A 123,202-nucleotide genomic window follows, 5' to 3' on the forward strand; every position below is an offset into this window, starting at 1 on the left:
GAAGTGGATAGGTGGACAAATCCCAACAGCAAAGTTTGCTGTGCTTCTTTCCAAAATGACCAGCCTCACTCATCCTAAAAGAACTATGAAAGCAAGAATTATTTTTAATTTCTAGGTCTAACAAGTTGCAGAGATGTCATCTTACAGTATGTTCAAAGAAATTTTACTACATTTGATGGTGTTATTTAACATTATATGCAATGGGTTTGCCTTAGCTAAATGAAGAATATGACAGAACATAATAATCTAACATTCCTCTGTCCCATAAGGTCTCTATTACAGTTTCTTACCTATTTAAAAGCATTAACTTTTGACCATTTTGTATCTGAACTTCCCCAAATTTATGCTGGATTATTATTAAAAAGGGGTTGCTGATTAGATAAGACAGCAGCTGCCTCTTCATGAGACATATCTTGGTAACTTTGCCATAAAATGGAATCCTGCTCTAATGTAAGAACAAATAAGCAAAGGAAATGTCAACAGCATGATGCTTTCTAAATGGGAATGCCCACATCTTTTTGGGTTCATTGTCAAACTTCACAGAAATGTAGACGGGTAGCTATCAATTAAGCATGATTTGTAGGTGTTCAATATTGCAGAAGAATTACAGGTGGCCAAAATGTGCCAAGATGTCTCTTTAAAGGACATTTACTTGTGTTAGATCCATGTAAATCCCTGGAGTGAAGTGTATCAAATGTAGACATTTTAGGTCAACACAAAGATTTAAAGGCACCAATATTATTTCTGGTATGCCTTGCAAAATAAAAGGTAACTATAAAGAAGAAAACTAAAACTATCAAAATAATGGAGATTCATCAAAATTACAAGAAGAATATTCCATTGCTTCCAAGAGGATGCTTCATATTTGGACTAACACACACATTCCCACTGTGGATGAGCCTTTCCTAATAGTTTTTAACATCTTACTTGACCTACATTTAAAACCAACATTGCAATACTCATATTCCCGTGTTTGCAAATTAATAAAATTCTCCTGCAAGTTTCTAGTCCAATGTCCTTGAAAGCACTTTGGTGATGAAGAAAGCAGTAACCAGCTGCTGCTTCACAGATGCTGAAAAAGCATGGAACAAATGATACTGATTGTAATGATATGTTGCAAAAGCAATAGCAGTGGAGCACTTCTGTTGAAGACAGCCTTCCTGTTAAACAGAAGACCAAGCACAGACTCTTCCTCTTGTTCAGTATAATATGACTGCTACAGATTGCAAATCTCTTAAAAAGCCAACAGGGTTTCTGACTAAAATTGAAAAGAAATTAGAAATCCAGCTAAGGGCCAAACAATATGAGCTGAGACTCCAGTGTTAATGGAAATTATATAAAGCTTTCAGTTAGCTAGTAGGACACGGGAATCGCAATCAGACAACATCCAAGTACAGATTTCTTAAATTTAAGTTAATTTACTAAAGTTATTTTCTTTTCCTTAACTTTTGCATGAGATTCATTTCTACTGACAGCTACAAATCTTACTTATTTTTCTGTGTTCTAAAAGATATATTAATTTCTCTTAAAACATTAAAACATACAAGGACATTTGATTGAAAACTGGAGGCTTTCTGCTGCCCAGAAAATGCCAACATCAAAAAAACAAATTAAAAAAAAAAAAAAAACAAAAAAACAAAAACCAAACTCCATTTCCAAAAAACCCAGGCAAATAAAAATCCAGGTATAAATACCAATCAAAACTTAATATAAATACCAATCAAGACTTAATTACACAATATTTCAGTTTTTCGGTAAAGAAAAAACGTGTTCTTACAGACTGTTTGTCATCCCAGACTAAAAACATAATTTGACATGGTGAAGAATGAGGTCATACTAAAACCTTGGAGGAAATAAAAGATGTTAGCCACCTTAGGAGAACCAAGTAATTTAATCTCTTTGTCAAATTTTATGCACTTGGAAATACTAACAGTGACAATAACACTTAATATCTTTTAAAAAACCTTATTTACACTGATTCCTTTGTGAAGCCTTTCAAAATTTATTACTTTTGTACAACAAAGGCTTACTACCTAACTGACAGTTCTCTGAAGAAATACATAACAAACTGGGAATGGTGAGTTGTTAACAGACACAGATCTTATATTCTGTAAAAAGGAAAATGTAGTTTTAGGATTGATTGAGTGAGTAGGTAAATCATTCTATAGAAGAGAAATTCCCTTTCCTTGGTGAGAGGTGATTACAAAGTTTGTACCATCTCTGAATAGTCAAGGACCATTGGCTAAACTACAAAGAAACACATTTAATAACAAAATGGGAGGGCAAAAACTGAATAAGTGAACACTTATTTCAGACAAACTCAAATACCAAGTACAAAATCATGTCACCAAAGGGCATGTAAAGAATTTATCTGCCTCTCTCTTGGGCTCCTAGAACCCTCATACAAACAATAGGAATTTTTAATTTCTGAATGTAAATTTAATGCAGTTGATATTGCACAAACATGATGGAATCAGCTGCATGAATGAGCAACATCCTCACTGGGTCTAACTTATTTAAGAGGAATCAACCTGATAAGAAGGGAAGAGCAACATTCTCTGTTAAAAAACCCCATTTTTGAGATTAGTGACAAACCTGACAGGTTGTCTTTTTAGAGTTTATTGGGGTCCAGGTTGCAGTTATGGTAGTAGTTGAATGTCAAATCAAGAAAATAACTCCTCAACCTTGTTGTGACTGAGTTATGTCACAGCTGGGGCAGTTTCAATCTCTTAACACTTAATTCACTGACTGATAACAGGTGAAGATCAGGGTGAACCTTTGGGGTGAAACTCTACTCTTTATCCTCAGAGAAGTATCACCTCTCTGTGCTGTCTGTGCCTGGTTTTGGATAGATCAGTATTATATGAACCTCCCAAAATTAGATCAGTTTGGTGGTTCTGCAGGTATATTTCCATTATCACCAAGGCCAAAGGTGCTGCCAGAGTTTATAAAGATCTTGACAGAGGCAGGCAGAAACTGAGGCTTGATTTATAGTCTTTTAACTTTCTTCTGCCTCTTAGTAGCAAGGACTGTGTTAGGTCATCACACTGTACTAGATACTCTTTGCGGGGGTCACTTGACCTTATATTCCTCATTTCCTGACAAACTTTTTTTTTTTCCATTTGCTGATTGTATATGAGATGCAATAAAACTTCAGTGACCTCAAATAATTTTGCTTCTCTTGGGAAAACTCCACCTTGGTAGCTACATACACCCACCAGCTGAAGGGTTCCAAAGCACGAGCTCCTTCTTGCTGACTTAGCTGTTCCCAGGGGGAAATTGTTTCCTAAATTCTAAAAGGAAAAAGGGCTGATTAAAAAAAATGAATTCTGTTTTTCAAACCCATTACCTGCTTTCCATTATTTAACTGTCATTTAATTTTCACATGCATTAAAACTACAGATCCTGCCTGGGGACCCAAACCCCCATGCTACCATCCAAAACCAGACCAGGCAGTAGAAGCAGGTGGCTCTCAGCAGAAACAAAGAACTGCTCTGACAAAGTCATACACAGCAACTCTGAAAGAAACTTTCAAAGGTAGGGGTTTTTTCCTTCATGATGGTCAGTTTTAAAATACTTTAAAATACTTCCCCTGCAAGTTCCTTAGTATGTTTTCATAAAAGTCAAGATTTCAATAACAAAGTTTCACTCTTTATATATATATATATCTACACACATGATTCTTACTGTATCTGGAATTCTTTGTTGCTTCAATCAATTCTTTAAATTTTAAGACATTTACTTAGAAAAGGTTATTATGGGCAGACAAGACAGACCTCTAATGCCTGCATCAAAAATTCAAAAAAGGAGGATGTAATGAGTCAGAATTATGAAATAATGCAAGAAACTAAATCTAGTAGTTGGGTCTACATTCTAACTAGAGTTATTTGAATTATTTTTGGCACAAAATATCGTTAAATATATTATTTATTATTTGTCATAACTATGCATTCATCTGGAAAAGAGATATTAATGTCTCTGGCAGGAAAAATTAAAAATCTCAGACAATTCTTCCCCTACATTCTTTTTCAGTGTTTTTCCATCACACTGAAATCCACATTACTTCAAGAAAACAAATATATTATTCTACTAAGTACAAAATAGCCATACTCAGTGCAAATGTCTGCTCTTCTGACTAGCCCTTTGTTGTTAAATAGGAAAAAAGTTGAGATCTCAACAAAAAAAGGGGGAAAGAAAATAAACCTCTTACTTTCAATTACCAAATTCAATAAATTTTTCATCATCATCAAATAAATAAATAAATTGCTCATCTTTTTTTGCTATCAAAATGCTACCATGACAAATCACAAGCTTAAGTGATAAGAAGCAAAAAACCAGTCCATGAAGAAAATTACTTTCGTCACTGAGATCAAGTGGTCTGACAGTCATAAGTCACACTTAGAACCTATAAAAAAACTAGTGTGGATTTTTTGTTTCTGCAGCTATTCATCTGAAAAACTCAGTATTTTAAGAATGCTTTTTTCCTTCCTAGACTTCTAGTAACTTTCTAGATTTTTGAGAGTCATCCAAACTCACCAGTACATAGCAGCAGCAAGTAGCTACAGAGACGTTCATATCCTTTCTTGTAAAAATAATATATTTAAAAGTCATAGTAACTTCAGTAGGAGTAATTATTTATGCTTCCAAGTACTGTGAGTTTACTCAAGTTCCAAAGACATATTTTTGGACTATATTTGAGCACTTTTAAACAAGATTTGGAGCCCAGTTTTGATCCAGTCTAAATTTAGATTTAAGCAGCTCTGGCCTACCCAAGCTACACTGATTCAGGGTGATGTAGTAAAGGTTGTGTTTTTGGGGGTTGGGTCACAATTTTTGTTTTCCTGTTTAACAACTTAAAATAGTTTTGAAAATAAATCAGCACATAAGCATGTTATAAGAGACATCACAATAGTACAACTTGTGATTTAAGTGTCTAGGCTAAGGTAAAAAGGCTGACATATTCCTTATTTCATGCTCTGTATGGTCTCAAGCACAAGAAATCTTCAGGAAAAAAAGAACTAACCATGATAGTGTTATGAACACTGAGCAGAATAAAAGTTTGTGAAGTTTAGAGTAGAAAGAACTGAGAGGTTAAAGCCAGTGCAGGGGATATCCTTTCAATTTTTCACAAGACATGAATCTGAAATATATTCATATGTAACAGCTTTCAGTAAACAAAGCTCTAGATGCAACTTTATCTAGATTCAAGATTCTGAACTATCAGCTGCTAAATCAGGTTCACATCTATTTACACTGAATAATATATTATATATATATTTTATAAATAAGTACATATAAGTATTATATATATATAAGTAATATATTTATACTGAATATTCTCCATCTAGAAAAAATCATAATATATGGGGCTGTTGCATCAATTTCAGTGTAGGATAATCAAAACTTATAACTTTGCCAAAAGAATTTTTACCTGTATTTGGCCTAAGTATTGTAACTTACTCAATTTACAAAAACTGTATTTCCATGGGATGGACCCTAATTTTTTGGGGGGGGGGTTTTGCTCCCTATAAAAGAAATCACAGTCTTTCACTTCCAAATTAATGCTTGCTTTCTTTTAAATACTCTCATGTGAAAAACTATATACATAGTGAATTCTAGGGAAAGACCTGTGCACATCAGAAAACTGACGTTACACTTCTCATATTCCCAGTTAAGGCTGCCTAAAAAAGCAAACAGTAAGTCAGAAATGGAGGAATGCCCAGTATCCTTAAAATGGTACCTTGCCACATAAAGGAGCTCAGGGTTAACTGAGGACTGACTTTATTTAATCACCTGCCAATATTGCCACCATGATCATACCAGTCCATTTAGCCCATTAAAGCAACAGAAAATGGAAAAGTGGACTCTGACACAGCAGCAGCAGAGGCATCACTTGATCCTATTTACTATGGGAACACACGACAACTTTGACTTGCAACCCAGCCCAGAAGCAGATGCGCATTTATCACCAACCTAAAGCCAGATTCAAGGTATAGAGCTGAACTGTGGGGGGAAGGTCACTGTCCTGCTGCCGGTGCTGTGTCTGTTCAAGGACAGAGGAAAAGTTTCAGAACTGACTCAGTACCTTTTACCAGCACTAAATTCATATTTGGAAAAAACAAGACATAAAAAGGCAATGACTATAATACACTAAATGAGAGGCAGTACTCTAGGCCAACTATTATTATTTTTGCCTTCAGGCTGCAATTCTTTATGCCACTAAGCTTCTGGTGACTCACACCACCATATTGTACCAACAATGCTCTCAAAATGCAAATTGCTAATGATTCTTTTAGCCCAATACAAACCTAGGAAACAAGTGCAATTCAATGCAGTATTTCCAGCAGTGCCATAAACATCTTTGCACAATAGTTTAAGCTAATGGCACTTAAAGTTTTATCTCATGCCTAAAGCTATTGTCGTACTGAATAGCTATTATATAATCTTTGGAAAAGAGCATTAGCATTCTTTCATGAGGCACACGGCTTCACAGAGTTAACATACCTTTTATATACCTGAATGGGTATCAGTAGAACACAACAAATGCTTTCCCTTTCTAAATCAATGTCTATTATTTTAAAGACTCAACCATTTTAAAGTATTTGCCTTATTGTGAGCAACAATTTCTGGGAAATCAGTCTGTACACTGATACCTGTTGAATTGGGAATAAACACGAGGAATTAGAGATCTGTGTGCAGTTGCAGGATATTGCTATGCTCATGGAGACATGGTATGATGGCTCATACCCCCACAGTGTTGAAACAGACTCTTTACAAAGGACAAACCGTGAAGATGAGCCAGTGAGATGTCCTTTATGTGACAGAACATTTGGAATGCATGGCAGCAACTGAGAGCATTAAAGGGCAGCCCAGTGTGGATGACATTACAGTGGATATCTGCTCCAGGCTACCTGGCAAGGAAAAACAAGCACATGAGACCTTCTGCTGACAGCTAGAACAAGAACTCTAATCAGGGGTACTATTTTCACTCAGGGAAAAGATATTCCAACTAAACAGCATGCAGATCACCTAACCCGTAGGCCCCAGGTAAAAGACTAGCATCCCATCAATTTTCTGCCTTTTCCCCACTATTTTCAGATCAGACAAGGTTAGGTAATATATTCAGTTTCTATTTAGATACAATGTTAAACCACACGTACATTTCTCAGTGAATAATCTACAGGTGTATAAATTACTTAGGTCTAGTGAGGCACATGTAAAATATGCAGTGCAAATGTGCTCACTTCTCATCAGTTTTTGGAGCCAGACAGATATAAACCTAAGAACTGAACAAGATGGTGGGTGCCAGAGAGAAGTACTTGTTCCCCAGCCTTCTGCTAAATAATAGTGTTTTTTTCAAATCAGTGTTAGATAGAATTAATGTTTTTTTGTTTTGTTTTTTTTGGGGGGGGGGTAAAATTAAATGCCAGTGACAAGAACTACTATTCACCATCACTGTACTAAATTTCACTGATTACATATGAAATTATTAAACTGGAATAGGAAAAAACCTGTTAAAATCCTGCTGGCAATACCACTGTAGTATACTACCTGCCCCAGCTACAAAACAGCAGCTGATGAGCAGATAGACACTGACATTAAAAAACATTCTTTGGGACCTTGATGGCAATGGAACAGTGTGATCCTTGTAACATGGAGTGTTAATTCAGTATCACTGCTGCCAAAGGCAGGAGTTACCAGAGTTAATCACTGGTTCTGCTGTTGACAGGAGTAAGTTAGAAATGGGGTTAAGTGCTTTGTTGTTATAAATCCGCTTTACTTTTTATTTGCTAAACAGGATAAAGCAAATGTGATTATTTGCCATCTCATTTGCAGCAGATCTTTGTCACCCCTTTCATAAATAGTATTTCTGCTATTGTAGTTTCTTACTTTCAGAAGCACTTAGCACAAATACAGAAAAAATTTTTAACAAAAAGTATTTTTATGGCTGTGTTTATATGTATTTTACATGAAGGATCACACTATAGCAAGTGTTCTAGTTCAAGAAGCGTTAATTGTATATCTGTCAATGCTTCAGACAGACCTGATTTTGATTCTTTTATTTAGTGCTTAACTAACACATTTCACTTCTCAAAGTGACAAATGAACCCCATGAGTAAATTATGCAAAATCCATTTACCTTATTTATCTCACCTAAGCCACTGTACACATCAGGGAAGTAAAGAATAAAAGAATTAAATTACATTATTTACCTCAAAGCTTCTCTTACTAGCTAAGTGCAGGCACAGCTTCTATTTTAAACTTTGCCACTCATAGTTTAAAATTCTACTACTGAATTTCTCATTGCCTTATTAGTTTGGAAGGCATAATTCTCCAAACTCAGAATATTTTCAAGGACTACAGATACATTATGTGGTAGACAAATCAATTTCAAAAGAATAAAATGCAGCTCATAATTTTCTAGTGTTTCTTCATTTCAAAATTATTCCCCCATATCCTTTTTTAACCTATTTTAATTTATCGTTTTAAAACTATCTTAGTATTTGTAACCTGTTTTCCTTTAACTTAAAAATAGATATTGTATATATGGGCGACTATAAAACCCAGTGTTTCTTCAGTAGACTAAAACAATGTAACCCCTATTGAAAGTGAATATGAAATATGGTAGAATAATGGCAAATTACTAGAACAGATACAGAAATTACGCAGAGAATTTTACAAGCTTTATTACACATACAGAGAAAAAAAGTCCAAACAAAACTGCCAGAAATTAATCAGGAAACCTTAAGACTACAATGCTCCTTATAAAAACTGCAAGAATGCTGTATTGAAGAGAACATCCCAATTCTAGGAATAAACAATACAAAAGCAGTGGAACATGTTACACTAATGAAAAAATTACAATAGACATTAAGAAAGACTAGGCTGTAGAAGTGAAAGAATGGTTCCTAGCATCTGGAAATATCATTTTGCATGTTGTATGCCAGAAACAAAATCAAATGTAATACCTCTTGCATACCTACCTATGGCAAATGAAAAAACAGCAGGGTTCTAGTTATTACTGTTGAAATTTTAAAATATAGCCTCTATTCACTCCAAGGAGTTTTGCTTATATACAAAAAATCAAATACTGGGCTGCAATCACACTCAGATATGTTGTGCAAGCACCTAATTGCCTTTGCAGGTATTTCTTCTGTTTACAGGATACATTTTCCAGTGGGTGAATATGCAGCCAGTCATGCTAAAAGAGAATTGTCAGGCAGTTACTGTGCAGTTCAGATACTTGCTTTAGTACAGCCATTGGGATACTTCACTAGCCAAATACAGGGACTGCACAGACTGCAGAGGGTTGATTTCTCATTAGTTTTATGAATATCAAGCACCAGATGAAAAACTATGTGACACACTTCATGCTGGCCCAAGCTTTATATGGCAAAATAGAGAAAAAAAAAATTCTGCATTTAATTTTATCTTAGGTGCTAAAATTGATGTGCAAATGAAATCTCCTAACTGGAAAATCTACAGGAAGAGAAAGCATGCAATTTACCATAGGTGTTTATATGGACTTCTGATTAAACTTTGACTTATCTATCGAAGAAAGCATTGATATCTCATTCATTTCCAAAAGCACAGGGCCATGAATTTTCTGAGTTCACTTCCACGAACTTCCAGACTTATCTTGCATTTTCAACTGAATGTCAATTTGAAAAGTGCATTTCTTTCCTAGGTTCTGCAAACAAAATATCATTAAAGAAGATACAGTTCCCGCATTCTTGATTTTAATTTACAGACTAACCCAAAATATTAGGGAACAGCACACCATTTAAAAGCAAGCTGTGTTCATAAGAAAAGATCAAAAAAATAGATGAGGACGAGGAGGACAATTTTTGGTGAAGGTGAAGAAAGAAGCCATGGTCCTATTTGCACCTGCAAAAAATGTCATATATGCAGGCACAAATTACTATCAATAAGTACACAGAGGTTCTGTTTGCTCAGCATGCAAGGGTCCCATCAAGAAAGGACTTAGAGATGAACAGAAAAAAATTAGCAGTAATGAAAAGAATCACTCTTACTCAAGGAAAAAAAAAGTAAGCACTCTTCTGCAAATAGGACATAGTGCACAATCAGCTTGAAAGGGAAAAAGCTACTTTTACTTCAGAGTATAGCCTTTCCTCATCAGCAAGATCTACAAGCCTCTCTGAACGTTCTGCAAATAGGACATAGTGCACGATCAGCTTGAAAGGGAAAAAGCTACTTCAGAGTATAGCCTTTCCTCATCAGCAAGATCTACAAGCCTCTCTGAACCACAAACTAACCTTACAAGCTCCTGATTTGATGTTTTCACTCAGCAGCAGCTGGCAGAAGTGGTCTTCAAGGCCTTCCCTTTGGAAGCCCCAAAGGACATGTGGTGTTGTGCCCAGAGCAGTGAACACAACCCTTTCCTGCAAACTAGAGTGCTCACAATTACAATCAACACTTACACACTTATCTGGTATCTTACTTGTCTTTTAGAAAAGTAGTCAGCTGTCTCCAAGACCCAGTATTGCCAGACACTCACAGTAAATACAGTATAACAAAATTTATTACTGACCTTTGACTGCATTATCTACCTTTGGACACCCTCTGTCTACACTAACGTGCTGAGCATTTAGGGATTCCAATAATTGCTGTTATTAATTTCATAATCGAAATGACACTCCTCCATGTGAATTTCCCCCCAAATACTCTGACTCCAGCCTGAGTTCTATTCAATCATATGCCAACAACATTTGTTTATTAAGCCTGTGACATTTTAACATGCACAATGAGCTATTTCATTGTCTGGCTAAGCTAGAAATGTCAGGGCAAAAAATCTCAATGAGACTCATTTTTCAGTCCCAGAATACTCAAAGAAAACTAATGTTACTATGTTTTTTAATACATGTACTTGTACAGATGGTTTTACTTTAATGAAAAGCTATTGCTGGTCAGTACAAGAAGTATTTTGGATTTATATTCATTTTCTACCCACGACGACTTTTGGACTACTACTAATTAAATATTCTGTCAGCTTTTTTGACCAAGGAATGGAAGAAAGATGCATTCAGACCTTTTAATTCTTAAAACAATTGTTCTGTAGCAGATGGTATATAGGGAATGCATTCTATGACCCCACTTATGTATGTCATGGATTTGACATTTGTGAGACCCTAAGACCTCAGCCTTCAACACATGAAATTTCTGTATGACAGAAACCCCCTACGTTTGCAAATTATTGTAAATCTTGGCACAGACACACAGGTTACAAAACACTTCATTTTAATTTGCAGAATTAATTCAACATTTATCATACTTTTCAAAGTAAACCATTAAATACATCATCCACATAAATTTCTTATATTTGTATTTTAAACTATAATTCAGAATTGCTTTTAACATTAAGAGTCCCTACTATTTCTCTACCTTTTCACTATTGTAGTTCAATACCTGATGGTCAAATTCCACTGTTTCCTAGAACAGGTATATGTCTAGGTCTAATTGTAAGTTTAACTTCAGTCATCTCTTCTGGTTGCTAAAATGCAAACTGATTTGACAAGCTTCAACTCTAAATTATTATAAGAGGAAAGTAGTTAGTGTTTAAAATTGGAAGGAAATGTTAGTCAGCTTCTCTTGATAATTAAAACCGATTTTTCATTAAACACTATAACTCCCACAAAAATATGTGAAGTTAATGACAATACCTAGCAAAATGTAGAGCTTGATTATTTCTAATGAAAAATTATGTAAAGAACTGCAATTAAGTCATCGGAAGCATGATTTTACATAATCATCATGTGGAAAATACTGCAGGGATTATCTTATTCAATATAATCAATGTCATATGTAACTGTTTAGCTTTTGTACCCATTTTAGGATGCTGATGATAAACAATTTCCTTACCATTCTAGAAATGTTTGCCTGTTTATGAAAGAAAATTCGACAACAGGAAAAAATCTGGATGATTGCAACTGACACATTTTCCTAACATAAAAACACTGTTGGTTTTTTGGATTATCTGTGACTTCATCTACAAAAATACTCAAGAGATTACATAATCAGAAATAATAGTGCAAGGAGAGTGCCAGAAAAGGACTAATACGTAATTGTGCTTAAGCAGCAGCTTACTATCAAAGTGTCACAATAATGCTTAGAAACCTTTTTTCCTCTTTCAACTTAATATGCAAGGAGGAGGTAAATAGAACAGCTTGGCATCTAACCTGAACATTTTCATATCTTAACACAAAGTTTTTAACATATTACCCCATGACTTTGAGGACAAGAATATTCAGTTTAGAGACAATATTACATATTATACATAAATCAGAAATAAAGTCAGATTCAGAAGTCAATTATAGCATATTCTTCATACAAAATTGCTCAGAAGCATAGAACTATACCACATGAATTAAATTATCTTTTTCTTCAACTTCTGTTTCTATTCATGGTCAACAACTCCACATAATGTTATGAATATGAACTTGTTGCACATTCATTAAATATGAAATAAATTTTTAAAATTCTCTTCACCACTTTCCACCAATGAATATATGACTAAATATATGGCATTTCATTTCCCACTTACAAATATAATGTTTCCACAGTCAAAAGTCTTACGTTACATTTTCTGGAATTTTCTATGGCTTTATCAAATATAGTAACAAAGTATGTTAATGCAATTACATTTTAAAATAAACATGATAAATGTGTATTAATTAGAACCCACATATAGAAACACTGAGAAATGTTGTTAACGGTTAAAACTATTTGTGCAGAAAGTGATATTGCAAGACAGATTTTTTTACTTGCAGGACAAAGAAAAAGTTTATCACTTCAGGTTAAAAATACCTATGCTAAATGTTAAACTCGGACATTTATTCATTAAATGAAGTAAAATAATTTTTACTACAAAAGACCAGAAAGAAAACCAATTCTGATCACTTACATATAATGTTACTTGTTTCTACTCAGTTTTTTACCCTGAAGTGTTTTTGTTGAATATTATAGATCATTTGCTAGATAAAGTAATAAGTCAGGTAGACAATGCAGGTTAAATATATATCTGCTGAAACAGGAGATATAAATGGAAGTTAAATTAATGTCATACTAATGTTCAGGAAAATCTAAATTTAGCAAACATGATCCCCTGTGGTGTAAAAGTGAATTCAGCAAATCTGGATCCCTCTTCTTGCCCAGACTATCACATGGGTTTGTCCCAAGCAGAACTCCAATCAGAGCAAAGTTTATTCCTCTGAAAGTCAAAGTTGTGATCTTATTTTCCATCTTCTTTTCTCCCAGAGTCCTGAACACCATAATTTTATGATCACTGCAGACAAAGCTAAGACCATCTTCATACCCAATTCCTAATTTTTGGCACCATGTCCATTAGAGTGCTTTGCCTCTTCAGGCCTTAAGTCAGCCTGTGTCAAGTCATCATCCTGCACCCAGATATCTCCTGGAATGTGTGTGACTTGCTCTGTTGTCCTTACAGTAAGATGGAAATTAATAGATTTTATCATAAAATCCAATCTTAAAACCTGATTTTTTCTTGCCTAACGTGTTTATTTAAATTAATATTTGCAATTATAGACTGCAACTCTGAACCAACAGGTAGTGGTCACCAAACTTGATTGTGATTGCATATTAATAATAGCTTAGAAATTGTAAACTAGCTCAACTGAATTGAATCTTAGCAGTTCAGAAAAATAGTTAATAGCTGAAGATTCAATAAATACTAATATTTATGCACAAAATTTATGAAATTATTAGTAGCTCAAGTTAACATGTTTTTTACTTTGGTATGGGTAAGCAATGGGTAAATATAATCTTTGCCTCATGTTTTGGTCAAGAAAAACATTTGTCAAAAACATACATGAGATTTCAAGACTGTAACTACATAATATATCCCTACATAACTAAGACAGTGGTGGGATGGGTTTTTTCCCCTCAATAGTCCCATTATTTTGAAGGGCTAGATGGTTTGCAGTGTGATACTGTAAACAAGTCTTCAATACATGGTACGGACATTCAGATCCTAAGTACAATGACACTGACAAATCACAATAGATCCAAAAGGTTCTAATATCCAAGCAAAGTAGCAAGAAGTCTTCTGGCTGAAGCTGTAATCCTCATTAGTTCTATTCTTTGCATACATGTAGCACTTCCACATATAAAAATCATCATCTTACATAGAACTATCATAAGTACTCAGCTGCCTCATACTGGTAAATAGAGAATAAAGGTCAGGAACACTTGCTCACTTAAAATATCACTCACAACTCAGTGTCCACAGCAGGCAGTGCCAGCAGAAATGAGAACAGAGTATGATATGGGAAGTGTGCTGATAATATTTCAGAGGATCAGACATGCTGTCAGCAAATGATTATTCTTTGAACGTGGGTCAATGTGGATGCAACGATGAATGGCAGAGAGCGTCCTCCAAAATGGTGAGACAGAATAATTTCAGCTGCAAATAATACTTCTAACCAAAACCTGGCTACTAAATGAATGACTAAGCTGAAGTCATAATGTTCGGAAAAGGTCATTGCATCCACTACATTTGTCAAAGAAGGTAGTTCTTGTTGATTACCTCTGGGAAAATGACACTTAATAGTCAAAATATGGGGCATGTAAAACAAGTGCTAAACATAGGGATATCCTAGTCTAACCATTTTTTGCTTGAAAATAACTGAGTCTTGTAAAATATAAAACTCTGGCTAAGGTAAAACTTTCACAATCCTATATCAATGCAAATGATGATTGATATTTCACTGACAGCAGTGCTATCTTCCATAAAATACATCTCTGATTAAAACAGCATCAGATCATAGCTAGAATATGATAATTCAAAGCAGGCTGGTTTTGCTTTTAATTAAATAGCATCTGGTGTAATTCTTTACCTTGTGGCATTGTTCTTTGCAGACCTTGATGCTCGTCTGTCCAGTGGACTGCTGCCACGGCTAACAGTCCTGGCGTCAGTGCACACAGACTTGTTCAAAGCCTGCAGAAAGCACTGGATAACAACAATCCACCCATCTGGATTGTCAACACTAAAGAAGCAGACATCTGCCAGAGTAATTTGGCTGACTCCAACAGGTCCTCATTTATGGGAATTACCAGGCATGCTGGCATAGAGGGACGTGGTATGTCCAGAAACTTAGTTGATTTCTCCTGGACAGCTTCCATCAGAATCTCCAGTGTGACTGCCATTCTGTGCAGGAACTCATGAGAGATTTTATAAGTATCTGGCTGTACTTTTGAGTATCAATGGTAGCACAGTCTCTTCTGCAGACAAAGGTAATACACAGTAGAAACTGTATGATTAACAGCCTGCAATTCCTCTTCCTCAGAGTCTGTGAGACAGATGTTTCAATCATACACAAAGTTCACATACTTGGGATGAAAAAGACATGACTGGAATTGATATACCAGAAGCAGGTACAATTTGGTTAGATTATTTAGATAGATAATAAAGAAAATACATTCAAGGATACGAGAGTCACTAAATCATAACATCACTCCTAGTCTTTGGATAACAAACACAAGCATTGCAACAATTAAGAGCACACACATATTGTACTCCACTGTGCTAATAACATGATGAATGGCAGGAGTAGCATCACAGAATGGTTTGGAAAGGACCTCATATTACCTGGTTCCAACCCCTTGTTGCTAGAGTAAACAGTAGAACAGCCAAAATCATAGACTGGTATGGCAAACCAGAGAGAGAGTACCTGGTGGGTCCTTGTAGGTTTTAAATTTTACTTCACAATAACAGAATTAAAAGATAACTGATATTTTTTCCAGCATTCACAACGAGAAACCCAGACCTGCACCTTAGGTATGTGGCTCAGCTTACCATGTGAAAACTATACTAGACCATTTCTGTGTGTAAACACCTCTGACTTCTGTGTTTATTTAAGGAATATCTTACAAAATAACATATCTCAAAGATGTACCTGACATTCAAAACAGTGTAAAAATATTTCATGGGCTCATAATACAGCGTTATTGTTCCATAACTACTAAGTTTCCAAACAACTGAGGCTCATACTCTGTCATAAGAAAAAAGTATTAGTAGAAACAATTCAGAGGAAAATGCAATTGTGTTTAAGAGAGACTGAAATGTAAAAATAAAAATTAAAACCAAAAAACCAAAACAAAACAAGTAAACAAAAATTTGACCTTTTTGGTAAAAAATCCCAGGTGAAAAAGAGTAAATTATTTTGATTTTGATGAAATGCCAAATTACTGAACAATTTCTCTGCGAAAAATAAATTAAGCAGAGTTGGATTCATTCTTCTATCTACACGAGAGCTGCATCCTATCACACAAACTGATTCAGAGGTTCCAGCTGAGTAAGAGAACCTGGACTGACCTGTAGGACAACTATACCATCAATAGGATTCATGGATAATAGGAACAATATTGATAATAACATTCATTTACCTTACCCAGACCCCTTTCAGATAATAGCAAAGAGAACTGCTGCTCTGCTCCCCTCAAACCCCAGCTGTGGTCAGTCTTACCATCACTGTGTACCAGCAAGAGCACTCACTGCCCTTTAGGGGGCTTAACCCACCAATAGTTCCTGCACCATTGGTAAAGAGCTGTCAAGAATCAATATTCCTAAAAAAGTTTTCCTGCCTTCATGTTAGTTATGCAAAATAAATTATTCCCCTCAGCACTATCGAAACCATATGAACAGTAATGGTGAAGAGCAGAAATCACAGGAATTTTAGCAGGCTTGCACTGGATAGCCAGCTTCAAAGCCTCTCACAGACATCCTGTGCTCAAATGAAGCTCAAAATTGCAGTTGCACCTCGTGCTTTTTCCTGTATTTTTTTTCTTGGCTGAAATCCTCTCATCTGCCTGCAAAGCAAAGGGGCCCAGTCTTTTTTATCCTCTTTATTGTTCTCATAAGGAAGTTCCTGCTGTTGGTTGGTTACAGAATAATTGAGTATGCCTTGTCCACAGGCATTTCTCACAGAAATGTAAATTTTTACACGAAAACAGAATATTTCACTATCATCACTGTTTTTTTCTTAATTAAGAAGCTACTATGGCTTGAGCAATCTCCCTCTTTTCACTTCACTAATTAATTGGGCGTCCTTAATAGATTTACATATGGACTGCTTGGCAAAAGGTCCTTCAGAAGAAGCAACTTCACTGTGGGGAGGCAGGGATATATTTCAAGGGGGTTAATTTGTTTTTAAACAGTGAATCAGTTAATTCTAGACATAGTGTGTTGGTAAATCTTTCCTACAAGAACAGATCATTTTATATAACGAAAATAATTCTAGAGAAGAACAGACACAGTGACCAATATGTTTATCACTAACCTTGCTAGAAGAAACTATGCATAAATTGTTCTCTGCTTCTGCTGCACAATTCCTTAAGAAATAGTCACATTTTTATGTACTTGCTTCAAATGAAATACTGAAATGCCTTTCAAAACTAACAGCAGAAAATATTTTTAAAATCTTCTCTACTGTGAAATTAATTTGTAACACAAACAAAAGTAACATTTTATTCTATAAATACACAGACAATAATTCAACAGAAGACTGAAATGGATACCCTGGATCTTGGGCAGAAATTTGGTAAAAATAATTTAGTTTGTGGGGTTTCACCCCCACCCTTTTCTTGTACCTTCTCCTGACTCATTTATAGAAGATGACTTTTAGGTTCTCCAAATATTTAGAGCTGTGCTCCTGCACAAGTCCAGAGCTGATCTCTTACATGCAACATTGTGCCTATTTCATGCCAAATCAATTTACTGATTCCAGGTGACTACCAATTCAGCAGGAGGAACAACAAAACAGTGCCAGGCAAAAGTCTTAATTTCCCACAGTCAATACAGTCAATAATGAAGTGTGCTAATTACCTCTTATCTTCCCTGTGAACTGCTGATATGCTCTGTCCATTTTTAGCACAGAGAATCTCCACTTTCACACCTGCTTGTGCAGTTTGGTGGGAAGGGTTTGGAACTAAAACATTGAGGTATTTAGATAGAACAACACACAAGAAGGCATTAGTATTTCCATAAATAAGACTAAAATACAGCTCTTTATATAAAATGTACAAGATGCAAACTAAAAATAAAACAAAGAAATCCCAACCACCTTTTAAAATCAGAAGTAGTAAGCCACTGGGCAAATTAACATTGACCAATTGGTTTTGTGATATTTTAAGACTAAAATGACTTATTAAGGTTGCTTAAATAGTTTCTCTTTCATTGTGAAGTTTTTCAATTCTGATAACAGAAAGTAATTGTCTTTATGCAATACATACCTGCTTCATTTATTCTTCAGTCAATACTAGGAATTAGGTTTGAGCACTTGTACACAGCAATTACAGTAGTTACAAGACCAAATGAAACTATTGCAATTGTTTTGTAGCCCATTCCTAGAAGAATTCAAAATGAGTACAGACAAAGTCCAGGCATGTTATCACCTAGATTTTATTTACTTACATATACCACATGAGATTTCTGATGTTAAGAGTTCATATTTTGTTGTGACTAGATGCAAAGTAGAAGCAAGAAGAATTTCTCAAAGTAATTGTTATTGTTCTGAAAGCATTACTGGGTTAATAATACTGCTTCTATTTTTTTTTTTTTAAGTCCAAATAATGGTAAAATATAGAAGCTGATATATTAAACCATTTTACATTATTACTAAAATTGAAAGGTGCAGGAGGAAGAAATAAAAGTGTAGATATCAGAGTGCTAGAATTCCCAAAGGCATTATGAAGAGCTGTACACAACACACACATTGCATATCTGCAAGTGTACAAATGTTTTCTGCCTGTTCAGAGCAGTTGATAAGTCATTGAATTTACAGACATGTGCTCTGGATTTCGTGGCAGCCTAGTTAAAAGTTTCTACTCATTATCACTCACAATCACCTTAGCTCTTCAACAAACCTTAAAAATTAACAACTACTTCAAGATGCAGTAGAAGATCCCGGGGCAAGTACCATAATTTTGCCCTGACAAACATATTCCTTCACATACATCAGTTCATGTCTCATAGTAGAAAACCAGGCAGATACTGTAGACAGACAAAACTGAATGATCCTGGTCACTTGTACTCCTCGGAGCTGTGCTTTGTGTTAAATGACGGAAGCAAGAGAAAGTCAGCCCTGTGTGAGATGCTGCACACCTATGGGTGCCAGAGCTTCAGAGGAGCAGAAAGTCCTGCCACCAACCCAATTACTGGGTTGATAGCTTGTTTTCCAACTCTTAATTGACAGACCAACATATGAAAAACAACAGCTTGCTGCCAACACAGCTCCAAAGCCCTCCTGTTCTTTTGAAGCTGAGCTAAATGAAAAGTACCTGCAAGAGAGCATACATGGCTTTTGCTTTATTAATTGAACAAAACTGTACAAATACACTAATGCAAGGGAAAAATAAAAATTATTGGATGATAAGTATTAAACCACGTATAACAAGCTCTCAAATTTGTCTCCTCTGTAGCCAGGCAGTTAAAGTCAAAGGAAAGAAAACACTTCAATTACCCAAAGGCAAGTACAGGCTCAACAGCAAGGAAATGTAAACAATGAGAAGCAACAATTATGTTTGTGAGAGATGCTTTGCCCAGAAAAGATTAAATGCACTTTTCCCACTTGGAGAAAAGAGGGTACACCAAAAACGTTTCTTAATCAAAATGTACTTATGTCCATGACATATTTTCCCATGAAATGTCTTACCAAGAAGGTACTTTGGCAAGGCAGGTGCTTTTCCAGGAAGTTTAGCAGGGAACAGTGGACAATTTCCTAGTGCTTTGCCTTGAATAGCAGCATGGTTCCCTGCACTAAGCTAAGGGATAAAACATGAAGTACTAGCTAAGAGGCACACAGCCAATGAATGTGTGGTTTCTATCACTAAGAGATTAGCTACATTTCAGCTGGCCCTATTTGCTTTCCAGATAAGGCAGAAAACCCCAAACCAAACAAAAACAGCCAACAACAACAACCAGCCCCACAAAACAATGCAACAGTAGTATGCAGAAACTTTTACATTTTCTTCCACAGAGCAATAGATACATTTCAAAAACATTTTAAATGAAAAACTCACGTTTACTTTTCTTTCTATATTGTTAGCAAGCATATTTGACTATGTTATATTTGTAGAAAGGTCCACTTTCAGTAAGAAAACACATAGTTAATTAGGTACTAATAAATATTTCTAGCCATTAGCTCTGTATAATGCAACCTGACATAATAGACATCAAAATACAATTAATTATTTCAGCTTTAACATGGTAGCACTCTAAGCCATCAAATTTCCAGAATTTCAGCTCTTTCATGAATCCAGTTTCAAAACAATGATCCATCATACAACAATCCTGCTTGCTTATGGAGATTAGATCCTCTTCCTAAATTGCTTTAGCCACAGGTAAGGCTTTATAAACAACACAAATAGACATCACTTTCTGTGGACTTTGCTATATTGATCCACCAAAAGGAACTAATCCATTCTGAAAACATACAAAGAAACAAATTAGGCATGACAAAGAAATGTTTGAGTTCTAAACAGGTGGGATTAGAAGGATTATACAAAATGACAGTGAGTCATGAACTCAAAGGCATGAACTCATCAGCCATTGAAGTAGTTTCCATTCAACCTGTAAAATATATAAAGTGTACCATTCCAGAAATGGAAAACATCATTATTTACCACTGGAAAAGCTTTCTTAGAATTTGAGAAGTGCCAAACCTCTATGCAAGCGTTAAATAACTAAAAGAATGTGCATCTCCTCGTATATCTTAATTCTCTCCCTTCTCTCTCTTTTTTCTCAAGGTTTTCTACTCTCAGTTTCAAAGTCTCTGCAAGAGGTAGAAGATGAAGATATGTTGCTAGCTGCATTAAATCTAGGAAAAACTCTACAAAACAGAGATAAAATTATGAACAGGGGAGCTGTACCTTTGCTGAAGCACTACAAGACTGAAGACAGCAGTGTTTTCCATGATAAGAATGCTGGAAACATGAAGTTTTTGGTGAGTTCAGTTTTCAATTTTGGCTTAATTGTAAAATTGAAATTCATTTATACCCCTTTAGAAAAACAGGACAACAATTTAAAGTAATAACTAGGTAAATATATAAAAATACCAGTTTAACATAATATAGTCAAGAAAAAAAATTCAACTCTATATATCTAATGCCAAGATTCTAAATGTGTAACTTGGGGAGTTGAATTAAATCTGATTTTCACAGACAGTAGTCAAAACTTGGAGGGTGGGGGGTGGGAGGATAAGAAGAAACCTATATTTATATTTCATTCTGCCCCTAAATGCAGCAACAGGTTTTTAACTCTGCCAGACACAGGACTCATTATTTATGTCCATTAAACCATTTTGGCCAAAGATGCAATTCAGGTCATTACTATTAAGGTATGATTTTGAAACATAAAATAACTGCACTGTTGGAATATAAAGAACAAAATGTGATAGAATTGGCTTTATTGTCTTCCCTCAAAACAGGACAGAGGTTCCAGACAGGATTTCTTCAATCGTGTTATGCCAATCAACTTGGGTAGAAAGCAACTACCTTATCCTGAACTGAAGGGAGCCATGGCTTTTCCAGCTGACACTGAAATTCAAAATATTGAGTCAATACAGGAAAGAGAGACCACAGATGAAGAAAATTCAGCTAAATTCCCTATAGGAAGAAGAGATTTTGACAGTAAATATATTTTATTTTTACACAGAAAATTATTTCATTCTGGTAAAGTACACTGCAATGGCAATGTAGCAATTGGGTAAAGGTTCATTTAGAGACTCCATGACTCGGTGCATGGGGGAGGGACCATTTGTTAAATTAATATTTCCAGAAGCCATAAGAATTCTGATTCTTTGATGACTTAAACGTTCAAGCTCTTTTTTTTCTCCTGTAGTCCTCAGGTGTATGCTGGGAAGAGTCTATCGACCCTGTTGGCAAGTGTGAAAACCACTTATCTCCACCACCTTCTCTGAAGATTAAACATTTTATTCTGAATTTAATGTAATTTGAAGTTACTGAGTGTTAGTGTAACTGTACATACACATCCAAAAATAATTTCCCAATGCATTGTAGAGGGATACATAATTCATTACCAAAAATAACAGTGTAATTATTAACAATGTACTGTTATTAAAAAATAAAATACTTCAGCATAATCAAGACTTGTAAGTAGTTGTCTACTATAATGCACAAGCTACTTTCAATTATTTACATATGAAAGCAAGTAATTCATAAATTTCCTGTTTTCTTGCAAAATTTTACAACTGTCAACATACCATGTATGTGAAAACAAAAACTTAGAGTTTAAAAAAGCGAGTTAATTTTGCCTGACCAGCAATCAACTTATTCTTACTTGCAGTTTTGGTCTGTTTTCTTTTTCCACCAATTTTGCTGTCCAATTCCTTCTTAGAGCTGTCTGAAGTCTTAAGTCTTTTAGTATTTTTTTGCAAAGATGGTTCACTTTCCTTGTCACAGATTATTTTGTCATTATTCAAATCCATCTGTTCATTCTCAGAGTTCTTGTTCCTTGGCTGACAACTCAGCTTTCCCATTTCTGTATAACTTCTAGTCTGGTGAACACTTTCAGAAATAGTTCCAAGCCCTGGTACATCAAGACATGAATTTGGACCTTCTGTCATGTAAGAATATCAAAAACATATGTGAGGAAATAAAAAGTTACCTGAGAACATACATCCTTTTTCTATAAGGACTGCCATGTTATTTTTTTTAATCAAAAATAATGTATTACCAATAAAACAAAGCTATGCTTGTCATTGCTATTAAATTTGCTATGTGTTCATAAGTGCATTGCCAATTTAAAATTACATTGCTCAAAAACATGTAAGAACTAACTCAGGGAAGTGGATTTATAACTTTAAGATATTGGAAGAGAGGGTTAAAGGGCATAGAAATTTTCTATATTATATAGTTTGTAGCGCAGTAAAACAAATTTTCCCCGGTTTTAATGGCAAAAAATATAAATTGCACTTGGCTTACTTTTGTAGAATAAAAACAAATATGTCATATATGCAACATATATCATTTTTTACTGCAAGATAGCATCAACACACTTTTCAAATATTTATATTTTCAGAGCATTGGCATTGCAATTTTTTTGCAAAAAGATTTAACTGGCATATGAGACATTGAGAACAATGAGACATTTTTGTTCCTTTTCGTGAAAACATTTGTGTTATACTAAAAGCTTTTTGGATAGCATTTAAAGTATTACCCATCACATTTATTTATTCAATCCTACCACAGCTTACCTGTGGGCTTTCCAGCTTTTAAATGTTGCTTTGGTACGGGACGTTTGCAGGTTGGAATTGCATGGGAATGCTGACCACTCATTTCACTCACATCATTTTTATACGTACAGGCAAACTGGGATTTAATTGAAGATTGCTTCATCTGAAAATACCAATCTGCTATTAGCTTCTATAATTTAAAAAATGAAAGACAACACCAGCAAGACTTGTATAATAAAGACCTTTCCCATTCTTTTCACATAAAATACCAGAAAAATGGATATACTCACATTAAAGAGTAAAATTATATATTAATTTACAAAGCATAAGGGCTTTCAAGAATAATAATTTATTATTCTATTAAAAGTACTAAAATAATTCAAAACTATTATTTTCAGCTCTTACAGAAAGGTACACATTAACTCTTAGAGCTTCAAATTAAAGTTTTCTGTCTTAAGTTAGCCCTGTCTTCTGATGGACTCCATTGCTTTGAGTAGGTGTCGCAGCTACTACAGTCAATTTCCATACTTCTGCAGCTCATCATCTACACTTCTATATGAAAATATCAAGTACTATTTCAGGTTTCCCGTTTATTCACAAAACAAAAGCGCCATTTCACCACTGAATGCCAATGTCTAACTCCTTATTTCCCAAAACATACCCATTTAGCTCAAGTCACAGGTAAAATTTCCTCAGCTTATTCTTAAGTTACAGCTTCACATCAGCTGAGAATTTCAGGTCAAACCTTGTACTTTCTGTACAATTGACCATAAATGGTAAAAGTTCTGCAAGACAAATTCTGCCCTCACTTCCATTTGAAAGTGCACTGGATTATACAAATTATATTAAAAGACGTAGCACAGAGCAGATAACTATAATAGAACTAGTTTTTTAGCTAATAATTCTATCACAACAGCACAGGCAATTTTAAATGAATTAGAGCTGAACAGGCGCTTCAGTAAAATCATCAGAGAAAAGAACAAGTAATAAACTTTGTTACAAAATAACTATTACTAGATAAATAGATAGCAGGAGCGATTTGTTGAATAAGAGGTTTACAGACAGGTTTCTTCTTAGCACAAGCAAGATTAAGCCTTGCGGTGCAGATTTGACTCTTAGAGATATACTTTTCTTCTAACTCAAATTCTCAGATTTAGACAGAAGGAAAGAGAATAATATTCCTAGAAACCTCCTTTCACAGAGAACATCATCCACAAAATTCAGTCACAATTGATGCCACTTTGATCAGATCCTGCTTTCCTACATATAGGGTAACAGACTCGAGCTTATCACTGAGATGCAACCTAGATATCTTTTCATGGTACTGCTGTTGGCCAAGGGAATGCACCGAGTATTTGGCAAAAAATACCTCATTCATTTACAGAAACAGTTCTTTCTGGTTCAATATGCCTGGACATAATTTTACTTTAATCCTCAGTATTCCCTTCAAGAGTCAAAAAGACCAAATTTTCCCTGCTGTCTATCACTCCCAAACTGCAATTTATTTGGGCCAGATAACAGACTAGGAAAGAAAAGGAGATTTAACAGGGCAAACTAGCAAGCCTGACTCTCAAAAACTCAAATCTCTTTCAAGTGTTAATCTACTTTGTACTTTAAAACATTTACCACAAAGTAAGACTACATACATAGACATTTACAACATTTGTATGCTTCAAGATTATGCCTCAGCTCACTGACTGTAAAGTAGAATTATAGAATATGCTGAGTTGGGAAGGGACCCACAAGGACCATCGAGTCCAACTCCTGTCCCTGCACAGGACACCCCAAGAATCACACCATGTGCCAGAGAGCATTGTCCAAACTGCTTGAATTCTGTCAGGCTTGGTAGTGTGACCATTACCCTGAGGAGCCTGTTCCAGTGCCCAATCAACATTCAGGTGAACATCTTTTTCCTAATACCCAACCTAAACCCCTCAAAAAGCTTCATGCCATTCCCTTGTGTGCTTATTGCTGGCCACTTGAGAGTAGAGATCAGAGTCTGCACCTCCTCTTCCTCTTGTGAGAAAGCTGTAGACTGTATATGTCATTATATTCTTTTCAGAAAGTGTTTTGAAGGCTAGAGCAGCTGTCTAATTGAAATTTAGTGACCATCATATTATACAATTACAATATTAAGGAGATAGAAGGCTTCCTTTCAGCTTCAGGTTACTGTAATATTAATAAAAAATATTTTCCAGTACTTGATATATTTTTGAAAAACTTCATCTTAATCCTTTACAAATTCCTCCATTCTCAATTATTGCTCAGTAAATAACACACATCAAAAATTATGCAACTTGAACGCTTTCTATCACATTCATATTGCAAGAGGCAAATAAGCTACAATTTTGCAAAGCTGATGAATCTATAATAAATACAGCATGAAGAACATAAAATTTGAGCAAGAAAGCCTGATAGTTACCATTCTATAACCAACAATAAATGCAGGGGCTTTTTATAAACAACAGTGTTTCTTTTTACCACTCCCATCTTTCACTTCACTAATTCAGTTTGTAGGGATAGAATATATGGAGTCAACAGACAGAAGTCAAGCTCAAACACTGAAAAACTCACAACATAAACCCATCTGTGTTTCAACTTCACTGAAGCTTGAAATATGTCTATTGCATCACATATCAGTCAGGCATTTGCAAACAGTACACAAAGCTCTACCAAATCAGACTGTGGATGCTAGAACTAATCTAGAGGGTATGTATATGGTCTAAGACAACTTGTTGAAGCAGTCAAACTTTTCAGCTAGTCCAGGAACATATATTCACTAGTATAAAGAACTGTAGTGCCCTTCTACACAGAACTGCATTACATTGTTTGAAGTAGCAATAAGCAAACTTTAACAGCCTGAAAGCAGCACAAAGGAGCACAAGCCCAGCATTGAATTAGAAAGTAGAGCATCACTGGAATGTTTTTAAGAAGATCAACCTAAAACTCACTTGACATATACAATGAAACCTGTCAACAGCTTGGAAAAGCTTATAGGAAAAAAAGCCCTTAGAGTTCTATATTAAATTCCCTAAAATTCACTGCTTTAAGAGTGCCACTCCAATGACCCAGAGCTCTGGGAGAGAAAAACTGTTGGGAGATAGTTTGCTAACTGAGTAGCTGCACACAAATGGCACACAATTAACTCAGCCTTACTATTCCTTCTCCTCTTCACAACCAAGTCAGATGTTGCTCTTATTCCCACAAAAAGAAAAGTTCTGCTGCATTTCAGAGAAAAAAGTTTACTGTTACGACTCTTCAGCTGGGAGAAAGGATAGAATTTACAACTGTTTCAGGACAGGTAGGTCAGTTAGAAGTCCTAATAGGCAAATAAAGCAGTACATTCTCCCACCTTGACATCTGTATCTAGAGAAATGTTTCAGTTGTTCAAGATGCTCATATAAAACATTTGCTTTTATGTGAAATATTAATGGTGCATGCTCTATTTATTTCTAAAAGTTAGATTATAATCTGTTCCAGATCTCCTTCCAGCATCTGCATACAGACAGTACTGCCAATATTTAGTCACTAAGAATGTTGAGATTTGGTTTTTATGCACTGGAATGGCATAATAGAATTTGAAAACCTACATCAGTAACAACAAACACATGTTTTTATTTTCTAGCCAAACAACTAAAGTACTATTTGGAAGGGAAAAAGAGATAAAAAGAAAATTTATTTTCTCCATTCTTACCCTTGTCCTTTGAGAAAAAAAATATTCAAGGTAAGGTTGAAAGAGGAAGTTGAAAAAGGGAAAGGAGTAAAAAGGGACAAAATAATAAATTATATCTTTGCCAAACAAAAGCATGTTATTAAAAAATATCCTGGATATCTCAGGTAGTAGCAAGTTTTTATTGTACTGAAACAATCAATTTTTTTTAGCACGATATTGCACCAGCCTTTTGCTATCCCAAAATAACTTGCTACTGTTTTGAGAACATAAACCCCAAATCACTTCATTATTGGCTTTCAAACAAAACTCACAGCTATGGATACTAAACAAAGTAGTTTAGGGGTCTTGCAGAAATAAAAATGGTATTTTCTACACAAATGTGGTTTATCAACTGACACCAAGTCTTTCCTCAGATTTTGGGCTGAACACATAACCTTTTCATTCTCTTCTCTCCTCTACTAAACTACCAATCAACTGTGGTGTCCTCCATAATTATATTGCACTTAGGAAATAAATATTTCTTGAAACAATAGATGAGACTACTACCTGAAGAAGATTGTTTTCTCTATTACTATGACTCTTCTGTTCATAATTACAGTGGGCATACAAGAAAACTCTTGATAACTTCCTGTTAATAGTTTTCCAAGTCACAGTTTATTTGTACTGGAATCACAAATAGGCAAAACAGTTCTCTCAAGTAACAGCATTTAGGGAACTAAGCTATGAAAAATAACAGCAGTGCATGAAGCTAGATATTAAGTCATTTTATAGAGACATGAAAAAGTCACATGAGAAAGGCAGACCAGGATTTTTGTTTTTTTCTTGGAAGGATTTCTATACACAGTAAAATTACAATGAACTTCAAGCATGCCAAGATTTGTTAGAGTTCTTAAGCCACAAATTCTTCTTAAAACTAGATCTGCAGCTACGTTCCCAACTGGAGGGAAATAGTGCCTCATATAGGAAAGGTTGTCTCCTGTTACATTAAGAAAAAAACCACACCAAACTACTGAACATCCTTGCAGCTGTTTCAGGGTAAGTCTGCTACAATGCAGCAGGATTTCTAAAACAATATATCAAAAGGCCAAAACAATCTTAACTTTACAAAAAAAGATCTGTTACACTCTCATATATTCCATGCTTACAGCCTAATAACTTTGATTCTTCAGTTCTCAGTTCCGAAGATCTTAGTTCCACTCAATCCCATTAGTTCAGGAACAAGATTTCACCTACAACTTGAAAGTCTCAATATTTTGCAGTGCAGAACAAAGATGAAAATCTTATTATGCAACATTTTTTTTGTCCTAAGTTGCTCCTCAGCCTAAACAAAGCAGGTTATTGTAACAGCCTGTTCATTCCCCTCTCACACCACTAAGCAGAGATTTAATAACCCATTGAAATCTACAAAATAACTAGTAAACAACAGGGTTTCTACTACGTTTACATAAATAGAAATATGATTCAAAAAAGTAGACATAAGGCTGGATGAATCCTTTTCAGATAAAACAACTCTCTCCTGTCCAATTAAGCTTCCTATGTACTTCAATAAAGCAGACAAGTGACATAACAAGGACAGCTGATAAAGGACATAACTCAATACACGTTCCACAGACCTTTCTGAACTAAAGACTCCTTCTACAAAACACCATTCACCAGAAGACACTTCACTTAAACAACAGATAAACTAGAAACTAAATTGGTTCCCGAAGGAAAAAACAAGTTTCATATTCTCATTCTTACCTACTTCTGCTAGAGGAAATGAAACAACGCAAGATGCTTGTTCCCCAGACTTCTTTCTCATCAAGCAATAAGAGCAACAGCTTTGCTTCCGAACAAATGCCAATATACTTAGGTGATATTTCTGTGTTTCTTCCAGTATTTAATGAGGATTGAAAGACAAATATTTCTTTGTCATTCACTGTTGCCAGGAATTTGTTTTGGCACAATGGAAACATCCACAAGATTTATTTCTGAATACCAATTCCAGTTCATAGCTACCTGTTTATTTTATCCATTGTCCTTTGATGTGTTTAGATACTAAAATACTGATGTGCCCTAGGTCTAAATATTATCAATCTTCATTCCTCCACATAATTCCACAGAAGCTGAGAACTCAGATCCTCTTAAAGAAAGAGGGCAAAACAACTTTTTATCTCTTGCTTTTCTAAAACTTTATTTTTAATTAAGGTGTTCATCTTTTTTCTTTCTAAATTTCTTGATTTAGATAGAGGGACTTAGCATACAACCAAACTAACCACCACTACCATGTTTTTCTTCCCTTTTCAAATATCATGGAAAAGGTAACTTTTATGGGGTAAGTCCTAATGAGACATCTTTAACTTACACTGTAGAATAGCCACCCAACACCTATCAGAGGCAGCATGGTAAAAAGGCACTTAGGGCAGTCTTTTGGAACTAAAGTTGCCATCACACATGTGGCAAAAGAAACTTCTCTGAAGGATCACAGATATTGAGAAGAAACATCATATCGCTACTCCCTTATTCAAAAAAATAAATATCTGGTATCTCCTGAATCAATTGCTAACATGAGTACACTATGCATAACAAAATTTGCAACTGTGAAATTTACAAGCATCCTGTACACATTTCAACATGTTTGCATGGAATAATAATGCAGACTGACAGTGTATGAAGGTGGTAAATATTACTACAGCACTTGAGATCTATAGCTATGGAGAAGGAATTCTTTGTGCTATGTGCTGTACAGTCAGGAAAGAGCAAAATTTATTTCTACCAAGAGACATTACAATCCTAGACAAGAAATATATGGAATCACAGCAAAAGGAACTGAAATTAGACACAGTAATGGGCATTTATCTCAACAAAAAGCACTACTAAGATTTGGGGAGAGGTTGATTTAAAGATACTGAAAAAGGTTTGAAAGGAGTATAATGAGTTCTGCAGATATCTATAGGAAATCCCTTCAGCCATAAGAAACAGTGTAAAAGCTAAAAGGGTTCAGCTGAAAATTAACGAATGAACAACAAAGAGTGGTACTGCAGGCTGAATACAAGCAAGGACAGAGCAAAGCAGCAAATCAAATAATCAAGGGGTTCAGACAGGCTAAAACAAGTAGTTTATATGTACCACAATTTATAGTACCACAATTTAAAGGAACAGACAGATGCAAACAGTAGGATGGCATCTAGTGTCTAATAACTTTGATAACACTCTTTTGAACAGTAATTTCAGTGAAGGAACAGAGGCTATAGTTGCAACTATCTAGTCCAAGTAAAACATACAGCAGAACATCAAAAAGGTAAAATGAACACTTAGTAAATTACACTTGAGTAGACAAAAATAGAGAAAAATATTCCAGAAATGCCATGGAGTAAAAATAAAACATGTACAACACCTTCTTCAGTGTTACAGAAAAACACCAGGAAAGACAGACCTACCACCTCAATATCAAGAGCTGGGTATTTACAGGATAGTGTAGAATTAACAGAAGATAGCAGTTTTGACAGAAGGGACACTTAGGTCACTCAGTCTGAATCGTTGATAGCTGAAGTTTTGTTTGTAGATTTATGCAGCCATAAAGAAGGTACAGAAAGAGAAAAGAAGAGAAAGATATGGACTTAGACTATGGAGGAGTAGAAACATGCAAAAGAAACTGTAGAAATTGTTAGGGTGATCGAGAGGGAAAAAAAACCCAAATAAAATGAAAGGTCAACATTTTAAGAAAGAAGTAGGATTTTATGTGAGAGGGTGGAAATCAAAAATGAATGGCAGAGAAGTGAGTCTCAATTATAAAAGTCATTAGTTGTTCAGCAACAACCATTTTAGTTGATTCATTTGGCTTGTTTCTGTCAAAAACATGTCAAACCAGCAAATGTGACAGGTAATTACTTTTAGATCATTTTTGCACCTTGATATTGAACACAACTGTGTGTATCCAATTACAAAGGTTTCATTAAGATAATGATGTATTTCAACATTTTATGCAAACATCATGACATTTTTGCTATTTGATGAGTAAAGCTGCAATTTAAATATGTTGTTTACATAAAATAAAGAAGATCCTTTACAATTTTTCATAATTTGCCTATAAGTTTTAAACTAAACTTCACCCTGATTAGTGCATGTAAAAATGCTCATCATTGACCCAATCCATAAAAAAAGACTCAGAATTAAGTTGGAGCTTCTTTAAAATGCATGCTGAAAATACTGGCAGTGCTTTTCATTTTGATGTCTTTCTACTTCTTAGACGTGCACTATATGTTCAAGCTTATCTAATGTCCAGTGAAAGATCTTTTCCATTGTGCTGTTCTAGAACCAGTTCTGATGGCTTAGAACACCTCTTCCTAATATGCTAACTACATTTGTGTTTTTTTACATATTGTCATGACTACGTCTGTAAAAAATATTATGCCACTACTTTTATTCAGCTTTCTGTTGAAATACTGCACAAGACAAGCTCTGCCTCCATCCATAGTCCCAACATTCAAGTCTGCCAACTTTAGGGAAAAATAGTATGTAAGACGCAGTGCACTGAAAGACAGCAATTGTAAGCAACATTGTTCTTTTGAATAGAGCCCCTCACAATACCAATGTGCTCTTGTAAAGTTCCATTTCATCCACAAAAAGCAAACATTAGCATCTTTATTTTATTGTTCACAAAGCAATGCTATAGAAATGTCCTCAGACTGATACAAATAAAAAGCATCAAAATTAAAAAAGCAAAGAAACCATCACTATTACACTTTTTCAATGTTGATTTTATCAGAACTAAAATCAGGTGTCTGTACTCAGTTTTATCTCTGCTTTCAGATAGGTTGGTTTATTTCTATGGTCCTGAAATACACAGATAGGTAAATGGAGAGATTAATTCAACACATCTTCACTAAGAAATCTTCATTAGGAAGTACTTTTAAATTTAAAGACTCTCTCTTCTGAAGTTTTAGATGTTTCTATTCATACTACAATACTGCTCTAGTTGGAACAATTTCCACAGGTAAATCACATTTCTTTAGCTATGGGATGAAAATTCACCTGGCTGAATTGTAACACTGCTACTATTATTTTATCAATACTATTACAATGCCTCTACAGTTGCACAGCAATTCCTACAGAGTACCTTAATTACTTTTTCATCCATAGGTTTCAGAATACGTTGTCTAAGAGGTTTTGGAGAAGAGCCATTGGATCGTGCTGGAGATCTATATTAAAAAGAGATAAGTATTTAGTACACGTAAAAGCAATTCAGTAATAAAAACGGTTGCCATACCAAGTTCCTCAGAAACAGAAAGGCAAATACCTTTACTCTCTAAGCTTTATCTTATTTTCTGCCTTTCTAAGGAACCACATGTACTGTGACAACTGAAGAGAGCACAAAGAAAGCAAACCTACAATTTCAATTTCTGGTACTCATTTTACAGTGTGTTTCCTCTATTGTAGCTCTGCAGACACAGTATTATTATTATTTGTAAAGTTAATGATGATCTTCTAAGCCACCACTCTACTTATACCCTCCTGAATAGCATCTGGTTGACATTCAATATAGTTTTCCACATATTTCACACAAAATGTTTCCACTCTTACATGTCATTATGTAAGTAGTTAGGAAAAAATTTGATGCTTATAACGAAAAAAATTAATGATGCATATAAAGGGGAATTTTTTGGTCTTGAAATAAGAACTAATCTATGCATTTGTAAGTAATTACTTCTCTGTTTAAGGCCACAGCAGATCAATGTGCATATGAGGACATGTTCTTCAACAATAATTCATTATTTATCATTTTATCCAATTTTTCATAAATACAATTTTGTTTGTTTAGCTTGTTCTTTATTTTGTTTATTTCTAGCTGTCCGTGGTGCAAAATGTCTGCTAGCCTTGCAATGCTTCTCCTATTTTAATTGTCAAAAGACGTAGCTTCAAAATAGCTTCATCACGTTACTGTTTACACTGTTGTTCTAGTTCATGAATCCTCTTTGCAACCAATAACTCTTTGGTTACAAACAGGATTGGTTACAAATTTTCAGCATCCTGTTTTTTCAGCAACTGATAATTCCTCAGGACCAGTAACCAAATAAATCATCACTGCTTCTTCAGTGCACAGATGTGAGTTTCCTTGTCAGAGCCCACAGAAACGGGTTTTTGAGTGTCCTTCATAGAGCTTGCAGCCTAGAAATACCTTTTTGGTATAGCCTACTTTTACTATATCAAAAAGTATCTTGAAAATACAGAAAATACAAATGAAGACTTAGAAAATTTCTGAAAACTTGAAACTGTTCTAAAATTGCTTTCCTTTTACACCTAATCTCACCGCAGATGGCACGTTTGTTATTTGCTTTGTGTAAGTAACATTAATGATTTGTTAGACTCAGATCCTTAAAAAAACCACAAACAAATTAACACAACAAAAGCAACCTCCTAATACTCACCTGAAAAGTGTCAAAACAGAGGTGATGCCACACAAATTTAAGCTTTCATTGTCACACAGCAGATCTGCTTTGTTCTGGGTAGGAGGACTGACAGCTTCTTCATCCAGAAGAACTAGCAAGACCTTTACAGTATCTCTGCCACAATACGCAGTACCATGATTTATGGAATGCAATTTTGGCTGAAAGTAAATGAAAAAGGAACATAAAACAGCAAAGTTCAGCAAGCCAGACCAATAGCTCACCTCCAAAATCAATCTACATCAGCACAAGGTGTGAGAATGCCCCCCTTCCCTTTTGCAGTAAGGGGAATTTATGCGGAATTTCTCCATGGGAAAATTTTTCACATCCTAAGTAGTTAGTGGAGTTTAGACCACTGACAGCTATCTGTACACACTGATGAGCAAGTCACACAGAAAAATATATACATCTGTGCTGAAACCATACAGTTGAAATGAACCTTCTATTTTCTGCTACACCAACACATTCTGGTGAAGTCCAATCACTCTGACAACAATGAGCCAAAGCAGTTGGTTAAAAGTGAGATTTCCATCAATATTTGACAATGGAGGTACATGGCACAATTTCCTGTTGTTTGGGTGAATTCCCCACTATTTTCCACAAGAATAAAGAATTCCTTAAAGAAAAAAACAATCTGCATCTGGAAGTGCTCAATGCAACAGTCCGCAGTACAGATGGAGAAATCCATAGCCACTGTGGGACTTAAAATAACTTGAAAGTTGCTATATTTTTCTTTAAAGGCACTAGGAATTCCACTGAGAAATTTAGGGCTTAATACACAATGGTAGTTATTTAAAAACTACAGGCTCTCTTATTCACTAATATACAGAAACACTGAATACTCTGACTTTATTCCGAAGGGCAAGACAAGCAATGAACTGCATTTATCTAATCAGTTAACTGCTTTTAAACACAGCCTTGAAAAGATCAAATTCTATTTTTCTCTCTATTTGATTACATCAATTAGTGTATGTAGCTTTCAAGAAACCATAGCAACAAATGTCAGTCAGCTACTATAAGTTATAATCAATAGCTAGAAATAGCAATTACAGAAATGGTTGTTACTTGGCTTTATAGAATTGGCCTATTTAAGTACCATTTAATTTCCTCAAAATTTATTCTGAACCTCTTCAGTCATTACATCACCATAACACAGATTTTTTATTAAATGTCACGTGTGCCATTGTGAATTTATTTTAATGAAAGAAGTACAAACTTGGCATCATCTTGACTGATGATACACAAAAATCTATAGAAATAACTTTCAGAAATCTCAAGTATTACAACACCAGAGGATCACTCCCTGTACTAACCATGGACAAAAATCCAAGGCAAAATAAGAATTGTAGGTAAGACAACAAAAAAGATCTCAGTAAGACAAAAAAAAAATCATGCTTTATTTATAAGCCTAATCATTAATCATTTTTTTTAATAAAATAGTTACAGCCAGATACTATTTACAGTAGTAATTTTCTTAGGAAAAAATAAATCCTAATTTCTGTTAATCACTCATGCAGGCTTCAACACAGAATAGTGCTTCCTGCTGCATAAAGTAATAACTTCTCCTGGAGCTCTATCTTCTTATAAACCAGGTATTTGCAGGAAAACTGAGCAATGATGGAAGAAAACTGCCACTGCCAGGAGAAATGCAAATATTTTTCTAACAAAGTTACACTTTTCAGGTATATTTTGAGGAAGCAGTCTTACCTTATGCTAGTATAGGCATAATTTTCACCTTTATACTTAAGATCATATTTTAAATTTGCACTCAAAGAAATTATTTAATCTCTTGCATAGGAAAAAAAGCCTAACATCCTATCAAACCAAAATTTAAACTGAATTTAGATCATTTTTTCTGAAAAATTATAGCATATGGGGGCTTTCTTATTAAGTGACAAACAAAACCCCCAAGCTCTATGTAAGAATCAGAACAAAGCATTAATCTTTGCTGTCCTGAGATCTTAATAGAAAAATACAGATGCACTAATTTCTAATAGAGCTTGAATTCATTTGGAAAACTTATTGGACTTTTTAAATTTGTCTTTTTTTTTTTTCATTACAAAAGGCAACCTACCCCTCCATATGTTTAGTAACATCCACACCAAATGGTTCCTCCACACCGAGTTTCACTAAAATATGCCATTTAGTATCACTATCTTAGCATTTGTCTAAGCTCCCTTTTCCACTCCTCAGCTCTCTGAATCATATGCTTAAGGATCATTGTTAAAATAGAAATTTGTCACGATCTTCAAAGACTTCACTTGCATCAACAAAAAGAATTCCCCACACCAAAATAACAAACACAACGCTGACAAAGGCAAACAATTTACACACATGCTACCCTTCATCCCTCCACAATTACAAAAAAAAAGGTTCCTCACACTTGGTCTGTTCTCTATCAATGTTCAGTCCACATTTGCCCATTACCTCTCTCAAATACTGTCCTTATCCTTATTCCTCAGCCCCACAAAGGACTGTGCTGGCTGAGCCTGTTTAGCTGCCAGGTGCTCACCAAGCTGCTCTATCCTTCCTCCCCTTAAACAGAATGCGAAGTGAAAAAATCTTGTAAAAAGCTGATGGGAATAAGATGAAGACAAATTGTTCACTTAGAAATCATAGGCAAAAGAGATTTGACTTTATGAAATTAATCTTATTTATTGACATGTAATCATAATGGGATCCCCTTCTTCCTGGACTCAACTTCACTCTCAACTTTTCTACCTCCTTCCCTCAAATGGCACAGGGGGATGGGGAATGAGGATTGCAGCCAGTTCCTAACACTTTGTCCCTTCTGCTGCTTATTCCTTACACTCTTCCTCTTTTGCTCTATGTGGATACAGCCCACCATGAACTTCTCCACTGCAGGTCCTCCCATCATCAGGACACAACCATCTTTGCCATCTTCTGCCTCAACAAGGGTACTGCTAAACACTTCTACAGAGTCATCAGACTATGAACTTCTGGAGGACAGTAAGAAACAAATATTTTGGAAAAGCAATGGTGAATTTCTCTCTCTGAAGAATGAGGTTTTAATAAAATGCTTTTACCTCGCTTAAAATTATCTACATGATTTTTTAAATTTTGTTGGTAACACAGGTAGCTAAATAAACAGAACTGATGATAGCTATAATTGTCTCAGATGGGAAAGAGAAACAAATAGAAAGACATGAAAGGGAAACAAGACAATATACTGAACAAATACTCATAGCAAACAGGAAAATGAGGATGAAATCTTTATATCCCACATACTCAGTAGAAACACACTTTTAAACCAGCTTAACTAGCCAATAGGGTCTGGCTGGTTTTACCTATCTTAAAAAAGAAAAAGGATACTGAAGGTTTGATTAAAATTTGTTAAAAAATCTTTTGCTGCCATGGCATAAATCAAATGACTTCACAAAACAAAGCATCCTAACAATTCTAAACACAATGAAGGTGTCTATTTTTTTAATTTGATAGAAAAACAAATTACATTAGATACACATCAACTATGTAAAATAAAATAATAAAAGTTGGTTGATTTTTTTGTCACAAAAAGATTATAAACGGGAGTAGATTCACAGTACATGAACCACAAATACAAATCTTGTATTGTGCCCTCAACACCTGACTTACAGAACTTTAAATATCCTGATTCCTTCCATGAAAACAAAGTCATTAGTGTCTTGAAACACTAAAAGAGAAAAGCTTACACATGATTGTTTGGGGCTTTAATTCCCTTCCCACTACACATTTTTCCATGCTTTAGATTTCTTACATATTTAATATTACTTTGAAGGCCTTACCCTTTGAAATACTTGATGCTGTACTGATTAAAACCTGTGTATTTTAATAAAAAATAACTGATACGTGTTCTCAAATCTTAATTCTACTTTCATGAGGTTCTTTTGTTTGGAAATTTATTATACGTTTACTGCTTTGAAATTAATGGCAATCTGGCACTTCTAAGTATCTATATTTATAATAATTGCACAACCAAATTAAGCTTTGAAGAGTATTTTATTTGCAATTTTAAGGTAAGACATTTAGTTTATGTAAATCAGTTCTTTGATATCCACAGTGTAATCCTCAAGTATAAGTCTTTTCGAAAAGTTTAAAATCAGAGCGTAGAGGAAATGACTACTTTACACAGCTAGGAAAAAGATTATACTATATAGATAGTCTTTTCAAAATGTAAAAGAAACAAATCAGGCAAAAGATTTTTGCTTTCTTATAAAGCTAAACAGTAAAAAGAACAAAAGAAGTCCCATTACCCGTGCTGGACTGACTCCAGTAGTGCTAGCAGTCAAGGCTTCCTGTTGTGAATCGATAATATTTTTAATCTTCAAATCCAAGTCTTGTACAGCTTCCTCTACTGCCTGACAGAAAGGATCCCCATTGCTTCGGCCTTTTATCAAATGCATCTTCACTGTTGACAGAATTCGCCCCCCTGCAATTCTGAAAATAGGCACAGGGTCATCTCCACATTAATCTTGGCAACACTTGAGTACACCTATTAATGCGGAACATAGCCAGCCTTCCCTGCTCATCAGAGAGAACAGCTTTGATCTTTTAAATCAAACAGCAGCATAGACCTATTGTCCAACACAATAGTTTTCTAAAAAAAAATATAAGGTAATTAATTCAGTATTTAGTAATATTCTGAGCTGCAATACAAAACTAATGTCTCCTTAGAGGTCCAAAAAAAAGTACTTTCTTTAAACCTGTATGTACAGTTTTGCTCAAACTGTTAAGTGTAAACAAAATTTTTCACTCAAACATGCATTCCTGTTTAATACCACATTATATTTGGGTCTTTTGTGCTTTTTGAAGGTGCTTCAAAATCCCAATCTTCTTTCAGTTTTATTTAAATAGACAGTACTTAGACCACATGAACTTCCCTATTAGTTATAAAGGCACACTCCATTAATCTCTTTCTTCAGCACATATGTCTGACTACATTAACTAAGATTTTGTGAAAAAGAGAATAAGCTCCTTGAGTTAAAAGCTTAAAACTTTTTTTCCAGTACCTAAACAAAGTATGTATGTATGTTTTACCATTGCTTTGTCTCGGGCAAAGAAAATAAAGCATTTAAAGAACCACTCAGCTCTCCTATATAAAAATGCATCCCTTCCCAAAAGCTGTGTTTTTCCTAAATGAGGTTTGCAATTCACATCAGAGCAGAAATGCAGCATCCTGAGCTGTTATTGGCACCTACAGTAGACTTTTTAGTACATTTATGTACATTAGTACATTTATGATGCTGCAAATGACAGTTCTGTCAACACCCCAAAGCAGTGGCTTCATCACTCCAGGTCATATAGCCAAGAGTGACATGACTCAGCTTTCAACTTCCTCCATCCTTACTGGTTTCCTTCATGCCCTTGCCAGCTTGCCCTAAAAGGATACCTTGCTACTGCAAATAAAGATGGATTTTGTACACATTGAATTCTGAAGATAAATTTCAGAATTCCAGTTGGGAGAACCTTAATCAAATGAAACTCTGCATGTCTACATTCATATAAAATACAAAATAATTGGGCAGAACCAGATAAGAATAGGAATTGAGTCAGAGGAAAAATAGTTGTTTATATTGTTTCCACTTAAAATACATGGAGGGAACTGGGCCAGAGACCTTACTGTTTTGGTTTATTCTGGCTGAAGAAGACTCCTCTAAATAGCTTGAAAAACCTGACATTAACATTAAACTTTGCAGGGGGGGATTGTTGTTGGGTTTTTTTAAACAGGAAAAAAAACAAGTATTTCCACACAATTCTCAACTTCAACTTTTACAGACTAAAGATTATACAATTCACATTAGATTTGCAGGTTTCATTAAACAGAAAAATTTATGCTTTGAAGAAATTTAAGCACAGTGTATGCACTTGGCCAAAAGAAAAATCACCATGTCCAGTCTCTCTGTAGACAGGTCAAGACCCATCGGAAATGACAGTTTAAAAAAAAATAAATCTATTGTATCACTTCTCTGAACCCCACAACTCAATCTAACCACACAAGAATGAAAAGTTCAAAGGGAGGGAAAAAAAAAATCCAAGTTGTCAAGAGGTACAGGGAGAGAAATGTTGAAGAAGAGCTCTGTTTCAGACATGCATATAGGAACTGCAGCCAAGTCTCCTGATGATTCTTGCCAGACTGATCTGCTTTTCTCAATCCTAAATTTATATTTTCCAAAACCAAACCCTCAAATGATAAAAGTATTGTACTAAATGAGAACTAAACCCAGAACTCCAAGACAAATGAGCAAGTGAAGGGATTGACTAAAATTTCCTGTGAAAACAAGGTTCAGTTATTTCTGTCTACAGATATGTTGAACTTGTGAATAAGCAATAAATTTATAATTTCCACACATTCAACATATATACCCATATGTATGCTGGAAGAAAAGATATTATTATACAACTAGTACTGGGCACTAGCACAGTTAATTAACATAACCATGCCATTAATTTAAATGCCTTGCTCTGCATGTATCTCTATAATAGATTCATAGATTTTCAATGGGAAAAAATAACAAACCTTTCACAAAAATATTTTCTATGTTTATTGTTTTGCCTCTATTGTCCAATGCCAACTAAAGATATTTGCTAGTAGAAATAAAGTTCATTTAATCTCCTCTTCTCCCCATATTCCTTTGTTTCCAGGAAAGAGCTCCAATCTCCTATCAGATATACAGAGTACTAACTGGAGCAAGGAAAAGCTTATTTATACTTCAACTAGAATTTAGATCGACAGGCCAAGACATAAAATGTTGAGTCAATGTCTGTGGACTAGCACTGAAATGCCCTGCCACAGCTTATGTCATTTTACACTAGAACATAAGCTGTGTTATGTCATTAGGCATATATATATATTTATGTGTATATATATAAATATAAAATGCTGAATCTAGTTCTTAGATCAATTTCTAGTGAGGCTCAAAAAGATTAACTACAAGCATGATGATAAAAGGAAAATGTAGTAAAGCACCTGGGGTGTTTGGGGTTTTGTTTATTTTACAAAGATGACACCCTATTACAGATTGCTCTGATATTACTCTTTCATAGATTTATATTACTCAGAAGATCAGTTGAACTTGAATGAACTTTAAAATATCTGATATTGCACCAAAAAATATTTATAGGAATAAAATAGAGTTGGAAACTTATCCACTTTGCAGCTCCTAACAGCCAGAAGTACCACAAAGTTTTGTTTTAAATATGGAATTACATAGGCATCTCTTAAGAAAATTTTTACAGCAGAAAAAGAACTTTTGTTCTTTTTAATTCTGAAGGAGAAGCAAAAAAAAAAAAACCAAAAAAACCCAAAAAACTAGTTGATAGAAATAACCAAAGGAAATTCATCAATGTAATTATAAATGGAAGAAAAAACCCAACACTTTAGAAACAACCACCTTCCACTGTCCAACAGAATGTTCAAGCACAGATGCCTAAAGTCAGTAGTACAGTGGCAATTGTCAAATGAATGGATCCAGTCAAGTCCAAATGTGACCATCAGCATGAAAATTCACAACTATTTGAGACCAACTGACAGAAGGAGTGGCTTACCTTCTGCAGCTTTTTTAGCACTAAAACAGTAGACAGCTCAAGCAGGATTCAGCTCACCTGTCTCAGCTAGAGAAAAACAAATGTCTACATATAGATAAAATAAATCATATGTCAAAAATGCATTATTTGCACCAAGACTTCTAAAGAGTTTAAAAAAATAAAGTGCAATGTAAAAACTCCACTTGTTATTCAGGCACTGGACAAATCTGATCTTCTGTCACAGGTTTCTTCTACTAAAAATATTGACAGATTTTGTGCCCCCTTGAACCCTTTTTGCCTTAAAACATCTGAGTCCCAACCTTACCTTCTTCTACCTCATTTTCCTTATCAAACCATCTTTTCTTATGTAGAAGTAACTAATTTATAAGTAATAGCACACCTTGTCTATTTTGTTCCTACTGAGATAGTCATATAAACAAGCTCCTCTGCTTACCAAAAATCTAAATTACATTGGCAAGAGCTCTTCCTCCAAAATTCAGGCCTTAGTGTGAAAAGTTATGATGCAGGAGCACTTTTATTTATTTTCTGAAAATGCACCTTTTTTGGAAAAGACTAAAATAGCAAAAAACAAGGATAAAAAATGTTGAGGATATGGACAATATTCAAAACCTGATGAAAAGCAGAACAGAGTCCTGAAATCTATTCCAAGAACAGAAAAGAATGTGTCAAAATTTTATTATACTAAGGTCAACATTTTCATTCATTCATTTCAACTTCAACAGAGGTAAAAAATATATGACAAATATATAATTAGCCGACTTAAGTAGTGGGAACAAGTATCTTAAAAGAAATCACAAACACCCAGTAATCACAGGGTGGGAGGAGATCACAGCCTTTTTTCCTTGTTATAGATTTAAAAGATGCTTTAGGACTTGACAACTGCTCTGTTATTCAATTTTTTAATTTAGAGCTATAGAAAGAGAGCAGCAATAATTCCATTCTCAAACACAAAGCAGCAAGATGTCAACTAGAGGTCCATCTACCTGGATAGAAGAATGGGACAAAACGTATAAAGGAAGAAATACTACAGAAGTAGTAAATGTAGCAACAGAGCAGTAACTGTGCTTTTAAAGCAGATCTAAAAGCTTATTTCTTATAAGCATAAATTTTAAAAAAATATAGTTATATATATAAAATATATAAAATCATATCAGTGAACTTAGCTAGATTATAAATATATCTGTAAAGGAAAAAACTATCAAAGCACTCACAGTACTCAAAAATTCCACCTCCAGCAATGCATGTATGACTATTAATCTAATTTTCTGACAGATAACAAAATTAAGTGAAAACTCTTCCTTAGACCCTTCAGAGTTTCACAGATTATTATATCCATAACAAAAACACAGCAAAAAAAAGAAACCTGTTTTAGAGTATTTTTCCATCTTGCTGCTGCTACTTTGGCTGTATTGGCTAAAATTTCTCTTTCAGCTTATTGGAAGAAATTAGAGTGGCTCTTCACATTCTCCATCCCAAGCTTTGCTACCCAAGTCTGGTGACAAAGTTGCTATAAAAGTCTTGTAGAATAAGTCTTGATGAACAGCCATTGAATTCCCTTTGAGAAAGTTCTAAAAGGCAAAGGCACTCAGGCAAGCTGTTATTAATTATAATAACATAAATTATATTATACTATAATAATATTACGAGCACAGGACCATTCCATCACAACACTTAGGAAAATATGCAGAAATATCAGCAGACCAGCTTGGCTAAACAGTGAACTGATGACAGAGCCTGAATGCAAAAGGGCTTCACAAAGAATGGTGAAGAAGGAACAGATAACAAATTATCTGGAAACATCACCTGGGCATTTAGGGATGTTATCAGGAAAACCAAAGCTCAGCTGGAGCTGACAAGTGCAAGAAATGTTAAAGGAGCTTCACCTGCTGAACAAAGAAAATGAGGGACCTTTGCTGAAAGGCAGATTTTGCAACAGCGTGGGCACAGATAAAACAGAAGTACTCTGTGCCTTGTTTGCCTCAGTCTTTACCAACACTCTGATCAGAGAAATCTTTCAGAAAAGAGCTGCCAGCAGTGGATAAAGATCAAATCAGGCTTCACATGACAGTACTGAGTATGTTCAAGACCATTGAACCAAATGGATTGTATCAAAGAGCCTTAAAAGAACTGGCAAATGCCCTCATAATAAAACTTCATATATTTGAAAAGTCAGGATGACCAGGTGAGATGCCTGACAAATGGATAAAAGCAAATAACAGAAAAAAAAAAGAAAAAAAAAAAACACCACCCACCTAAAAAAAGTCCATAAGGACAGTTTGGGGGACCACAAGTTCATCACTCACTTTGCTCCTCAAGAAAATAATGCAAAGTCTTCTAAGAAGACATCTGGGCATTGAAGGCATGAAGGATTAGGTGGCAGCTGGTAACTATAAGCATGCAGTTATCAAATGTAAATTTTGCCTGACCAATCTGCTTTTCCCTTTAACAAAATGACTGAATTTGCAGAGCAGGAGAGAACAGTGGGTGCCATTTCCCTTGACTGTAGCAAGATTTATCAATACTGTCAGAGAATACCCTCAACATGGGAGTATTGATGTTACAGTCTGGATGGATGGACAATTAGAGGAGTTAACAGGTTGGATCATCATGCTCAGAAGGTAGCAAATATGTTGTAACAATGGAGTAACATAGGGGCCTATCCTGAAACCTGTTTTTTTCCTATTATTTTTGGCAGTAACTCCCTAAAATTACATGCTCATCAAGTTTGCAGATGACACCAAATTTGAGGGAACAGTCAATATTCTCGAGGGCAGAGCTGCCACGCAAAGATACCTAAACAGACAAGAGGAATGGGCTGACAGGAACCATATGAAATTCAACAAGACATGCAAAGCCTCCGGAAGGAATAACCCCTTGCAGTGGTACAGGCTGGGGAGCAGTTCTGTGTAAAAAACCTTGGTGCATGTTCAGCAAGCAAGCTGCAAGCCAGGAGCATGCCTTGGCAGCAAAGAAGCCCTACAGTATCCTTGGCTGCATCAACAGTAGCGTAGCCAGTAGTCTGAGGAATGTGATTATCCCTCTCTAATCAGCACTTGTTGGACCAAATTTAGAATACTGTGTCCAGTTTTGGGCCCCCAGTCCAGGAAAGACACTGATAAACTGGAGCAAGTTCAGCAGAGGGCTGCCAAGCTGGTCAGGCAGACATGCCCTGTGAGGAGCAGCTTCGGGAACAGCTTGTTCAGGCTGCAGAGGAGAAGGCTTCAGGGGGATTTACTAACAGCTTTCCAATACCTACAGGGTGGCAAGCAAGAAGGTGGAGCCAGACTCATGTTGACAGACAGTGAAAAAAACAATAGGCATAAATTGAAACAAGAGAGGTCCCAACTCAATATAAGAAAAAAAGCCCACAACTTTTCACCGTGAGGACAAAAGCAGTTGAAATAGGCTGCCAAGAGGGAGATTAAAAACCTCCAAGGATGGAGACTGCACAAAACTTGTCTGGATAAAGCCCTGATTAACCTGAGCTGACTCCATAATTGACCCTGCTTTGAGCGGGATGTTGGACCAAAAACTTTCTGATGTTCCTTCCAACCTGAATTATTCTATAATCCTAAATTTAAGCAATCCTATATACAATGTTTTGCATATGCTTGCACAACTTTCCAGCAACTTTAAACCACAAACCTCCAGGGCTGTGTGAACACTGTCCAATTAACTCAAACATTCAGCACAAGCCTAGATAGAGTCCAACGTGCTTTCTCCCCCCGAACACTCCCGCGCCTCGAGATGCAATCACGGCTTCCCAAAGGAAACATAGAAGAAACAGCATTTTCCCTGTCGAGGGGAAGCAGAGAGCACAAACCCACATGGTGGAGGCCAGCTGTGTGATGCTCCAGCGGGCTGCGGAGGTGCAGGGGCCCGCGATGCGGAGCCGCTCGGGTGGGGCGGGCGGGACCCGCTCCGGTGTGAGCTGGGCGATGGTGACACCCAGTGGCCGCTGCCTGCGCCCAGGGCAGCGCCCAGCTGAGGGGAAAACGTGCTGCCAACCTCCCAACTTTGCTAATCTACAAAATTAGTGGGGGTTTTTAACGTGTACATATATACATATACACACATATCCCCCCATACTAACCATCATGCACAGTAACCAACATGACAAATGAGCTTCTGTCCTCCTATTTTAAGTCACTTTTTTTTTAAACAAACCTGGGAAAAGTCATTTCAGGAGTTCTTCTGGCCTGAAAGAAAAGGGTTTCCAGAATGATGGATTAGAATTACAGCTTTTCATTTATACCAGCAGGAAAGAGTTTTCAGATCTTAAGGTGTATAATAATCATCCATTTTGCTGACAAATACAACACTATATGCTCCCTGTCAAGAAAGAGGTGTAAAAAAAAACATCCAAGTTCTCCATTTACTGTATTAACATTGTCCAAGCCTACAAATCTATAATAGTTTTAGCATTAAAAGTTTTGCAGCATCCTCAAAATTTAACGAATTTCCAGGCTACTGATTCTTGAAAGATTAGTAATGTCTTGTTATAGACATCTAGAGAATGAGGAGAGACAAACAATTTCAACATGTCAGAGATTTGTAGGAATGTTGTCTTCAGTGAATACACCTCGAAACAACCAAATTTCATTTTCTTCATTTTGTCTTTCCTTTTCTCCTATCAGAAGTGCCATATTTGAACCAAAACATCATAGTTCCATTAAATTTCCACTGTTTGCCAGATTTCCCTTTGTTCATCTAATCTATCATTCACTTTCTTAGATGAATGATGGGGAGATAAACATTTTTGTTACTCTCCATAGGTTAGCAGACACTTGGTTGCACAATATCTCCTAAATTCAAAATATTCTTAAGCACTTTCCACCACTGTCCAAGATCTTCAATTTGGTTTCCAGGTTCCCAAAGCAAAGGAATCAGGCAGATGAAGAAAGCCTCTTTTCAACATGTGTTCCAGTGACCCACCATTTATTTGGCTACTTTATATTTTGTGCAATTACAACTTTCATAAGATGTCCACTGTAACAAAATGAAACTGAAATAACAGATTTCTAATCATTAGGTAAAAAACACAGCATTTTTCTTGTGGCACAGTCAACACAGAGACCTGGTTAATGCAGGTTGGCTAATCTCTGCATCAGAGAAAGAGCAATGCTGCAGACAGGTTGTCTAGTTTGCTCTTGGATTTCTCAGCAGGCTTCTATAGATTAAGTAACTTAGGATTCTGCTGCATTGCTGCCTTTCCCCCCTCTGGTCTTTACTTTGCAGCAGTAACAGAACTAGAGAAAATTTTTTTCCACAGAACTGGATCCTCTGGGACTCCCAACAACTGGCACACGACAGGCAGGACACACAGACAGGCCTCATCCATGTGACATAGCAAACACTTGCTAACATCTATAGATACACAGATGAAAAACATTTTACACTGTGAGGGTATAAAGGCCAGTGGAGTACGAGAGGTGCTACAAACAACACAGTACAGCCACTTCTGGTCAGCAAGACAAACAGCAATACTCACATGTGTAGAGCCAATTTAATGCACAGAATCTGACATTTATAGCCCACAATAAATGGCACATCAGGTGCAGCAGGGAAAGTTACATGATAAATATCTGAATGCTAAAAAGCATGTTCAGCCCATAGAATTCACCCAGTGAGAACCTGATAACTCCCAGCAACTATCCCACCCCGATTTTTCTCACATTTAAACATTCTTTTAAACAGAGGAGTAGTTAACAAGATACAGCATTTTCTGAATTGTATTCACCTGATAAAGTCTTTCATCCTAAAAAGTTCATGCATATACATATTTTTCCATTTCTCATTTTTTATCACTATACGGTGCCAGATATGACTTAAACAAAGGAAAAATAGCATATAGTATATGTTGAGCAAATAGTTTTCTTTAATCAACAGCACAGACAGTATGTCTCCGGCATCCAGGATGTTGAAATGAAAGAATAAGAAGCAGAATAAAAAAGTAAGACAAAACTGCAAAACAACTTCAGAAATAATTCCCACTTCCAGCTTCAATGGAAACTGAACATTAACTTAAATAATGCTTACTTATAACATTTTGTTTTCCACTGTGAGGATGAGACTCAATTCAAACTTGGAAAAAGAAATATATTCTTTAGTATCAAGGACAGAACTATTATAGCTGATTTGCCAAATTTTGTATGGAAAAATTACTTATTATAAATGACAAAATTATTAATTTCTACGAAGCTTAAGAAAATAGCTCTTTCCTCTCTAATAATGCCAGCACTTACCAATTGAAACCTGTGTTACATTTACACTTCTCTAATTAATCACAAATTTATAAGCCTGCCCAAAAGACTAACTTCAGTTCTTCAAACACAAACAAATCAGCAACTCCATCAGAGGCCCCCTAAGAAATAATTCTTATGCTTCATTTATACAGCTAAAATGAAAGAAAGAAAAGGCTAAATATTGCTGCTAACAAATGACAGTATTGGTTAAAGACTCCTTTACATAAGGGTAAAGAGAATGAAATGACCAAAAGGAAGGAATCAAGCAGCAAGAAGTAAAGCACATACCAGTTTATGTACTTACCAGACTCACAAGTTGGTAATCTTTGTAACTTCATTTACAACTACGGAAGTAACCAAACCACCATACATACATAGATTTGATAGAAATTCAATACAAAAAAAAACTCCCTCAAAAATTCATAAGCTTACCCCAATTATTTTTCAATTATATTTTCAAATAAGGTTTAATTTTTAAAAAGTTTACTCTGAATTCTTTAGTAAGTACATTATTTGATTTTCTTTTTTTCTTTTTGTTCAAGCACAAGAAAAGCAGGGGCTCACCAAGACAAAAATATATTACCTTGTATTTAAGACTTCACCAACAATTTCTTGCAGCTTGTCAATAAAATTAACAAAGCTGGAAAGCCCTTTTACATGGGCTCTTAAAGGGTCATACAAAGAAGATGCAGAGTCTCTTCCTCCAAGTTCTATGGTCCGGATAAAAGATGTTGCCATCTATTAGGAGAAAATTAGCCAGAAATATCAAACTATAAACAGACATGAACTGCGCATACATTGAAATGAGCCTTTGCTACAGGTCTGCAAATTGTGTAAAAGCTGGCTGATAGCAGAAATAGCTTCCCTGAAATCAAACAACAGCTCCTAATTGCGAGCTCTGTACATCTCAATATTTGCAAGATCAATACTTAAATAGAACAATTATATTTAAAAAAAACCACAAGCCAAAGGAAAAAAAAAACGAATTTGATGTTTACATCAGCCTTTTGAAAGCTTAGGACAAAAAACTTATTACATCACCATACAAAACTCTTTTGTTTTTGTGGCTGTTCAAATGCTCCTGCTGGCCTCACAAAAACTAGTCTTATATTCAAGGGGCCTCTCTGTGACCCAACGACAATTTTAACATAAGCATGTAAAAGTTGACTTCAGCTCATAACAATTTTCAGAGAGGCAAGTAATGTATATTCAAGTCTTATCAGAAATAATGACAGCTAAGGCTTCTGTCATTCTGAAAGTGTCCACATATTTCTATATGCTCTAAGATAATGAAGATGTGCCAAAAGCATACCTTAGAGTACAACCCCCAAAATTTTAAGGCGTAAGAACAAAAACCGTAGCAGTTGTCCAGGAAGGTGAAAGTAAGGATAACAATCCAATGCATTTGACACAGATGCAGTAATGTTAATTCTACACCTAAATTTTAATTTCAGAGTACAGAGCTAAATCATAAAGCTCTTAGGGCTGGAAAGAGGAAAAACTAGAATTACTCTAGCACAGAAAGTAAACCTGCCAGTATTCCTGTCTTTGTGCTAAAGGTTTCCTATGCATCAAGTACACAATTCATAGGACTTTGCCTTCCCAATGGAAAATACTCTCATTTTCAGGATTTCTACAAGACACAGATGCCAGAAAAGATTACTTCTTTACACAGTAGAGAAGTTTCCCCTCTGGCAACTGTGAAGAAGACATGGTAAATCCAGTCCAAACACATACAGTTTTTTATACAACATTAACAGAGCATTAGGACTTAAAATAATTAAACCTGGAACTGAGACTTCACAACTTTTCCATATTTATTCAAACATAAAAGTTTGAGAAACCAGCTGCTTCAGTGACTACATACCTTTAACTCAGACTGCTGTTGTCTGCACTGAGGTTACACTGCATGCAAAATTTAATGACTATTTTGAGTATGAGGGACTACAGTGATTCTTTGGAGAAAGAATTCTTATTTACCTTATTTTAACTATTTTTGAGATGGTTCTGTGCTGATAACTACTGCAAGATCCCATTTTCAAACTTTTGAGATACACACAAACTATTTTTTCTGTCCACCTTGAGATCCCATTACCAAACAAGAAACCATTTTTCCCCACAAAATCTAGTGTCTTTTTAGCTTTAAAATCCTGCTCATGGTAGAGCTTGACTCCGCTTGCAAACATCAGTGTTGCACATTAGATTAAAGCCATATTCTCTGTTTAGAGATCTAATTTATTGGCCCTGACTTCCAGGAAGATTCATTTGACACACATACCAGAAAAATGGACATTTTTCTCTCCTGTGAGGCATGTTTCAGGTTAGTGAAGGCTTCTCTACCAAGTCCTCTGTCAGGAACATTTAGAATATGAGCTAATGCCAGATCATCCTTAGAATTCACCAAAAGGCTTAAATATGAACAGACAGACTTCTTTGCCAGGATTGTCACCTGCATGAGAAAACATCACATAAATTGGTCCTCCTGCCGCTGAAAATAATGTTGCATTTTATTTTAAAGTTAATTAGACATGTACTGATGTGGTTTTTGGAAGCGTAAGAATTCATCTTGCATCATTTCAAAATGCTACTTTATGCATGAGGGTCTGGAAGTCTTGATGAAAACAAACATGACAAATAAATTAGAATTGCATTTATGGAACTTGAATATTCATAAAATGTTTGAGGGTTATTAAAATTTGTTATAAATTTCTCTTTAAAAACCTCCCCACAGAGGAGGCTTTTCTATCTCAAAGCAAATACTAGCACCATTAAACCATGTAAGAGTTTGTCAACTTCAAAAAGACTAAGATTTTAAACTACTTGCCAGCTCTGCCACAGATTCAGTAATTTTTCTTTTGGCTTCCAGGGGATTTCAATCAAAGAAACTCCACTGACTGGGTTTGGACATAAATTGTGATCCAGCCCTTCCCACATAACCAATATGTAACATTGTAATTGCTAATATTGTAGCACTGTTCAAGACCCTGTGAGAACAACAGCCCACCCACATAACCAATACGTAACATTGTAATTGTAGCACTGTTCAAGACCCTGTGAGAACAACAGCCCCAGAACAGAAGAATTTGCAGTTTTGTTGCAAGCCAAGAAAAAAAAAAAGGCCATTAAGAGAAGAACATATAACAGGAAAATGTATACCTGCTATGGAATATATTCTCATACCACAGTAGGTAAACAACAAAATATAGTTACAAAACCAAACATGTACATGTGACTTTCTGCAAAGACAGTCCTCAGAGGAGGAAAAAAGAGCAAGGAATATTTTTCAGTAAAAAGTAGTAAGTAATTTTCACAAGTCAAAGCAGTAAGAAAGCCACTGTGTTAGTGGCAGAAGTGCTGTTTAGGGGAGAACCTCAGTTCAGAAAATATTTTCTTGTCCAGAAATATTTTGAGTTATATCCAAAGATTGCTTTGAAATTGCCATTTATTATGATAAAATCAAGTATGGAAATTACTAAAGCTCCAGCATTTCAAACACTGCTAGAAAGCACCCAGAGATTCTTATTTTGGTGGTTGAAAGGGTAAAGGGAGAGAGTCCTCAAGTCCTCTATTGGGACAGCCAAACCTTGTTTGCTTTGCTACAGCTACCACGACAGTGGCTACTCCGATTTCTTGCATACATAAGGGACTACAAGCTAATAAAATGAAATCAAAGGAGATTACTTCAGTTATTTAATGTGCAGTCAAAACGTTTGAGTGATGGTGTACTTGTAGAAAAATTTGTTCTACATCAAGTGCCTGTCATACTGGACTGCTCTCCAGAATCTAAATTTCAGCACATAGCCTCAAACACACCTACAATATACTTCAAGTGATACAGAGTTTGGATGTGCAGGTTGTTTTTTTTCAACGCAGCCATATTTGAATAACAATTATTGAAAAATAAAACTATGTTATATTTCATCTTTTCAATAGATACAGAACATTACAAGAGAAAAATAATTTTTACCTTCACATGCTCCTGGCCCTGTCTGTTGATTTGTGTAGGAGTAGAAAGAACAGAACCATTATTTTCTTGTGCATTCATTACACCAGAAATAAATTCCAACAGTTGAACCTTTAATAAAGAGATCAAAATAAACTTAAATATGAAGATTACTAGAAATCAAAAGTGGGTTTAAAATCTGGTGTAAACTTTTCTGTCACTTTGCTAGTGTTTGAGGTTAGCACAGCCCTTACAGTCTACTTTTACTTTTAGTCTTTCAAAATATAACTGTTCTAGTAGAGAAATGAAGTGTAAGATTAAAATTAACTTAGAAATTATCTCAAACATTTATGTTATACACTTGCATTAAAATCCACTGCTTACATTTTGGAGAACATTAATATGCCAAGTTCAGGAGGGAAGAGCTCATTAACCTAAGTCCTCTATCTTCCCCATGAAAAGCAGGAGGAAAAGAAAAACACATTAAAGCCCCCAAAACCACAAAAGACCTGGAGTAAACTACAACAGAGCTGTAACTGAGTGGCTGAACTGGAACTTCTGAAAAAAACCCCTAATATGCAAATACATATATTACATAGAAGTTTTGTTTAAAGAGCATGGTGTTTTCAAAAGGGTAATCATTAAAAATATTTTGGCTGCACATCAACCAAAACTCCATGACATGTTAATTACAAAGCTTTGTTCCAGTTTTATCTAATCTTTACAGTTTATTATTATTCTCATTACAATTTATGGCAAGGAGTCATTTATTCATAGAAGAGTTGTGGGACCTCACTATCCAGCAGGATGATAGAGAAATAATTTTTGAGTGAATTTAAAATCCCTTTACAAAGTTTAGTAATTTAAACTCAAGGACTTCCCCAAAGTTGTTAATAATCCAGACCTCCTGGGTGCAATTAGAAATGTCTTAAATCTATTACTGGAACCAAAAATATGCAAAAATATATGAGATCAAACAAACATAATACTTACAGGGTACATACTTTCATCTTCAGCTAGAAGTCCAAGACTACAGCACTTCTGATATATGTCTATTAAATCTAACATATTGCTTCTTGCTAAGAAGGCATGATAGGCTTTTTTCACATCAGCATAATTTTCAGGTTCCTTCATATTTTCATACAATCCCAGTTTGTCATGTAACAAATAGTTCCATGTTTCCAACACATCACTAAGTAATACTGTGAAGTCTCCACGGTGCTAGCAGAACAAAAAAAAAGCACAAAAATATGTTTCCTATTCAGCACAGTTTTGAAAACAAATTTAAAACAAGATGCAAATACATAAACAACAAACATATATTTGAAAATCATTCTAATTTAAATTGGTTGGAAACAGTCTTACTTACAGCTTTGCATTGACAGTGAATTTTGTTATATTCTGTCAGTATTTGCTCCTGATGTTTCAAATATCAGGCATGTATATTAAACTTCACTCATGAGAAAAGACAGTGAATGTTGCAAGACTGCTTCTTGCATAAAGAAATAGTTTTCAGCATAGCAGGCATTTACTTCCCAAAGGGAGGAAATATGGCTCCCTTTGTTTGTAGCAGTAAACTGGGAAAACATATGTCAATTTTAAAGAAAAGCTCCTTTCTTGTGCTAATACAGTTATACTTTATGATAACATTGACAGTGCTGCTACACGGTTCTAATAAATACATTAAAGCCATGCACATCCCTCTGTAACTACTACTATAATTAAAATTAACTACACAGTATAGACTACACTCTTTTGGTGAAAATTATCAAATTTTGTTCCAAGTGCCCCTCAGCCATCTCCTCCAACCACTTGCTCTTACCACCTTCTCTTTCTCAACTTGTCCTCCTCATTTTTGTCCATATCCTGCTCTTTAAACTGAGAATCAGTTCCCAGCCCCTGCTGGTCAACTTTTGTCCACACTTCTGGTATCTAAAGCACTCCCCAGTATGTGGCAGCAAAAAAAAGGTGATTTTCACCAGGTAGTGTGAGCTAAATGCCCTGTGACCAAGTAACAAGCCTTGCTTTGCACTGTCCATAGAGGCAGATGGCTCCTGTCTACAGCAAAGGTTTAATTCTATTTAATGACATTTCCATATTAAGCAAATTAATTACTTATAAGCACCATCAGCAACAGAACACCTGAAATAAGAAAACATGAGAAATTCTAATAATTTACATTGTTACAGCCCAAAAGATCTCTCCTTTGGGTTTTAACACATTTAGCGCAATTTTCTCAATCGACCTACACAATTCTATAATCCTGTAAGTCAACTATTTTGATATTGCCTAGGTGAAGAACAAGGAGAGAAAATTAAAGAACACACACATATTAGCTTCAGAGCACTTTTCTGCCTTCTTATTTGTGCACGGGTTATGACAAATCAGCACTATGAACTTGCATATTATTCCACATATCACCAGAGTGTTGAAACTGCACATGTGTTTTCTGAAAAGCACCTGATTTTCATTTCAGCCCCTCAAAAAATTAAACATATAATCATATTATAACTCAATTTAAACAGATCAAAGCGGCAGTAGATGGGGGAAAAAATGTTGTTTTCTCACTTTATTTTGAATCAAAATCCTTCAGGAGTACCAAGTTAAAGTACAACTTCATAAGGTATCTAATAAATCAAAACCTTTCCTCACCAGATCAAGGGCCTGTAGAGATCAGCAAAGTTTATGTTAGTGCTGCAAAAATATTTTAAATCCAAATATTGCATTCCAGATATTAACCTTTGTGATCAAGCATTTACTGTGATGGCATATTCCATTACTTACGCAGTCATTTTGTCAAGTCTCTGGTTTTAAAATTAATTTTAAAAATATTGTGGTGTTTTGCAGTAAGCATTTGTCAATTGCCTAATAGCTTAAGGAAGTTCAAAAAGTCCCATGTTTTCATTCTATTATAGGCAGAGCAAGTATTTCATTTCACAGGAATAGAACCAATATAGTATTATAAAGTATCTTCACTTCCTGGTAATGCATCATATTAAGTCACCTGGGGACTCTGGTTTTAGAATGTCTGAAATCCAGTAGCAACATTTCATGCTTAAAGACACCATTTTTTACTATTTTGAAGGTATTGTAAGTTTTCTTCTAGTGCTAATTACATAGCAAATTGTTTCAAAGACCAGAAAGTTGTGCATTTCAGCATCAAAATTTTGGCTTCCACCTTCCCCAAAGAAAGGCTCACCAACCCTTTTAGGAAAATCTGTGTAAAAGATTGCTGTGCTGAAGCATCACCTCTGTTTTGGGTCTGTTCTTTCCAGGCATACTCCTAGACTGCAGCATTGTTTTCTGGCTTTGTCCTCGAGCTGGGCAATTCTGCACTCTTGTCACCTCTAGTCCTGCTCAGCCTTCCCTGCTTCCCTACACTCACACAGCAGAGGAGTTCCCAAACTGTGGTACATAAAGCACATTAGGGTGGGAAAAAAGCAGCATTTTTAGTAAGTTTCCCATCATGCTGATAGTGCTGCGCCCCGACTGAGAAACTGATTCATGTGAACACAAGCACGTGGACATCGGAGAGTTGTGCAGAAGCAGTGAAGTTACAGGTCAATAACCCAAGCTTAGAAAAATTACAATATTATAAAATAATAAATAAAATTACAATGGTGTGGACATTGGAGAGTTGTGTAGAAGCAGTGAAGTTACAGGTCAATAACCAAGCTTAGAAAAATTACAATATTATAAAATAATAAATAAAATTACAATGGCATGGACACTGAACACTTTTGGGTTTTTTGGGGTGAGGGGGAGTGTTGAGGGACAAAGTACCAGGGCCCAAGAGAGTAGATGCTCTGCCTAAAGATTACTAGAGAGCTATTATACATATGGGACAGTGGAACAGTAGTTGCAACAGGAGAATCACAAAACATGCAAAGCAAAAACTGTACTCATCCAAACAACAATCCAGTACTTTTTAAAGCCAACCCTATCAATTACAGTGGTAATAAAAAAAAAAAAGACTGAAAATTTAGAACCCCGCTGGTTAGAAACAAACAAAACAAACCTCCACACATCCTTGTTTCCTCTTCTACCCCTCAAAACAGACACCTGTAATACTAAAGAGGGATGGGTGGGAGGGAGAAGAAAAAAGTCCTATTGATAATCTAGGAAAGATGCATCAAGACTTAAGTAGCAAGAATTTCAACACAGTTCAAACAACTCAATTGTTAAGCAAAACAAAACTACACAAAACTAACTTACAGGTAGGATTTGATTACACAGGGTATAGGAACAGCCTTAATATATAATTTCCTCTTTAAAAAAATCCAGGAAAATATTTATTACTCCAACTTCTTTTCTAAAGAAGAGCCTGTTCCTTATTGAAAAGACTACTCAGCACTGGTGAGACCAGGTCCCTCTGAACATCAGGAAACACCTTTGTACTCTGAGGATGCCTGAATACTGGCACACAGGTTGTCCAGGGAGGTTATGGAATCTCCATCCTCAGAGACAATTTGAAAGACACCTGGACAGGTGCTCTACTTGAGGTAGGCTGGATAAGATGACCTCCAGAGTCCCCTTCCAACTCCAACCCTTCTGTGATTCTGTGAAAAATTACCCATGCTGAAGAACAGCCAAGACAACCTCTCTTAGTAGCATCATCACAACATATTACAAGCAACATATCACGTAAAATTGCTACAAAGTTAGTTAGGAGTATCTCATTACCAAAAGGGAGACATTCAGAACAGTTTAAGGGAGTAACACTGTAAAACTTGACATATTTGTCCATATTTTGCCAACACAGAACCAGAATAATTAGGGAAATCATCTGAAGAAATACAAGACACTAAACAGAACAGAATATTCTTCAGTCAACATGCAAAATGCACTCATGGAAGCACAGAACAGAACTAAACCACATACCAAAACTGCTTTTATACAAAATCAGAAATATACAAACACAAATTTCAAAAGGGAAGATATATTTCTAAAATCAACAATGAAGCAGTTTTTCCTCCAGTATCAAAATTCTCATTTTAGAAAAGATTTACAACACATTTAAGTCTGACAACTTAAATTCACAGATTCTGGAAAATAATTGTTTTATACACTTCAGTTTCCCATCCCAGTAGCTAAAACAGCCATAGGCTGAAAATGACAGGTGATTATTTGACCTAGTAACTCATCTACCCCAGGTGAGTCACAGGTACAGTCAACTTAAAGCAATTACTCCCAGCAGAACTTCATCTTGAAAACTGTTATTACTATTCCAAACCTTGAGAAAGGTTCTTCTTGAAAATGTTCCTAGATTTTAGACTTATACTAATCAACCTAGGTGAAAGGTATTTGCTTCCATCACAGACCTTATGCCACTTGTCTACCTTATGCCACATGGCTACAACTATGCCACAAACTAAAGTATTTTCAGAAAGATTCAGAGCATAGATTTTTTTTTTTTATCCCTGCTGTTTGATTAGGGTTTATCACACTTTTTGTTACCCTTATTCTGGTGAAATTTAAGATTAATAGATTATAAAGCTTTTAAAATTTCCTAAAGTTGTCCTAAAAGCTTTGTTATTTTTCACTTCCACTGTGGATATGGGTACCAGTTAAAACACCAAATCCATTAAAATGGTCCAGTCTTCTAAAGGAAGAGAAGTCTATTTTGGTTGTTTTCGATGGTTGGATGTGTTGGGTTTTTCTCAATACAGCCACTCAATAGCCTGCTAATAAAATTTTTATTGCAGTAATTGACTTCACCAAAACAGATTTCCATTCTACAGGTGCTAACAATTTAACATTGTGGTATTTAAATCAGAAACCTAACAAGGGACATGCCTACAACTGTAATAGTCTGCATCTTAGTTTGAAGTTTCACTGCTGGACAAAATAAACCACACAGATTCTGCTTTAAGACTGTGAACTTCAAAATGGATACCATCTAAAGAAATTGTGCTTCAGAGGCAGAACATGTAAATGCTAAAATAATTTTAATCCATATATCCAAGGAAGGGCTTGTCTTATTAGACCAAGTAGTATAATCAGAAAACAAATCAGGGTTTTGCAAACTTGTTCTTTCTTCAGATCCAAAGGAGAAGCTAAACATTTCAAAATTAAATTAGTTGAAAATAACTGCTATAATTTTTGTTGGACCATGTCTGAAAGAAGAGATATTTCTGGAAGAGAGGAATACTATCTGGAAGAGGAAAAAAAGGATAAAGTAGAATAAACTAATTACCACTAGTGGAAGAAAAAAACTCATAGTAAGGAAAACAGGGAGCAGTGAACCATAATCTTTTCACATCTGTAAGTTTTGGCATACAGTAGAACAACACATTTTAGTTCCCAGAGGTGGCTTTGGAAAACTGTTTACAGTTTTCCCTTGAGAATCACAACAAACATGACAAACAGCAATCACCTCCATATGTAGTTTTGCATTAATATCTTCTACCAGTTTTCCAAGAGCTAATTTTGAGGCACACTGATTTTCTCATTTTAACCTACACAGGTATTGTGATGACACCAGGCTCCTGGCTGAAATATATTACATTCCAACAAGTACAAATGTAGTATCTTGACATTCTAGTATCCTTACTGTAATGCTTCTAGCAATGGGTGATGACTTAACCAGTTTTATACTTAATGTTTAGACAAGAGATACCCACAGTCTGCACATTTTACACTACAAATTTTCTTCTGATGTACAAACTGAAGCAAGTTTTCTGTTTGTTTGGGTTTTTTATTGGCTTAGGGATTTCACTTTGAAATGGTTCTCTTGTTTCTGGTATGTTTGTTGATTTGGTACATTGTTGTGATTTTCTTACACTAAAGCTTTGTACTACACATTTGACTTACTATGCAACACTTGAGCAAGTCTTCCAAAAACAGTCCATATTGTTTTCATCAATAATTAGGTTAATTAACCTAAATAGCTATCTTTAGGTTATTAAAACAAGTATTGCAGTAGCTCTCCTTAGATGAGCTACAGGCAAAGGCCCGATGTATATTGCAACTGTTTCTGGTATGTTTCAGAAATCCTCCAGCTCTGACAAGCCAGAGAGCTTAGGCTTATACCTCCTCTTCACCATTTCACACTTCATGTACACACAGAGAAAGCCATAAAATTCCTACTGGTACTGGCTACACACTCACAACATATAGGTCTTCATTTGACAAGTGTCAGGAAAAGCAGCAGCTAAGATCAGACTGTGGCAAGTGCACACAACTATACAACTCACACAAACTATACCAAATCGGTTTTGTAACCATCTTCTTCACATGTCATTCAAAAATATTTTTGGAGCATTCAGAAAAAAAAAACACACCCCAAATGCCATAGTTGTCCCACACTGATCTATAGCACAAAAGAAACATAGGATGGAAATAAACAGAAGTGACAAGCTCAGCAGAAATAAACTAGTGTTTAAAGTTTGCAGCTCAAATATACACATAAAGCACTTCCATCCTCCTATCTGTCTTTCTGCTCCTTTTTCTAAGCCCTGCTTCAATACTGCACTTAATAATATTAATTTTCTTGCCTTGATGCATCTGGCCCTTAAACACACCTTGTTTTAACAAACAGCAAGGAAACAACCAAAAAAGTCATTTCAACTTGGTGCCTATGGTTGGAACATACTGAAAAGAATGCTAACCTGTTTATTGACTTCAGCCATGGACAGTTGTAGCGCCATCAGCATGCAGTCTGCTCCACACACAGTAGTCCTTTCAGAGTTGGAAAATAAAGGCCATTGTCTTCTGAAACACTTGACCAAGAGTAAAATTTTTTGCTGGAAAGTAACCATTGTCTAGACTAGAAGATCGATATAATCAAGAGAAAAACAAATATAACTATGCCAGAGGAATATGCAGGTCTTCACCTCCCAACAAGCTGTGCAAACCCTGTTGTATCTTCTTAAAGACCAAGTTCCCAGAATAAACTCTTCCAACTAAACCAGACTTGCCTCACTGTGACAGAGCAACTACGAAGATAAGGGGTTAAAAGTGCTTATGTATGTCACGCCTTCATAAAGCCCCTACTTTCCTTGTATGTTCTGCCAACATAAAGGAATGTTATCACAAATATGAGTCTTTGTCTCCAAAAGCAGCCTCAGAGTGTCTTCAGTACTTTCCGCATTCGCTATACATACAGATGAGTGTCTACGAGGATGTTTTAAACCTGGAAAAAAAGAGATTTAATATTTCTAAGAGTTACTAACACAGATGACTAAAGACTTTTGTTACCAATATAGTCTTTTCCCCTTAATTTGGGGGTGTTTAATTTGAAAAGCCATTATCTTTGCTAGCAATAACTGGACTACTTTGTGCTTTGGTCACTCTCACCTTCTTGCATTTGTCAAGATAAGGTACATGACAATGTAGCAGAGGTTTGCCTTTAAACTTGTTCTTTTCTGAAACAAAGTTCCCCAACTTTGTGACGGTACAGGAGCAATACCCATCCCATGCACTTCCAGAAAACAAAACTCAACCTTTGACCTTTTTCCGTACAGCTGAGGCAGAGCCCGCAGCGCTTTTGTTTTTTGGTTATTGGCACGGCTGTAAGGAAGTTCGGCCAAGGGGCAGGCAGGACAGGCGACATGGGGAAACAAGCACGACTGCAACAGCAACTTCTCACTCTCCAAAACACTTAAAGGGGACAACCCACTCGATAACGTGAACGTCACATGGGGGGCACAGAGGATGAAACAGGTGCGCTGCAAGTCAGCGTGGGGCAGAGCGAAACCTCTCCAAAGGCTTTTCTTTCTCCCCACGCTACGAGCTTTCCGTAGCACCATACCTGTCGCTCCCAGCGAAACAGCCCGAACCAGCCAAAACCCCTGCGGAGCCGCCCGGCACACCCAGAAGGGGCATTACCCCCGCGGCGCTGCCCTCAGCGCGGGGCCGGAGCGCGGCCGCGGCGGCGGGGCCGGGCCGGGGCCGGAGCCGGGGACGCCGAGGTGCGTGTGAAGCGGGGCTGGGGCACCGCCGGCCCCGGGGGAAGCCGGGCAGCCTGGCTGGGGAGCAGCAGCTGGGCCCTGAAGGGAAAAGGAGGGAGTAAGAGGGTAAAGGATGGGGGGAGGTAAGGCGCGTCCACGCGTGTTTGCCCTGATCGTGCTTCCTAAAGGAATGAAGGTAAAAATATTCCTGGTGTTTTCAAGCTGGCCGGTAATTCAGGCTGAGAAAGTTGGAGTTGTTCAGCCTGGAGGAGTTTGAGTGGAGATCTCGCAGCACCTTCCAGCATCTCAAGAGGCACTGCAGGAGAGCTGAAGAGGGACTTTGTCAGGAGCTGTAGTGATAGGACGAGGAGCAGTGGGTGCAAACTGAAAGAGGGGAAACTGTAGTTACATGTGAGGAAGAAATTCTTTGCAGTGAGAATGGTTAGCCCCTGGAACAGGCTGCTGGGGAGGATGTGAATGTCCCAGTGCTGGCAGTGTTCAAGGCCAGGTTGGATGAGGCACTGACAGCCTTGTCTAGTGGCAGATATCCCTGCCCATGGCAGCAGGGTTTGGGACTACATGCTCTTAAAATCCATTCCAACCCCTTAACATTCTGAGATTCTATAATGGCTTGTGTTCATGGGAAGCCTTGGGGGAATAAAACTTTTGATAGAATTAAAACTTGCAGTTGGCTTTAGGAGCAAGGCTATGCAAGTCAAATGGCTAAAGTATTTACGGTAATATGATGGACTGTTGTATGAATTAATACACAAACACAAACTGGGGAGAGCCTCTCTGTGTTTGAGTGATGCCTCTGTCAGACCTGGCTGCCTCCCAAGCAAAACATTCAGTCTTGGATGCTGAGACCTTCTAATCGTTTGCACACCAAAATCTGTCAAAGGTCTGAGATTTCAAGCTGGTCTTCCACGTGGTGTGTAGTTAAAGGTCTGCTTTCCCAAAAATACATAAACTAATGTCAAATCTGTACCGGGACTAAAAAGAATCAATTCTGAAATCAGTTGTGTATCTTGGCCTCTTGTGTTCTAGCACAGAAACCTGGTTTTCATGAAAACTGGTTGAATGCTCAACAGGGTTTTCATTTACAGTTTTTAGTTTGACTCACAGTCTGTAAAGAGGTAGACAAGTAAAGAGAATTTGAAGGTAGTGACATATTGTTTCTTCTCATTTGGTTGAAAATGTTAAAATGCTGTGTGTGACTCTTCTGGAGTGTGTGCAATTAGTTGTTTTTTTTGTATTGGTGTTGGGTTGCCAAGGCCTGACTCAGTAGTTCTTGCTGAAGTCTGTAAGAGACAGTTTTGAATGTATGTTAGTGTAGTAAATATTCTGATTGACGAAACAAACAGGCTACATCTAATAAGCTGAAGTGCAGCTTTTCTGTTCTTGAACATGTTATAGGAAATTTTTATTTGCTTTGCCATAAATACTTTTTGTTTTTTATTCATGCAATGACTCATCTATGCTTTTTAAAATTTTTGTGTAGGAATGAGGATTGTCATCCTGGAGAAGACATTGCTTCTGTGATACCTTGACTTTGTTCACTGAAAATGAAGCAAGATTCTACTAGAAACACTTCTTACACTGTGGATTGCGAGGATTATGTGCATGTGGTAAAATTCAATCCATTTGACAGCGGAGATTCATGTTCCCTCATTGCTTATGGTGGCAACAATTACGTGGTTGTTGGGACTTGCAGATTTCAGGTTAGTTGTTTGTGTTAGATGCCCCTGAAACTGACTTTGCCAGCACTTCTACTGCAGGAAGACTCTGTCACTTTCCTGTTTCCTCCTCTCCCTGTGATAAACAAGGGAGAATTTTACTTGTTTATTACACTAACAAGTCTAGGATACTTGTTTTTCACGGAAATGTAAATACATATATTTATATTTTTATATATTTATATTATTTTTAGGGATGAACCGTAGAAATACTTACCTCATTTTTCTAATTGTGTTTATTGGATCTCCCTCACAGACTGTTGGAAACAGTAAAATTTCTTGACTTCAAGTTATTTACAGTTATATTGTGAAAAATTTTAAAATTAAAAATACTGAGTATTGTATATTTTTATACTGGATAAAATGTTTTTCACGAGGGGTTTTTTGCCTAGATGCTTGACAATCAATTGAAGACAATTGCTCAGAATTTCTAAGCTTTTTTCCTTCATCTTGCTTCTTTATTATACAATATTATTTTTGTAATTTGTCTACTATGATTAACAGTGTAGCTAATTTTTTTTTATTGTTATTCCCTATGGTCTTACTGTTGGAAATTTTCTGAAGAGCACCTAGTGCTCACCACAAAATCATACTGACATTTGTGTTGCTCACTGCCTTGTTTCTGGTGTAGGCCTTGAAAAGGAAGTAATTAAAATCTTGACAACCACTGACACAAGGTGTTTTTTCTATAATTTTCATATCCTCCCTTCCCTTCCACATGTGGAGTCAATGAGTATTTCAGAGTAGGAGAGGAAAATGTTATTCTTTCTTCCTGTTGAGAAGCATTGAAAAACTGGGTAATTTCAGGCATCCTCAGCTGGGCTCTATATTATGTAGAGGACGTACAGAGAGGTTCTTTATCTTAAAGCAGAATTGTGACAAAGAGAAAATTGTGTAGGAATATCCTTTGAGGTGCTCCATTGGATGTTCTGAAAACTTTTGAAAGCTTTTTAGAGGTCTTAGCTTATTGACGGAGTCCATAATCCCAACTCTTGTTTCATTTTTTCCTGTTACCTGGTGTTCTTACCAGTGGTAAGAATAAGCAAGCCTGTATTTAGGACCAGATGACAGAGGGCACCTTTTTATCTCGTGCTGTTTGAAGAGCAGCACTCTGGAAGTGACAGCATTTCTCCATGGTGTAAAAACAACTGAGAGAGAAGACAGATTAAATTACATGTTTGCATTTATTCCTATTGCTTCTTCTCACTGCAGTGTGTGCTAAATTGCCATGCTGTTTTAAGTGGCCTTAGTTGTATCATTGAAGATACTACTTGTACAGAGAATGAGCTCAGCATCTTCATAGCTCAGTTCTGATTTTTCTGCTCTTCATTGGCCTCTGGTTTGAGACTGCAATCAGTCATAATTTACTCATACTTTAGTGTATTTCTAAGTACTTAAATATTTCAAGTTAATGCTTTCAATATATTCCAGGTTTTTGCTTTGAAGATGTTATGATCTGAAAAGATCCCAATATGTGTAATTTTGAAAGCCCTTTCATTTTGTAGCAATCTGATTTGTTAGAAGTCACTAAGACCTTGTTCTGAATCAGCTAACTGCAATATTTCTATAGGAGGAGGATGCAGAAGTGGAAGGCATGCAATATAAGACACTAAGAACATTTCACCATGGAATCAGAGTTGATGCCATAGCATGGAGTCCTGAAACTAGACTTGATGCTATACCTCCCCAGATAAGGTACTTAACAATAAACTACAGTGAATCCTTGTCTCTTACTTGTTTTCTCTAAGTCCTTAATATTGGACTGTTCAAGGCTTATGAGTGAAATCTAACTCCTCAGAAAGCACTGATGAAGTCTCTGAATTCTTCAGTAGAGTATTTATTCTTCAGTCTTTTTTTTTTTGTTAATTTGCTTGTTTTTTGTCCTTCTTCTTGTGCCCCTTGACCCTCTCCCCACTTAACAAGCTGTAAATAATATTTTTTTCATTATTTTTATGGACCTCAGACATAGTTTCTTTCTTTGTACATCTCTGAGGAGCCATTTCTTTTAAGAGCTTTAGTAAATGTGAGATCATTTGAATGGCCTCCTTTATAAAGCTATTTGCATAATATGTGCTGTGTTTCAATGTAGGTTAGATACTATTTGTGAGAGCCTTTGAGGTAAAAAAATCTAGAAAATCTAGAAAGATAGTTAGCTATTAAGTGTGAACTTCTGAATTAAAATGTACTCAGTAGTTTGTTTGATTCTTCAAAATTACCGTAGTTGCTTACTGCTCCATTTTCATACAGTCTTTTGGGTTAAAAAATGTTAAATAGAAATTGGTTTCTGAATTTTCTATTTCAGAAATATTTCAGTATTTTAAAACACTGATAATGAGGTTTGTTTTTGTGCCTCACCACTTAACTTCTTCCAAGGAAAGTTTCAGCAACATTTATGTGAGAGGTATTTCAGATAATTGGTAATTGATCCAGATTTAGCTTTGTAAAAATATCTGAATAAGAATTCTTGGCCCTTGATGCACACTGTTTTACAGATAAGCACCAGTTATAACTCTGCTTGTGGCCAAAGCAGAAAACTTAAGACAGATGCTTTTGAGTTTTTTTTCAAAATCTGTTTTTTTCATTGCATTTTTAAGATGAAGGAAAACTGATTAAAAGGCAACTATTGCAATGTTGATTGACTGATGAGCCTTTTTTTGTCTGTTGAGTGTAGGTTTTGTACTGCAGCTTCTGATAGGAAGTTAAGGCTGTTTACTTCAGACCTGCAGGACAAGAATGAATTTAAGGTAAGGGCAGCTAATAAGGTTTCTAAAAGATTGTTTAGTTTCTAGTGCAGTCTAATCTTTAATTATCCTTCTGCTCCACTTGTGACAGATCCTAGGTCCATCATCTCTAGGGATAATAACTGTATTGTAAATACCTTTCTGTCTTTAAAGTGGGAATAACTGTAATTATCACCTATATTGTCTTCTGATTTTCTTCAAAATTCTTCCTTTGAAACAATGTCCCAATCCAGGTACTACTGTTAATTAAATGTTTGTGCTATCCAGTATAAAGATTTTTGGTGAGGTCTTAGCTAACAATAAGCAAAGCTAATTAATAAATTTAAAAAATTGGGAGAGAGTATTCCTTGGCTTTTACTTCTTTAGAACATGATGCCTCTTTTGATGAGAGTGGCTTATTGGGTATAAAGGAATAAAAAATAGACTTTTATTTTTGGTGTGTTAATTTATATTACTAAGACAATGAGATTTGTCATACAGAAATTAAGTGGATTGTGGATGTCAGTTATGTGGCCATACTGGTAATTGAATACAGGCAGAGAATAAGAAGTAAAGATGGAGGCTACTAAATGTCTTGAAAGAAAATGCTTTTTGTATTGCTTCATACATGCACATACTTTTAATTTCCTTCTTTTAGTGTTGGTCTTGCATGATTTTGCCACTGAGCAGTGGAATAACTGACATAGTTAGTCAGCTTGGTGAGATTTCTAACTAAATCATTCTAAAAGTTCTTTATGCTCTTTGCTTGTGAGTTGATGTCTGTCATTCCATATTGAAGTTATCTATTTGTGTAATATCTACAGTTTTGTGAATTTCGGACAAGAAGTTTTAATGTTAAGCTGTGAATTAAATATTTTAACTTAGCAGAATGTAAAGTTTCTTTATATTAGCTAATGGATTGTTGAAATAATGAAACAATGGGATAAATTTGGTACTACAGACTCTAGTGAGCTAAATTCAACATCTAAGTTCTAATTTTTCAATTTACTTTGGATTAATAAGGCCACAAGAAATAGTGTGGTCAGCAGGAGGAAGGAAGTGTTTATCCCTGTGTACTTGGCACCTTGAATCCTCTCTTCAGTTTTGTGCCACTCAGGACAAAGAAGACATTGAGGTGCTGGAGCATGTCCAGAGAAGGCAGTGGAGCTGGTGAGGGGTCTGGAGCAAAAGTCCTATGAAGGAAAGTCTCTGCTGAGAAAACTGGGGTTGTTCAGCCTGGAGAAAAGATGGCTTGGGAGGGACATTACATCCTCTACAACCACCTGAAAGAAGGCTGTAGCCAGCTGGGGGTCAGCCAGAAAGTCTCCCGGCCAACAAATTATAGGACAAAAGGAAATGGCCCCAAGTCGTGCCCAGAGGAGGAGGTTCAGATTGAATATTAGGAAAAAATTCTTCTGTAAAAGGGTAGTCTAGCATTGGAACAGGCTGCCCAGGGAAGCAATGTGATTGCTTGTTTTCACCTTATAGATGTGGTGCTTAGGGACAGACCTGGCAGTGTCAAATTCATGTTTGGACTCAGTGATCTCAGAGGTCTTTTCCAACCTTAATGATTCTATGATTGTTTGGTGCATATGCAATACAAATGAGAAATATTGGCTTGAATTTAACAGTAAAGCTATTAGCTTTGTTTGTGCCAGCTCCACGACTGAAATTAGCTGTCCAAGAACTTTATTAAGGACGTACTCTGGCTGAGGGAAAAATAAAAATATATACTGTATTTTATATGGGCTTGGTCTAATGTTAAAAATAATGAGAAAACAGATAAGAATACATATTTTTACCTATTAGTGAGGAACTCATTAACAAAACAAAGAATATGGACTAGTGTGTGTTTATGTCAATAAAAGTAGTCTTTGAGACTGTCTTCTGGGGTTTTTTTATATAAAGTGTGGAAAACCCTTTCTGGAAATCAATTAATTTCTTATATCTGGACAATTATTATATTCTAGTTTTCTTGTCAAGAAAAGTAACACCTAGCTTTGATTTAAAGCACATGAGAAAACACAGATGTTGACAAATTCTGAGTGAGCTATGCTGATCTGGCTTTCAATAAAGTTTGATACAGCGGCTTCTTATTAAGAGTTAACTGATACCTCAGAAAACCTATTTCACAAACCTGAGGTTGGACTCATGATGAACATGTGGAAAATTTTGATCTATTATACGGTGCACACTTGACACGTGGGATCTTCAGGAGAGGTCCAGAACATGGAAACAAAGCTGAAGGAAGTATGTGACTACGTTCAGAATGTAATCTCTGAACATTTTGTCTTTTATAGTAAACAATTAGTACGTGTTGCTTCTGGAGGGATAGACAGAGTAATCTTACTCTGTTTTCCCAGTGGAAAAACTGTCTTGATGTAATTATCAACAAGGAACTTGAAGCACATTTGAGTTTTCCATTACTCTGTCGACACGACTAATCCAAAATTTATGGGTTGGATCAAGCCCAGAACAAAAAACAAAAGGTAAAATATGACTGATGGATCTTCATGAAACCTTTTTCTTCTTTTGAGGTTTTCATTTGGAAATGAATTACGGCTTCCTTGTCCTGTTTCAAATTTTGCTTAATAAAAAGCATATTTCATCAGAACTGTAGAAGTAAAATGAGGCAGGATATTTGAATTCAGAATGCTGAAAATTGTCAAAAGACTTGGCATTCTGTCTAAATAGTTTAGCATCATCTTAGGGCCTATTAGTTCTAGTATAATCCATTAGGCTTTAATAAAATAATGGAAAAAATATTAGAAAAAAAAAGTTGGCTGCTGAAAATATTTCTGTATTGAATTGATGAGGCATTCTTAAAACTTTTAGAGAGGGGGATTTAGTTATTGTGCGTACTTGAGATTTTCTTTTTTTTTTAATCTGTTCTGCATTTGTTCCTCAGAATAGCTACACTTAAAGGTGGTGTGTTTTTCTTTGAGAAAATTGTGAAACTCGTTTTCATTCAACCTTCTTTTCCTCTGCAATGTCTCAGTCTCATGCTGTTATCGAGAGGATATTTTTGTCTCATTTTTATGATACCTTGCTGGGCAAAACAAAAGCAGCTGTGCCTTGAGACTTAATCAGTGAGACTGAATAGAAGAGGGTGGAGCAGTAACAGATACATCTACACATGGAAATTTGCCTGGCTTAAAATTTTGTGAGATTTCTTTTAAAAACACAAATAGGTGTATTTAATGAGAGATTCAGAGATCAGAGTTACTTACCAGTAATCAGAGTTCTTTAATGTAGGTAGATCATGCATTCATTGCCTGGTAATTCTCCTCTTCCTTTCTGGGATTTATTGTCTTCTACCTTCTAAATTCTGTGGTTGAAAAAATGATAAAAAGCTCTAGTGTGATTCACAGATCTCTGTCAAGCAAAAGCATCAAACTGACCTCTGTGCTAACTACAAGGAGTAGTGGGGAGGATCTTTTCACCTGCAGTATGAATCTGCACATGAATTAGATACTTTAAAGAAATCCAGTTACTGATAAAAACTTTTTCTTTGCCTTCTATTAAAATTACAGTTTTATCTTAACACACATCTTTCCATTAGCAGGTCTGTTAAATACCTTGGTGGAACAGTCAGCTCTAAGGTAAAAGTATTTCTCTTTTCTGGTTGGCAGACATTTGATGGCCACACAGATTACATCAATGATCTGGTCTTTGCTCCCAACGAAGGTCAAGAAATTGCAAGTGTAAGCGATGATCACACCTGCAGGTATGCATTTTGTTCAAAACACCATTGAAAAACTAATATTGGACCTTTTCTATCTGTGAATGTTTTATATGTCCACTTAAATAAATAAGCATTTATATTTTTATTTTTAATGTGCCTTCATGGCCCTCTAACAAGACTAGTCCACTAATAAGATAAGAGATGGACTATTGTTGTTAACTTAGGTTGTGGACTGGCTTTTTGTTGTGACTTGTGGGTTATCTTTCTTCAAAGCAATATTTTGAATCGGCTAGATTCAAAATGAAGAAAACTTTTGTCTTGGATTTGCATACATTATTTTCCCCCTTCTGGGATAGGAATAAAATTAGAATAGGAGAGAGCAGACACGTACAGCTCAGTGCTGAATTACACAGACCTTCTCTATGTATTCTGTCATCAGGTGGGTCAAGTTTAAACTCAGTATGTGAGCTTGTTCATCTACCCAGATGTATAAGCCTTACCAGGGGATGGGGATGACATAGCCTGAAGGCAGCACCATCCTAATACATTGGTACTGGCAGCTCAAAATACCATGATTACAGCTGCTTCAAACCCAGGTGTTTGGATACTTATAACTGGAAGTAGAAGGGAAGCATGGTTGAATGCTTTGAAGCCTGCTGGGTAAAGGTTTTTGGCGCAGGAGTTTGTCAAAAGGTTACACATCTTCTAGTAGTGTGCATGAATCTGTTAAGCTGCTCCTCTTACCCCTCCAGTGCAGTTGGAGAGATCAAGAGGGCTGTGCAGGCTTTTCAGGTCATTGCAGTAGGGCAGCAAGAGAGTTGGGAAAGCATCATCTTTGACTTTCTGTACTCTGATGAGTAAGCAGTTTTTCCGCAGATGTCTAGTCAGTATTTCCAACCAAATCATTAGGAATGAATAGTAGAAATGTATGACTTAGCTGTAAAATCTTCTTCTGATTTATTTCCTATCCTTGATTTCTTTGTTAAATCTGAACTCATATTTGGCTTATTCAGTTAACAACTGTTTGACTCTGTGGCCTTTTCCTGTTTCTTTTATGAAATGCTCAACTTGCCTAGGATTGAAGAAAACTGTTTTAAAACCAGTTGTCTAATTGATACTAATCTAAAGGGAAATAAAATGTATGTAATTAATATATATTAACAAGATTGCAGCTTAGTACCTATGAAAGACATTTTATGCCATAAACCATAAAGTCTTTGGTTAAAAGCCATGGGAAATAAGTAGGATTTTTTTTGGCTACTTGAGTTCTTATTTTTTCCATTCATGCATGTGGGGCATGAAGAGTTTTTCTATTGAATTTAAAGGTTACACTTTCAAAACTAATGGAAAAGGCATTCCTTGGGACTTACCGAAATCATTCTTTACTTACTCTGTAATTTGCTTCAGTAGTAATGTAAGAAGAGGAATAATTCTTCTGTCTGTACTGAATTTCTATCCTGAAATTGTTTTTAAGATACAAAATCTGCTAATGCCTGTGGAATAAAGTTCTAGAACAATTAGTACAAGTCTTGATTTCCACTTTTAAGTCTTAATAAAGTTTTAAAACAACTTCTCAGTATGTACTGAATATATACAAGCATGGTTAGGTCTTCCCTGGTTTTCACTCAAGAGAAAGTTTAGGTTTAAGTTCATCAGAAGCCTCTAGGGAAGTGAGATTTTCAGTTTTCACCCACTAAATATTATTGCCACATGCTGCTGCAACTGTGACATCTCAGACTGGAGTTCAGTCATTTTGGCTGGAGGACAGACACTGTAAGTTGGATACTGGTTAGATCCAAAGTTCTTACCTTTAAGTTGCTGCTGTGTCACTCAGGAATTCTTGTTTCTTGCACATGGTCTTTATTGGCCTTGATCTCACAACTCAAAACTTTTTTTGCAGCTGTGAAGTAGAACTGCACTAAAAATAATTGCAGTGGTCATCTGTGTTATGATGGCTTTAAGGATTTAATTCCTTGAAATGGTAAGGCAGTGTACACTTTGAACATTTGCATCAAGTGTAGGAATGTGTGCATCCCACTTTGTTAATGAGATTGTGTGTGTGCAACTCCCTGTGCACCACTCTTCAGAAAAGAAATTACTACTGGCTTTTTCATTATGATGCAGGAACACAGTCTAGGAGTCTGCACAAATTCAGATGTACAAATGATTTTGTTTTGATATTTAGCAAAGCCAAAAAATTGTGGGAAATGTTTGGAAAACACCACAAGTTCAACTGATACCCTCCACTATTGGTGGTTAAAGACTGGGTGTTTCTGGAATTACTTAATGCAAAATACCATCCTATCAAAACCCACTAATCTCATATCCATGCTAAAAATTAACCTCTTGACTATCAAAAGGTTAATTCAGTCTGATTGCTAATCACCTCATACTCCCTCCTAAGATGGAATTGAAAGCTCTGACAGTGTCAGACCCTTAAAAATCCTAGCATGGCAATTTCTTCTGGTCATTGAGTGCTGGAATAGCTTGTATTTTGAAAAGCTACAAAAGGCTCGTCCATCCCTTTCTCTCCTTCACTCTCTTTTTCTTTTAACTATTTCTTAAACTACATCCTTTTCCTCTCTTTTTGAGTACAAAAGATTGTATAGTTGAATTATCTTCCACGTTATCTGTGACTATACTTGCTTTTTGATTCCTTTCTGAGTTCTGTTCATTTCCTGAGGCCATGACTCACGTCATAAGAGGACTTTGTGAATTTATCAGTCACTCTCAAGTTCAGGCCTTCTCTGTTGCATGTAGAATAAATGCCAGATCATGAGAAGATTAGTTTTGTTCCCTAACCAGGGATTAGGGGGCAAGCTTTGATGTCACTGAAAGCTAAATTAACTATATTTTAGAATGCTTTGTAGTGTTTCATCTGGTTTTAAGGGGGTTTATCTATATCATATTTTTACATGGTACTCTCATGGCCTAGGTATTTTGTGTAGATTTTTCTCTAGACAATATGAAGGAAAGCTAATGGCCACTCCTGGGTTTTTGGTTTTGGTGGTTTTTTTGTTTGGTTTTTGTTTTTTGTTGTTGTTGTTGTTGTTTGTTTGTTTTTTGGGTTGTTGTGTGTTTTTTTGGTTTTTTTGTGTTTTTTTTTTTCTTGTTATCTTTAATGTATTGCCAGCACACATTGCACTTGAATCTTACCTTGATTATTGAATAAATATTTCAGGTTTTGGCTATGTTGAAAAGTGCTCATTATTATTTATTTCTACCTCCAAAACCATGTTCTGTTTGCATCTTCCCATTCCTAGTGCAGTCAAGTATGGCTTTCTGTCAAAATTTTTATAAAAGTTGGCATACCAAATTATTTCTTTCTGAGGTATGCTGGTTACATTTTATCAAGCTAGTTCTGCATGATCATTTTTGAAAATAAAGAAGTCTTAATTAGTTTCAGAGTCCAGTCTTTGAATTTGCACACTTGTATGCATCCCTGTATGTCCCCCAAATGTATTCTTACACAATTATTTTACATTGTACAGCCATGATGCATTAACCAACTGGTTTTGGACAGTGCAAGAATTAACAGGTCTCCTGTCAGCTTAAAAAAAAAAAAACCAACCAAAAGCTTTCTGGATCAAATGTTTGGAACATTATTTCAGTGTGATCTTAATAAATTTTTCATTAGGAAGTCTTCAAAATACGAGGATGGTGGAGCAATTTCCTTTGTGACACATTATAGCTTATGTTAAGAGTAACACAGCTCTAGAATGTAGTCTAGCCTATAAATTGTTCTTAAATAGAAATCATTGCATTAGATTTGTTTAGAAGTTTTATATTTTAGAAAGCCATCAACAGAATGGGTAGTTGAGTTTCTCAGTAGCAGTCATACCACAGAAGCATTTAGTGTTAGATCCACACTGGGAACAATAAGCTGATAGCTCTTAACAATTTTTTGCTCTGGTTGAAAGGACAGAACTGAAGTATCACTTTTTTTTTTTTTTTTTTTCCAAAAAATGCTGCATGGTCTGTGGTTTTGCATTAGATAACTTTAAAGGTATTTCAGTCGTAGTAGTAGAAATGTGTATTTCTTGGACTTAGTTCTAAGTGTGCATGGCCTGTGAAATGTGTATTAGTGAAGTGGAGATACTGCACTGTGTCTCCTGCCTCTACCAACACTGCAGGGTATAATTGCAGCCCACAGGCAGCAGTGAGAAACAGATCAGTCTATTGATTGTATATCCAAGTAGACATTACAAGAAGCTAGAGATACCATCTTTTTAAATGCCAAGATCTGAAATACTCTAATCACTAATTCCTTAGAAACAGTGACATTTCCTTTGATCACCAAAAGAAAATGGTAAACTTGGGTCAGGTTTCTGAAGGAATATTTGTACATTTCTTCTGTGAAAACACTTCATAAAAACTTAAATATTACACCTTTTTCTTGTTCTGACCAGATAGAGGAATCTCTGCAGTTCCACTTCAGCCTTTCATGTCCTGCCTAGTACCCTCCAGCTCTGCAATAGCCAAATCCATATGGAGTTGGCAGAAGACCTTAGAGAAAGCCAGTATTGGTTGTATTCTCTGCAGTATTTCCTAATCTTTGCACTTTCATGTTCCTTTTCTGAGATCTTCTCACTCCTTGTGCTCAGTGGGGAACAACTTCACCTTTGTGTGATCTCAGGAGCAGAAATCCTTCCCTTCTCCATAGTCCTCTAAGTTTTTCAAGAGTGACAGGATTTTACTCACACATGGAATATGTCTGATGGAGATATAAAGAAATGTATTAAAGTTAGATATTAAAAAAAACCAAACCCAACAAAACCATGTTGGACAGGAGTAATCTTTGAGTAATGGATCAAGTATAGTTGATTATGCTATGTGGCTGGGAATCACATGTCAAGGTTTCTTCTAGCCCCACCCACTCACTAAAATTGTTAGAAATCTTTTGTTGGAAGAATTCCCATTTTTACTTCCATCTTCTGGGGATTTGAGAAATGCCTGAAGATTGCAATCTGGTTTAGTTCTTTCACTATTGCAAATTATTATTTTTGTCCAATTAGCAGTTGGTTCTACTTAGAATTATTCATAATACAGAAAATTAGAAGATAAAATAAAGATCATCTCCATTGCCACAAGTCTTCAGAATTCTAATGAGGTACTTTTCCAGCTGTAATAAAAGTCCACTGTATGATGATATTGCTGCACATATGCATCCATATTCATGCATACAAGATATAATATAGTTGGGTCAATGGAATTTGAATATATTCAAGCTAGGAGATAGCTGCAGTTTTTATTTGCTTGTTAGTTACAGGATTTGAGAGACAAGAAAAAGGTACTAGTATCTCAAGAATTTTCTTTAACAGCATTTACAAATATCTGTATTTGAGTTGGTTTAAGTTTTTTGAGTACTGCAGTAAATAATTTCTCAGTCCTTAATTACTTAAAAAAAATTATTTTACTGAGAAGATTGGATGTTATTTTTGAGATTAAATGTTAATCAAATTGAGCACTTATTTCAACTGTATTTATTCAAACTTTTCTCCAATAAAATTTTTGTGGAATTTTTTTTAAATATCAGAAAAAAATACCACAAGCTCAGTGACAAGTTTATGCCACAACAGTTGGTTGGAAGAGAAGTAAGAGAGTGACACATTGCAGGGTTAAAAAAGATAAGGATGCTCGGAGAAAAACAGACAGTTATTTTAGTTTGGTATAAAATCATGGTAGTATTAGTAAAGTTTCAAGAGCTTTGAATGGGAGGCAAATTCCTCAGTCTTTTTGGATTGATTTACGTGATAGGAATGTGGACAAAATGGGGAGGCAGCATCTGTAGCTGATTTGGTTATGATTACTGAGTAATTTAGGAATTGAAAATCAGTTTGGCTAAATTATTGGGGTTTGCACGTTTTTTACTTGGGTTTTTCACAAAGAAATATTGAAAAGAGTTAAGAGTTAATTGAACACATATGTAATTGTATAGACATGATGCATTCAGACAAGGATCTATCTTGATATGTGTTGCCTGGTTTGTGTTTTGGGAGTTTGGGGATTTTTCCCCCAAAACTAAATAATACTATCTTTGGTTTCAATAAAGAAAATATAAAAGAGGCTTTTAGCCATTCTCCTCCCCATTCTGTTTGTTACTAACAGTCCTGCCATTCTTACAAAGTAAAAAATACAAATTTGGTAACTTTATAAATAACAAAGTTATGGAGGTAAAAAACATAAATTTCTGTCTCAACACCTAATAACATCACTCACTTCAGGGAAGGAAACATAATGGCATATTCCTTTTGCCAAAATGATTCACCATCTTCTCTTGTATCATAATTTTCTCCCTGCACAGTAAATACACATGGGAAGTGTTGATTTGACTTGGACAGATCTACAAGGCAAAATTTTTGGCAGCAGAAGAAAGTATTGTATGTTTCTAAATTACCTAATCAAGTAGATATTTCATTTTTTAAACACTTGTCAGGTTTTTGTTTTGACTTTTTTTAGTAAGCACACTGATTCTTCAAGATTAGAGACCCTGTGTTTTCTACGGGGAGAACAAATATTTGATCTATTGTGGTTTGGCATAAGAAAACAACATTGTTCATTAAACATATTTACTTTATTCCCATATATTTTGTCTAGACTTATGATGTATTGGTTAAGAGTTTTTTTAAATCTCTTAAATATAAGGCTCTAAGCACCCTGGTGAGATATAAACTGAAAAAGTCTGGAGGAAGTCAGCAAAAATTCTCTAGAATAAACAATAATAGTACGTAGCCACTCATCCAGCTCAAAAGACTGGGCAGAACACTACTTTAAAAACTGGCTGTTTCTCAAGTTCTGCATGTCAGAGAGGAAGGATATATGTGTATGTTTCAGTGTCCAAATGTATATAAATAACGTGTAGCCTTGTGGTTCAGACTGATGTTCACAACTGTGATGTCTTTGTCCTACAACTGAGCTATCGATTCTGTAGGAAAAGAGGGAGTTGAGCGGTGGCTGTGAGGTAAAATAGTCTCAGTTTTGGTGTTGTTGCATTTTAGGAACAAAGTAGCTCCATGAGTCATTACCACTCTTATTGAACATATCCAAAGCAAACTCACCCATCACCTAAACTAGTTTGGGTGTTTCAGCATACACTTTCCTGTCCATCCATATTGGCCAAATATTGTTGATTATTTAATTTTTTTATAGCTGCCAGATATGTACTATAGATGTTTCTAAAGGAAAAGGTAAAATTGGCACATGCAATTTACCTGTTGAAAGCTCTCCAAGACCCTTTCTTGGTTAGTGTTACCTCTGCCATAGATCCTTCTGTTTGCCTTAGCTTCATTTCTGGTTTCTTATATTTCCATTACTCAATCTTGTCTTACCAGGAAATGCTGGAAACTCTTATATTAGGCAGCCAAAATACTTTCATAAAGGGTCTTGCCCTTTATGGCAACATGGATGATTTAAGTTGTTTGGTAACTCATTTTAGGTTCCTTGTATCAACTGGACCAACGCTGACTTTCCTGCTTTGTACTGCCTCACTGTTATTTACGGTATAGTACAAAGGCTGTAATGTTGACTTATGAAAAAATGGGAGCATCTCACTGAGGTTTCATGTCTAGATAAGTTAAAATGTCAAATCATTTGAATAGTTAAATAGAGGTTCTGCCTTGCTCATCAATGTTAAAATACATTATCTGCAGCACTGGCTACTTTCAATGACTTCTTCAAATGATACAGCATGAACACTATTTCATTTGTTCACTTCCTCTGTGAACACTGAAAATTAATGTATTTACAGTCAAATGGCAATAGTTCAGTACTTTACTTCTTTTTCTTTCTTTCTTTTCTCCCCAGGGTCTGGGATTTGGAAGGAAATGAGAAGGCCCATTTTGTTTTGCGTTCTTCTGGAATGAGTGTTTGCTGGCATCCTGAGGAGGCTTTTAAGGTTGTGGTTTTCTCCCTCACCACCTTTAAAATAACAGGAGAGGGGACATACCTAAAGTGTGAATCTTTGATGCTGTAATAACATTAAAGTTTGAGGACCTAGTTTACACTGTAACTGGATATTGATTGGATCTGCTAATGTGAAGGGACTGGGAATGAATTCTCATTGCCATTCTTGTCATTTTACTCTCGGTTCCTTACTCCTCCCATCAGAAATATTCCTTCTTGATTTGGTACATCAGTTGTTGATAACTATTCTGCTGATTGCTTATTAACTGACAGTTACAAGAGAAGAGCTTGAGTTTTCTCAGTCATGGTAATACAGTACACCAATAATACAGACTCTTTATAGAACATGCCAAGCTTTGAAAAGTATCTGTTTGAAGCTGACAGGGGACATTTTTGTTGTTGTTCTTGCTTGAAGTGTATGAAATATGTTCTGAAAAATCAAATCAATAGACTGTGATTTTATCTTATTATTGTACTGAGGAGGATTAATCAGCTGGTAAGTACCCAAATATCCACTTTCATTAATGGTCTAGTCCCTGCAGTCTTGGATTTATTATTCCTATTGTGCCTATCAGTAACGGCCTTAAGCAGCTACAAATGGTTGTTTGGGTTACCACAAAAACACATACTTAAAACAGAGAAAAGCAGTCAAATAAGATATCATAATATTTACACAGCAGTAGGGAAGGAGGATCTCTAATCTCATCACGCTTTCCACCAATATCAATATCCGTCCTTACTAAGAAAGGAAACTGTTAACTAAGAAAACTGTTGATTCAGGTGGCATCAGAATTTAATGGGTTAGCTGCTGTTTGCTACTGGGCAACTTTGTTAGCACAACAAAATTAATAGATTTTCCCAAAAATACTGCAATAGTGTGCCAGTCTTAGATGTTATTAGCATGTCTTTTCTTTGACCATTATCAGAGACATGTACAAGGTTTTTTTGATTTTTGGGGTTTTAAAAAAAAAAAAAAGGCCATTCCAAACACTCATAAAACTTGATAGATTTAGTTCTTGCTGAAAAGCTTATTGCAGGTCAAAATGCTTACTGCACCATGACCTTTAGTTTGCAGGAAAGCATGTTTTGGTGACGGTTCTGTTTTTCCAAACTAACTGGTATTACTGGAGTATTTTTTTAATGTTTCTTTGCCATTCTTAATTATTGTTCATGACTATCTGAAAACCATTTCTCCTCATGATGAAAAATCTCATGTCATCATCTGGGCATTGGAACAGGTTGCCCAAAGAAGTTGTGAAGGCTTACTCCTTGAAGTGTTCAAGACCAGATTGGATGGAGCCCTGAGCAATCTGGCCTAGTAGAGAGTGTCCCTGCCAATGGCAGAGGATTGGAACTACAGGATTTTTTATTTCCCTTCCAACTCAATCCTTCTATGATTCTGTAATTTAATTAGGAAGCTCTTTCTACAATACTTTAAAAACAACTGCCTGAGTGTACTGCTGTAATGGAAAAAGTTTAGATAAAATATGTTGCAAACTGTTATAGGATGAAGTAAGAGATGTTACATAAAATCAGTAAGAGTGGTTCTACAGATTCTACAGCCACACTAATTAATACTTTGCTTAGAATGACAGAATCATTTAGGTTGGAAAGGACCTCTAAGATCCTTGAGTCCAACCTTTGACTGAACACCATCATATCAAATAAACCATAGCACTAAGTGCCATATGCAGTCATTTTTTGAACACCTCCAGGGATGGTAACTCCACCACTTCCCTGGGAAGTCCTGTTCCAGTGTTTGACAACCCTTTCTTTTTTACAGCACTATATGCCAGTCGGTTCTTTGTGCTCAGAACAGAAGCTGCTGAATGTTAAAATAATAACTTTTTGCTGTATGAAAGCACAGTGCCTTGGTGGTTGTGAACTGGTGTTTCTAACCACCAAAATGATACACTTAGATATCTATAGCAATATAGAAATAAAACAATGTAATCATTATGTATAACAGTGTAACAACAGTATAGATTAAAGTAGTTTTTATGTAAATTGATTACAGTGTCCAAGAGAGAGTTTTCTGGTATAAAGTGAAGAACTGTACTTGATTCAGTATTATTAATATTTGCTTGAATGTATTCTAGGTTTTCTATGGAGTAGAAAAAATTTAATTTCCATTACATCCTAAGTTTACCACATTCTATGAATTTCTTTTTAACAGCTGATGGTGGCAGAGAAGAATGGGACTATACGATTCTACGACCTGATTACACAGCAGGCCATTCTCTCCCTGGAGTGTGAACAAACACCACTGATGTCAGCAGACTGGTGTTTAAAAAATACTTTTAAAATTGGAGCAGTGGCTGGAAATGATTGGCTGATCTGGGATATCACTCGCTCCAGGTATTTTTATGCCCATGGCATCAGTGTCTTTATTCTCTTCATGAAGAAATGCAGGTACTTGGCTAATAAAGCATGGCAGTCACAGAATCACAAATGGGTCAGGTTGGAAGGGACCACAGTGTGTCAGCTGGCCTGACCTCCCTGCTCCAGCAGGGTCATCCAAGAGCACAAGGCACAGGATTGTGAATATCTTCAGTGAAGGAGACTCCACACCCTCTCTGGGCAACCTGTTCCAGTGCCTGGTCACTTGCAGAGAAAAGAAGTTCTTCCTCGTGTTCAGGAACTTCCTGTGCATCAGTTTGTGCCCACTGGCTCTCATCCTGTTGCTTGCAGCACGGAGCAGAGCCTGGCTCCATCCCCTCCAGATACTGATAGACATGGATGAGGCCCCCTCTCAGTCATCTCTTCTCAAGGCTGAACAGCCACAGCTCCTCCAGCCTTTCCTTGTAAGAGATGCTCCACCTTTGTAGGCCCAATGCATAAGCTAAATAAATGAACAATTATCAGGAATTATTATATTGATACAAAACGTTCCCTGGTATTCTTTGTTTCATCTTTATCACTATTTTATGTTAAAAATGTAAAATTTTCTGTCTTTTTGTCCATTTGAGATAGCATCTCACTACTGTTTGCCTCTCACTGTATGTGTTTGTTAAAATTTCATTCCAAGCCATAAGTAGATAGCTATTGATCCATAATAAACTGGACAACTACTTCAATTTTCCTACTCCAAATTGAGATTCAAGCTGCAGGAATGCTCTGGTTTTCCCACAGCTGCTTCACAGAGAGTAGACAATGTGTCCCCTTCACTGTACTTTTAGTACTTACAGTATAAGCTGTAGTTGTTTGCAGAACAGTTTTTTACTCTGAATGTCTGTTTTAGTTATCCACAGGATAAGAGACCTGTCCATGTTGACCGAGCCAGATTATTCAGGTATAAATGTTGTCTTGATTTTATTGCGTTTATCTGTTTAAGTCTGTATCTATGCAAACAGTTGTGAGTTTAATAACCTGCTTGTGTCTCACTTAAGTCATTTTTAGGGGGACTGGGTCTATAAACTTTGTGAAATTAGTGAATGACCTGCATTTAGTATATATGTGTAGCATTCATATGATACTTTTTTTTGTTTTGTTTTACAACACTGTGCATATGGGGCTGTGGGTAGGGAATCATTTACAAGCTAATTCACTAAATGTTTCTCTGCTGTTAATAGAATATGTGACATCTTCACAGTTAGTCCCAAGGGAGAGAACTCCACTTTGTGTGCACCTCTGCTGGTATGAGAGGGGTGTTTGGAAAGAACATTCATTTTATTCATAGGTGGGTTTATTTTATTTATAGGTGGTCCCGAGTGAATGAAAATCTGTTTGCAACCACTGGATATCCAGGAAAGACAACTACTCAATTGCTGGTTCATCATTTAGGACACCCCCAGGTAAATTTTTGATTGGAGTTGTATCTGTTCTCCTGAGATCAGACTCATGTTACTTAAAAACTACAATTAAAAACTAGCCCAAACCATTCAGAACTGCTGCTTGGTATACCCACTTTATTTTATTTTGGTTTGTGCATTCATGCTAAGGAAAAAAATATTGGTGCACACTTAAACTGCTAATTTAGAAGCTGCTTGATCTATATGTTTTAGCTTGGTTTGCCATATCAGTTCTAAGGGGAAGAAAAACACCTTTAATCTGATACTTAATTAATCTGGCAATATTTCGAGTTCTTAGGAGGCTAAAAACACCTAGTGGTATGTTTTTTCTGGTTTTAACTAATTATATTTTAAATCATTAATGAAAATGCAAAGCATAGGAAATACTTTGGCTTTGCTGGAGTCAGTATATATTTGTAATGCTTACAGTAAAAATATTACCTCCAAACATACTAGTTAGGAATACATTGGAACAACAGAAGTAATTTCATTTTAAAAGGTTTCTAAGTTTGATATCATGCCTTTATAATAAGTGTTTATGCTAATGTAAAGAGTTGAAACTATTTGTTATTGTGGAATATTCTGCTGTATGTTACTTAAATGTAGTAAGCAGCTACTCAAACTATGTAGCAGAGAATCACATTTTTCAGTAGAATTTCTGTTGTAGTTTAACTATATTTGTGAAGAGTATTTAATCTGTGGTGTTTATTTGTCTATGCAACTTGGTATCTGCAGTTTAGAAATCATTTATAAGGGAAGTTGTATTGATATTTTTCTCTCTCTCTGTCTTTTACAGCCCATTCTTACTGGAACTGCAGCTGTAGGATCTGGTTTGACATGGCACAGAACTCTTCCATTATGTGCAGTTGGAGGAGACCATAAAATTTTCTTCTGGGTTACTGAAATGTAAAATAAGCATTTGCCTTCAATGTGAAGCTTGACAGCATAATGCCTTTTTTCTAGTAAAATGAAGAAATTTACTTTTTGTGATGGTTTTCACTTGGACTACAGAAGAAAGAAATAAGCAAGATATAAATCACTTGTGTTTGATTTTTAGCTTGCAAGTACAAGAGCTTTTGAAAAAAATGGTTATCATACATCTGGTTCTTGGTTTTTTCTATTAAAATAAAATGTACTTTTTAAACATGGTATTTGGTGTGAAATGAATTTTTTTCAGGAGTTTTTAAAGAGATTTTGAGTCCCAGCATGTCAGTCTGATAATCTCACTCAGTTAATAAGGTTCAAATACCTGATATTGTGCAGAGTACCTACAGAAAGAGCACCTCTCTGTATCAACTTTGCTAACCATGGCTATCTTATGAGAAAAAGAAATGCAGCAGTGTACTGTGATAAAATACTGTTCCTGGATGTTTTTGAATAAACTAGTTACCACTGCCAGTGAAGCAGCTAATGGTAAAACCAGAATGATAATTTGAAGTAGTTTTATTTCTCTAAAGATGACAGAGGGATTTACTTTAAGCCTGTCAAACAGCATAGTGAGGGGTTTTTTCTGTTTACAGCCTTTTACTTGCAGTCTTTACAGGAAAATCAAAGGCATTCTGCTTTCTAGAAACATATTTTTCCTGTCATTCCCATACAAGACCCAGAATGGAAGTAAAAGAAGAAGAAGACAGAGATAACTTCTGTATTAAGTATCTTTTTGCATACTTTTGCAAGTGAAGGGATGTCAGGATGTTACACTAGTGTAACAGCTCCTTACAGCATTGTAGCCCTCCTTATTAGCTGTAGTTGCATTTTAAAATATTTGTTTGTTTGTTCCTAATTATCTGGGACACATAAAACCAGTTCAGAAGTAGGACAGCAATAAGTAAAATTACAGTCACCTTTTGAAACCTAAGACCATATTATATTTCTCATAATCCTTTATTCTTGAGAACTTTTGCTTTCCAGCTGGCCCCAAAATTTGCCTAAAAGAAATATGAAGTTCCTTATAAGTTCCAGTGGACTGGTGTGTGCCTAAACTGTAAATAAGCAGATGTTTCAAGGTAATAGTGCTCTGTTTATCTTGTATCCATTGTCTGACCAGAGATAGCAGCCTTAAGGGGAGGTTTAATTCACTTGTAGCTAAAAATCTTTGTGGCTCTGGGAGTAATGACTGGCCTGAGGCACTGTTATCCTTTTGGAGTGTAGTGGAACTGAAACAGGCATGGGTTTTTCTGTCCTCAGAGCAAGCTTCACATAGCTCCTGCCTATGCACGATATATCCTCTATAGTCAGAACCCATACAGACAAGGGCAATATGCACCAGGTATGTGCAGGTGCACTCCTGAGTGAGACTTTTTTGGTTTAGAATTGCTTAAGACCCAAGAGGGCAAAGAACAGAAATTCTTTTGTTCTGTAGTTAATTCAGAAACCAGGATGTTTGCTTTTCATACTCTGTTTTTAAGGACTACTTAAAACTGTTTACCCAGGAATAATCTTGCCAAGTTCAAGGCTCTTCATTTTACACTGGAAATAAGTAATATGGATATTTAAATAAATAAATAAATAAGAGAGCAGTTAATGTTTTTAGCGTGTTCTCCATGCTCTTTTGTACAGAACAAAATAATTAGTTAATCCTCTCATGTTGCCTCAGCACAGTACTTGGAAAACTGAAACTTGACAAACCATTTTCAGAGAACTGCAAAACATTTATCATTTAGTTTCCTTTTTTTTTTTTTAAAGAAACCTACATAATACCTAACATTTCTATTTCTCAGTTTATTTAACTGTGAAGGGTTGATAATTCTGTGAACTGTTTGCAAGAATTGTACAAATTCTGGCACACTGAGATTATTGAGATTGGAGGGGACATTGCTTAAATTCAGCATAGAGAAAAATCATTGAGGCAATATCAGTTTCATAGAGAAAATTTTACTAGAATACCTTTTGCAAGCATGGTTTTAGAAGACTCCATGGGAAATCAAGCAAATGTTAATCCACACTGATCTTTTCAGCTGTTCATTGGACCATCTTATTAAAAACAACTATTGCCCCTTGTGGAGGATCAGGTGACACCATGTCTGGAAATTTTTTTGGATCAGCTTTTTGTTTCTGTTTAACTTGTATATCTGTTTGAGTTCTGGGCTGATTCTAACCTGAATGTGGTGTCCTGGGACCTGTAACAGTACATAAGCACACAAGATGCATATGAACATTGGAAGCTTCAGTAGCACTTGCCAGTTTTTCTGAGCTTGTGCAGTTGTGTTTTGCAGTTGACCCGAGGCTCTGATTCCATGCAATATATGGAGCAGATCAGTTTCAATGCTTTGAAACCCGTGTTCTTGCCTTTTCTTTGTCTGTGTACCCTCATCACAAGTCAGGTATTTTTTACCAGTGATGAAGACAGAGCTCTGATCAGTTTTCTGCACCCACAGCTTTTCCACTCCAAGCTAGCCTCAAAATCTGGAAAGCTGACATCTTCAAAATACTAATGGTCAACCAAATTTCATTTTGGTAACTCTTAAACACTCCTTCATCTCTTTTCCTTCACTGGAAGGAGGAGCTACACAACAGGGCCTTTAAATGACAATATATATATATATATATATGTGTACACATATATAGGGTATAAACTGCCAGCAGTTACATACTGTACAGTACTTATTCCTCAGTCTGACATTTATCATCCAGCATAGGTGCTGGTAAAAAATACATTTTCAAATCATACACACTATAAATCTGGGTATTATCACTCAATTATTTTTTTTTATAAATCTTGTCCTTGGAAGTTCAGGCATTTATATTTACAGCTGAACAAGTTAGTTCAATTTCAACTTTTTTTTTTTTTTTATAAATCTTGTCCTTGGAAATTCAGGCATTTATATTTACAGCTGAATTGAAACAATTCAGCTGTAAATTGAAATTGAACAAGTTAGTTCAATTTCAACTTTTGAAATTGAAATTGAACAAGTTAGTTCAATTTCAACTTTTTTAAGAGGTTTTGGAAAATTGTGATCACTTCCTCCTTTCTGTTTTTCACTTCTCATACCCTGCATTTCCTAACTCCAGCTGGGAGGAAAAAGTGCTGTGTTGCACTTTTCTATGTAGTATTTTTGGGCAAATTAAAAGCAGGAAGTACCAGAAAGTTCAAAAGATAGCATATTCTTGGGAGATTTCTTATCCAGCTTTACAGACCAAGACATTCAGATAAGATCTGGCTATGCATTTACATTAATTTTCAGTGCCATTACCTGGAAAAAATGTTTTATAGACACTTAATGATAAACAAGATTAATTCTTCTTGAATATAATTTAGTTGGAATTTTAAGGTAATTATAAACAACTCAAATTAGTGGCCAAATAACTAAACTTAAATAAACAGCTCTGTTGCCCAACACAAATTTGCACAACTCCTGTAAGCTATGGATTGAAAGATAAACCCACTGAATTTTGTAGGTTAGTTTGCTGCTCATCCTTTGGGAGAGGTGAGAAATTGAGGCAACATGTCAGTGCTCCAAAGCAGAGTAGAAATCAGATGTTCAATAATTTAATTAGCATGGACAAAAAAACATTGCTATACTATCTTAGTAAGAGAGTACTAATGATGTACATATGACAGCAGGTTAGGAATAAATACAGTGTGAAAATAATAAAGCCAAAAAAGCTGCTTTTTTGTTAATAATTGAATATTTTATGGCAACTGGATTAACAGAACTAAGTACTGTTTGGACAGCTACCATTGATTCTGTATATGGATTTGTAGAATGTTTTGGCAAACTGTGATGATTTGGAAGTAAACTGAGAATTCTGGTAAATTTTAAACCAAAATTAGCATAGTACATTTGGGATGTAGTCTTCAAAGTATTGCAGTAATTAGTGCATCTTTATTCATCTCATCACAAGAGAAGTTTCTACCTGACAGCCTCAGACTATGATGGTTTCTTAACTGCCCTGAATTTAGGAGGGTTCATTAAATGCAGCAATATTTAGATGTAACCATGGAGAATTTCCACTAAATATGGAAATCCACTGTAGTCTCTTTGGATTTACTGCTGTAAACTGAGACTCCAGATCACCCCAAATTTGTCTTTTTTCAGAAGAACCCAGAGCCATTCAGTGCTCCTTATTTTGGCTCCCCACATCCAAAGCGTGGCACTTCAACACTCAAATCATGCCTAGGAGCACAGGAACAGTTCCTTCACTGGCGTTTTTCATTATTTCCTTGACATTTGACCTCAGGGGACACTTCCCAAACACCACCATGCAGGGCCCTGTCCTGAGGCCTGTGGAGAGCTGGCTGTCAGTGTGACCCCACAGGCACGGCCGGGCCCCTCAGCGGCGGCCGCCACCCGCATCGCCAAGCGGGTGCCAAAGGAGGCAGCCCAGCAGCTCGGGGTTTATCCCCGGGGTTTATCCCGAGGGTTTATCCCCGGGCCACAGCCGGCCGTGAGGGCTGAGCCCGGGACTGCGTTTCCCAGGAGGAAGCGCGGGGCAGCGGGCGCGCCCCGCCCCGCGGAGCTCGGCGTTTGTTTCCGGGCCGCGGCTGCGGAGCGCGGCCGAGCTGCGGAGCGGGGCTGCGCCCGGCCCGGCCCGGCCCGGCCCGCCGGCATGGACGAGGACGGGCTGCCCATCGTGGGCTCCGGCATTGACCTCACCAAGGTACGGGCTGCGCTCGGCCGGCGCTGCGGGGCTGCCGCTCCTCCTGCCCGCTGCGCTGGCCCTGGTGCTGGGCGAGCCCCGCGTCCCCCCGGCTCCCGGCCCGGCCCGGCGGCCGCGGGCGAGGGGAGCTCCCCGTGCGGTGACGGTGCCGCCCTCGCACCCGGGAACGAGCGGGCTCTGGTCCTTACCTGTGTCTCCAGCTGTTTTCCTGAGGCGTTTTGCTGCGACTTCTGCGATAACTTTGTATTTAAAGATTAAGCCATTTCAAACATCGATCTGGGAGGCAAATCCTGTGCAAAGCTGTGTATTAATTTCTTTAAATGTTGTAGAAACTTTCTTTTTAAATTTAGTTTTCTCAGTAGAGAGCGTAAAGACAATTCCAGTTCACCCAGTGCTCCTTCCATGCTCTGTGCCACCCCACAGATTTCCGCTAAGGTCATAAGCGCTGCTTGGCAAATTTTGGAACCACAGAACTGAGCTTCAGCAGATGCTGCTGTACAGTGCACAGGCTGGAGGCTCGAGACAGTAGCAACAAAAGTCTCAGAAAAAGTCAGGATGTTTTAAGACGGCCATGGTGAATTGTATATTGAATGCACTGATGAATCAGTGGCTAAAGAAGAGGTGAAGACCAGAGAGTCACCGTAGTCACCCAAAAAGCGCAGCAGAATCTTGACTGCCAATAATATTCCTTGTAAATCTTCCACTTAAATGAGTGACAATTTCATAGGCTAATTTCCTTTGCGAAGGTTAAGACTTAAAGCAGTTGTCCAAGGTTATTAACCCTGAGGCACTAAAACTTTATACGTAAACTTTTGTGTGCAAATCCCTGAATTCAGTCTTCTGTAGTAGTGGTTTAAATAAAAATGGCAACTTTGTGTTACAATATGACGATCATTCTTTTCGGCAAACATAAGATTCTACATTTTAGTCTGAAATGTATGTGAGCATCGAAATTGATTTGGAAGATAATTTTGGTTATTTTAGGATAGTCTGGACTTGCAAATGAGAACAAGTAGGGCAGCCACTAAATACTTAGCAACATCACTACACTTCAGTTTTGGTCATGGTGTTAGTTGTAACTGAGTGTTAGTATGGCCGGCCAAGTTTGTTTTTCCTTCTGATTTTCATGAATATTCACAATTTCATCTGAAGGTGTTTTCTTTAAGATAACAATCACTCATTTCTTGGGTCTTGTTGCCTTTTCTATGTGTCCTGTAAATTTGCAGCTGTCATGTTAGTAGATTTTTAGTGGCAAAGGATTTGTATGAATGCATATGTGTATTAGAAAATGGTTTGTGTATGTATGCATTCATAGCAGGCACACTTGAGACAAATTTCCAAATAATTTCTTTTAAAAAACAGATATTGCAATCCAAATGTGAAAGTTTGAACATTGATGTGTAACCTAGTTTTTCTTATATTTTTTGACACAGGTTCCTGCTATTCAGCAGAAAAGAACTGTAGCATTTCTAAACCAGTTTGTGGTTCACACAGTGCAGTTTCTCAACCGCTTTTCTACTGTTTGTGAAGAGGTATGTTTATTATTTTCCCAGCTGTCCCTTTGTACAATTTTTAAAAATTCAAGAAATGGGAACCATTCATTTAAATGTTTTTGATGCAGTAATACTGGTAGCTTAAACCAAAAATGTAGTCTGCTTTCTGTTGAAGGTTTCTCTTTAGTAAGTGCTTAAGACAGAATTTCTCCCCAAGGGATCCACATGAACTCCTGATTATGCCACACTCCGTCCCGGGTTCTTAAACTTTTGCATTTGGGACAGTCTTTGAACTTCTTGGTACAAGGAATTTATTCTGAGCAGCTTCATCTCTGGCTCTTATATTGTTATGAAAGAAGGATGCCATGTTCTTGTGGTCCATCAAAACTTACTTTCAGATTTTACCACCTTTAATTTAAGAGAGTCATAGGCTACGCGCTGAATGCAAATAGTTTTTCTGTTGGAAAAAGGACATTTTTAGCAAGTGATTAGTTTAGTTTCCTGCAAAAAGAGAGAAAAATAAAAATATTTAGGATTAGTAAGTTTATGTGATGACTTTAGAGTCAATGGAAATACACCAGACCAACAAGATTAGAATTGTCCACTGAACAGGACAAGAGTTCTCCTTGTAAAAAGGGTATTTTCTAATGTGGCTTTGAGGATAACTATTTTGTCTTTAGAGGTTTTTTATACTTTTTCATTAGTTTATTCAACAAAGAATGCTATACAGCTCTAGCCAGCTGATCCAGGGCAGCAGTCAAATCCAATTAGACTAAGCCATGTAATCTGAGAAATTCTGTTATTTGTTGGTGAAGTTTGGAGCCAGACGCGTGACAAGTATAAGATTTGGCTATTACATGAGTATATGGAGCTTCAGAGGAAAAAAAGTCATTTTTCCTAGGTTTTTAAACTTCTTGTAACTTGATAGGTGGGACAGTGTAACTGCCTGATGATGCTGTTGTCAGTTGTCCGAAAGTCAGCTGTCACCTGATATCAGTATTCCCTCTTCCATGGGCCCTGTGGACATCAGAACACCTACACTTAAAGCCTCCTTGAGCACACAGCAGCACTGTGAAGTCTGCCTAATAAAACAGTTATTAGTTAACCAAAATGTGTTGTTACTCAAGAGACTAAATAGTTGCTTTATATACTCCTTGAGGAGCTTTTCGTATTCATTGAGTACAGAAGTGTTTTTAATGTGAAAGGTCGCAGTGTAAGTCAACAGAAGCCAAGAAACTCAAAGTCAGGGCTGACACCATCCTTAACTCTAAATTTCTTGGCTCTTGTCTAGTCAAATAGACCCATAAAATTGCATAATTGTCTTTTGTGCATCTTTCCTCCCCCTTATCCAGTTAAATGTAGGACACATAGTTCCTTCCAATAGGAGCTGACTCCTCTTCATGAACAAAGGACCATCTGTAAACAAGTCAGTGCTCTATCCAAAAAGACTAACTCCTGTCAGTCTCCTACTTTTTCTAGCATATTGGCAGAACTGCCATTTTCTTAGGGTGTTAAAGTTCTGCTTCAGAGCCAGGCAGAATCTTGCCAAGGTGCCAGAAAGCTGTCAGAATGGTACGTATCTGCCAGCCAGCACTCCAGCCAACTTCACTTGGACAGGTCTGGTGGAGTATGGTAGTGATTAGTTAAAAGACTGGCAGTTCTTATGGAGTAATTTAGAAAAACTTAAGCTGTATTTAAAAAAAAATAAATTCAAAATTTGATTGAGGTGCACCTGGAGCATATAAAGCGTCTGGCTAGTTCTGATTAATTGTGGATTTTGACTGTATAGGACTTTGAATCACCTGCTGTATTAATTATCAGATTTTCTCTTTGTATTTGCTCAGTTACATACACACATATCATCTCTTTTCATCTTCCACATTTGGAAAAAGCTTTGAAGAAAGATCTTTCAGTAACTGGGAGACTACAATGTGTCTACCATTATTCTCCAATTGCCCAAAGTAATGCCCTATTTACTTTGGCTTTCTTTTGTAAATAGTCTGTCTTCATTTCTGTCATTATATGGGAAAACCAACTGCAGAGTAAAATTATTTAAAATTTGTACTGCTGTAGCTACTGTTCTAAAAAGGGTTGTCATTGCTTCATTTATTTCATAATGTGATAATCTCATTTGCACTGTACTCTGCCTTCAGCAGGGAGAAGTTTAAAAATGTGATTTTTTTTAAGCAGCTGCAAACTCTTTTATATGTCCAAGTGCATAGGGGAGTGTTTTCACGTTCTAATTGTTTTCTGTTGTAGAAATTGTCAGCACTCTCTCTCCGTATCCAGCAAATTGAAACCACACTCAATATTCTGGATGCAAAGGTTTGTATGGATATAGACTTCATCTTCTAACAGTGACAGCCTCCTAGATTATATGAACTAGCTTCCTTTTTAGAGTCTGAATTGAGCAAATAAGTTTTCATAATGATTTGAAGGAGCTAATATAAAATCTTGATATCAAAAATTCTCTTTTTAACTCTTCTCTAGTTAATGCCTTACTATTTGAACTGTGTAACATTTGAATATGTAGTTGATACAGCAGAAGGGAAACAACAGTACCTAGTGGAAAATTTGAGTTTGTTAAGCATGTGAAACAGGAAAGGAACACTTTTTGCCTACAAACGCTAGTAAAAAAATTATTTCCCCCTTTGTGAAACAAAAGTATGTTTGTATGTTGCTGGACTGTGAGGACTTCAGCTGATGTAAGTAACTAGAGAGAAGCCTTGTAAATCCTTTTGATATTGAAATGTGACCTGAACTGGATCTAAACTAATGTAAATTAGTTTGATTTATCTTCTTTAGCTGAAATGACAAAAGGATATAATCTGTGGTCTTAGATAGGAAATATAGTGTATTATTTACTAGGAAAAAAACAAAATCCCAAAGTCAATCAATCACCCACTATAAAATTTTAACAAATTCTTCTTGCAATAATGATGGAGGCAATTTCAGTTGGCTTTTCTGGGAGCAAGGGTGGGATATTTTGAAAGTGTTCATTAAGATCTTTGTGGGGAAAAAAGTAGTGTAATAATACAAACGGAGCTTTCTAATTCTTATTTCAAAATATTTAGGAATTATCTCAATTGATGACTTTTGCAGAATTCTTCAGAATCATGTTAAATAGAATTTCCTTCAAATAGATATGTGGTGTATTTAATACCCACTCACATAATTTCCTTTAAAAAAGTGAAAGATGTAGAAAATTCAAAAATTTGTAACCAGTCTCCCATCTGTTAGGTGATAGAGCTGTTCTTGCCATGATTTCTTTCACTGTAGGGGAAGTAGCAGAGATTGCATGGCTCTTGTGTGGTTGATAAATGCAGTAGCAAAATGCTGGGAAGGTGTGGAAGCCTTTCCTGCTCTGCAGCACTGTGTTAACAGTGAAACTTTTTATTGTAGAAGGCAGCTGGATAGAAAGATTTTTTTTGCCCAATCAAAATACTAGAACTAGGGGCAGAAAGTTACAATTTTACTAATGTAAAACCTATCTGGACAATAAGTTGTAAGCAGAGTGCTACAGATTTTGTTGTACATGTAGTCTTATGAAGTGCTCATTGCTTATTTGATGACATTTTTTGCATTCAGTTATCCTCAATTCCTGGCCTAGAAGATGTCAAATTTGAAGTGTCCAGTGCAAATGTGAACAGTGTTACAAATGGTCCTGTGGCACAGGCTGCTACAGATCAACAGACAGCTGGATCACCTCAGTCTGGAGTAAGTAATGAAGCATAACCCATACCTTGAAAGAATAGAGCTCTCTCAAGTTTTTAATGTCATTTGCAGTAGATAGAAGAAGCAATTCTATTGGAAGTGAGCAATCACTGTAAAAGTCTACGACTGGGCTTTTCTCTGCTGGCACTGTTTTAACAAGTGACTTCAAACAAAAAAGGCTATACCCTTTATTAGCTATGTGACTTAAATAATTAGAACTAGCTCAAATCTAGTGCTAAATTTCTCCTTCCTTTTCTTCAATCACACTAAAATATGAACATGAATTACATTACAGCGCTGGGAAAGTCATGAATGAAAATAACATTTCAAATCACATCATTGCAACTCTTTTCTCCTTTCTTCAGAATGTGAGCTTTTAGCTCAAATTGGAATTTCTAGCATGCTTAATTCTACAGAGTTTATTACATTGAAGGTTTTCTGTATATCATCCTTCACATACAGTAAAGGCGAGCTTATTACTAGCAATCAGCATTAAAATACTACCCCTGCAACTAACTTCTTGTCATTTTGGGGAATTTAATGTGTGTGATTGGTTGATTTTTTAACCCAGACATTTGAGTCCCATGATCACCAACGACTAAGTAAGGCTTTCAGGCCCATTTGTAGATGGATTTCTTCTCCTGGTTTCCCCTTACAGTTTCTCCTCAAGGAATCCTCAATTCTGATCTCTGCTCATTCTCTTATTTGGTGGAAGTTGCTGTGGAAAAACAATAGCTGGAGCACTCTGCTGCTTTTGCCTGCCTGTCAAGGACTGTAACTCTGATTTGCAGGCAGCAGCAGGAGAGACCCTGGGCAGCATTGCATGTTCCAGCCACTTGAGAGAATGACTCACCATGAGTTCATTTTCTTTAAAATGTTCCTCTTCTCAGATATGGAAGTATATAAAGTACGTTTAAGTATATAAGGGTCATATATATTCCAAGTTTCAGGTGGTTAGTTTTGTAGAAAAAATAGAGTTTTCTGTGCTCTTTTAAAAGTATTAGAACTTCTTGTCATTTTTCACTTCATTTAAATGAAATATTTTCAAGGAATCTTTGGTTTCATTACATTATCCTTTGAGTAATGATTTATACTCAGAAGTATAGTTTAGAAGTTACATGATATGTATGAAACATTTGTCAGGGAATCAAATATTTTGAGGAAAAAAGGCATTGGACTACTGGGGGAGATTTATAGATATACTCTTTATAAATATTTTTTATAAAAAGACCATTTACATTGAATACTGTGATATTTATAAAATGCAACTTAACAGGTTTATTAGGGCCTTTTTGGTTTTTTTTATGTGTTGTTCAATAACTTAAAATTGTATCTAAAAGTAGAAGGACGCTCTTGTAACAGTGAACAACAAAAGAGCTGGATTTGTGATTTCATGCATCTCGGAAACCTCTAATTTTGTGAGTGTGGATCAGAATAATCCTCCTCTTGATTAGGAAGAGTTGCACTTTCCCCTAAAATACCCAGTTTTATTGTTTGGAATCTCTCCCTGGGTGTGGTGTGTGCACCTAACCATTAAAGGGTTTGTTCTTCACACACAGCAGAACAATACACAAGAGGAAGTGTTACAGAAAACGGAGGTAGTAACAGAAAACGTCACAACTGTGGCCAAGGATCCAAGATATGCCAGATACCTCAAAATGGTACAAGTGGTAAGTCAGTTCTCATGTCATTCTTTGGCTAACATGTTATTTTTTGGTGGAATGTACCACACATCTGTAAGTGAACCTTAAATGTCTAAAAACATATATTACAACAGTAATCTTTGAGGTAGGATAACCTCATAATATTCTAGCACATCTTCTCTAATAAATGAGTTAATGCAATATATTCCCTCAGACAGCTTCTGGCAAGATCTTTCTACAAAATTCTGCTGGTAGACTTGTGAACTGAAGGTGTGAAATGTGTAAATGCAAAGTGATATTAGCCGGAGGCACAGAAGATGCCACTGGAAGTGGAGTTGTCCTGGCAAATTGGAGTCATTCCCTGCATACAGACTGATTACAGCCTGATTTTACTGTAGGGTACAAAATACAGCTTTGCAAGTATAGTCCGGATCAGGAGTACTTGATATTTCTGTAAGGACCAAAATAGAGAGACGGGGATTGCTTCATTATCTGGTTCCACTCCAGTTTCCTGTTATTCATGATGCAGGTTTTGTTTACATCTTTATCTGCGGTCTGTGCTGCAGATAAGTAGGAAATAAATTATTGTAATCTCAATATTAACATGTGTGAAATCTAATGAAGGAATGAGAATGTGAATGGGAGACTATTTGTGATATTTTTAAGAGGTTGTTTCACATCAACCATTGAAACAAAGATTGGAAACAAAGAGTTTATTTCAATTTATTTTCAATTTGTCAGTGGAAATTTTCCTCTAAAATACATATTATAATTCTGGAAAGTATGACTATGTCATAGTATTAATAAAATGTTGCTTATGTTAAAACTAACTTCATGGTTTCACTCAGTCTTCAAAGAAATTATTACAATTGGTCTGCTTCATCCCTTGAAGGGTGTTCCAAACCTTATTTTTCACTTGAATCACAAATTGGCACTTTATGGGTAGCTTATTACAAACTATTTGGAAAACCTAGCAGTGGGATAGTAGCAGAGAGTAGAACACTATGTTACTGTATTGATTTAATGCCAGACTTCAAAGTGGATTTGAAAGTGCTGGATGGTCTAATTACTTTGAATTTTTTTTTTTTTTTGGTGACTGCTAGTGGAGTGAGATCTCACTTTCCACATTTCTGCTGTGTACTGGCAGTTCCTGGTGACTCCTCTGCCAGTTGTAAACAGTGTGGTAGGAAAGTCAAACTAACATACTACAAATTAATGTGTGTTTTTGTATTTGCCAAACTTGTCTTCTTGTCCGGTCAAGTATTTCAGTTGGTGTCATTTATTTGCCCAAATGAAGCTTCTAGCTGAAGATTTGTTTGAACTGATAATTTATTTATTACTCACAATGTTTGTGGGATAAAAGAGCAACATTCTAAACTAAAAGTAGCTCTTCCATGAAATTGTGACAAACTCATTTTGGTGGAGTGCAATTGAGGATACTAAATTCTTACTTTTTAAAATTTACAACAATATTCCAAGAAATCACACAAAAGCAGTACCATATTTGCAGAGTGACATTTAGGAAAGCATGAAAGGTAAAGTAATTGGAATGTCCTGATTGTATTATAAACAGATATTGGTACAATCTTAATTGTTTTCCTTCAGATAAGAAGTCTAAAAGTGCATTTTGATTAAACTTCACATTAGTTTTGTGAATCTATGATATATGAGGGTACTGAGAGGATTTTTTTCTCACAGATTTTAATGCACACAGTGTTGGAATAAAACATGCTCCACGTGTGAACATAAAAACAACCCATTCTTAGAAGTCCTTCACCAAATTCCCTTTGATTGAAATCAAATATGAATTCTGCCTTGCCTGATCAGTCTCAATTCTGGTTTCACCTGGTTTAAATTGATGCATAAACAACTTATCAGTGACTTCTGAGGTGGGGAAAAGCACCCTAAGAGCAGTCAAGCAGGGAAGAAGCATTAGTACAAGATGGTGTGTAGACACACAATCCCAGGGGTCCAAATCTATACTAGAACAACTAAATTTTTAAACTGACATGAAATATTCAAATAAATATTCAAAATATTCACCTTTGCAATGCACATTAGTTGTGAAGCTCTAAGATATTCTTTTATTTCAAGGTATTACATTGCAGCTACTTGAGTGACCTTTTTTCACATTATGCCTGATAGATTGCTACAGCTACGTACCTCTGTGTGTGCTGTTCCACAGTGCTCATGGGCAAGCCTTGATTGTGATTCTTACCTTGGAGCTGTCATAGAATCACATTGTGTTCTGGAACATTAGTCATGCTTGCCCTTTATTTTAGCACTATTTTACTTGCTTTTCGACAAAAGATACTAGTCCTACACCACTTTTCATTTAGAATTTCTTAGACCACCAGTAACTTTGTCCCTTTCAAATCAGAAATTGTATCCTCGTTTGGTTTGGGGTTTTTTTCCCATATCCTATATTGGCATGGAGTGATCCAGATGGTATTTCTGATGGTTTCCAGCAGGAGATGGCAAAGCAACAAGTTGCCTTTGAGCAACTATAGTGGAAACATAGGAGCAGTTTGTTGGAATGTATCTCATGAGAAGATGTGGGTCTTGGATATGTGATCCAAGATAAGAGGATGTTTAGGTGTTGATGAATAAAATAAAGTGCAGAAGCTGTGGAAGGACTCGCAGTAAAGGGAAGGAATTTTTTTAACATGCACATATTTGGCTGATATCTGTCCAGAAGTCACAGAAGATTCAAGCCTGACTGTATAAGCAGTTGTATTCAGAGAATTTACTTTTAAATTGTGCTTCTGTTCTCATGTCCTGTTTGCCTTTTTCTCCATGCTTTTTAGACTTCTCCAGCTTTTAGCACTGCCTCATGAGATCCTTCTGGAGTGGTAGCAGATGCACTTCCCTGGTTTTCTCTCTCTTGGGTATACCTTCAGCATGCCCAAGTCTTTCCTAGCACAACTCCTCTGCTGTCTTTGTGCTACTTTGTGCTTTCTCCACATTCTTACCCATACAGATAACATCAGCTTCATAATTTTGTGTGCACAAATTACAGTTATATCTATCCAGTCTTGATACTCTCCCTGCAACTTTTTCTAGATGTTTTGCCATAAATACAAGACAGATTAAAAGGGCCTTTAATCTCAATCATTTCTTGCTTCTAGGTTCGTATTGATGGGAACTGAGATTAATGTTCCATGCTGTTGTTTGACAAGTGACGTGCATAAATTTATATGAAACTGTGGTTTAAAAGTACCTGTGTTATTTAACTCACCTATTTGTGTCCAGTAGTTTTATATTATTCTTCCTCCTGCTGCACAGGGTGTTCCTGTAATGGCAATACGAAACAAAATGATTTCCGAGGGGCTAAATCCAGACCTTCTCGAGTAAGTAATTTGTGACTCCTAGTAGGGCTGCAGTGCAACTGTGTGTTTAAAAAACTTGGAAAAACATGTGCTTAGAAGAGGTTGCTCAAGGTGTTCTGAGCTATAGCAGTGACAAGCCAGCATCTGACAATGTGCATTTAGCAATGAGGACTGAAATAAAAGGTCAGTAGCCATTTTCAGTGCCCTGTGTAGACTATGAGGTTTTTCCCAGATACTTGCTTTCAACACTCCAATAAGAAAATGTCATTTTTGTAGAGTAGCAACAACAAACTCATTCTTATTTTGTTGAATGCTTGAGGGACAACACAGTTGTTTCCAGATTCCCTCAGTAGATGTAGTGTACAACTTGACTTCAAAATTGACAGCGTAAATTGAAGTCAGCAGCTCAAAATTTTTGGCTGTTGATTGAGTCAATCTGAAGTGAAGACTACTAAGTAACTTTCAATGCTTTCAGTGCTTCTTGTCTGGACATAAACGTTAATTTCAGTCTTACTGTACAGTGAACATTTAATTTAGTTCTACTGTATTATTTCACAGAATTTGTTAAACTGATTAAAGTATTAGCTTCCATTCTTACATTATAGACACCAAAATGTTTGAAGTATTTTTGCATTCTTTCCAGAAACTGTCAGGGTATTAAAAAGTCCATTTTTCATTTCTAATGAAGTCCTTTTACATTTTGTAAAGGCTTATTCTGAAACTAACTACTTGTTAAATAAAATAAACCTGAAGTATCATCATATGATGAATGACTTTAGCTCTCAGTTACTTCCTGGTCTAGATAAGCTAAAGTAGTTATTCTTCAGTTGTTTTCTTTTCTGATTGAATTAGAAATAAAAAAAAGACCCTGTGCAAATTGGAGATAGGTTTAGCAAATGTGGGTTTTCTATATGTGTGTTAAATGTATTGTATTTTTTGCTGTGTTTTCAAGTCCCTACCTTTCTATAATTGCTGCTATTTCTTCATGTTTGGGTGGATTTTTATAGTAGATAAAACAAAAAGATAATGAGTTAAAATTTCAAAAGCTGTTTTTTTTAAAGTGTCTGCTTTTGGATTGCTATTTTGCATTAAGGCAGAAACGTTATTCCTGTGGATTGAGGCTCACAGAATATGTTTGGGGCTAGATCTCAAAATCCATCTTCAAAGATCTGTGCAACAGTAATGCTTAGCCAGATTTTCTTTAAAAGGTTATTGGTTTGAAAACTGGTTAAAGAAAGCTAATTATTTGTCAAGGTGCATGATGTGGAACATGTTAAGGTATCAGGAGTGACTTCAATTTTCTTGCGTCATGATGCTATAGGCTTCTTCTTTTATGTGTGTCTTGCCATTCACCCTGTATTTCCTGGGTCTTCAGCTTCCTTAGGTCTGCTCACTCAGTCCCAGAGAAAATGAGGAAAATGTACACATGGCTGTGTGCTCAGTCACTTACTGCAGACTCCCCCAGCTCCTTGCCATTGGCTGAGCATGGGTTATTTGTGGCTGAAGATGTGCTAATTCTAATGATACAATATTGTTTCTACACTCTCCTCTTGGCTTTTCTACCTCTGTTAATGCTCCTTTCTCAACTTTTTACAGCGTTTGGTAACTGCCTGTTCTATCAAGCTCCCAGTTTACCTATCCTTGACTTTTGTTTCTTATCCTTCCTCTCTTGCCTGTCTTCAGTTCCAGAAGAGTTTGTCCTGCTCTCATGAGCTAAAGGAATTCAGCATCATCTTCCTCTTCTTAATAAATGAGAGGTTTTGCACTGGTCTCTGCAGATCATGTCTTTGCACAGCTCTTCTGTTTTGTCATTACCACGGCAACAAGGAATAATATTGTGAAGTGGTATTTGCATGAGAAAGCAAATGCTTTCTTCATTTGTTTTAGAGGTGTGCAGTGGGGAGGGAGAAGGCTCTTCTGCAGTTCTTTCACACACTTCTCATCTTTGCACCAAAAATGTTTAGGAACACTTTAAAGTTACCTTAGGGATTCCCAACAGAGAAATTATACTAAACAAAACTAATGTTGGAAAAGAAATTCTATACTCCCAAGATAAATAAGAACAGGATGATTAATACAACTGTCAGTTTAGTTTAAAATGCAATATTTTATCCAAGAGATGTTAACTGTCATACAGGAAGTGAGTTTCTCTGAATGTCATTTTCCCCCAAGTATTATTATGTTTGTATTTTCTACCTCACTTTCAGCCTTTATCAGGCTCTCTATTGTTTGTATGTCAAATTCATTACATACTTAGGAAAGAGAGTCCATGGAGAGCTAGCATCTTCAGGCAGTAATGTTAGTTAGTCTTTAGATGGCTTGCTTCTCTCACCTTCATTTCCAGTAGATTCCCCAAGCAAACATTTTGCCATAGTGTTAAGATCCATCCTAAATATTCTCTTTAAAACTAAATACAAGAGGTCTGATCATTTGTAGTCAATAAAAATCCCATGGCTGCTCTTGCATGTCAAATTTAACCCAAAGTTCTAGCCAAATTCCACTCTGAGTAATTCTTTTTTGCTTCACTAAATTATCCCTGCAGTTTTAGTTGGATACAATATTGTTCATTTCCTGTCTTATTTTTTTCATGTACTATTTACACTGCTTAATGGTGTACAGAATGTTCCTTTCAGCCCAACAACCTCTGAAGATTGAAAAAAAATTGAATTAATCATTATTGCCTGCTTTCAACTCTTTCTACAAGTGTTTGCCACTTCTTAATGATCTGTCATCATTTCTGATGGCATCAAAGGCGTGCATTCACACTGGTGTCTACAGAGTTTTGATGTCCAGTGAGTTACAGTTTCTAGTGTTTGCCTTCCAGTTGTAGGTGAGGCAATAGCACTAAGGTGTGAGTTTGTGAACCATAAACAGTTAATGTGTTAAATGTTGTGGCAATAAAGTGCCTGCAGTTGTTGTGCAAGGACAGTGGTGTTACGTGCTGAGCTGCTTGTGCTCTTAGCTGGATTTACAGCACAGAATGTTTTTGTTGCCTGCAGGACCCCAGATGCCCCTGTGCCTGCCTGGGGAGATGATGGCAAAGCAGAAGAGAGTTCTGATAGTGAATCTTCATTCAGTGACTGAAGAGACTGATTCCAGCCTTTGGAAACCTATGTTAAGTGCTCATGTGTTTGGAGCTTTGGCAGACAATGGTTTTCTGTGGATCACACGGATGACATGGTTTGTCTTACAGCGTTTTTAAGAACTAAGATCGTCCGTGTTCTGTTCTGGAAAGTTTGAACAGGCAGCATGTTTCAACCTGAACCCTTCCCCCATGAAAATGAATCATGAGATCCTTGCAGTTTTTATGCTGGATTGTGTCAGATTCATTTCTGGTTCTGCTAAAATTACTTCGTAGGGCTCTAAGAATTCCACACCTTTAAACCTCCATGTCTCTAAAACTGCATTCTGGTCATTGTTACATTTTAAATGTAAACATTTAACCTATGTTGCCTTCTTTCTGCTTCATAACTTAAAAGGTAAATTAACTTTGGAAAATGAAAGTGTTTCATTGATGAACTGTACCTTTTTTGCAATATCCTGTGTTTGCAATGATGCAGCAAGAATTACATATAAGTCACCTCTCTTATGGTGATTGCAAATAAGTGATACTCAGATTTGAGAAGAACTAAAATACAAGTGAAAAATATATTAAAACCCATTTTGAATACATTTTCAAAGCATATACTGCTATTCAGTGCCACATTAGAGTCTGTATGAAGCTGTTAAAGGAACTCCTACTCTTGAAGGGTTGATTTATCCAATTGAGGTTGCAGTGTTGTAGATAGAAAGGTACAGACATGGCAAGGTTGGTTTGAAAATGACACTGAGAAAAAAGCAAGGGACTGGGAGATCATTAGTGGAATCTCACTACTGGTTCAGTGCTGTGTGGGTCAGTTGAAACCATTTTCTGACTTCATTGGCCTTACTCAAAAGACACTGTGGCTGAACAGTTTGCTTAGGATGAGAAATCACCTCCAAGTTGGTGCCTTTGCTGATAATTTCAGCAAAGAAGCTAAAATTCAGGTTGTATAAGGGTAAAACTACCTTGGCACCTCTTGAGGCACTCATTGAGGAACAATATAAAGAAATGCCTGATGTGCCCTGAAGATTCCCCTGAAAATTACTTGATATACTTTGTGACTCAAACATTATATTTCATTGAAGAATCTTCTTTAATACAGTTTGTTCCACATGAAATCCTTTGCAATCTGTTTGAATTCCCCAGATTGTTGTGATTATACCAGAATGCTGTGTGCCAGGCAGTCATTGACTTTCTGATATTTATATTCTTGCTGTGACCAAGAGAAGACTAAAACTGAAGCTCCAAGGGTATAAGTTTGTTAGCCTTTATGACTGAGTCAATACCTTCTCTCTTAGTTATTTCTGCCACTTCAGAAGGTTACCTGCTTTTTTCTTTTTTTATCTGTAACTTAAGCATGTCTCCCATTTCAGCCTGGGAGACATATTTATGCTCTCCATAACCTGTAAATCAGAGTAATGCCTGAATCCCTACAAAAGCATATATGCACTAGAGAATGTCAAGAGATGGTATTTCGATGATGGGTTAATTGCTATTGAACACTTAAAATTTACTTAATAGTTAACACTTGGTAAAACACAAAAAATATTAACATATTAGCAATAAGTATTTCAAATGTAAATGTGATAATGTTATTTCAGAATGTATATATTGAAATACTCATGACTTTTTAAAATCTATATTTGAAAACTCATTTAAGCAGTCTGTAAAATAAAAGCTATACTTTGTAAACCAAAATTATGGTTTCATTTTATTCCTGTATCTTGCTCTAAACAAGACACTGAAAATAATTCCAAAGTCTGTGCAATTCAGGTTTCTCCAGAGCTGACTTTGCTGATACAACCTGCTAGCCTAAGGAAAGAGTTTTGGAAATTGGGGTTTGGAGTTAAAGTTAACCTATGGTGGCACTCTGACCACAGGAGGACTGAGTATCCTACAGCCACTGTTCTAAGAAGCAAATTTAAGGAAGGCTGAAATTAATGTGTATTCTGTGTTTGATATTTTGGAACTGACGTGGACCATGTAAGGAAGTAGCATGATTTAAAGAGTTGAATTGAGACATAGTAGTTTATTATCTTTCTAAAGAAACAAGCAAGGTTAACAAAAGACAGTAAAGAAGGAATAACTTTAGTTTTTTAACATTCTAAAGAACTTTTCATATAAAATAATTTTATTTTGAAAAAAAAATCCTAAAATCAATTGTCTTTTACACCACTGCAGATACACTTTTATGTGGAATGAAAAAGAAAGCCTCTGGCCTACAGACACTTGTTAAAATAAGGATAATTAATCAATAATTATATATGTCACAGAATAACAGTTTCATTAATAGGGATTGTGAATTTAATTGCTTAGGAACCGGATGATCTTTTCAGGGTAGACGTTTACTGTGGAGTACTGCACATAAATAAATAAATAATTTATGTGCTGCACTCCACAGTAAACGTCTGGTAAACTTGCAGAAACATTAAGAAAAATCTTTCCACTTTGTCTCCTCTCCCAGTTATGTGGTAACGAAGTCTAAATGTCTGTATTGTGAGGAACTGGGGGGAAAAAAGATAAAACTATCCCTTTTTACATTCAGTGTCTCAGCACCATAGTGCTTCCTCTACCTTTGGAACCTCTGACCAATTTAGGCTCTTCTGCTCCTAAACACATCCCTTTGCTCTTAAGCTGTAGCCAAATTCAGTCTTGAGATGTTTCAGCTGACACAAGGGGCTATTAAATATGGGAAGGTTGGTTTGAGACTGAATTATGTCAGCTGTGCTGGTGCTCCTTGGTCTGCAGCAGTTTTCTAGAGCTGTGGTGCTAGCCCAGCAAGCTGGAAAGTCCTTAACCGCAAGCTGAATACTGCGAGCGGAGAATATTCCAAGGCGCTCGTTATTTGCCATCTGTTTTGGAATAGAAGATGGAGGGAGTATTTCAGCTTGGCAGCACGGTAATCAGATATATGTAATACTTTCAAGGGATAAAGTCCATTTTTAAGAAGTTTTTATTTTTAAAAGCTTCCAACAGCAATGAAGTTTTAAAAGATACGGTACCCATTAAGAAGTGTCAGTAATACACATCTAATATACACCAATTTTACACAGATTTGAACTCATCATCTGGGGCAGTATTACAACTTGTAGGCATAAAAACTGCTGCAGAGTGTTGGTGGAATAACCACTGAATGCATCTGTTAATACTAATTATGTACTACTGGTAAACTATATATTCTTTGTTTAAGCAAACATTTTTAACCCCATCACAATATTCCTCATTCTGCAGGTGAATGGGAGTGCAGAATGCATAAAGGTCAGTTTCTTAATGCTATTACAGGCATTTTAAATGCATGTAGATGCTCTTAGACTAGATGCATGTCTATTTTTGTAAGTAAAACCTCAAAACCTGTCAAAGGCAAAAGCAACATCTGGACATGATAACTTTATAGTGAAGTCCTGGTTTAGCAGTTGTAATCATTAATCTGTTCCCTCTCAAGTCTTCTGTTCAGCTACATTTGAAATGAAAATTGGTGGTTCTTTTTCCAAGCTGAGTCTCTTCCTCTCTCTTGTTTTTCTTTCCAGTGTGTGTTATTTACACCAGTGAGTAAGTGTATAGTTTGACGTTCTGTGAAAAAAAAAATATAACAAACTATAGTCTGTACTTGGAAAAAGAGAATATCACTAAAATCAGCACTTTGAGCTGTGTGTGATCAGGTCAGTTTTGCTTTCCATAGTGTTACATAGCAAGAAACTTATATTCATAGTGGGCTCAATCTGTCTGGAGATCGTTTTCTCTCTGAAAAGCCAGACAGAGGTAACAGTCCTACAATGAGTTTGTCTGCAGAACGGGATGTGTATTTTCTTATTCTGAAAATTTGGCATCCTGCTGTCTGAAATGCCTGCACTGGTGTCCAAAGTGTTACTCTCCTGATGCTTCATGTGATGGGGTCTCCATTCAGGGCACTTTGCAGAGCACAGGCCAGGCAGGAAGTGCCACATTGGCTGGGGCCCTTCTTGCTTAACTCTGCAGTTGTGTCTGTGCTAAAAGTCAGTGCTGAGTGCCTTAAGGGAAGATGTGAAGAGCACCACAGTGTTCCTGCAGTCCCTTTTCCTGCCACCAAGACTGCACTCTAGCCAAGAGCAGAGACTGATGTTCAGTACGAAATTGCAAGTTTGTTGGTGCTTCCAAAAATAATTTAATTAATTTGGGAAGCTGTGGATATTCCTGCCTAGTGTTTGATTCACTAACTTTGCTAATACAATATTTTTTTAAGGGAGTTCCATGGGCTTGTTCATTACGAGAGTAACGAAGCAGAAAATTCAAATAATATTCCTCATGCCATACAAAAAGTGAGTGACAGCAACAGGCCTAGCATAGGTTATGTCACATTCTGAAGAAACAAGTCTGAATAGCCAGAAAATAAAATGCACGTCATTGGGTGAGGACAGATGCAGCACAAAGCACTCTGTTTTATTTGCTTTAAAAAGAAAAAACATTAGATCTGTGTCTTGACCTTAAACTAATGGATTATTTTCTCATTCAGTATATTTCCCATTTTCAGGTTAATGGGTGGAAAGGAAAATTCTGAATAAACATTCACTTTGCAGACAGTTGGTTTTCTTTGCTTCAGATTTCAAAACTGGTGCCCTCTCCCTGAAGGAATGAAATAGTAAATAATAGTATTCTCTGATTTAGGTAGTACACCCTTTGCCTCTCAAGCTCTTGTATATTCTAGAATGTGGACTAGAAATCCCTTCCTGGGTTTCATTATGGCCTCCTGCCCTGGTCTGTGGAATCAGAAGTTGCAGTAAAGTAAATGCTAGCCCCGTCTTTCACTGGAAGGAGCATGTCTCCAAGTGCTGAAAACACAAGGCAGAACAAAGGGATCTGAGAGTAATTTTTGACATTTATATGAACAGGTTTTTTATAGGTGATTACCATTAACTGTTTTGTAAATCTTATCCTTAAAGTCACTTGTAGTGTTGAGAAGTTGAGTACACGTGAACCAACCTGCTGTGAAGAATTGGACACTGGACATAAACTTCCAAGGCCTGTTTTAAATAATAGCTCTCCTAAGAACTGTGATGATCCTTTTTGCTTTCAAGCAACGATCTCTAGTGTCCAGTTGACTCCATGCTCCCAGCAGATTGCATAATCTTGGTGTGATTTCCTATATGGCAGTCCAGGACCTGGGGAATCCTTCCTCAGTGAGACCCAAACTGTTCACAATTAACATCGTGCAGTATTGATTTCTCTTTACTATTTCCCAACAACTCTTTGAAAAAGAACAGTTCTGTGTGCTGAGACGATCCTTTGGTCTTCTGGATCCAGCTGACCTATTTTTAAAGTAGATCAGAAGTAGGGAGGGAAATAAACTGAGAAAATGAGTTGTCTTTTTCTCAGCTGTTTCATCATTTGCTTTTCCCTCAGGGGACAGCCAGTATTTTTGTAAAAAATGGATTAGGTGAAAAATGGTTCATAATGCTTTATCATGTGTTGTTTAGGAAATTGATGTTAGAAGCTTGCCTGCACAAAAGCATATGTTAAGGAGATAATTTCAAAACAGCTGAATTCAGTTAGAATATCATGGGTGGGAGTTTATTAGAAGTATTTTTGTTACTGTAGCTTCTTCCTGCCTCTTACTTGGCTTTTTTATTTGCTTCCTCTTCTGTTGTAAATGTGAGGCTTTGTTGCTGTTCTTTCAGCCTCCTGGCATCTTTGCTCTTCAATCATTCTTGAGCTGGCCTATTACCATACTTGTAACCAAGCTGTCTTTTGACCTCTTCCATTTTACAGGATAACTCTGTGATGCTTTCTGCATATTTTAATTGTGAAAAGTGTTTAGCTTGATTTAGTGTGGAAAAACCATCACTTTATACACATCTGTCCTTAGTTCCCCTCAACTTTCAGAACCTGTTGGCTAGTTTCAATCACATTTGTGTAGGGATTAGAGGAAGGCATCCCAAAGAGTGGGGTTCTTATGGATTTGATAAAAAAAAATAACCAAGTAAAAAGGAGAGATGGTGTAACAGCATTTGAGCTGAAGCATCCTTAGCTGAAGCCTTCTTATACCCCGAGTGGTCCATGCCACAAAGAGGTGTTACCCAGTACCCCATTCATGCTTTTTCCCTGAGACTGTGCCCTCTCAACAGAAGCCTTTAATCCCCTCTGGTTACAGCCCTAAACCCAAATACAGGATGGTCACCTGGATTTTCTTTATTCAAGCCATGTGTCAGTCAGCAGAACACCACAGCACTGCTTCATGGTCAGTGAGGTCTGACTAGCAGAGAGACCCCGAGGTGCAGTAAACAGAGCTTCCTTTTTTCCAGGGCCTCCTGTAATGTTTTATGAGCATGAGGCAGTGTGGACCCTGCTGTAGGAAATGCACAGGTGAACTTGCATCTTAGAAACCAAAGCCAGTCAGGCACATGCTCAAGCTTCCTAGCAAGTCAAATTCTGTTCATTTCCCTGAACTTCTTGCTCTAAGTATACAGTTACCAGAAAACATTTCAAAATGTGACCAGCTTGGATCAGGAGAGATGCCATGCTTTTGTGGTGACTGGAGCCTTGGCAGAGAGGACAGGAACAATAGGACAGTTCTCTTTGGGAATTATTTATGTTGTCCTCTTTATTGTGCTTTATATGTTACAAGTGGACCATGTTGTGCTGGTGTTGTGTAAGGCATTCCTCAGGAAATCAGGTGGGAGTACAAACTTTCCTTTTGCCGTATAAACAGAGCGTGTTGCATAACCGAACTTGTCTTTCTGCTGTTAGGGATGTTGTTTTCCATTTCTGTTATGTGTCTATATCGTCACACACAGCAGCCCACCCTGCACTAGCTGTTTTTTCCAGGCCCTGTCCCTCCTGGGCATCCATCCCTTCGCTCCATCACATGCTGTTGCTCTCCACAGGGTGTCCCGGCGTTGCAATGAGCCTCAGCCACCAGCAGCACCAAACACAGCTCCCCGTGGCAGGCCCCAGCTGGCTGCTGCTCCCCGTGTTGCTAATCTCACCTCTCCCGGGGGCTGAATTGCTCAATCTTGCCCAAATATTTGACACTGGATTCTTTTGTCAGATGCCTTTGCTGGGACAGTGTGATAAGTAATGAATGGACAGGCTGTCAGGAGCAGGCTTTGCCACACAGTGGGGCTCTGCTGACCCAAAAACTGGACTTCAGGAGCCTTGAGCCCCACCTTCCCCAGAAGGGCTTCCTTTCTGAAAAGAGGTTATGGTTTTGTGTGTGTGTGTGTTAGTTTTCAGTGTGTCTCTGTTGGGCAGCTCACCTACCATTGCACTCACACACTGAGCACACAGCTAGAGCCACAATTAATGTCACACAATCAACTGAGGTAGCAGCCATGCCATTTTGGATGCCATATTTTGGCCATTTTCCAGCATGTATCTTCGCTGTGGGAGACTCCTTATCACACAGGAATCACCTGCCAAGGGGAATGCCCTGTCATACAAGAGAAATTTAGGATCAGCAGTCATTTGCATAGCTGTTCCAGGTTTTGTATCTGTCAGTCACCACCAGTGCATTTCATGTCCTTTCTTCAATGCACCTCAGCTTAGCTAGAGGATAGACAGCATTTCTGATTCTAGATTTGCATAGCAAATTCACTTTAGTGGCAGTCTTTACTTAATAGTTTTGCTTGATCTTTTTCTCTCTTGCTACATAAGCAAACAGAGTGAACTATGGAGAAAAAAAAAGCATTAATTGATACTTAACTTCATTATGGACAGAATATTTATCATCAGATTTTGAAAGTTTTTATTACATGAGCTCTTTCACGTCACAAAGAAAACGCATCCACACATACACATTCTCACATTCACACTCCTAGCTTCCCAATGTGTTTATATTTTCAGTTCCAATTTGTAACACTTCATCTGTTCCTGAGCAGTGCACATTCTTTATTTATGTTCAAGATCCAAGCAAACAAAATTCCTTCAAACATCTTTCTGAATCAGAGAAGAAATGACAGTGAAAAAAAGCAAAACAATTAAGTTCTCCCCCATTTATATGAACACTTTACTGAGGCTTGTTTTGTTACATAGTGTTATAGTGAAAACAGATGATATTTGAAACTTGGCTTTGAAGCAGGCCTCCCTTCAGCCTCCACAGGCAACCAGACATTCCCCTTCTGCACATCACTTCCAACAGCTCTTTCGTGCAAAACATTTCCCTGTTTATCCTCCAGACAAATTGCATTTGCTTGTCTTAAGTCATCTGTGTACTAAGAAAAATGATGTGTTGTCAACCCCAGACCCCACTCCTCTTTCTAAATCCTTTCTTTTGTAAAGAATGAAATGAAAAGAAGAGGGAGTTAATTTGTGGCACTTCTTTCTTTTCCTTTAGGATGTTAGGGTGGCTGCAGTGAGCAGAAATGCAATCAGCCTGCGTGCCTTGTCTGATGCCCAGGCTCAGGGAGCACAGCTCCAGCAGCTCTGCTGACACCAGCAGAGCCAACCCTGCAGTTACCTCCCCTAATCTGTGTTCTTTGTAAAATGACTGTGAACTGTTTAGCAAAATGTTTAGCTTGTTTTGATAGCTGGACTAAATTGTAAACAAATGGTAACCGCATGTTATTCACGGCAGAATAATTTTGCTTTTTTTGGTTTTATGACAGCATTTACACAGTATTTTTTGCAACCTTAGTGACCTACATGAGGTTTTTGTCTACAAGGACTACTCTTTTTCTTTAAAAACAAAGAATTAAAAAAATAGATTATGGCAGGTTTGGTTTTTAACTATAGCAGCTGGTAATTTAATGGAAACCACTCCCAGTAAACTTCTTTGGTGTTTTCAGAGATCAGAAAATCTCTTCTGCTGTCCCAAGGGTCTTTAACAATACTCAGTTGAAGTTCATTAAGCCAGGGAGGGATGGCAATACACATTACTATTCTCCATAATTCCTGCCATCACAAACCATTTTCTGGCTTCTCCTCACCTTGCTCTGAAGTGGTTTTTCCTTTGGTTTACAGTGGTTTTTTTATTCAAGATTTGGGAAGAAGGGGGTACATTGTGATGAAACCTTCTGTAAAATCACTGACACCATCACACTGCAGTTAGGGCTTTGTTCTGTTTGCCTTAAGGCACGAGCCAAGACTGGATGGTTCTAGATCAGGAAAGAAGAAATGGGGAAGGCAAAACCACATAAAAGCTTTTCTCCTCCATTGAAGATTCCCAGAAGAAATCACAGATATGTTAGGTCAGCCTTACAGAAATTGTTCTTTAAAAAAACACAAGTAAAAAGAAAATAAGTAAGACCCAAAGAGTGTTCAATATCTGAATTATTTCATGGTAGTGTTGGGAAAGCAGTAGCAGAATAATTTTGTGGTTTGGTTGTTGTTTTCAAGACAAGACAGCTTTGTAAAGTTGCATGAGAGGGAACAGAAGCCTCTTAGTTAGGATTTATAAATATAAAACATCCTAGGGCTGCTGTCCCTTTCCTCTTCTCCGGGATCATTATTCTCAAGAAGCCACCTGTAATTTTCTTTGTAAATTTTCTGTGCTGCATGTAAAACAAGGAAGGAAGAAACGGGGAAAAACAAAACAACAACAAAAATCACAAAAAAAATTGTTGAACAAGACCCAGTAAATTCAGTATTTTTGAAATTGTTTGATTTTCAAGGAGGGACATCTCCAGTTCTTGGTTGTAGTGTATGAGGAGGGGAAGGTTACTGCTGCTTTAACCACTGTCAGCTCCATTTTACTCCCAAGATGACACACTTACAAATTGAATTTATAGTTGACTGCAAATATGAGAAACACCAGTGCTAATATTTCTCAGTGTTTCTCTGTGGGTTTTGTGTCTTATATGTAGAAGTTTTTTCAGTAAAAGATAAAGAATACAGCACGAGCAAATGCTTCCTTTTCCCCATAGTTAAATGAGTCACAGATTAAACAAAGACTGAAGTTCGGGGTCTGACTTAAGAGTCTCTTTCATTTCTGCTACCCCTAGTGTTCTGTCTTACAGGCTGTCACGTTTTCATTCCTTCTAAACCCTTTCATCATGACACTAATGTGCATAAAGAGTCCCATGGCAATAGCAAGAATAATATTTAGGTCTCTAAACCAGAGCTTTTATCCTTACTCCCCAAAAGAATGTCAGCTCTGACAGAGCTGGTCAAAATGCCACTTTCAGTTCCTGCCAGCTCTTACACTGTGGTGGTGCATCTGAATCTGAATTGCAGCAGCTTGAGTCAATTTTCAATTCTTTTTTCTTTCACAGGAATGACTGGAGCCCCTGGAGAGGAAAGACTGACCTGTTCCTCTTGCTTCCTCCAGCTCCTTCTTGATGCCTCACTGACTTGCCTAGTCCCCTCTTTCTATGCTTCTCTTCATCCCCTGCATCCATTTCCTGCAAAAGGTCAGAAAAGTATTTATAAAAATTTCAGACCCACTTAAAGCAGATTTTTAGACCTGCCATGTTCCAATCATTGGGATGAAATATTCCAGACCAGGTGCCCTACTTGGGATGACTTGTTTCTGAAACTTCTGATTCAAAATTCTTTCTTGAGAAAGTTAGGGGGAAAAACAATTCAGACCATGCAGGAGGAGAGCAAGCAGGGTCCAGACACTGAGCCAGAAGTCCAGATCCATAGTGGTGAGGTAGGTTTGAAGTGAAGTTGACTTTGCAATTCACATTCCACTCCAGGGAACACCGAGTCATTGCACATTGATCACCAGGCATGCTTGTTGTGTGGAGGGGGCCAAGCTAGAAAATCAGACCAGAGGGTTTTCTTCAAGAATTTCAAGACTGGTGATTGGCCTCCTCAGTTATATCTCTCCTCCAAGAAAGGTCCAGCCCCACCAGAACTTTACAATCTTCAGTAAAATCTTTGCAAGCTCCACTTTTCCCTTTGTGCAGTGAGGACAGTGCCCCTGGTATCCCCCAGCCTTGCACCACAGCAGCAAGAGGGAGAGGGGGACAGGACCTGTGCAGCAGCCCACAGCAGGGATTTCCCTGCCCCTTTCTGGTACAACATTTTCTGCTGAGCTCCCCTCAACTTAAAAGCATCAAAACACCATGTCCAAGAATGGTGGAAGTAATGGCTGCCCTGCACCACCACCCAGGAAAGATAACAAAATTGGAGCTTCCCTATGGGAATATGGAGCGTAACTGCAAAATAAAACACAAATGGCACTGCACTTGCAGAGGAAGCTCAGGTTATACTGTTGCACAGGTAGCTTTAAAACTGACAATTTACAGCTTGCATTTTTAGGGGAAAAAACGCATAATGGTCTCAAAGCCCAGTTTTGGCTTGAAACTGTAATACGTATATGCAGCAGAGACTGTGAGAAAAGGGTTGACTCATTCTTCTTGTGTGAGGAGGGATGGTGTGGAAAAGACACCAAATAACACCTAATAAAAAATAGGCAGTGATGCATATAAACTAGATGGTGGGAAGAGGTCTGGTAAAACTTTATTTTCTGGCACTAGTAGTACGCCCCGAAAGGCTGTCTGAATATTGGTGGGGTTCCTTGACAGAAAAATGAAAACTCCAATTGTAATAAAAGGAAATATTTTTCTGACAGAGCAAAAAAATGTGCAACATCTGATGCCCTGATAAATATATCCAATTACCACAGGTACCTGCAATGCATCCTCTAAACACATTAGGGGTTCCTTGACAGAAAACTGAAAACTCCAATTGTAATAAAAGGAAACGTTTTTTCTGACAGAGCAATAAAAAGGTGCAACATCTGATGCCCTGATAAATATATCCAATTACCACAGGTACCTGCAATGCATCCTCTAAACACATTTTTTTGGCTGGTGAAGTGGAAAAATGGGCAAATTTAGGATTAAAGAAAATTCTATTCCACTTTGAATGTCTGGAGAGTGCCTGAACGGTATAAATTGTGTATCTTGGCCATCTCCAAATATATAGGCAAGCATTTGAGGCAAAGTGTTAGAACTGCATTTCCTCAGAGACAAAACTCAGTTGCAGCTGTCAGTAAACTTGTACTTTTCCATCTGACATGGTTAGTAACTTGGATTCCTGATGAGGAAAGAGAGTAGCAAATAATTAAACACAGAAATGGTGACATATGCCCTATATGGTAGGAAATTTTCTCAAATTGGTTAGGTGGAACCATGGAGATGTGAAAAATTCATGCTTCCCTTATAACAAAACACACAAACAAACAAGAGGTCTACCAAAACAAGTGTCATAATGACTGTGCATCATTTGTCTGAGCACCATAGGGGCAATAACTTGAGTTCCACAACTGTGAAGATTGTTCATCTATGTTTGTGCAGCTATTTTGTGTTCAGTGAGTTTCAAACATTTGATGGAAAAGTTTAATGGAAAGCTCTGGGAAAAAAACCCACTTTTTAACCAGTTTTCTGGGTTTGAAAGACTTAAAGCTACTTGCAAGGAAGTGTAATTGATACATATGAAACTATAAAGCAATTATTTTTGTCATATTCCTTTCAGAATATTTTTATCACATTCCCTTTAAAAAATCCTTATGGTCAGTCAGAAATATTTGTGTAAAGCTGCTAATATCACTTTAATGAAGATATTATGTATTTTTTTTCTCTTTATGCTATACTGTGAGTTGGTTTGGCTTTCTTTTTCATCCCAATCCTGTCTTAAATTAAAAAATAGGAGTAGAGACACTCATATTTGTTCTGCATATGTTTTTACAATAATTCACACTTAATCCAGAAGCATCTTATTACCAAAGAGGAAGTGAATGATCAAGAGAGCCCAGACTTTGTCCCATATTTAAAACATGCATATAGGAAATATCAAGTCACAGAATCACAGAATGGTTTGTGTTGCATGGAACCTTTAAGATCACCCAGTTCCACTGCCCCTGCTGTGGGCAGGGATACCTTTCACTAGACCAGGTTGCTGACAGCCCCACCCAGCCTGGCCTTGAACTCTACCAGAGATGGAAATTTGTGCCATTCATGTCATGTGATTTTCCCTATTTTAAAAGCTTCCAGTCTTTTTAGTCTTTATTAACACCATCAGTCTAAGATCTGCAACAACTGCTTATTAACCAGCACCCTTACAGAAAAAAAAAGGCTTGTCCTTGCAAAAGCATGGCTTGGATTGCACACTGGAAAGCATTTCTGATTGACAAAGTTCTGCTGATTATTGTGTTCATTCCTTTTCTCCTCTGTGTAGAAGATGTTTTGCCACATGGTGAGAAAGGCTCAAGGAAAAAGTGGAACCCTGTGTGTTGCAGGTATGAACTTTTTCATCCTTTCCATCACTTGCTCTGGTCATATACCCATCATGGCAAGAGAGAAGGAGAGAGAGCAACCCAGACCAGCAGGAAAAAAGTTCTTTGAGGTCCCCAGTAGGTAAGGGTAGAGCAGAAGGTGTGAGCTCCAGCTGACCAAACCTTTGCCCTACACCAGCACGTGTGGACATGTGGCCAAAGGGTGACTGCTCCAAAAATGTTCTTGGTATCACCTGTTTTAAAACAGCAAGTATAATAATGCCTGAGCTGTTGCAGAAGTGCAGATATGCTGCCTAAATACAAATTACCACATGTGGCAGTGGTAATATAGTTAGGTGAGTATATGACAAAATATGAAATTCTAGATGTCATGTGAGGCAGGGGCTTTCCTGCTGTCAGATCATTATAAGGAACTTTAAAAAGTTATAATATTAAATTTTCATTTTTGTTTTCCTTAAATGTCCTAACTGGGCAGCATTCAGTTCCAAAAGCGTCTGGTTTTGGTACAAATGACTCATAAATAAAAACTTACTGTAGAAGCTTTAAAGCTGGCATGTAGTTTTCCACAAAGCAAAATCATAAGGACCTTACTCTCAAAGTGGTGCTACAAATACTAGAGTAAATGCACAGGGTGACTGGGGGAGTGGGATGGAAGATAGACAACCACCTCAGTGCAGAAAACTGAATTTAAAAGGTGGGGGGATGTTTGTTTTTTTTTCCTTCTTGTTTCTATGTTGCTTCTTTTAGAAGGCAATCTGTCCAGAAGTATTCAAAAATTCACATTCAATCCAAACTAATTCAAATTTGAAATACTTGCATTCCTTTGTTGCTATTTGAATCAGAGATACAAATGCTGGATCAAGGACACGTGTGCTGAGAGATGCCAGCAGAAATGTGGCAGACAAGTCAGTAAGAAAACTTCAGTGATAGAGAATCACATTTTGCTGCTTTATGATAATAACTGGAGACTGGAAACAAGCCTTTCAATAATTTCAGATTTTCCACACTTCAGACTTTTCCAGCCAGTTTATGGTTCCTGTACTTTAGCCTTCTGCTAAAAATAACAATAATTACCTCCCACTGATTTTAATCCACCAAAGACAGGAGAAGTTGGAGTCCTCCTGCAGTCAGGCTGCAGGGAATTGCCAGATTTTGAGCTGCCATTTGGTCTAAATTGCAGACAGCAGAGCTGTACCTGAGATTTATAGAGCAGTTGTGCTACTTTACCAAGCTAAGTGTTGTCAGGAAGACACTGGAAACAGCAACAAGGAGCAAGAATGGGAGCTGAGAGGGGAATTAATTCCAAGTCTTGCACTGTAACAGCCTCCCATGCCAAGACTGCCATAGTGATGAACTGAAGTGAGGATGAAGGCAGCAGTGAGGGAGACTGGCTTTTTTTTTTGGTGCCCAAGAGTGGCTCCTCTTTGGGGTTTTGTCCTTCCTGTGCTAAGCTTTCACAAGTGGCATGAACCTTTCTGACAGCTGGGAGCCCACAGGTGTCTGTCACAGCCAGAGTTTTATGGGATTCTACTGGAGACAGCCCCACATATCCATCCATCCATCCATCCATCCATCCATCCATCCATCCATCCATCCATCCATCCATCCATCTCACAGCAGGCTGCTCTCTGCTCTGCTCTCATCAGCTGCTGCTGCCTCTGGCCATTCAAGCTTTCTGCTTCTTCAAAACCACAGCTGAAACCTTGTTTTGGTGAGCTAAGATAAAGTCAATGTAGCGTGGTTCCATCCTTCCTGCCACTGTTAGTCTGGCCAGCCATGGAAACACCTGTCCTCCTTCATGTCTCAGCAAGCCTGTGGAAAATAACCCCACTGACCTCTAACTTCAAAGAGACTCAGGGAGCAAATTCTCTTTCCAGTTAAATGGAGTGAATCGCTCAAATTCTCTTTGCTCAACTCTTGTATTTACTGATCTGTCAGCATATTAACATTTTGGAAATACACTCTGTAGACTTTCACTCATTTTTTTAAAATAAATTACATACACAGTGCAAAATAAAGCCTGTTTTCTTCAGGTAAAGCATTACTCACCTGTGAAAAACCTGTGTTATTTCTATAAGTTTCCTGCAGGCAATTTGCAGTAGTCAATTAGGCAGCAAAAAAAAAGAATGTGATCCCTGAACTGCATGCTGTGGATCAAACTCAGTGAAATACTTAACTGACTGCAGAAAAAAAATTGTTCTTATGAAAAATTATTGACAGAAAAAATATTCCAAGTCAGTAATAATTTAAAAAATTAAAGCAACGAATTATTGCCAGACTGCAGATTTTGTCAGAAGCCTGGACTATCAGTGGTTCTGAGGATTGCTGTGATGACTGGTGGTTCACAAACTCTCCTTGGGAATCCCTTTTCCAAATCATAACTGAAATTATGACAACTTTTAAGTCCAATTTGGTTTCTATACAACAGGCAGAAATATGATATCGCTGTGCAATTATTCACATGTTTTTCGGTTGATTTGGTTTTGTTGGGGTTTTTTTATCTCTAAGGACAACTGACATTCTGTGCTTTTGTCTGGTGAATGGGAGCAGCGTCTGCAGCTGAGACTAGGTATGGATTTACTTGGATATGGAAATATTGATGGGCTTGACTTTCCTTTGAAACCTGAAGAATGCTAAGTCAGCATTGTGACAGCTGTGCCTCTGCTCACGTTTTGAACAAACTTTGTTTTGGATTCCTGGGCTTGACTGGTTCTTAGCTTTATATTTATTTTGCACTTTGAAGTTCATGTTACCAGATAGGTGTTCCTGCCTCTTTTTTTCTCCATTTTGTTATAGATAAACAAATCTCAGCATCATACAAAGTTCACAGAGTTTATGGTTTGATTTTCTTCATTTGGTTGGCTCGTCTTCAGAAAAACTCTTGGGTTTAGGTGTATTCACTCAGAATTAATGGACTTTTCTGCCCAGATTGATGCCACTTGTTCCTCAAAAAGCCCAAAGTGATTCCTGTAAGGACATCTTTCCTTTTTCATCTCATGAGGTGTAGCCTTGTGTTATCACCCCAAAAAATCTTCCTTGATTCCCAGGGAAGACTTTCCTTGGCTTTATTAAAAAGTCTTATGCAGTACTTTTCTATTCTAGGGAAATTAAATACTGGTGGCTGACGGTGCAGATTTTCATAAGCAAAGTTTCTCACCTACATTATTTTGCTTCTTTGTGACAAGAACAGAAGGTTTGGCACTGAATGGCATTGCAACATAACAACATGAAACATAACAACCAGTGAGAATTTTTTCTCTGCTACTTCCACCCTTGTGCAACAAGACTGCAAGATCTGTTTTCTGAATGAGAGCATTAGTTGCTCTGTTCACAGGGGATACCTGTGCCTCACAACTGTTCTGAGCCTGCAAGAGAGCTTAAGTGCTGAGTAAAGGAGAAAGGCAGCTCTACTTTTCAGGATGCCCCCTAAAAAAAGGCAAGATTTGAAGCCCACCTGCTTAGCAACCTTCCAGGGCTTTTTCCATAAAAAATATTGAAGATTTGGTGCCCCAAATAGATTCAGAAGACAGGAACTTAGCAGTTTTTATCCTGGCAGATAAAAGAATTTTCCCAATCTAATATAATCACCGTGTTGGTCTGTGGAGTTTGGGTATGCCATTAAAGCTGATATACACTGGATTTTGGCTATCTGTTCTCTAGTTTTCTGCCTCCATCCAGTATAATTTTAAACACAGAACTGATTAAAATTTTTTTTTTTAAAGGGAGAAAACAACCATTTGGAGATTTCATTTCATGAAACCAAGACAAGTTTCTACTAATTAGACTACATCTGATGGAGCAGTATCAGTCACAAAAAAGGATAGCTTTGAAATTTTCCATCCAGGAGTCCGTCCTTTTGAATCTGGATACATAATCCAGAGCATATTTAGATAGTTCTGATAGGCACCTATGAGGTAAGATATGTTTTTTGACACTGCTCCAACAGCCAAGTCAAATAAGGAGTCACATGTGCAGGCTGGACTGACAAAGAGAGCTGTCCCAGACTTACACATCTGCAGCCTTATGAATGCTAAACCCTTGGCCTGCCAGCTTTGCTGGGCATTTCCACACTGCTACCATGAAGGTATCAGCAAGGGAAGCCTGTAGTTTTTGGCAGAGTGTAAAGGAACACAAAACATTTTTTGGCTTTGGCTCTGGATCTTCTTGCACATGAATACTTGTCAATGGTCTTGCTGTACATGGAGCACCATTTCTGGATAAGAAGTTGGATACAATGATAAATGAAATGTCAGTTCTAATTTGCTAATTAACCCAGTGTGTCAGGGTGAATAGCCCAGGGACATGGTGCCAACCAAGCTGATCTCTGTGATATCCTTACTGTTATGTCATTGTATAGTACAAGTAGTTTATTCTTTCCAGGAGAAGCTCATGTTCATTTGTGTTTCTCAGCCGTGTACAGAACTCATGGCCAGTCATTCAAACACATGTAGGGGCAATGATAAGCCCATATAAATTTGTACAGCTGGAGCCAAATTTTCATTGATGCATTCAACTGCTTGACAGGTGATGACAAACAGAAAACAGGAATTACACAGCCCAGCCCCATCAGTAACAACTGTGCACTGAGTACTCCGGTGCTCAGGAGATAAAAGCAGTGTTGGTAACCACTCACAACCTGCCTCACAAGTTGCTGTCAACCAAAACCAGTAAGCAACAGGGCTTTTTCTGCAAATGTCCCTTGAAGGCATTGAGCAGATGAGCATGACAGGAACAGAATGTGATTTAAATTCAAGCAGCATGGGAAGATGCCACAAGATTTTGATGCTGTTGAATGAGTTCTCTTGTAAACAACCTTCTTAACATGGTAGATGCCATGTAACATGGTTAGAAGATTTTGTTTTCCTCCTTAGGCCAAATTTCCCCCACCATGACCCCCAATATCTACTCCTTCCCCTCCAATGAACATGAAAGGGCAACTGCTCAGTCTGGTTCTCCATCTCCCATAATTGCACCATTATCACACATAAGGAACCCATTAATGTGGAAGAGGTTTTGAAACCAAAGCCTCTCTTTTCAGAACCCTGATCTAGGAATGCTTTAAGGGTATATGCCAGCTCAAGCATCAGATTCATTTTGGTTCTGGGAATCAAACCACAGCCTCTGAAAAACAATGGAATTCAGGAATTCATGTCTTGTTCCAGAAAGTTAAGCAACAACCTCAGTTTTTTGCTAAAAGAAGGCTAATAAGGCTTGATGTAACATCAGAGGAGCTAATTCAGAACTAATAACAATACCTAATTTTTGAACAATTTATCCTTTACACAAACAGTTTCTCACTTCATAATTTTCTTTCTTAGGGCCTTCTTTCAGAATATCCTACAGACAGTTGTCCTACTTAGCAGGACACCCCTCATATTCTTCCAATTTCCAGCTACCTTTAAGTATGTACTGACTGAGAACATTTCACCCAAAGAATCCTCTCTTTCTGTGTGGGATGCCAGATGTCAGCTGCACTATGACCTGCAGAAAGACACACTGTCTTGAGGACACCTGGGCAGTTGGATGATGGGCTTAGCCATTCCTGCCCTATTTGAAACAGCACTGTCCCTTTGCAGAAGTAGATGTAAAGAAATAATGAGCTGTGTACAAAGCAGTGTGTTATGGGCAGAGTTGAAAGGCAAAGGAGAACCAGTTTTAATGCACCAGCAGAATAATTACCGTGAACAATATGTAGAACAAAAAGCAGCAGCAAACAGGACATGATCTCAAGGGAATAGACACGGACACTTCCATTTATATTTCAAGAGGATCCATCATAAAAACAGTTGCTCCCATCACTGTAAATGCAGATAGAAGAAGTTCCCAGCTACTTTGACTTTTATAAGTAGCCAGGAAGTACCAGAAGCCTAAATCACTGCAGTTTGTCCTAAATCTTATGTTGCAGCCCTAACAAGCACTCACAGCTAAGGGGGTGGGGAAAAAGATGACACCAACTGGAATTCTTTAAAAATAAGCACGTATAAAAATGAAGTAAAAAGAAAAAGACAGTGAGGAAAAAGGTGACAAAAATGACAAGGTTTCTGAAAGGAGCTTGCACTGTAATTCATGTCCTGTTTTCAATCTCTGCTGTGAACTGCAGCCTCTATAGCTTCCTGCCTGTACCCTGCACAAAGAGTATCTGGTGTAGCTGGAGGCAGCCCAAACAGAGCCAGCTCTGTGCACCTCTTCACACACAGCGTTGCAAAGCAGAACACCAGCAGTAAATGAAGTTGTTTTAGGAACAATACCTTAATTACTAGTGAATCAGCTGGCCTCTGTCCAAATTTGTGCAAATCTAAGATCAGTAAGGTGGTTAAAAAAATATTTTACAATCCTAGGAAGCTAAAGGCACTGAAGTGGCCATAAATAAATGTTAAAGAGTAAAACTAGATGTTGAAAAACAGACTCCCCAGATATGTTGGACAAGAGCCTATAAAAGCCTTCAAAAGAATTTTCTTCAAAACACTATGAAAATTAACAGGAAACGCTCTATAGGAGATTTCATAATCATTATAAAGATGCTGCTTGGCACTTTCTGAATAACGTGTTCTTTTGTTTAAAGAAAATTATACTGAAAATTCACAACAACCCAAAAAGAAATTATAAGGGCAGCAACAAATATACTCTAAGGAGTGGGTTCAGATTGGCAATAAAGAGTGGTTTAGCAGTAGACCAACAGAACAGTCTCCTTTGTGGAGTATTTCATAGATGAGCATTAAATCCATAGGCTTGGTTGGGTGAAGTATCACTGCACATTTGATTGATCCTAATGCAGGCCAGTATAAACACTGGTAAGAAGAGCTGTCTTCACCCTTTTCTGCTAGAATCTCTGTACTCCTGATCATCAACAGATGTTTTAAGACTTCATTACATATTATTTAGTGGATGATCATTTAGCTTGAGGCTCGTCCAGTTGCATTAGCATAGTCCTCTTCCCTTTATGTCTCTCCAGACCAGTACTTGTCCATTAGACTGACCAGAGGTTTCTAGATCTGCACCTGTTGTATTTCCAATTTCACTGGTTTTCTTTTTTCTTTTTCTTTTTCTTTTTTTTTTTTATTTTTTTTTTTTTTTTTTCTCAGTGACAAGCACAGGTCTCCTCACTTAGGTTTCAGTCTTCCCATGCTTCTTTGAGATGTATTTCAGCCATCATTAGCTGCTGGGAATGGAGAACTCATCTCAATTAAGCAAACCCTCCTTGCACCCACAATGACACCCTATTCAGAGTCTTCTACATGACACTGTGGACAAAAGCAGATAACCTCAACCATCTTGTGTAGCTCATCCTTCACTGTTTCATTAGAGAGACTCTGTTCCTCTTCTAGTCTGCGTTTTTGCTGGCAAAAATCTCCCCTGTGTTCCCTGTGGGATTGCCAAACAATCTGGTGTCTTCCCACCAGAAGCTATGTGGGGACCTTTAGAAGCAAGAACAACCTCCTGTTATCCCAAATTCTACACTGAAAATGCACAGAAAGGGGAACTCCTCCTGCTGCAATCTGTGAACAGGAACCTTTTCTCCAGGTCCTGGGACTGTGGTTTCCATATAACTTGACTCCCAAGAAACCTATCAAAGAATTGACCTTTAGTGTCCAGAAAATGGCAGAAAAATGCTTTCTGATTCCTCTTTGTAATTTGATGTCATTCAATGTAATTCTTTACGGGGTAATAAAGGGGTCTCTCTGTGTTTCTTTATTTCCACTGAGGCCAGAGATAAGTGTCATGTTCATTTCCACAGACCTTGAGGCAAAATCCTACCTTTTCCTTCCCCTCTTTTCTTAGGGGAAGAGAGGAGAGGGACTCTTCTCTTTCTTACCCTTTCTGTCAGCTTCCAATCTTTTGCCCTATTTCTCAGTCTGTGTGCCTTGAGAGTAACAGACAAAACTGCCCCAAACACACAGGAACTGCTGCTTCTGCAACGCGGTTACACAATCCTGATGAAGACCCATATCCAGCTGCCCTTCGAGGAAAAGAATCACTAATTCCCCTTTTGCCTTGATGTCTAACTGCTACTGTGATTTATGGGATAGTTTCAATAACCCATCTATGGTATTGCTAGGATTTTAGTTTCCAAGACTTCTGTTTTTTCCTAAACCTCTTTTCCAAAAGAGTTACGCGCAAAGGCAGAGTTTCTGCTCTTCCTAGAAATCCATGAGAGACTTATCTGTCCCCAGTCCCGAGCAGAATGCCTGATGCCCAGTGCTTTCTGCTCACTGAATTTAACTGAGTGGTTTGAGGGTCAACCGCCTTTCACCCTTCAGCCCTACTCAAGAAGACTTAGTGATCTGCCGGATTGAATTTTTACTCCAGAAATTGTTTTTTATTTGTCTGTTTGTGCCTTTTTCCACGGTGAATTTTTATCTGACAGGGCTATGAACAGTTTCCAACCCTGTCTTTCTTTAGTTTCCTCTCACTCCTCTTTAGTCTTAACATTGTTAAATATTTTTGCAACCAGAAGGTATTTTTGGAGTGAATATACTGCCATGACTCTCTGTTTTCAATGGCAACGCTCAGTTCTGGCTGCCACGAGCAGACACAAGATGCCATGTAAAACTGCAAGTTGATTTTTAAAAAACATGATTATATAATGTTGTACCATTCCTTTTGGTTGAAATTCCAGGAAAGTAGCGATCAGGATTTTGTATTGCCTATCCTAAACAGTAAGCATGTTTTAAATTCAGTTCAAGACTAAAGAACTATGCTAGTACAATAATAGCCTTCAAATTTTAAAGCTGTTTGGCAAGGAGGGGTACTGAAAAAATGTCAGCTTCACCCTTTGACAGCACTGGCAATCACCCTTTAAAATCTGCTATAATACTATAATTACCCCAAATATTTGGTTTAAACACTTTTAAGCTAACCAGCCATGCCAGCTGTAGGCAGGATCTCAGTTGAGAGTTGATTTTGGTCTGCAGTCAGGTCAGAGAGCACCCATGACTTACTACCTGCATACGTTCAAATTCCCCAGACATCAGATTGAGACCACAAAATGGAGGAAAGTAAGGCTAATTTGTTGACTGTCATGAAGAAAGATGATTTCTGGAACAGAATCACAGAAACCACATCCTAATACTAACATACTGGGAGAGCTGTTTGCCAACACAATTTGTGTGAATTGAGTATTAGGTAACACAGAAGGACAGAGGACAAAGGGAGAAATAAGAAATGGCGCCATCTCCGTGCCCCCAAAACCCAGAGGAAGCCAAGCCAATGGAAAGCTTCCACAATCCTGAGAAAACAAGTGCTTGCTGAAGCTTGGATCCTGCTTCCTCAGTTGCTTCTAAGACTGTTACAGCTACTTGGGGATGTCTCAGATCTTGTCACAGTGCCATCTTCACACAGTTGCGCTGAATTTCAAATTAAATGTCATTAGAGGCTTAATCAGAACTATATCCTGTTGTACTTGTGATATCGGTTCTGAGAACTCAGGTCTAAGTACTTCACTTTGAACTCTCAATTTGTGTTTCTTCAATAAAGAAACCAAGCTGGGTTTAAGGAGCAGAGGCAGAACAAGCAGAGTCTTAGATCTTGATGTCTCCTTCAAACTGCTTACAGGGAAATAACTTGTTTCCCAAATTCATCCCTGAGATTATCCTGCTGACACCAGAATCTATGCAGGAAACATCCCCAGACTCTGTGAACAACATATGCACTTGCTCAACAGTGGAAGAAATACTAACATTTAAAGTCAGTAGAAGTCTTGTAATTTGATTTTAGTTGGTTAAAAGATCACTTTTCCTTCAAGTGAAGCTTCTTATCTCCCGTTGAATTTTTGTATTGTCAAAGGCTAAATATATCTAAAAGGCTAATAGATAAGAAAAGAGTGTTATTTCATCTGGTGCAATTTCTGAATGTTACATTTTTGCCTGAAGAGCAAGACCTATGTCAACATCCTTTCTAAGTAGTAGTCAAGATTTTATGTGTAATCCCATTGAAATTTCAAAGGAGCACAAAGTTCTATTTATAATTTTCAAAGGGAAAAACCCCCACAAATTGTTTTATTATCAAAAAATCCTCTTGAATGATTCAAACCAGAAGAAAAACCTCCCTGCAAACCACCTAATATGTTTCAGCCACCTGATGCAGTGTGAGAGGAAGGAAAGACACCTCTTTGCATGGACATCCATCAGCTGCTAATATCTCGAATAGAAGCAGAGCTGCAGAGAATGTTCCTGCAGATCTCATGATGGAAGTCAAGACATTCATCAGAGAAATCTTCTTTGAAATGTACCTCTAATGAGTTTTATGAGTGTGTGTTGGGAGAGTGCTTGCGGAGTAAGAAAGTTCTACTGCGTTAAAGATGTTTATCAATAATGAATCACTCATACTTTGTCAGAGCACTTTCTATATTTATTTTTCCAAAAATCCATACAACATTTGGTGGGAGTTTCTAAAGAAATATCCATGCTGCTCATCATGGTTTATTTAAGACTGTGAATGCTAAACTTGTATCATTCCAGGTAAGATAATGTTCAGAAGCCTGCATTATTGCTAGACTTCACAGAAGACAATGCTAACTGTTTTATTAGGCAAGGAGATAACTGGAAAAAGACGTTTTACATGCAAAGTGCATTTTTAAATAGATACAGCAGCTACGTTTGAAATTTTTTCACAATCAGCCATGTCACTTTTTCTGGATGCAGACTGGCTACAATTTTGAAATGTTAAAATCTTGTTCTTTCTATACTGTTGTCTCATGAAAACAAGGTCTATATTGTCTCCTAATGCCCCACTGCAAACCGACAGGATTCTACTGAAGCAACCATGGGAAATGTACCTTCTTTGTGACAGGGTAGGAAAAGCTTCCCAGGAGAAGTGGTGTAGTAATGAGAGCTGGATGTCAGCATGTGCCAGTGATAACTGCAGCAAGTGGCTCCTCTGACTTAGGCAACTTAATTCAAAATTAAAGTTGCTATGAGGCTACACATGGCAGTAGCAAAACATATTTACTTAGATGAAGGCAGGAAGGGATGGCAAAGAAACTTAGGTCCGACTTGTTTTCCACAAAGGCACAATACAAAACTTGTTTGACTGGGCCTCCAGGCAACTATTAAAATCATCTAAAGCTACCTACAAAACTGCTGTACTTGCTTGCCTGAACGTGGGAAATAAACCCAAATCATGTGGGCTGCTAGTGCCATCTATTGTGTACAGGGAAAAATACAGATACCACATGTAGGACTTGCCTATTTTCTCCTTGAGATGGGAGAAACGCTCTTTCTGAATTATATTACCAATCCAAGATATAGCCAAAGCTGATTAAATTGCTGTGATTGTTTATAAAATACAGCATGCAATTTTTATTTCTGTGTATTGCAGCAACATGCAGGACTCTGACCACTGCCAGGCCTCATCATGCCAGTACTGCTCGTGTGTGCACGTGTGACTGTATGGGCACTGGCA

General features: G+C 36.9%; 4 protein-coding genes and 1 long non-coding RNA gene across 10 annotated transcripts; 4 read left to right on the plus strand and 1 right to left on the minus strand.

The window, feature by feature from the left end:
• Positions 1-19,267: 19,267 nt before the first annotated feature.
• PMCH (pro-melanin concentrating hormone) lies at positions 19,268-22,139 on the plus strand. Its single transcript, XM_039708227.1, has 3 exons — positions 19,268-20,981; positions 21,465-21,666; positions 21,878-22,139. The coding sequence occupies exons 1-3, from the start codon at positions 20,730-20,732 to the stop codon at positions 21,925-21,927; spliced, it is 504 nt and encodes a 167-aa protein (XP_039564161.1). The 5' UTR covers positions 19,268-20,729; the 3' UTR covers positions 21,928-22,139.
• Positions 21,954-59,957, minus strand: LOC120501658 (PARP1 binding protein). 5 transcript variants are annotated; one of them, XM_039708223.1, is made up of 11 exons: positions 59,815-59,957; positions 58,673-59,196; positions 52,056-52,283; positions 51,087-51,194; positions 49,398-49,568; positions 47,703-47,857; positions 37,583-37,766; positions 33,312-33,490; positions 32,003-32,084; positions 23,253-23,394; positions 21,954-22,585 (listed from the first exon to the last, which is right to left on the minus strand). In XM_039708223.1, exons 2-11 carry the CDS (start codon positions 58,820-58,822, stop codon positions 22,281-22,283), a joined length of 1,704 nt encoding a protein of 567 aa, XP_039564157.1. In that variant the 5' UTR covers positions 58,823-59,196; positions 59,815-59,957; the 3' UTR covers positions 21,954-22,280. The 5 variants fall into 5 exon arrangements, with proteins under 5 accessions (XP_039564157.1, XP_039564155.1, XP_039564156.1 ...); XM_039708221.1 differs by having other exon boundaries at positions 21,954-22,615; XM_039708222.1 differs by having other exon boundaries at positions 23,253-23,421.
• NUP37 (nucleoporin 37) lies at positions 59,945-80,936 on the plus strand. The gene is made up of 10 exons (XM_039708226.1): positions 59,945-59,974; positions 61,455-61,674; positions 63,260-63,384; positions 64,361-64,433; positions 68,042-68,136; positions 75,898-75,988; positions 78,173-78,354; positions 79,238-79,288; positions 79,697-79,790; positions 80,584-80,936. Exons 2-10 carry the CDS (start codon positions 61,519-61,521, stop codon positions 80,695-80,697), a joined length of 981 nt encoding a protein of 326 aa, XP_039564160.1. The 5' UTR covers positions 59,945-59,974; positions 61,455-61,518; the 3' UTR covers positions 80,698-80,936.
• Positions 80,937-85,255: 4,319 nt separating this feature from the next.
• Positions 85,256-100,347, plus strand: WASHC3 (WASH complex subunit 3). Of its 2 annotated transcripts, none has more exons than XM_039708182.1 (7): positions 85,256-85,388; positions 86,822-86,920; positions 89,141-89,206; positions 90,470-90,598; positions 92,155-92,265; positions 95,524-95,588; positions 98,567-100,347. In XM_039708182.1, the coding sequence occupies exons 1-7, from the start codon at positions 85,338-85,340 to the stop codon at positions 98,649-98,651; spliced, it is 606 nt and encodes a 201-aa protein (XP_039564116.1). In that variant the 5' UTR covers positions 85,256-85,337; the 3' UTR covers positions 98,652-100,347. The 2 variants fall into 2 exon arrangements, with proteins under 2 accessions (XP_039564116.1, XP_039564117.1); XM_039708183.1 differs by having other exon boundaries at positions 92,158-92,265.
• A 7,025-nt stretch (positions 100,348-107,372) lies between these two features.
• LOC120501733 lies at positions 107,373-114,598 on the plus strand. The gene is made up of 3 exons (XR_005627385.1): positions 107,373-108,968; positions 111,745-111,805; positions 112,645-114,598. It is a non-coding gene; the product is annotated as an uncharacterized LOC120501733 (long non-coding RNA).
• Positions 114,599-123,202: the final 8,604 nt, after the last annotated feature.

Source organism: Passer montanus, unplaced genomic scaffold (genome assembly GCF_014805655.1).
Source record: "Passer montanus isolate IOZ18808 unplaced genomic scaffold, ASM1480565v1 scaffold20, whole genome shotgun sequence".
Classification (NCBI taxonomy): Eukaryota; Metazoa; Chordata; class Aves; order Passeriformes; family Passeridae; genus Passer; species Passer montanus.

Coding starts and splice junctions, on each gene's coding strand:
- PMCH (XM_039708227.1), top strand. CDS start 20,730: ATGTGCATCTCCTCGTATATCTTAATTCTCTCCCTTCTCTCTCTTTTT. Junction 20,982..21,464: donor CTGGAAACATGAAGTTTTTG/GTGAGTTCAGTT, acceptor CCCTCAAAACAG/GACAGAGGTTCCAGACAGGA. Junction 21,667..21,877: donor AGGAAGAAGAGATTTTGACA/GTAAATATATTT, acceptor TTTCTCCTGTAG/TCCTCAGGTGTATGCTGGGA.
- LOC120501658 (XM_039708220.1), bottom strand. CDS start 58,822: ATGGTTACTTTCCAGCAAAAAATTTTACTCTTGGTCAAGTGTTTCAGA. Junction 51,195..52,055: donor AAGATGAAAGTATGTACCCT/GTAAGTATTATG, acceptor TCTTTATTAAAG/GTTCAACTGTTGGAATTTAT. Junction 33,491..37,582: donor CTGGAGTCAGTCCAGCACGG/GTAATGGGACTT, acceptor ATTTACTTTCAG/CCAAAATTGCATTCCATAAA.
- NUP37 (XM_039708226.1), top strand. CDS start 61,519: ATGAAGCAAGATTCTACTAGAAACACTTCTTACACTGTGGATTGCGAG. Junction 78,355..79,237: donor TGGGATATCACTCGCTCCAG/GTATTTTTATGC, acceptor TGTCTGTTTTAG/TTATCCACAGGATAAGAGAC. Junction 79,289..79,696: donor GACCGAGCCAGATTATTCAG/GTATAAATGTTG, acceptor TTTTATTTATAG/GTGGTCCCGAGTGAATGAAA.
- WASHC3 (XM_039708182.1), top strand. CDS start 85,338: ATGGACGAGGACGGGCTGCCCATCGTGGGCTCCGGCATTGACCTCACC. Junction 89,207..90,469: donor TCAATATTCTGGATGCAAAG/GTTTGTATGGAT, acceptor TTTTGCATTCAG/TTATCCTCAATTCCTGGCCT. Junction 95,589..98,566: donor CTAAATCCAGACCTTCTCGA/GTAAGTAATTTG, acceptor TGTTGCCTGCAG/GACCCCAGATGCCCCTGTGC.